This window comes from Pelophylax lessonae (genome assembly GCF_965119305.1).
Source record: "Pelophylax lessonae genome assembly, chromosome: 5".
NCBI classification, from domain to species: domain Eukaryota; kingdom Metazoa; phylum Chordata; class Amphibia; order Anura; family Ranidae; genus Pelophylax; species Pelophylax lessonae.
In genome coordinates, this window is record NC_138772.1 from 438,893,144 (window position 1) to 439,012,757 (window position 119,614).

At 43.6% G+C, this 119,614-nt stretch overlaps 1 protein-coding gene across 3 annotated transcripts; it reads right to left on the bottom strand.

The window, feature by feature from the left end:
- Window positions 1-30,728: 30,728 nt before the first annotated feature.
- On the bottom strand, window positions 30,729-99,973 carry ARMC1 (armadillo repeat containing 1). 3 transcript variants are annotated; one of them, XM_082259148.1, is made up of 7 exons: window positions 99,854-99,973; window positions 90,135-90,337; window positions 74,584-74,675; window positions 55,700-55,889; window positions 41,270-41,386; window positions 33,926-34,000; window positions 30,729-31,352 (listed from the first exon to the last, which is right to left on the bottom strand). In XM_082259148.1, exons 2-7 carry the CDS (start codon window positions 90,294-90,296, stop codon window positions 31,161-31,163), a joined length of 828 nt encoding a protein of 275 aa, XP_082115274.1. In that variant the 5' UTR covers window positions 90,297-90,337; window positions 99,854-99,973; the 3' UTR covers window positions 30,729-31,160. The 3 variants fall into 3 exon arrangements, with proteins under 3 accessions (XP_082115274.1, XP_082115273.1, XP_082115275.1); XM_082259147.1 differs by having other exon boundaries at window positions 99,818-99,916; XM_082259149.1 differs by having other exon boundaries at window positions 99,825-99,915.
- Window positions 99,974-119,614: the final 19,641 nt, after the last annotated feature.

Genomic DNA, 119,614 nt, shown 5'->3' on the forward strand with positions numbered 1-119,614 from the left:
TTCCAACCAACAAAACACCACTCTGGACAAAAGTCGGACGATCGGTCGGCCGATAATCGTTGCGTGTGTACGAGGCATAAGACTTATGCCTATAAAGTCCATTTCTTCTGCATACAAAATTCAATATTACAAACCCTAGTAATAGGAATGGGACATGTGAAGAAAAAATAGAGGATACCTTGCCCTTGTTAAATAGGAACAGTACATTTAGCGTCATCCATCCTTGTTTTCACATTTAGCTTCACCCATCCAACCTGTTTTTCTTTCTACTGGCCAGAGAAAACAAGAAAAAAAAAAAAGTATGATACATTTTACACAAAATTGTTCTGGCGCTATTGAACAGGTATTCTAGAATAAATGCAACAAATAATCGTAATTATTATATAAACTCTTACATAAATTTAAAATGACCATTTTTTAGAAAATAAACAACTTCTGTGAAATATGTAACCACTAGTGGTTTGCTTTTTTATGGACCATTTCCTAGTTTTTTTTGTAAACATCATAATCATTGTTCAAAACGCTATGACAAAATAATTCAATAATACTTCTATGCTGCCATCTAGTGGATTATGCATGAAAAGTATGGCTTAAAGGAGATTTAAAGGACTTCTACCTGTAATTCTACAGCGAAATTCGAGAATGGCCCTTCTTGTGCTTAGCAATAAAAACTGCATAGTGTACACAAGATGTCCAGGGACTCCACCAATGCATTAAGTGCTGAACTTCTCACCTTTATACAGCATTTAAAGTGAGTCAAGTCCAACACATGCCAGCTCTGTAGATGGGAATTGCCAAAGAAGATGATAGGGCCTAACTGTTTTATGCACCAAATTAATACCAGGACTACCACTATATTGTATAATCTTCAGAAATGGATGCCTTCCTTCTTGAAACGATGGTGGCTCCATTCACACTTCCATTCTGTAATGTATACTTTGTATACTCTTATACGTTTGTATATACTTTGATGTGTTAGCAACCAACAAACATACTTTAAGGGCAATTCATACCAGTGGTCAGATGTATAAAGCGCGCCCACTGGTGTAGGGGTAGTGCAATTCGTTGTTACAATGTATCCCACGGTTTGCCTTTTTTTTCCTTAAATTTTATTGAAATGTCATAACATCTCATTCATTTCTATGAATTGCAGCGTGTTGCAATATGGAACAGTAAAATGCAGCATGTCCAATTATTTTTCAGTGCACCCCAAGGGAAGGACATGAAGGCCATAGGCCTCAGGGCAACCATATTCTTGTGTAACACCAGGAAAGGCTGCTTATAGGATAAGGCCACTAACTCTGAGACCTGCCACGCAGAGGTGATAGCAACAAGACCTTGTGAGTGGTGTCAGATAAGGGAAAATCCCTGATAGGTTCAAAGAGCAAATACAAATGGGTGTACTTGCACGCTGCTATGTTGTGCTATTGAGTGCTATAAGACTACAAAACTAAAAACTTACAAAGCGGATCACTCACACCTATACACACTCTCTAAATGTGTATCAATGTGCAAAATGGTATTAAAAGAAGAAGAAAGGCCACCTTGCAAGTTGTGTCAGATAAAGGATATCCCTGATAGGTTCAAAGAGCAATTTTAAAAGGGCCGATAGAACCAGGTTGAGATCCCATAGTGTCATCAGATATGGGAAGAGATCATTGGTCTCTGAAACAGAAGGGTCAGAGCCAAGATGTGTCTCTTAATGGCACTCAAGGCCAAATGCTGGTCCACGCCTGAATGGGGAAGAAAGAACAGGATGTATCCCATGGAGTACTAGAATGGGATTTTCTAGCTTCACACCAAGGAGAGGTAGATTTTGCAAAATGTCAACCTCTTAACCCTTAGGAGCATAGTTATAACCAAACCTGATAGGCCCCAGTCCCTCAGGACCTGGACTACAACAGCCAAAACATAAAAGCCAGCAACCTAGAAGGATTGTGAACCAGTCCTTGAGACAGACAAACAGACAGTCTGAACGATCCAGAAAAGGCCGTAGAGAGTCTGCCAGAAGTCCAAGAATGTACTATGTCCCCCTGGACTAGTCAGGTGCAAATTGCATCACCAGAAAGCCCCCATTTCAATCCTACAGAGCAGACAAGCAACAGCTGTTAAGGGGGAAAGACACAGAATAGGTTGAACTGATAACACTGAGCCACCAGAACTTCCACTGCGACCTGGTGACAAACCTGCCCAGTTTTTTGATCAACCTGTGTCAAAGTGTTTGGAACACCTCCAGGTCTGTCCAAGCCACATTCAGGTGAGTTTATTTTTAAGCTGCTCAATTTGTGGTGCCTCCCTAATGGTTGATGTAGGCTACTGCTGTAGCATAGTCCAACTGGATTCTGGTTGGGGGTCCAGAAAACCTCCCCCGCCTGCAAAGCTGTTATCTATAGTGTGAACCAACCTTCCATGTCATTGGGAAAAAGGAGTTCCATTCTGCTGTCTCCCACCCCTGGAAAAAAATCTTGAAAGACCTCTGGATAGAAAGCACATTCTCTGGGATCCACTTGCAGATAACTGAAAACATCCCCCTGCCAATTTTCCACACCTAGCATGTGGATGGCAGACAGGGCTGGAAGGTGATAGTGATGGTTGATGTAGGCCATGATTATGGTAATATTTGACTGGATTTTAGTCAGATGTTCTCGCAATAGAGTTCCAGAATGTCAATTACAACGTGAGTTTCCTCCAACTATAAAGTCCCCTGTAGTGTGGAAGAAAAGGCTTCTCTAACTCCAGCGCCAGGTGTGAAATCCACCATACTAGGGAGAATCTGGCTTTGGGGTCAGAACATGGGATGGTCCAAGGACCAAGTCTGTTTGCTCCACACAGCCAGAATGTTTAGTCTGGCATGCGACTGGATATATGAAACAGCCACAAAGGAGGCAAACATGAGGCCTGGAACATATTCAGTCCAAACATTGTAAAAGTCCTACATATATGAGAAGTAGCAGAATGTGTATTAGGTTGTATGTTGTATTGTATTGTATTCCTATACTGTGTATGAAAAATATCTAATTAAAGTGGTTGCCTTTTTTTTTCTAAAATAACAAACATGTTATGCTTACCTGCTCTGTGCAATGTTATTGCACAGAGTAGACCACAATCTCCTTTTCTGGGGTACCCCGTCGGAGCTCTTGGCCCTTTCTTGGCTGCTCCTCTTCTTTGTGTGCTCGCATAGCAAGCCATGGGGGCACACCTGTGGGCTAATCCCAAGCCAAGCTGTGTGTGTCTATAGACACACACAGCATGGCTCAGATCCCTGCTCTCCCTTTTCCCGGCTACATTCCATGATAAACTTCAAATATACAGGGGAGTGAGGGGGTGATGCAAATACTGTGTAATTTCTTTACCCTAATGTGGGGAATGCATTAAGGTAAATAATGTCTAGCCTTTATAAATTGACAACTTTGTGTAAAAAAATAATTATTTTCATTTTCTTTACACATTTTCTACTGCTCTGGTGCTCCAGGGCCTCCAAAAAATGTAATAGATAGTCAGGAAATGAGATGTGTAATTAGAAGAAGAAAAGGGAAAAGTAATTGTGGGGGTTTGCTATAGGCCACCCAACCAAAGGGAGGAGGTAGAGCTGGAATTTTTATCACTATTGGGTAAAGTGGCAAAACTGGGATCAGTCATCATATTGGGGGACTTCAATTATCCCGACATTGACTGGGAAGAGGGGACTGCACACTCACAGAAGGCCTGTCTATTCACGGAAACCTTACAGGATAACTACATGTCACAGTTGGTGGATTCTCCTACTAGAGAAAATGCAGTCCTGGATCTATTGATCACTAATGACCCTGACCTAATCTCAGAGGTAGGAGTCCAGGACAACCTGGGCTCTAGCGATCACAGGATGATCACATTTAGTGTAAATAACAATATAACAAGGCAGAGGCGTAACTAGAACCTTCAGGGCCCCGATGCAAGAAACCATGAAGGGCCCCCCAGACCCCTGGCCGGGGCCCTTCCCTTTAAGCCCGGGGCTCTTCCCACTAATCCTGGGGCTCTTTAATCTCATTGCATGGCCTTTTATTATGGTCCCGCATCAGGATCCTTTCACAAGTTCTGCAGTGGGCCCCCTTCCTGCAATCTTGGGGCCTCCCCACAGTGGTGAAATGCCAGGGCCCGGTCGCAAGTGTGACCTTTGAGATCCTAGAAGTTCACCCACTGGTTTGCTACCGGGCCCCCTGGAGCATGGGGCCCGGTAGCGATTGCAACCCCTGCAACCCCTGTAGTTACGCCCCTGTAACAAGGCAAGTGGGGAACAAAAGAACCCTAAACTTCAGAAGGGCAAACTTTCCAAAATTGTGCTCATTGATGGAAAGGGTAAACTGGGACCAAACCCTGGGATCACTGACCACAGAGGAAAAATGGGAATGCTTTAGGAACATATTAAACAAATGCATCTTGCAGTGCATTCCTATGGGAAATAAATTTAGAAGAGACAAAGCCAAACCTGGCTGGCTAAACCGTAACGTTAAAAAACTTATTAGGGGAAAATAAATGGCCTTCAAGAAATATAAATCAGAGGGCACAGTATCGGCTTTCGAGCAATACAAAGAGGCAAATAAGAAAAGTAAACACAAAATCAAAATGGCTAAAATTAACTTTGAGAGACAAATAGCGGAGGATAGTAAAAAAAACCCAAAGAAATTCTTTAAATATATCAACAGCAAAAAAACTAGGGCAGAGCATATTGCACACTTAATTAACGATGATGGGAGGATGGTTACAGAGGACACTGAAAAAGCAACTGTGCTGAATGCTTTTTTCTCGTCAGTCTTTACACAGGAAAAGGAGGGGTACACTGACCATGACTATATGGTTAGTAGCAATACACAGGTCTTGCCGCTATGGCTAACAGAGGGTGAAAACAGGGAAAGGCTGGATAAACTTAACACAAACAAATCACCAGGCCCGGATGGCGTACATCCGAGAGTACTCAAGGAACTCAGTAAGGTTATATCTAGACCACTGTTCCTGATCTTTGCTGACAGTATTATGACAGGAAATGTACCAGGGGATTGGAGTAGAGTTTGCTAAAGACAAAAACATCATCAGCAGTAATCAGCACGGGTTTACAAATAGGTGTTCTTGTCAAACCAATCTCTTAACATTCTACGAGGAGGTGAGCTGTGAGCTAGATAGGGGCAGACCAGTGGATGTGGTGTACCTGGATTTCGCTAAGGCGTTTGATACAGTTCCCCACAAGCGCTTAATTTATAAAGTAAGGTCTGCAGGTATCAACAGCAGGGTTTGCTCTTGGATACGGAACTGGCTAAAAGTGCGTGTCCAAAGGGTGGTAATAAACAGCGCATACTCAGACTGGTCTGAGGTGGTAAGTGGGGTCCCCCAAGGCTCAGTCCTGGGACCAACCATGTTCAATTTATTCATAAACAGCATTGAGGACGGGATCAGTAGTTCGATATCAGTTTTTGCAGATGACACAAAATTGGGCAGGGCAATAACTGCACAGCATGAAGCAAATATCCTACAGAATGACCTGGACAAAATAACGGAGTGGGCAACGACATGGCAAATGAGGTTTAATGTGGAGAAGTGTAAGGTTTTGCACTTGGGGACTAAAAACATAAAAGCACAATACACGTTAGGGGGGAACCCTTGGGGGAATCAAAAATGGAGAAAGATCTGGGAGTCTTGGTTGATGATAGATTAGGCAATAGCATGCAATGTCAAGCGGGAGCTGCCAAAGCCAGCAGAATATTAGCATGCATAAAGAAAGGGATGTATTCCAGAGATAAGACTATAATCCTTCCACTTTATAAAACTCTGGTCTAACCACATCTGGAGTATTCTGTCCAGTTCTGGTCGCCAGTCCTCAGGAGGGATGTGTTGGAGCTGGAGAGAGTCCAGAGAAGGGCAACTAAACTGATTAGGGGATTGGAGGACCTTAATTATGAAGAGCGTCTGCAATCGCTTGATTTATTCTCCCTGGAGACGCCTGAGGGGGGACATGATAGCAATTTATAAATATCTCAATGGGGATCTCGGCATAGAAAAACAGCTATTCAGTCGAAGGGATTGCATGAGGACTCGAGGGCATACAATGCGATTAGAGGAGAAGCATTTTAACCTCAGGCAATGTGGGGGGGTTCTTTACTGTTAGGGCTACAAGATTGTGGAATTCTCTACCACAAGAGGTGGTTTCTGCAGGAAGTATGGTGGCTTTCAAAAGACTCTTAGACGTACATCTCAAGGATCAGAACATTCAGGGCTATGTGAGATGATTACAGCCACACACACCTACACAGGTTGAACTGGATGGACTATTGTCTTTATTCAACCTCACCTACTATGTAACTATGTAATGTATTCCCCTAGAAAAACCTGCATGTGCTTGTTGGCTTTGGAGCCTCTCTATGTGGTTAGGCTGTGAAAACGTCTTACACATGTAGTATCGCCATACTCAGAAGGAGTAGCAAAATGTGTTTTCGGGTGAAATTCTATGAATGCCTATGCTCGATTTTAAAAATAGCCTAATAAGTGACAACTTTATGTAAAAAAAAAACAAAAAAAAAAAACAACCTACATTTTCATTCAGCATTTTCTAGAAACTTCTGGCAAAAAAATGAAGTCTTCAAAAGACCCACCATGCCTCTCAGAAGATACATTGAGATCTTTTCTTCCCAAAATGTTGTCATTTTGTGTGTTTTTCCAATGTTCTGGTGCTCCAGGGCCTCCAAAATGTGATAGGCAGTCAGGAAATTAGATGTGTAATTTATGCCCCTAGAAAGCTTGAAGGTGCTCCTTAGATTTTGGGCGTTTCTATGTTGCTAGGCTATGAAAAAGTCCCATGCATGTGATATTGCCATACTTGGAAGGAGTACCAGAATGCAGAATGTGTTTTGGAGTGTAATTCTAAAACCGAAACACATGGGCCGAAAAACGGCCAATTAAGCAGGAATCAGCTGACTTTTGGTCCATGTGTGCAGTGGTTTGGCTTCTGTCGAACGGTCGTGCTGGAAAACCAGCATTCAATCAGCGCTTTCAGCGTATTCTGGCAGGGAGGGCATCCCTGTAATGATATCCTGCACTGGATATCCTAAAAGCTGTCGCAAGCAACCATTTTGTCACGGCAACCATGTTCTTCGGTAACACAGTCTAGCAAGCCAAATGTGTACTCAGTGATTTTCTCCCTCTCCCTAACTCAATTAATTCCTGGAATGCAGAGAGTTTTGACTTCAAAGAAACCTTATCTCAGCACAGACAGGAAACCTGGCCAGATGTCTGTTCTTCCAGAACAGGCCGGTCGTAAAACTGAGCTAATCCATTAAGGCTGACCAGAGCTGTATCATAAATACCACGCAGCCAAGCTGTTCATTAGAAAATGTAACAATAAATACACAATTCATAACTTTAAACACAAACAAGATATGTCTCTAGAAAATGTATAGTTAAATGCAAAATAAAATACTGAACGGAACAAGATCATACATGACCACTTTAGCTCCTATGGGAGACAAGCTAGCTGTCAGATGCCTTACGGGTCAGAGGTTACTTTGAGATAGTCTGTGTTTGGTATCTACAGATATAAAATTCAATGCTGCACAATAATCTATCAGTTTCAAGAAGGCAACTGGTAGATATTGGAAGATATGAATTATGTTATAAGTCTGTCTATACGGGAGGTTCCTTGGTATTGTCGTAAACCTTAGGGCAGCCCATGGCCACTGTGTTTATTGGTCAGGGGCCTCTGTTAACACCCCCTGTGGTCTCAGAGAAAAAGAGAGAAGCAGATGGGGTTGAGAGTTCTCATGGTAACATCAAGAAGGAACATCTATCAAGTTTGAGAACCGATCACAACTGGCTCAGCTTCTGAACTCTGGTAACACAAAGGACATTGAATGCAAGTATTCTTATTTCCAATTCTATCTTATTTTTCAAATTGCTGAATTGTGTTTCTATTTCTTTGAAACACTTTTTTCTGTAAATATTTTATTTGCACCAATTTTAACCTTTTTATTATTAAACTTTATTTTGAAAAGTGTTAATCTTGTCCCTAAGCTCTTAATGCAAACTAACCAAGAACCTGTCTCTTGAAGAGTGCTACTGTATAGAATAAATCCTCTGAACATTCCTGTCTGTGGTGACAGTGCGTGTTACAGACGATTATTCTAAAATCATAATTGGTATTTCTAAAATTATGAGCGTCCGCTGGGCTCATAACGTAGCGGTGGTGGCAGTGAAAGGGTTAATTGTTTAATTAGCCCGGTGACAATCGCTCTCAGCCTGCTGGCATCTAGATTGTGGTCCCGCAAGCTGGAAAATCTTTGGGTCGGGTGCAGCTGAGAGTGGCGTTGTTACGCAAGTGACGGCAGGGTGTGAGATTGTTTGGTCCTTAGTCACGAGTTAGTGAGAAGGGCAGGGATCTGATACCCGCCATTGTCACAATCCCCATCAGAATACAATGTCTAAGCAGAAAAGATCCCTGCATCAACATCACTTGTGTTGATGCGGGAATCTGTCAGGTTTGTTTAATCAAAACCACTGGTGGGTACCCAACTTAATTATGCCTAGGATGTATATTAGAAATTCCTTTTTAATTGGCAACTTTGTTTAAAAAATACCCTTTTTATTTTCTTTCCTGCGTGTTCCAAAAACTTGTGGCAAAAAATGACATTTTCAAAAGACCCACTATGCATTTCAGAAAATACCTTGGGGTCATTTTGCGTGTGTTTCCTGTCCTAGCAGTTCAAGGACTCAAGAAATATGGTAGGTAGTCAGAAAATTAGGCGTGTAATTTATTTTCCTTGAAAGCCCAAATGTTCTTCTGGGTCCTTTCTATGTATCTAGGCTGGGAAAAGATCTATCTGATCGAAGCTGTTGCTTTTAGGTGGCTCTGACAACATCCAGGAAATGAAGAGAGATTTCATTTTTAAGCTTTGGAGCAGGTCACAAGGATGGTAAGTCTATGTATTTATTAGGGTGGAAGACTAATACTTTTGAAGGAAGGAAATATGGTCTTAGGCAAAAAAAATGACCTTGTCATTTTGAAGGATGAGAAACAGCTTCTTACAAGAGAGGGAGCCACCCACCTAGAGAGATGTCCAAAAATGGGTCCCCCATATACCCCAGATATGGTCCACATTCATCACAAGAGGGCAGTTACCCTGCTACATAAAACATAAATCCTCATCATAAATGGTTTGTAAACACATCATAATCTTGCATCAATATATGTGTTTATCCTCAAAAAAAAAAAAAAAGGAAGAGGGTGTTATACAGCATACATTTTTATAGGAAACAAATGAATTCATTTAACGCTGGAGATTTAGTAGCCTGCAGGGTCACTATCCATTTTGTCTCTAATCTCAACAGTTGAGGGTCAATTTACCTCCTCTTTCTGAGGTAGGGATGTGTTCGAGACCATAAAATTCCATTACGGACAGATCAAAATTGTGGCAAAACCCTACATGTCTGCTTGTGGCTGATTCCAACTTGCCATTCTTTATCAAACAGACATGGTCTCGTATGCGTTTCCAGAATGGTCTTCTAGTTTTCCCAATATAGAAGGCCTTGCACTTACAGGTCATAATGTACACCACACCTATAGTTTGGCAATCTATGTGATACAAAGGAGTCCAAGAACTTCCATTCGGTAAGATAATCCTCCTGTTAGGTTTGACCCATTCGCAGAATTCACACTTCCCACGTGGAAAAGTCCCTCTCTGTTTATTTTTGGTATTTGATGATGCGTGACTCTTTGGAAGATGACTTTTCGTTAAACGGTCTTTTAGAGACTTGGCTTTCCTATACGTGACCGAGAGCTTGGAACTGATATATCTACCAACAATTGCATTCTCAGTCAGCAGATGCCAATGTTGTGCCAAAATAGAGTGGATTTGTGAATGTTGTCTGGAGAATTTTGTGATCTATCTTGTAGGTTGAACGGAACTATTGTGCCTCTTGGAGTGTAATAGGGACTGTCTATCTTTTTGTCTCGCTCTTTTAAAAGCTTTCTTCAAACAGGTCTTAGAGTAATCTCGTTTGAGGAGTCTTGTTTGTAGTTCCTTTGCCCTTATCAAGAAGTCCTCTTCCCTGGTACAGTTCCTCTTTAAACAAAGGTACCGATATGACGTGGCACAGGCCCATCGAGGGGTCTTCATTGTAAAATAGCTCATGCTCCCAACCCCCAGCCAGTACAGGTTAGCATACAATGGGGCACAACATGCACCTGGAGGAAATGGGAGCCCCTAAACACAAAAACAGTATGGAACAGTCGAAGAATAGATGCATTTTAGGGTCACAAGGATCTCTGCTTCTCTTTGAGAAAGTCACCAATGACAGAGAGGTCCCTCCTATTCGGTATGGAGCTGTAGAGAGCCTCTGTGTCAATGGTGACCAACCACACATCCTGGGGGACAAAAAGCTCCTCCAGGATGCGCAGTAAATCTCTAGTATCCTGTATGTAGAATGGAAGAAAGGAGACAAACGGTCTCAAATAATCATCTATAAGATTACTGGCATGTTCAGTTAGACATCCTATGCCCGATAATATTGGTCTTCGCGGGGGGGTCCTCAAGATTCTTGTGGACCTTCGGTAGAGCATAGAAGGTAGGGGTCACCGGATGTTTCACATTCAAGTAGTTCCAGGTATCCTTATCGATGAGGCCCATGAAATACGTCTCATAGATAAGGGCCCTGTACTTTTCATAATTACTGGGGAAGAATGATCTGAGAGATTGATTTATACCATTCTTGATTGGCCAGAATATTTTGGCACATGGCAATATATTGCTCCCTATTCATGAGAACCAAATTTCCCCCCTTATCTGAAGGTTTTATAACTATTTTGGAATTATTTTCCAATTTTTTAAGGGCTGTTTGTAGCCGTGGTTGTAGATTACACATAGTGGTTTGGGGGGAAATAATGTGGTTAATATCATGACTAACTTTGGAGACAAAGGCCCAGATATTCACATTAGTTTGCTGTGAGGGAAAGAACTGTGATTTGGTCTCATATGTAGGAGGAATTACTTCCTAATCCGAGGTATCATCCCCTGTATCCGATTCCTCATCAACCTGTCCCTCCTTATAGAGAGGCATAAGGTCTCTCAAGGCACGATAGTCTTTAACCTTCCTAGCGATATTCCCGAGCGGGGCTCGGGGTTAAATTTCAGAGCCAAAAGCGAAAACCCCGAGCCATACTCGGGGTACCGCTAGGAAGATCACTCGATCCTGGAAGCGGGATTACTTACCTTGTCACCGGGATCCAGTGATGTATCTCGGCGGTGTCTGCCGGCGGATCTTCCTCCCGATCCTCTCCGTGCCCCGGCTTCCGTCTCCTGTGACGTGACGTTCGCAGGGGGGTGGAACCGGCGGCAAATTCAAATGTAAAACACACCAAACACACTGATACAATTCAAAATAAAAAAAATCACATTAGTTTGCCCCCCAGTGCCCTTTCCTGCAGTTTTACTGTACTTTATATGTATATATATATATATATGTATACATACATACTTTAACTTATTTATAGTTTTTTATTATATTATAATTTTTGATTTTGTGTTTCAAACGTTATCATACCCGAGATGTTATAAAGAAGAACGCACAGTAAAAAAAAAAATCATGTGTAAAAGTTGGTTTGGGCTGCTCATTCTTAAAGCGGAGTTCTGGCCACAAAATCAAGCTTGTAGATTTTATATCAACTGCTTCCTTGTCCTTACCTGAGCAATAATTGGATATTCCCAGCCTTTTTATTTTTTTTTTTTTTACTTACCTTAGTAGAGAGAATAATATACTCACCTTACCATCCATTTCCTCCTCCTCGGCCGCGCCGTCACTTCCTGTCCCGCAATGCATCCTGGGAGCTCTTACTCGTGGCTCCCAGGATGCAATGGGCGGTGACGAAGGCGGCCGTCCGCTCCTCTCATCGCGTGATTTCCAAACAGGAAATAATGCCATGTTAGGCGGAGCACAGTACTCCACAGTACATAGTACTGGGCATGCGCGAGATTTCGCGCTGGATTCACCGGCCTCCACCCACTAGAAACAGGAAGAAGGGCAGACATTTCCCCACAACGGACTCGGCGATCCAGGACAAAGATGGCGGCGCTCACACTAATTTTTAAAAAGTAAGATTTAGTGCTTGCAAACATATTATTCCAATCTATGAAGCAGGATTAGCGAATGTATAGAGGTCGAAGGGTCACTGTTTGGGGGACATTAAGAAAAAAAAAACGATTCTGTGGCCGGAACTCCGCTTTAAGAATTACATGCAAAATAATGGTACCGCTTTCAGCACCTAAAATCCAAAAGAGTCATACCGCCAGGGAGGTTAATAGTGAAATATTTCCAAAGTTTGCTGTCTGCCTTCGAAGCTGAAGGCGCTCCATAGTCCTTATCATGCATAACATGTAAAAGCAATTTTCTTGCAAAAAAGGTTCACATCCTTGATGAGTTCTAACTTATTGACATCCTGATTTGGACAAAAACTTAGTCCTAATTGTAGCACCTTAGTTTCTTCGACAGACAACGAATATGAGGATAGATTCATAATCCCCATTTCTCCTGTATCAAATTGAGTTTGGTCATACAATGGGAATCGAAAGTTTGGGCGCCCCAGGTAAAAATTTGTATTAATATGCATAAAGAAGCCAAGGAAAGATGGAAAAATCTCCAAAAGGCATCAAATTACAGATTAGACATTCTTATAATATGTCAACAAAAGTTAGATTTTATTTCCATCATTGACACTTTCAAAATTACAGAAAACAAAAAAATGGTGTCTGCAAAAGTTTGGGCACCCTGCAGAGTTAATATCTTGTACTGCCCCCTTTGGCAAGTATCACAGCTTGTAAACGCTTTTTGTAGCCAGCCAAGAGTCTTTCAATTCTTCTTTGAGGGATCTTTGCCCATTCTTTCTTACAAAAGTCTTCCAGGTCTTTGAGATTTCTGGGCTGTCTGTCACGCACTGCTCTTTTAAGGTCTATCTATAGATTTTCAATTATGTTGAGGTCAGGAGATTGTGAAGGCCATGGCAAAACCTTCAGTTTACGCCTCTTGATGTAATCCCCCGTGGCTTTCGAGGTGTGTTTAGGATCATTATCCATTTGTAGAAGCCATCCTCTCTTTAAAGCGGAGTTCCAGCCACAAAATCGACCTAATCAATTTTGTGACCATCCGCTTGCTTCCTCAAAAGGAAATGGATAATTACGATTTTTTTTTTTTACTTACCTTGTTATTGTAGAAAAATATACTCACCTTTCTTCCACTTCCTCCCTTGGCGGCCGCGGCCCGCACCGTCACTTCCGGTTTGCAATAATTCCTGGGAGCTGAACATTATCACTCCCAGGAATCAATGCGCTGGCACTGGCCCCACTCGTCACTTCCGGTGCGGCGCCACATTCCCTGCTAAACAGATTTGGGCATGCCCAGAAGCTGTGGAGGAATGCGGCGCCGCACCGGAAGTGACGATTGGGGCCGGTGCATTCTGGGAGAAGAGGACACGGAAGAGGACGCAGAAGAGGATTTCGCTGGCTTCAGCTGCCCACATCCGAGATGGCAACACTGGAGAAGAAATTTTAAAGGTGAGTATTTCTTCTTGCAGGTAAGTGCGACCCGGGACAGTACAGAGGCTATCAATTGTGGAATGTACTAGCCCTGACTGTCCCGGGGGTATTTTTTATTGAAAAATGTTTTTCATGGCCGGAACTCCGCTTTAACTTCAGCTTTTTCACAGATGGCATCAAGTTACCATCCAAAATTTGCTGAAATTTTAATGAATCCATTTTCCTTCTATTTGTGAGATGTTCCCTGTGCCACTGGCTGCAATACAACCCCAAAGCATGATTGATCCACCCCCATGCTTAACAGTTGGACAGAGGTTCTTTTCATTAAATTCTGTGCCCCTTCTTCTCCTAATGTACCTTTGCTCATTCCGGCCAAAAAGTTCAATTTTAACCTCATTGGTCCACAGAACATGTTTTTAAAATGCATCAGGCTTGTCTATATGTTCATTTGCAAAGTTGAAATACTGATTTTTGTGGTGAGGACGTAGAAGAGGTTTTCTTCTGATGACTCTTCCATGAAGACCATATTTGTACAAGTATCTCTTTATAGTGAAATAATGTACCACAACTCCAGTGTCTGCCAGATCTTTCTGGAGGGATTGTGCAGTCAAACGTGGGTTTTGAATTGTTTTTCTCACAATCCTGCGAGCTGTTCTGTCTGATATTTTTCTTGGTCTTCCAGATCTTGCTTTAACTTCCACTGTTCCTGATGACTGCCATTTCTTAATTACATTCCGAACAGAGGATATTGACATCTGAAAATGCTTTGCTATCTTCTTATAGCCTTCTCCAGCTTTGTGAGCGTCAACTATTTTCAGTTTCAGTTTTCTAGACAACTGCTTAGAAGATCCCATGGTGCTGATTGTTGGGGCAAGGTCAGATGAGTCTGGGCATTTAACCGCTTGCCGACTGTCGCACGATGATTTACGTCGGCAGTCAGCCCCTCACAGGCAAAGCGACGTAGGGCTTCGTCGCTAGCCTGTGAGAGTCTAGGGAGTGAGCGCGCTCCTGCGCGGTCACGGACCCCCCCCCCCCGCACGTGTGACCGATGGACCCGTTGTCCGCCGGTCACTCGCGATCGTATGTTAGAGCAGGAGAAAGGCGGGCGGCTTGTTTACATGCTCTCCTGTGTATGAATAGTGATCATACGGTTCTACTATGTAGGACCGTTGATCACTGTTCATACACCTCAAGCCACAGCCAATCACAGTTAGAATCACGCCCCTAGGGACACACATAACCCCTCCCTCTCAAAAAAGTTAACCCCTTCACTGCCAGTGTCATTTTACAGTAACAGTGCATATGTATAGCACTGATTACTGTAGTAATGTCACTGGTAACCCCAAAAGTGTCAAAAATGTCAGTCAAGGGTCCGATCTGTCCGCCGCAATGTCGCAGTACCGCAAAAAAAAAAAAAATCGCAGATCGCCGCCATTACGCGTTAAAAAAAAAACAACAAAAATGACAAAAATCTTACCCTTAGTTAGTAAACGCAATAACTTTTGTGCAAACCAATCAAAATACGCTTTTTTGCGATTTTTTTTACCAAACATATGTAGCATAAAACAAATTGACCTAAAATGTTGAAACATTTTGATTTTTACATTTTTTTGGGGGGGAATTTCATATAAAAAAATTTGAAAAATATTGTTATTTTTGCAAAATTGACGCTCTTTTTTTGTTTATAGCGCAAAAAGTAAAAATCGCACAGGTGATCAAATACCACCAAAAGAAAGCTCTGTTTGTGGGAAAAAAGGACATCAAATTTGTTTAGGTACAGCATTGCAGGACCGCGCAATTGTCCGTTAAATTCACGCAGTGCCGAAACGCAAAATAGGCCCTGGTCAGGCAGGGGGTAAAATCTTCCGGGGCTTAAGTGGTTAAAACCTTTGAGCTTGACATCACCTGCTCTTCCCAGATGATGATTGAGAACAATCCATGACACTGGCAGGTCTCAGCCTTACAAAGGGGGCAGTGCATGCTATAAATTCTGCAGGGTGCCCAAACTTTTGCAGGTGCCATTTTTTTGTTTTCTGTAATTTTGAAAGTGTCAATGATGGAAATAAAATCTAACTTTTGTTGACATATAATAAGAATGTCTAATCTGTAATTTGATGCCTTTTGGAGATTTTTCCTTCTTTCCTTGGCTTCTTTATGCACATTAACCACTTTACCACCGGAGCTTTCTTTTGGTGGTATTTGATCACCTCCGCGATTTTTACTTTTTGCGCTATAAACAAAAAAAGAGCGTAAATTTTGAAAAAATAATATTTTTCACATTTTTTTATATGAAATTCCCCCCCCCAAAAAAAATTTAAAAATCAAAATTTTTTTTAAATTTTGGCCAATTAGTTTTCTGCTACCTATGTTTGGTAAAAAAAAATCACAATAAGCGTATTTTGGTTGGTTTGCGCAAAAGTTATTGCGTTTACTATCTAAGGGAAAGATTTCTGTCATTTTTGATGTTTTTTTTTTTTTAACGAGTAATGGCAGCGATCTGCAATTTTTTTTGCGGGACTGCGACATTGCGGCGGACAGATCAGACCCTTGACTGACATTTTTGACACTTTTGGGGGTACCAGTGACATTACTACAGTAATCAGTGCTATACATATGCACTGTTACTGTAAAAATGACACTGGCAGGGAAGGGGTTAATTTTATTGGAGAGGGAGGGGTTAATGTATGCCTGGTGCTTACTAACGTGTGTGGGGGGAGGTGACTGAGTGACACAGGGACAGATCGCAGGTTCAGCTATGCTGAACCCTGCAATCTGACCCTGTCTGTCACTTAGGAGATCCGCCCGCTTTGTTTACACAAGCAGGCGGATCTCCAGACTCGATTCCCCGACGATCAGGGAAGAGCGGCGGTGATCACCGCTGCTCCTCCCCTGGCCCGACTCCCGCTGTGAGGTCTACGTCGCTGGACGGGAACGAGCCACTTTGCCGCAGTACAGTCAACGTGACTGGTCGGCAAGTGGTTAGTACAAATTTTTACCTGAGGTGCCCAAACTTTCGATCCCCACTGTATATGCCTCCAGGTTGCCGTTTTTTGTTTTCCAACTAAGGGGTGAATCCCCTGACCCCTTGGGGGTTGTGTTTTGGTTAAATCAATTTTTTCACTTACATTACTTACTCTGTGATCATTCTTGCTCTCTCCTTCTGAGGCTGAAAAAAGAGAAATAGAAGAAAGAGATCCACCCCCCAAATAAAGGGTCACCGCCACCTGTGAGGTTTTTAAAAGAAAAAGAATTAAGTTGCGTACCATGTGCCCCAAGGTGAGTATCTTTCTGTATAATATGTTTTTTAGGTTTGGTGTTTCATGTATTCGCACTACCCCTCTTGTGTTTCCCTCGTCCAGTGTGTGCGGGTGTGCGTGTAAAAGAAGACTCAATCTGGTGAGAAGAAAGTGAAGTAATCGAAGTGGAGGTATCTGTGTCATGCTGTGAATATTCAAAGGTGCTCTTTTGTGGACGTTTGAAATGGGGGCGATTTCTCCCGTTATTCCTTTTTGTATGTGTCCGTTTATATGCCTTCCCAGTACTATAAGCCAAGAGATCTCTAGACATTTTTTTCTTTTTATTTACAATGATTTTCTAAAAATTCCTGAAGGGCTTTTTGTTGGATCTCACAGGTTGATTTGTCGTTTCCTGGATTTTGTGCTAATAACGTTTGCATCTGTTCCTCTATTAGTGTTAATTCTGTTTGATAATGATCCTTCAAAAGCTTCATCATTCTAAATGAGCAAGCCTGAAGGTTCTTTTCCCATGCTTCTTTAAGGTCTATATTGACCTGTGGTATGGTTGGGAAGATTTGGATACGTAATCCAAAATTAATTTTGATTTATGATTAATATACTGTAAAATTACATCTCCCAGTGTTGACAGGATCCCCTGAAGACGCTACAAGCGAAACGCATAGCAATCCTGCCTTCTTTGGAGATACCCATTGAACCCAGATAATTTCATCATTCACTACGTGATATTTGTTCACACTACGGGTATTTCCTTAGGCCTCTCCCTTGTGGATTAGGAGAGAGTCAGTTTTATAATGAGGAGATATTGTATTTTTTTTTAATGATGTTCAAAAAAAATTTATTTTTATAAACACTGAGTTTATTTCTCCCTAGGGTTATGAGTGGCTACCTTTAAAGTCCCAATTTTATTTCTACAATTTGTGTAACAAAAAGGCATGCTTGATGCACTGAAAGCTTGACATTTTTTTGGGCAATTTTTGAGACATTTAAAGTTGCAATTATTTGTTTTATTATTGTATTTTGAGACCTTGTGACAAGGCACCCCTGAAGAACGCAGAAGGCACCCTGGTTGGAAAAGAAACCTGAATGTTTGTAAGAACTTACCGTAAAATCCTTTTCTCTTAAGTTCATCACCAGACGCAGCTCATCATCTTCATATGACTCATAGGGTTATGCTCCTCCTTCTAGGAATAGGCACTAGACAGGGAAGAAAAAAAAAAAACAACCACGCCGATGGGGGCTGTCCCTGCAGGCATAACCCCTCAGACTCTGCTATCATCAAACAGTTTAGTTGCAAGCAGTGTTTAGAAGAAAAAAAAAACCCATACCTCAGAAGTAGAGGGGCGGGTGCTGCCTCTGGATTTTTGTAAGAACTTACCGTAAAATATTTTTCTCTGAAGTTTGACAGTTTTCTGTATCGTTCATCGACAGACGCAACTCCTTATCTTCATGACCCATAGGGATGTCCCAAAGCAGTATAATCATGAGGGGTGGGAAACAAACGCAGAAACAAAACGTAAGTCCCCAATGGCTAAACTAAGCCAACTAGGTAACATGGAGCTCAACCAGGAACAACTGGAGCTCACCCGGACAAAATTGAACCCTCAAAGAGAAACTAAACAGGGTTCTCTTTTAGACTGCAGCCTGCCAAACCTTGCGGCCAAAAGAAGCATCCGCGGATGCCAACACATCTACCTTGTAGAAATTTGTGAACGAATGCACAGACGACCAAGTTGCCGCCTTGCAAACTTGTAGCACCAACGCCTGATGGCAAAAAGCCCAAGAGGCACTCAGCGCTCTCGTAGAATGAGCCTTCACTGGGAAAGGAGGAACCAGACCCCCTCAATAAATAGCCCTACACCACCGTCTGCCTAATTCATCTGGAAATGGTTGCAGCAGATGCAGCCAATCCCTTAGGACGTCCATCAGTAAGGACAAAAAGAGCGTCTGATTTTCTAAAGGACGCAGCGGTCTCTAAATAAATCCTGATCGCCCGAACCACATCCAAAGGATGCAAGGCATACTCCTTAGGATGCCAAGGTTTATGGCAAAGTGAAGGCAACACAATGTCTTCATTCAGATGAAAATCAGAAACCAACTTAGGAAAGAACGACTGAAGTACGAAGTACCACCTTATCCATGTGTACCACCAGATAAGGTGAGCAGCAAGACAACGCTGCCAATTCAGATACCCTGTGGGCAGAAGTGATCGCCACCAGGAAGACAACCTTCTGAGACAAAGAAAGCAGCGAAATCTCCCAAATTTTTTTAAAAGGAGGCTTTTGAAGAACAGATAACACCAGATTTAGATCCCACAGAGGTAACAGGGATCGCCTCGGAGGAGCTATATGGCGCACTCCCTGGATAAAAGTCCGGATTAGGACATACGTGGCTATCAGGCATTGAAAATATATAGCCAAAGCCAAAAATTGGCCTTTGATGGTACCCAAAAATCGCTGTTCAACCCCTTTCTGTAAAAAGGCCTAAACCCTAGTGATCGAAAACAAGCGAGGGCGCACCTTCTGCGATTCACACCATGAAATGTACAATTTCCACATACGATGGTCAGAGATGTATAGTAACTAAGTAGAACTACTTCACTACTGTACTTAAGTACCGAAAGGCGGTATCTGTACTTTCCTAGAGTAGAATTTTTTTCTCCTACTTCCACTTCACTACATTTTTTCGATGATTTCAATACTTCTATCTACTCTGAAAATTTTTTTTTTTGTGCTGCATAGTTACTCGTTACTATTATAGAAATTACCACTGCCAGAACAGTAGATGGCAGGTTTCATGAAGCTCAAAACATGTGTATTATCAGCGCTTACGAAAATAAATGCTACTGTATGTATAAATAAAAGCTGCATTTGAAATAATAAAAAACAATATGATGTTCAAACTTTTGACTTCTTTCTTTAATAACTACATAACACAGTACTTGTACTTTTACTTTCAGTACTTGAGTGGCAATTTTTTCTTCAAAACTACTGGTACTTTTACTTTCAGTACTTTTACTCAAGTATGGGTTTCGAGTACTTTATACAACTCTGACAATGGTACATCTTCCTGGAAGTGGACTTCCTAGCCTTCAAGAGTGTAGGAATCACAGAGTCAGAAAGACCCCTATCTCTCAATACCTGACTTTCAACAGCCATGCCGTTAAAACCAGCGACTGAAAAGCAGGATGGAAGATCAGACCTTGAGACAGCAGATCTTCCCTGAGAGGAAGTCTCCAAGGGATCGGCGACCAGCCTTATCAGGTCTGCATACCAAGACCAGCGGGGCTAGTCTGGAGCCACCAGAATGACTGGAATGTTTTCCACCTCTTTCCTGCGCAGAAGCCTTGGCAGGAGTTTCAATGGGGGGAAATGCATCATTTAGCCCAGTGTTTCTCAACTCCGGTCCTCAGGGTACACTAACAGGCCAGATTTTAAGTATTACCTTGGGGAGATGCAGACTAGAATACTGCAATTACTGAGCAGCAAATGATATCACCTGTGATGTATTTCAGTTTTCTTGCAAACCTGGCCTGTTAGTGTGCCTTGAGGACTGGAGTTGAGAAACACTGATTTAGCCGATACCGACCCCAAGGAGCCACCAGTGTGTCTGTGGTGTCGACCAGAGGATCTCGAGACCTGGCTACGAATCTCTGCACCTTCTTGTTGAGGTGAGAAGCAAACAGATCAACCTCGGGAGTTCCCCACCGAACACACAGGAGGGGGAACACCTCCGGGTGTAGGGACCACTCCCCTTGATCCAACACCTGACGACTCAGGTAATCCGCTTGCCAAATTTTCTACACCTGGAATGTGTAAAGCAGAGAGGGCTGGAACAAAGCTTTCCACCCAGGCCAGAAACGTAGCCACCTCCTTGGCCGCCAGGACACTCTTGGTGCCCTCTGGTGATTGATGTAAGCCACAGCCGTCTGATTGAATCCGAACCGGACAACCTTGCAGACAAGTCATCCAATGACTCAGATAAAGCTTTATCTCTCTAAGCTCCAAAACATTTATCAGAAGTTTTGATTCTTCCATTGCCCAAGTACCCCAGGCACAGAGCTTCCCCAGCACCCCGCCCCAGCCCAACAGGCTGGCGTCTGTGGTTACCACCGTTCATAACAACGGAAGGAAGAACTTGCCCTGTCACAGTGCTGGATACTGAATCCACCACAACACAGCAGATTTTGTGTTGTGGCTCAACCGAAACACAGAATGAAAGGACTTTGGATCCTTGTTCCATTTTACAAGAATCTCCCTTTGCAAAGGCCTTGTATGGAACTGAGCAAAACGGAACCACCTCGAAGGTCGATACCATCAGACCCAAGGCTCGCATGCAAACTCGTAGAAAGGACAGATTGTTGTCCAACAACAACTGATTTGCCCCCCCCCCGCAACTTTTGCAGCTTGTCCGGGGGAAGAAAAACCCTTGCCAAGGCTGAATCCAGAGACAAGCCCAGATAATCCAGTCTCAGAACCGGAGTCAGCGTGGATTTCCTTAAATTGATGTTCCAACTGAACTCCTGCAGAGTTCTGACGGTGATCGTCAGATTCCCCAATAAGGCTGAATGAGAGTCCGCTCTCAAAAGGAGATCGTCCAGGTACCCCAGACCAAATGATAACGCCACAAATTGATACTGCTCCTCGGCTACCGCAAAGCAAAGAAACCACTGGTGTCCAGCGTAGATAGGGGTGTGTAGATATGTGTCCTTGATATCTATGGAGGCTAAGAAATCTCCCTGATGCAGAGACGCTACTACTGTGTGGATGGACTCCATCCGAAACCTCTGTACCCGCACAAAGCGGTTCAGGGCGTTGAGATCCAGGATGGGACACACCTTGCCTTCTTTTCTGGGCACGGTGAACAGGTTTGAGTAAAACCCCTGAAAACATTCCTGAGCGGAAACTGGCACAACCCCCAGAAGACCTAAATGGTTTACCTTTTTCTTGCGACCTGGAGGCACGAAAAAGACATTTGTGAGCAGTAAAGGAAGGCTCCCGCCTAGTACGCGGCGCCTTGCCCTAAGAGAATTGGGGCAGATTAGTGCTCTTACTCCCCCATGATACCTTTAACCAATTCATCCAGGGAGGATCCAAACAGCCTCTCCCCTGTAAGAGGAAGATCAGTCACAGCCTTCTTAGAAGCCTGGTCAGCCGACCAGCATTTTAGCCATACCATGTGCCTAATAGTAAACCCCACTGCCGACGTCCTGGCCACCAACAAAGCTGAGTCCAGGGACCTATCACACATGAACACCAGGGCTTGGGTCAGCTGGTCTATTAGTTCCAGTACCACAGGGGGAAACCATGCCATTTCAAAGTTACTTTTCAGTAACTTCACCCATTCAGTAGCAGTCTGCGCTACTAAAACATTCACAAAAGGTAGCCTTTAACATTTGACCTGCTACCACATGTAAATGGCGGGACAAGGATTCCACCCGTCTATCACGGGATCCGGAATGGTTGGAGACTCTTCCACCGGTACCAGAGTCGTTTTATTTAACCTGGCCACCGGAGAATCCACTTTCGGTGGTACAGTCCACCTATTGGAAGCCGCCTCCACAAAAGGATAATGGCGTGCAAAGCGCTTAAGCACCACTAACTTGTGCTTAATGCATCGCAATTGTTCATCCACAATAGTATGAACCAATTCTAGACAAGGGAATACCTTGCCCGATTTAAGGGAACCAAAAGACACCTGCGTATCGGATGCTGTAGGTTCATAAGCCAGTTTTAGGGCTTCCACCAATGCGCGTTTCCGCGCGGCGGCTGAGGAGCACAGGTCCTCTTCACCATCAGAATGTGAAGACACCGACCTCTCAAGGTGGTCTGCATCCGCGGCAACCATATCTGTCTCAGAGTCCGAAGACCCTGCCGATGGTGGTGAGGACGTTTGCGGCTGTCAGCACCAGAAATGACAAAATCCACTTTTGACATCAGGCTTTGCAAAAAAAAATGCAATTTCTGTCTGCGACTGTGAACCGGAGGGTCCCGCAGTCACTTCCCTGTGGTCTGCAGGTGAATTTTCATCCTAGGACTCCATTGCTCAAATAAAAAAAATTTTGTGTAATGTTTCTTTAAGACCGCGAAAAACGCGGTCCCACCACTATTACTGCGGATTCACAATCCCTGATTATTATGTAATAGTAGCAGAGCAGAAGAGGAAAAAACCCACAGGGAAACACAGGAACGTTACCAGACCACAGAGAAGCATCGAGCCCGATCAGTGTAAAAACGAAACTAACATTGTCTGCACAGGAAGAGGCAGAAGCTCTGCCTCTATCATTACAAGCCATGCCGCATGCCTGTCCATCAAACGGACCTCAAGAAAATGGCTGCTCATACATTCTCAATGGGGAAGTATAGAAAATGGCTGCCCATGAAAACTAATGGGAACACAGAGATCATGAACCACAACAAAATGGCGGCCCCCATGTCGCGCAATGCGGTCTCCAGGATCCCCCAAAGGGGTCCCAGAATAATAGGCATCTAAAGGTCCCTAGCCAGCGACTCACCCAGGACAATCCACCCCCCACAAATAAGCGCTAGAACAGTTGCATTATTAACGCCCCCCCAGGTAAAACCTGCTAAGGGTAGGGGAATGCCAAGGGGTACACCAGATTAGTCCTCCGTGGTGCCAGGGAACCGAGGGAGCCCCTAAGGTCCGACCATTCCAGGGAGGGGCCCATGCCGACCCCGCGACAGCCAAGGGTGTTTGGGGGGGGGGACAATTTTACTCACCATACCACGGTACCAAGTGGGCGCTACTCCGAAAGCGACCACCTCCCGCCCAGAATAGGGATGCTGTCAGCCAAGAGGAAGCTGCGGGGAAGCTGTATTCCAGGTCAAAGCGTCCCAGCGAGACTAATGACTCGCAGGCTCGTCCTTATCCATCAGGACACTGTCGTGCCGACACCTAGTTCTGGACTATAATCTGCTCATGCTCGCTGGCCAGGCTGGGTGACCTTAAGTATCTAGATTATGCAGTGAAAAACCGCAGCCGGCTGTTACTTGTAGTTCCTCTGGCTCTTGGTCCTGAGAAACTAACTAGTTAAAAAATAAATAAAATCACAAACTTTCCCGGTTTTGGCTAAGATTGAAGTTCCAGCAAGGAGCTAGGTCCTATTCCTAACACTGGGCAGAACAAAACTGCTTGATGATAAAGTCTGAGGGGTTATGCCTGCAGGGACAGCCCCCGTAGACGTGGTTACCTTTTTTTCCTGCCTAGTGCCTATTCCTAGAAGGAGGAGCATAACCCTATGAGTCATGAAGATAAGGAGCTGCGTCTGTCGATGAACGATAGAGAAATCTGATTTAATTTACAGTAAACTTTCACTTGACAACCTGGCCCAAAAAATGATGTGCTTTTCTACATTTTAAAGGATAATGAGAGTTGAAAATTTGACTACATATCAATTAGAAGTTTGCATATCGATGGAAAAAGCCTATATTTATTTCATTTTGTGCAAACTACTTAAAGAGGTTGTAAACCCATAAAAATTTTTTTTTTTTTTCAACCTGAAAGAGAAACACATAATAAGCTAGTATCCATCGCATACTAGCTCATTATGAAATACTTACCTTAGAACAAGCCCCCGCCGTGCTGCCCGTTTAACTGTATTACGGGTGACATATTCAGTCGCCCGACTTCCGGGATTGCGGAATCCGGCCATCTGATTGGTCGGAGCCGCGGTGACGTCACTCCTGCACACTCGAGCCGACGGTAACGGCACGGGGCTCTGAAGGAACGGCACCAGCGGCCGTTCTTTCAGAGCGCATGCGCCAGTGATGTCAATGGCTGCATGTAAGGTAAATATCTCCTAAACGGTACATGTTTAGGAGATATTTACAGTACCTATAGGTAAAAGTTGCAGAGGGTTTACTTCTTAGCACAGAACAAATAAGGTCTGTATAGATGAGTTGAGTCTTTTGCTGTAATAAAAAAAAGACAACAATATGATTTTATTGCTTTATTTTACACAACATATTTCAAAATGTAATTTACAGGCTGCTTCCAGAGAAAGCAGCAGTAACAGGCAATGCATATTCTGGTGACTGGAAAAGAAAGTATGATTACAACAGTTATTATCACTATTTAGATGGCGCACAATTAATAGCTGCAATAGTAAAAGGCCAATGTGCCCTGCTGCGAATGCGGCTTATTATTCACAAGACACCCCTCCATCTACTGAATGATAATACAGGCTTGGTAAACATTAGCTTAATGTAGTTTATAAAGGGAACTCACATTGATGGAAACTTCTGGCTTTTGGTCTATTAACATTGTACTCAAGTGAGACGAAAAGACCAATAGTAGTTTGTGTGCTAGTATATGGGCTTTTTCGAAGCAGCATTACAATAGTAGAAGCTTTTAACTAGTTAAGTAACTTGATTTTCCAATAATAATAATACTGACCTTAGATTTGCTGGTCATTTTGGAACAGCAATCAATAATAAATTAAATGTACAAAACTAGTCCCTGTGGGCTGAAGTTAAAGGCTTTTAATTGAACTGACTCAACCTTTATTTAAACAGACTCATCTTAAATTGTACTCACTGCAAAAATACCAAGAATTTGATGGTTACAATAGGCATCCCATGCTGTTTTTATCTCCAAAATAGTTGAATGAGCCAGCTGTGCAACACTGCATTTCTCATCAGTATGCATTGGCATTTCATTGGAGTGCATTTTGCTCTGTCTACATGCAAGACCCCCCACCAAAATAATTATAAATAATTGCTGTCAGTCAGCAGTATTCACTGAACACTGCTGCTATGGTCAAACCCTGGTTTAGCAATATTCCAACACTTCCTGGCCACTCCCCTCTTCCAAACACCCTCTACTGGCCCCATAACTACAATGGGCTGCCTTAATGGATTCTAGGATGGGCAGAAGTACCACCTCTAGGTTCCTAAAATAATACTTGACAGCAGTTTTGTTTTCTTGGTCACAGAGAGGAGGGGTGAGTCTTGTATACAGCCTGAACCCAGGATTCAGGGTCCTTCTCAGGTACAAAGGAACTTTGAGGAACGATGAATGCAGGTAGTTGTAGGCACTAAACGATACCTGTACTGTCCTATTACGGTTTACTTTGTGGACATGACATGCTCACTTTATTATTTATAATAGTAAAAGTTACAAGAAATGATCAGAAGACATTTAAAACCAACATGGGAGAGAGCAATAGTTGCCAACACAAACCTGACTTCCTGGCCCATATTCCCATAGAAGAAAACAAATGATCATTATCTTGCCTCTACTATAAGCAGATGTAAAATTGGCAACTTTCTATGCAGTCCAACTGCCAAATGAGTCTTTGTTCCCCTTTTGTACAGATGTATTTTTGGCATACCTAGAAGCAAAATGTCATTAGCGACTTTCACTTTTTTTTTTTTTTTTAAATAAAAAAAAAATTGATGTAACTATTGATGTAAATAGTAGTAAGTGTAATTGAAGTACAATACTGGGTACAAATATCCCAGTTGATATGCACTTGCAGTCATCACAGAGGTATCAAAGTAGGTATGAGCTCAGACCTGTTTGGGTCCTAATCTAAGCGTAATATTCCCCAACCGCACATGCAAGAAACTGGCTGTTCAGTAGTGCTGCAATGACAGCAGGAAAACCGTGGATGGTCAAAGTAAAGAAATAAGCATCAGCACATAAACAATTCCTCAAAAGGGTCCAAAGCTTTATTTTCGTGGTCACATGATAAACATACAGCAACATTTCAGAGCCAAGCAGGGCGCCTTTATCAGGTAAGTGACAAAGGGGCCCTACATGGCTCCGAAACGGTGCTGTAGGTTTATCATGTGACCACAAAAATAAAGGTTTGGACCCTTTAGAGGAATCGTTTGTGTGCTGATAACATTTCTTCACTTGGGTTCTAATCTAAACCCACCTGAAATGTCTTGCTAGGAAGCGGTCACTGCGCACTGCCAATTTTAAGCAGTTGCACATGAACAAGTGGAATGCCTCAGTCTCTTATGACTGGTGATGTGCAGGGACAGCTGCCTAACTGGATACCTCAATTGGGTTCAGGCTAGGAGTCAAACATGCCTGAGCTTATTCCTGATCCAACTGTGATTTCACCTATACCTGCATGTATAGATAGACTGGTGCATCTGGAAACACCATCAGAATAGTTAGTGTGCTTATATTTGCCCAGAGCAAAGCTAAAAAGGACATTTCTAACTGGTCTACAGACAAGCAAGTCTTATCAAAGGGTAACCAACATATTTCACCAGTTAGGTTTGCCAACATTTAAGGACAAAATGAAAATACCATGGCAGCAGTTGGAATATTCGTAAAAAGGAAATTTAGCTTTCATAATTAGGTTTTTGAAGGGCCTATTTAATACTTTAAGGAACGTTACTATAATGCATGTACCACAGTGCATCCCAACATGCTAAACAAGCGCACAACTGCTTTTCAGGGCACCACAGCATGTGGTAATGTACATGTAGTGCGATGTGTCGAGTTAGCAATAATTACACAGTTTCATTTTAGGGTCTCAGAGAGCCCATTAAATGAATAGGCTGCCTTATAGCAATACATGGAAATGCACCACATTGGACCAGATAGGTCTTGATGGGCCCTAAAAGTCCTATTTTAGCATAGATACTGTACTGTGTACTATTAACTTCTTATAAGCCTGAAAAGTCTCCTCTGTGCCCTTCTCCGCTTTAGTTCCTATTACCGTAGCTCTATATTATCATAGCTTACCCAAGCTCCATCAACGGATAGTCCACTGTGCCCTCAGTAGTCAGTAAGTGCACTCTCATTAGGACAAGGGAATTGTAATTGGCAGGGTTTACCTATTACATCAGATGTGTATGCTCCCAGACAGCATTTTTAGGCTTCATGCACACAGCTCTTCTAAGTGCTTTCCCCCTGGCAACAGCATTTTGGCAGAAAAACGTGACGTGTATAAATTAATCTAGATGCCTTTAGGCAGTCAAGTGCTTGGGCGTTAATTCATTTCATTGGCCAAAATAATTTATTCTAGAAACAAATTGATGTGCCTAGCATTAAAGTGCATTTACAGGAGTCAAGTGTTTTTTTCTGCCAAAGCCCTGCTGCTCCTGGACGCGCTAGAAGTTTTTTTTTTCTGCCTAAAAATGTCTGTGTGCATGGACACAGGCTAACATGGAGGGGCATTTAGAGGTGCAAAAAAAAGCCAGAAGCCTTTAAAAGCAGCATGTGTAACACTCCGTGTGCCTCATGCACACAGGGCGTTTCCCCATCTCTCCTAAATGCTTTTCCTCCTTGCAGTAGCGTTTTGGAAGCAAAAAAAAAAAAAAGCTTGATGCGTATAAATGTATCTAAACATGTTTAGGCACATCAAGCACTTGGGCGTTAGTTTACCAGAATAATCATTTATTCCGGCTACTGAAAGAATCCTCAAGCATGTAACGTGCCTAGTGGTAACGCTCGTTTAGACACGTCAAACGGTTTTCCTGCCAAAACAATGCTGCTCCTGGACACACTGCCAGTGTTTTGGGTTTTTTTCCTGTCTCTAAATGCCTGTGTATGTATGGACACATAGGCAAACATAGATGGGTGTTTAAAGGCAGGAGAAAAAAAAAAAAACCCCAGACGCCCCTCAAAGTGCTTGAGGCTTAAAGTGGAGCAAATGTTCACCTAAAAACTCAAAAGACCTTTAAATGTTTTCTATATAATTGAGACAACAAAACATTCTGAAAAATGGAGACAGAAATGAATACAATCAACTTAACGTTAGCAAAACATTTTTTGACTTTCAATCATATCAAAGCTGTTCAAATGCTATTTTTCCACAGGATTGGAAATTTGTAATTAAGAAAACATTTCTTTACAACAAATTCAAAGATGTTAAAAAAAAAACACAAAAACCAGTGGATAATGGAATGCAGTAATATCCATATTTATTAATTTACACCTTCAGATATCTCCTCATCCCATTTAATCTTCAGAATCCACTTTCTAAATCAACTGTTTAGATAAAAGTTTCTAGGGCTCACCTGATATTCTCCTAATTTCAAGATGGAGACCCAAGTAGAGGTACAATTTATAGCTGGCATAATAGTGGACCCCACTTTAACTTGCAAATATACTTTGTTAATGCACAAATATACATGACTTCAACAGTTTTTCATAGAATAGGGTTTTTATTTTTAGTATTTCCCTCTCCCTGTTGGAAAGATTTGCCTTCACTTGCAGTCTCCGTGGCGTGTGTGTGTTCTCTTTCATTGGAATTGTCCAACACCTCCTGTTTGAGCAGGCAGTGATAGGAAAAAAGCACAAAAAAATTGTAGAGAGACTCTAACCTCTACCTCATTCTACCCAGATAAAATAAAAATGTTTCCACTAAAAATGAGCTTTTAAAAGCATTTCAATCTATTAGCTGTTCTTGAAACTATCCTTCTATCTGTTTTAGGATTGATGGTAGTGGACAAAATAGTGACCTTTGGTTACTGTGCATACTAAAAAAAAATTCTCACGTTGCCTATTTCCCATGAAAATGGTCAGCACAACATACACCACCTTTTCACATGCAAAATGATCTTAAATAAATCAACATTATAAAAAAGAAACATACTTTTCCATAAACTAACAGGCACAGCCACGCTATATATCAAAGGGCAACACCTTTTTCAATACAAAACTGTATCATGACCTTTCATGCCCAATCTATGCAAAATGATGAGTGGTCCACTGGAGCAAGACATAAAACACTTGAGACAATCAACCACTGGTGTTTTAAACCGGCACCTAAAAATAACACTTCAACCTTTTATATTACAAGTATCTGAAATATAAAAACACCAATATAGAAATCAGAGAAAAGGGGTCAATAAGGTTTTAAAAAGGGCACCGTGGTACATAGCAATCAACACCTGGAATTTGCACAGAATCCTTTTTTTTTCCTTTTAAATCATGGTTTACATTTGTTACAAGATAGCATCAAATCAACCCTGCCAGCTATTTTTACAAGTGGTGCTTTAATTAGGTTTTTGCTAAAGAAGGATTTCGACCTGAATATTTTTAACATGGTTTCTAAGAGCTGAGATGTGCAGTTCACTGTATTGCATCAATTTTATCCTGGTGTCTGTTCCTGGAAGGGCGGCTAGTATGTAGAATAACTAGCTTTTTGTAAGATTCCACATATTTTGCTATCTGTGCCTATTCTGCTTTCAGTTCACTGCGTGTCTTGTAACTATATCCAGAACTACCACTGATTGCATCACTATGACTGATAAACAAAAGGAAGGAGAGTTACTAATGGTTAACAAAATAATGAGTTTTTTTTCCCCCGTTCTTGTAAATTTTTTAGTCAGACCTGCATGGTTATGGCATGGTAAGCTGCAAACACTGCTTAGTGGAAGACCCCTCTGTATTTTGTATTCAGATAAAACGGTAATAAAGGGTAATGGCAAACAGAGTTAGTGGATGGCGGTGAGGTGAACCTGGTCTGTCAGTTTTTACTAAGGGTAGTAGACCCAAAAGTGCAAGGTGCTAGACTTCACAATGCCAGATTTGTGATTTCTAAATCAAGACTCTCGGTCCCACTCCACTTTGAGTTACCCTTCAATAATTGTATTGGTTTTACTGGTCAATACAAATTCACATTTTAATGAACAATAAATACATTTACTTGTTTTTTTATACCACAGGGGCTTATATTTAGTAGAATGATATTAATATGATTTTATAACCTTTACAAAAATTCATACAGTACCAGCAGATATCTGTCTCAAAGGAATGAACATTTCATTACAGCCCACAAATAGTTTAGTCTTGAATGTACAGCGTCTGCAAACCCATATCCTCTCTCTAGTGTCAAAGGCATTTTTTTGGATGGTTTTTAGTTTTTGTGACAAATTAAACAATGAGTTTGTGCATCTGGTGACAAAGAATAAAGTCACAAAAGAAAACAAAAACACTTAAATAATAAGGCAAGAACAAAAATATTTTGTAAAAGGCATTCATGCACTGCTAATGTCTAATGAGAATAAAGGTCCTGAGTACCGAGGTGGACAGAGAACTCCTGTGAAGTAGACATACCAGTGACCTTAAGGCTGGATCAAGACATTAACAAGTGTTCACTATCACAATCATTTGGCTTATAACATGACAGTGTAATAGCAAAGGGTGGACCCATTAATAACGTTAGGCAACAGGCAATAAAATTAAGCAACACATTCTACAACCTTTGTCCGTGATGTTGGTTTACGAGCTTGTTACTGTACATGTAAAACACAGCATAGTTTGCGTCATTTTAAAACTTTATGCAGATTATTTTATTGCAAAATTGCACTTCACTGGGGTGATTGAAATATCTCTTTGAATTCTGTTGCAGTCTTTAGTCCATAAGCCCATGTCACCAGTAGAAGGATCTAGATAAAAAGTTTGCCGCAGTACTCAGCCAATTGCTTCCACTGTCCTGATGTGCCCCAACACGAGACACAGCCTTGTCCTGTTCCTTCATCGGGCTCTCATCCTCAGGTAGGTAGTCTGGTAAATCTGTGTTCTGCTCCACATCCACAGGTGTATCTTGGAATGGAACCAGCAGCTTCAAGTACAGATACAAGGAATCAGTAAGGTTATGTGAAAGTGGACTGCCAACCATTTTTTCATTTAAACTTAGACAACTATAAAAAACCTGACTGAGGATCTACGTCCGACCTTGTGAGACACACAATAGAGTGTATAGCTGGCCATAGATGGGTTTGTTTTTTTTGTTTAACCAGCGGGTTGAAAGGAAAAAACCTAACCTGATTCCCCCATCCATACATTTATGGTATGTGGGGGAATCCTCCCCGCAGTGTCTTTGTATTCCAACAGCAAGGAGACTTCCCTAGCGTCAGAATTACAGATCAGAAAAGCAAGCTATAGCCTGCAGTGCTGATCCAGAGGAAATTTTTCAGCAGGGCATTTGTACAGAAGTTTATCAGTTGATTAACTTCTGTACTACTACAGTGTCCATACATTGATCAAAATGTTGCCAGCTCTAAGGTGCAGTAATGATTCAGAAGAAAATTATCAACAGGGCAGTTCTACAGAAGTTGATCAGTAGATCGACTGGACTCTGTACAACCACCGCACTGATATGTTGCCTTATGAGTTTATGTGTAATCTCCATTACTGTGTTGTGATGATGAGGAGTTTATGGATAAAACTCCATCAGTAATTGTAAATAATGTAAATAAATGTACACATTTTTGATTGCAAACTCATACTTGAAATATATGGTAGATGTGTAATTTGCATAAACCAGACGGACCGGCTTTAGTTCAGTTTAACAAGTCCCTTTGAAAGGCCAGCTGGCTATTCACATTTAAACACATAAAATGAATCCCATTCAACAATTCAATTCCTGGGAGCCAGACTTCCTGGAGCCAAGGCAACTGGGGGACCAGATCATGTCACATCCGCCCTTATTTCATTCTCCATATCAAAGAACTCTCATTAAGATATGCAATGAAGATGAACCATCTGTGGAGGGTTGGACAATGTGCCTCAAGGATGAATGTTGCATATCTTAATTGTCAATTTCAGAGCAAATCCACAGGTATGAGTAAATCCCCCCCCCCCCCAACAGAGAGGAGTGGTTAGCAAGAGGCTGAATTATGCTAAGCTAGGGGAGGGGGAAGTTGTCCAATCCTGAACGAGATACGCCCAGAGGGAGGAACAGGGCAGGATAGCTGAACCAATCAGAATAGCCCTATACAAGTCTATGCAATATGGTTCTATATCACCATAGGTGGAAAGAGAGGGACTTCCTGTTTTGCATGGCAGACCAGGATGAAACACTCAAGTGAAGGGTAATTATGAACGTTTAAGGTATACATGGCTTGTCCTCTTTGTGTCTGTGTTCGTATACGAGTATACTCTATATTTGTTCATTTAAACTAGGAATATTTCCCATTTGTTTGTATGTACCATAGATAGATTGTTGTAAATTTAGGCTTTCAAACTATATACCAATAAAATAATTGCTGTTTTAAAGCTTTCATTCATAGTCAAAGAACTCTCATTTTTAACCCATTTTTTTTGTCTGAGGTAAATTAAATCTCATATCTTTCGGGTAACAGATACATGGATCAAAATTTTTCTGTTCCCTGCTGAATTTCGATTCATCCATAGGCAGGCTTTAGTGGACATCTCTCCAACTAAGAGTAATTCCATTATGCAATGTATGTGCAGGATGGGCCCCCTGTCTGAAGTGTGATCCAATGATGTGACCTCAATTAAGACTTTAATTTGGCCACCAGTCAACCCCCACAAAGAAAAAAAAAAATAATAATAATTTGGTAGCACTCTAGTGTTTCTGCATGCAGAGAGTATTGTTTCCTTTCAAACCTGGAAAACCTCTGGATTACTCAGCAAAAAAAAAGAAAGCTCTATGAAAGGGTAGATGTGGTTAATATGCTCGATTCACATCTTTGCATTTTTGCTAAATGTATTTTTTTGGTTTGAAATCAATAGAAATGCAAACGTTAAAATGGATGTCATAATGCAACTCAATGCATCATGACGCATACAAGATATCTTTTTTCATTTCTATGACTAGAACTGAGGTGGGTCTAGACAGAGGTAGTACTATCAAAACCTTTGTAGGTACAAGGTTATCCCACAACATAGAAGACATTTTAACTTTCAAATGTTATGCTCAGCACAATGACAAGGTTGGGAAACCTCTCACACTTCTAAAAAGAAAGCTGGACTACCGGCAAAAAGACTAATGTATGTGGCTGTCATTATTTGATTACTACTGAGCATGCTAAGAAACGTGCTACAAACACCAGCCTTAATTATACAGCTGTTTTGTAAACTTTTGCCCACTGTGTAACATGCGGCGGCAGGAAAATTGGGCTTAATGCTCAGTTGCCACACATGTACATCTATGGTAGCCTGAGGCTGTGTTCCAAGAGCTTACTTACTGCTCTTGAGCCAGCAGGATGGGCTTTCAATCATGTGACCACTGTGAAAGCCAATGACATGATAGAGAAACCACACACTCTCCTGGGCATTATAGCCCACTTAATGAGCTGTAGGGAGGCAGCATAAACGGGTAATATGTATTGTAAAGTCAACGCACATTCAGGCAGTAACAGAAAAACTCTCATTGGACTCTAATCCTACCTCTTCCCCAGACTCGGCTTTTACTACTTGCTGTGCTTTCATCACTTTGGTAGATGCTATTGCTGTAGCCAAAGCCTAGAGCAAAGTAAAAACACATTTATCAAGAGAGAATAAAGACACAGTACTACAATCACATAGAATACACATCTGTACATGCTGTATGAATGTGCCCAACTTTAGTAAAATTACTAAATTTTATTTAACTAGTATTCAAGTAATCCCACAAAACTGTATAACGAACATTAAATATTTTATAAAGTGCAGCTTTCCAGCCCTTATATATGATGGTAGTGGGGGCGACAGCATTCATTTTTACTTAGATTTCCTGGCATTCATTTTTCTTTTCAAAAACCTGGTAATCCCACCAGTAACACACTTCCTGTAATAGGACAACAACAATAGCTCAATGTATTGTATCTACAGGGGGGCAGCATTGTCATTCTCAGGCAGAAGTGTGTTCAGACTACAGGACAACTCTCCTCTCTTCCTCCTCTCCATAACAGAATAGGGAGGGTTTTTTTTATTCTACAGAGATATCTGTTACCTTTGTTCCCCGCTAACAGTCAGAGAAGAGTAAAAAAAAAAAAAAAAAAATCCCATTTTCGCTTTTGTTCATCGATGGACACAGTGCTCCCTAAATCATAACTACTGGGACGTTTAAAAGCAGTGCCAAAAGGAAAATGAGGGGTGGGGAAAACAACCAAAGGCTAAACATAAGAGCCCTAACCAGGACACAGAAGCCTTAACCGGTTCACAGGAGCCTCGTCTGAAAAATAAAAAAGTAAAGAAAAACAACCCTCAAGAGGGAACAGCCCTCTTAAACAGCAGCATGCAAAACCTTGCAGCCAAAAGAAGCATCCACAGATTCCAAAAGTATCTAGAACTTGGTAAAAGTATGCACCGATGACTAAGTGGCCACCTTGCAAACTTGAAAAACTGACGCTTGATGACGGAAGACCCAAGAAGTACTCAGCGCCCGAATAGAATGCGCCGTGACAGGGAAAGGAGGAACTCGACCTTTATTGGAATAGGCCTGAGTCATCGTCTGAGTCATCTGGAAATGGTAGCCAAAGAAGTGGCCAGCCCTTTCCTTGGTCCTTGTGTAGCCACAAAGAGCGAGTCTGATCTCTGAAAGGACTCTGTAGCTGCCATATACACCCATATCGCCCGAACCACATCCCAGGTATGCAAAGCACATTCCTTGGGATGAGCCGCCTTAGGACACAAGGAAGGCAGGACAATGTCCTCATTCAAATGGAAGTCAGACAACTGTGGGCAGAAATGGACAGGGATGAAGAACCCCTTTATCCCTATGGACCACTAAATAGGGAGTATGACAGGATAGTGCCACCAATTCCGATACCCTGCGGGCCAAGGTAAAAGCCACCAAGAATGCCACCTCCTGGGACAACGTAGGCAAGGGAATCTCCTGAATATTCTCAAATGGAGGTTTCTGGAGAACCGAGAGCACCAAGTTTAAAGTGGAGTTCCACCCATTTTAGTAACTTTACATGTATGTAATGCCCTTTAAAACTACTTTTACCAATGGAAACTTTTTTTTTTTTGCTAGGAAATACCTTTTTTTCTTCTTTATTCATCCTTTCCTCAGTTCCGGGTCCGGCTGCCGATCGGCGATTACGTCATTCGGCGATTCACAAGGGCTGCTGGGATGTATCTCATGGGATGAAATCTTGCATTATTACACAGGTGTCCTGAGCTGTACTGTATGTATTGGATTGAGTCCGTCCTCTGCCCCTCCTCTGCCCCGCCTCCTCTCAGTGAGCTCTACGGGATATAATGCTTTCAGTCCTCGCTCACTGAGAGGAGGCGGGGCGGAGGCGGAGAGGAGGCGGGGGGGAGCACGGACTCAATCCAATATATCCAAGTACAGCTCACTGAGAGGAGGCGGGGCGGAGCACGGATTCAATCCAATACATACGAGTACAGCTCAGGACACCTGTGTAATAATGCGAGATTTCATCCAATGAGATACATCCCAGCAGCCCTTGTGAATCGCCGAATTACGTAATCGCCGATCGGCGGCCGGACCCGGAAGTGAGGAGAGGATGAATAAAGAAGAAAAAAAAAATTATTTCCTAGCAAAAAAAAAAAAAGTTTCCATTGGTAAAAGTAGTTTTAAAGGGGATTACATACATCTATGTAATCCAAGTTATTAAAATGGGTGGAACTCCACTTTAAATCCCATGGTGGCAAAAGAGACTGTACAGGTGGAGTCACATGTCGAACCCCCTGAATGAAGGTAGGAACTAAAGAGTGCGTGGCTAGGGGTCACTGAAAAGAAGATTGCTAAGGAAGACACCTGGCCCTTGATGGTACTCAAGGCCAACTTCTGCTCAACGCCCCTCAATGCTCAGAGTACCCATCAGCAGAGAGAGAGAGAGAGATACACAGGGACCCCCAGCCAGAGGAGCGCCGCAATTTGGACCCAGCAACATCATGGACGCTATCTATTTCACATAACCTGGGACAGGAAGAGGAGAAAGAGGAAGAGGAGCAGCTCCGGCATCTCCAGGAGGTTCTGGCTATCTCCACCATCTCGCCAGACTAAGGGAAAATGGCCGCCATGATATCATCAGGCTACACAAACATGGCCACAGGCCAGAGACCAGCCAAACCAAGGGAAAATGGCCACCCTGACGTCATTCCACTTCCCAAACAAAGCCACTGGCCACTCTAGACGCCAGAAGCATGCTCCCAGGATACTCTCTGTGCCTTCCACACCGCTGTGCCCTCTGCAAGGGGACCCCCCTAAAAAGGTACTGTACTGCACCAGGCAGGAAAAACATTTAGGGGAACTCCGCTGGGCACCCTGCACTGGGACCCCCAAACTGTACTATACCCACACACAGTAGGGCATGCACCCAGGGATCTCCGCTGCACCCTCTGTACTGGAACACCCCCCCCCCCCCACCATACCGTCAGGGCAGTACACACACCACCCCAAGACCTTACAGAGGGGAATGGCAGGGGGGACCCCCAGGGGGTTTTTGCCGCCTGCCCTGGGACCCCCACCAGTACGCTGTAGGGAGCGGGGAAGCCCAGTCAACAGAGGGACTTTAGGATGGGAGGAGGGAACCCGCAGGCAGCTCTGCCAAGATCTCCAAGAAAAAAAAAATGCAAGGAGGGAGAAAAAAATTGCTAGGACCAAGCGATCCCAGCAAGGAGCCTAGGTCCTTAGTCCTGGCTAGACAGATTAAAACTGACTACCTAAAGCAGAGAGGGGGGTTATATACCAGCTGAGGGTGGCCCATGGGCGTAGCCAAGTGTTTTTTGTTCTGCCTGGTCCTACTCCTGGGTGAGGCAATATAACCCAGTAGTTATGATTTAAGGAGCACTGTGTCCGTCGATTAACAAAAAAAAAAAAATCTGATCCTGCTCCACACAGTAGTGTAGTGGCAGCCATTCCCAAAGGTGAGCTGCACACATTATTTACCTTTATACTATGGGTATAGAAAAGAATCACCCCCTTTAAAATAATCACGTTTTGTTGCTTTGCAACCTGAAATGAAGACAGTCTTTGATTTATCCAGCTGTATTTACTCAGCTGCAACTTAAACATTCAAATAAAAAGTATAATACCAACATGTCAGAAAAAAATAATTCAAAAACAGATTTACTGAGTTGGAAAAATGATCACCCCCTTGTGTCAGTATTTTGTTGAACCACCTTTTGCTTTTTCCGGACTGCCCATCACAGTTTTACGTTGGTTCTTTGATGTACAATACCAGGGTTATGGAACACAGGTATTTTTTTAAACTGCGGGCAGGCGGATTCGCTGCGGGATCACCCTTATGGGGGGGGGGCGGGAGAGGTGCTCCCCCACCGCTTCCCGGTCGTTTTCCCCGTTTGGCTTCCTCCGGTAGCTGGGAAAAGGATCCACTCTGCTGTCCCCTCAGGCAGGAAGTCAAGTGGGGGCAAGATGGCCCTTGCTCGACTCTATGGCCTTGGAGGACCGGAGCTACGCCCTACGTCGCTTCCTAGCAACCGATTTAAAAAGCCCATTTTTTTTTCCAAGATGAAAAAAAAAAAGATTTTTTTTTTTTCTTTTTTAGTGTAGATGTGAGATCTGAGATCTTTTTGACCCCATATTCTCACATTACAGAGGTCCTGTCATGCTTATTTCTATTACAAGGGATGTTTACATTCCTTGTAATAGGAATAAAAGTAATAAAAAAATAATTTTTTTTTTTTTTTTTAAAAAGTGGAATAAAAAATAAAAGCTAAAATAAAAAAAAGGAAAAAAAAAAAATTAAAGCGCCCCATCCCCGTTAGCTCGCACGCAGAAGCGAATGCATAAGCAAGTCACGCCCACATATGTAAACGGTGTTCAAACTACACATGTGAGGTATCGCCACGATCGTTAGAGCAAGAATTTGAGCCCTAGACCTCCTCTGTAACTATAAACTGGTAATCTGTAGTGTCGCCTATGGGGATTTTTATGTACCAATGTTTGTCGCCATTCCAAATTGCGTTCGTAAGACCGCTGTGCAAATATGGTGTGATATATATATATATATATATATATATATATGTAAGTGTCAGAAAAAGGCCCGGTCCAGAAGTGGTTAATTACAGCCTTTAGTCTGTTGGGATATGTCTCAACTAACTTTGTACATCTAAACTTTGCAATATTTGCCCACTCTTTTTTCAGAACTGCTCAAGTTTAGTTAAATTGGTTGGTGACCACTAGTGGACTGCAATCCTCAAGTCACTGCACAGTTTTCCAACGGGGTGCAAGTCTGGGCTCTGACTAGGCCATGCAGGGACATTCACCTTTTTCATCTTCAACCACTGTGTAGTCATTTTTGCTGTGTGCTTTGGGTCGTGGTCATGTTGGAAGGTAAACCTTCTTTCCATTGACAACTTTCTGGCAGAGGGCTTCAGAAAAAAAAAACAACAACATAACAGGATATTACTACCCCCATGCTATACTGTAGGAATGGTGTTGTGGATGGTGAGCTGTACTGGATGTCAGCCTGACCTATTGTATGGTGTTAAGGCCAAATAATTAATTTTAGTGCCATCTGACCATAACACCTTTTTCCATGTAGCCTCAGAATTTTCAAAGGTGTATTTTGGCAAAGATCAGTCATGACTGAAGAGTGGCTTTTTTCTTGCAACCCTCCCATACAAGCCACATTTGTGGAGAATTTGTGATATTGTCACATGCAGACAATGACCACTCTGTCAAATTCCTTCAACTGCTTCAGAGTTGTTGTAGGCCTCTTGGTAGCCTCTGTGACCAGTTTCCTCCTGGCTCTTTCATCCAGTTTGGAGCGACGTCCTGATCCAGGGAGGGTCTATGTTGTACCGAATACCCTCCACTTCTTAATAAACTACTTCAGTGTGCTTACAGGCATTGATAAATCCTTTGACATTTGTTTGCATCTATATCCTGACTTGTGCCTGTCCACAACTTTATCCCAGAGATCTTTTTTGAGTGCCTTGCCCCCCATAGTTGATTGTTTGCTTCATTTGCACTACCAAGGACTGAAAATGTTCCAGGAAGGCTCTTTTCATGCTGAGCTAATCAAAATGACAACAGCTGAAAGTCAAATGGCCTTGTATGCCATTGAGAAGGTGATTAGCTACACCTGATTAAGGTTACAAGTCATTTTTAGGAGGGGAGGTGATGCTTTTTCCAACTAAGTGATTCTGTTTTTGAATTCATTTTTTTCTGACATGTTGGGGTTACAGCTTTCATTTGGATGTAATAGGTTGCACTGAGTAAATACAGCTGGATTAAATAACTGTGTGTCTTCATTTCAGGCTGCAAAGCAACAAAACTGGATTATATTAAAGGTGGGTGATTATTTTCTATACCTACTGTATGCATTGATCTGGCTACTCTTAGGGCCTGTTCACACCACATGCAGTGCTTTTTTTTCTGCATCAAAAAAGCATGGAAAGTAGGTTATATGGGTTTCAAACATACAACAAAAAAATCTAGCACTGAACAGGGCAAAAATCCCCACAGGGAATGTTTTCCTGAAGACAAAACTAGTTCATAGCCGCTGGGGATGAAACCCTGGGAGGGTTAAGGAAAAATACATATCCACAAAAAGCACTTAGAACTGAATGAAGTGCCAGATGTATGAAAACTCCACCAGTGGTTAGAATGCAATATCTTCTAAAATCAATTCAGATCCATTTAATTAAAACGACTCAGTATATGAAAAGGATAAAAAGGTAAAACAATAAGTTAATGTAAATAACATCTGAGGACACATCCATGAATAAGCTAGGTGGAAAAAACTCACATCAACTCTCACAGCAATCCCCGGAATCTGAGCCTCCATCGGCCTGCTCATTGGTGCGGTTCCAGCGACATCTCCAGCTTCTGCTGGCTGTGTCCCCATCTGGAGATATTGCCAACATCATGGCCCCGGTTCCAGCATTGTTGCAGCTAGTGACAGCCCTGACGCCAGTTGCTCTCTCTACCATCCCCATCAGAGCAGTTGCCACCTCAACAGGTTAGAAGACTGACGAGACTTCTTTTTGGTTAGGATCTGAGGCTTGATCTGAGAGTTTTTTCCACTTCGCTTATACATGTATTTATCATCAGACGTTATTTACATTAAAATTTTTTAACTTCTTATCCTTTTCATATACTGAGATGTTTAATCAAATAGTTCTGAATTTACTTGCTTATCTGAATCCTATTGAGAAGATATTGCATTCTAACCACTGGAGTTTTCATACATCTGGCACTTCATTCAGTTCTAACCACCTTTTTGTGGATAAACTAGATGTGTATATGGGTATCAACGTCAAAGTTCACGCCAGCGCAGTGCATTCAAGTGCTTTTCAATTCCAGTAAAAAATAATAATAAAAATAAAAAAAAGTACAACATGCTGCTTTTTTCCTGCACAGAACTGTACTGGAACACAATAAAAAAAGTGTCAAAAAAGCACTAGACCCAAGTCAGGTAAAAAAAAAATAAATAAAAAAGCATCGGGAATGCCCCTGAAAGAGCATCAAAAACACATTAAAGCACATGCAGAAAAGTTTCCAGGACGGATCTGGAGTACTTATTGTGGTGTGCACAGGCCCTTAGAGGCACTCCCCTGCTTTTGTTTTTTGGATTTGGTAGTCTCCTGGTCTACAGCTTTACCTGGGTGTAGCTGTCCGATGAACTAAGAATTCTTCAATTATGTAGACGTTTTGTAATTTTTTTGACCTATCACGCATACACATACTTCATTAAAAAGTTTGTTCAAAGAACACATTTTGTTCCACAAAAATGAGATGTACTGTGCCTCCTATATAAACACACTTAGAAAAACAACATTACTACACAGTGAATATAGGTAGTCACTTACCTCAGCTTTTAAATCTGACCGAATTCGAACCACACATCTCTGAACTGCCATTTGAAATGTAAAACTAATGACGCCTTTGATTTTTAACAGGGCATCTTCACAAAGACTCCTACGAGACTGGGGGGGAAAAGTATGTATAAAATGAAAAGCAATTCCTACATAAAGCTCATCACTTAAGCGCATTTATAGCCAAAAAGATTGGAGTGTGGTGAGGAGTTAGAATCCTATGAGATTTTTATTGTCGTTTGTGTTGCCACTGGGGGGGTCCACCCCATTTGTCCTTGTAGAGAACGGAAGGTAAATAAATGTTTGCGCACAGGACATTACATTTAACACTCAAAAGAAAAAAAAAAAACGAAAATTAGTCCAATAAGTCCATAAATAGGAGGAAGTCCATTAGGCCCCGTTCACACTGGGGCGACGCTACTTGCCGGGGCGACCTCATAGGTTGCGGCGCGCTGCTCGCACCGCGACCTCGGAGCGGCCGGCACGGACTTCATAACATTGAAGTCTATGCAGGTCGCTCCGAGGAAGAAGCTCCAAAGAAGCTCCGGACCCTTTTTCTAAGTCGGAGCGACTTGTGTCGCTCCTATTAGAACGGGTCCGCAGCTTCTCTATGGAAGGCGACCTGTCAGGCGACCAGGTCGCCTGACAGGTCGCCCCAATGTGAACGGGGACTAAAGCAGATAACACCTGTCAGTGTACAAAGGTCTAATCAGCAATGAATGATATGCAAAGAAATAGAAAAGCGCCTCAAAGTGCAGTATTTATTGGGAAAACAAGTTAGGCAGACAAGTAAACACTCACATTAAATGCTAGTAAAAGGCTCATCTGGGGGCTAAAAGCCAGGTGAATATCGTCCTTCAAAGCGCCTTCAGTCCAAGAGTGTGTCTGGTTGTGCCTCAACTCAAACATTTTAAATGATCAAAATGTTTGAGTTGAGGCAAAACCAGACAACACTGTACAGGCAGAATCATTAGGATTTGAAATGCATTGTGGTTCTCTCCCTCTTCCTGGGGACGTCACGTGCCTAGCAGTGCTGCACTCCAAGTTGGTCCACCTCCAGCTGGACTCGGAAGACTGATCTGCCGTCATTCTCCCGTCCTCTGTGGTCATCGCAGCCGACACACTCTTGCACTGAAGACGCTTTGAAGGACGATAGTCACTTGGCTTTTAGCCCCCAGATGAGCCTTTTAACTAGCATTTTGTGTGAGTGTTTACTTGTCTTCCTACCTTGTATTCCCAATAAATACCGAACTTGGAGGCGCTTTGCTATTTCTTTGCCATTTGTCCTTGTGACCATTTTTTGGAGTTTCCTCCAGAACAGTAGTAGAGGGGAAATGCGGAACAGGGACAATCTTTTTGTCATTTTTTGCAACAGCAATCTATTCGTTGTTTACATTTGACTACATTTTCCAATTTACTATTGAAAACAAAGGCAGCTGGAAACCCCCAGCTGTGATAACCAACAATTATACAAACCTTGGCATATTTTTTTCTTTTAACAAGGACTGATATTTTCTGGGAAGCAAATTGCAACTCAATTATAAACTTCAGAATAGCAGACAACACCCCTAAACACATTAACAGATCTGCTGGAATGGTAACTGCACCGTTGTTTGTTTTCAATACAGTTATTGCCCCAACAGCAAAGCTGTTATGTCAAGGAAATCTATGCTTGGTTAAACAGAGGACAACCTTGGCATGTATTTACTACTTGTGACTAAAAAGGTACAATGCTTACATGTTAAAATAATAAATCCAAGTGGATAAAACAAACTGTAAATCATAAAAGATTGCTGAAAAGCCAGGAGTTGTTTGCTCCATATGATTAGAAAAGCATTTCCCCTTGGTTAAGCTTTGATTGACTGAAGTGCTCATTGCTAAGCAGTTAGCGTTTAGTTCTGTTTATCAGACACCTTGCATGCATGCTGACGGAACGCATCAAAGCAGATGTTGCAACCCTTCAGCAAATCGGCACATCACGAGCTTTGTGCACGCCACTCACTCTTGTTACTTTGAAGCCAGACAATCCACTTTCTTTCAAAAGCACACCAACCATGAACATTTTCCTTGCTTCATTCTGTCTAGTGCTGAGAAAAGTATTAAGTGAATACCATTTTAGAATAGACCACCGTTTACAGTGGCAACAAAAAGTATGTGAACCCACTGGAATTAACTTGTTTTCTGCAGTAATTTGCCATGAAATGTGATCTGATCCTCATCTAATGCCAGGTACACACGGGCCAACTATTGGCCGAAATCAGCCGTTACAATAGACTTTCAGGCCATGTGTACAGCAGCCTGACTGCCAGAAGGCGATCTCCTAATGGCAATGGCTGCAAATGCTGGGCGATGTGTTCTGGGGGAGGTCGGCCCCCCTGTCAAAACAGAATAGCACAGTAGGGGAGATTGCTGTACTAACATCACTTGTATTAGCACAGCGATTTGTCCGTTTTGTTTTTAATTTTTTTTTCCGTATTGCCCACTGGGTTGAATGAAAAAAAAAAAAAAAAAAACAAACAATAAAACATATACTGTGTACCAGACTTAAAGGAGTAGTAAAGTCAGAAGGTTTTTTTTTTTATCTTAATGCAAACCTTCTGGGTGTAGCAGCCTCCCCAGCACCCCCTAATACTTATCTGTGCCCCATCTCTGCCCAGCGATGTCCACGAGTCCCTCGGCCGTCTGGGACGCTCTCTCCTGATTGGCTGAGACACAGCCTCAGCACTATTGGCTCCTGTGGCTGTCAAAGTCAGTTAGCCAATCAGGAGAGAGAGGAGGCGGGGCCCAATGGCAGCTCCATGTCTGAATGGAGACACATCTGCAGCTGGTAACACAAACAATTATATTTCTTGTGTCTTTATTGAACATGCACAGTACTGGAGGAAAAAGTATGTGAAGCAATAGACTAACTACTTGGAATCCGTAGTTCGCACACCTGGAGTGCAATTAACGCAATTAGTTCGGTGGTATGGTTTAGAGCTATTTTTGATTGATAAAAAAACACAAACATTTTAAGATTGCTGTTCATAAGAAGCATCAGCTGATGTGATCCATGCCTTGCAAAAAAGGAGCTCTCTGAAGACATACGATCAAGAGCAGTTGATGCTGCTGGAAAGGGATGCAAAGCAATCAAAGTGTTCAGGCATCCATCAGTCTACACAAATTTCTATAAAGACAGACAGCACTGTGGCTACTCGTCCTATAACTGGGTGCCCAGCCAAGATGACTCAAGGCACAATGCAGAATCCTCAGTGAAGTAAAGAAGAACCCACAAGCAACAGCTAAAGGCTTAAAGACATCATTGGAGCTGACAAAGATTCCTGTTCATGAGTCTAGAATACTAAGTCTAAACAGACAGGGCGTCCATCGCAGAACACCACAGAGGAGGCGGCTGCTGCTTTTAAAAAAAAAAAAAACACATTGCTGCACGTCTAAAGTTTGCCAAAGTGCACCTTGGCAAACTGCAACACTACTGAGAAAATGTTTTGTGGACTGATGAAACAAAAGTTGAAATGTTCGGGAAGAATACTCAGCACTTGAAATGGTGCAAAAAGGGCATTACCGACTTCAAAATATCATCCCAACAGTAAAATATAGTGGAGAGAACATCATGATTTGGGCTTGCTTCGTAGGGTGATGCAGCAAGACAATGGCCCCAAGTGTTGTAGTAAACCCACCACAGACTGGCTTTTGGAGTGGCCCAGTCACAGCCCAGGCCTTAACCCTATGGAGATGCAGTGGAATGACCTCAAGATAGTCACTCACACCAGACATCCCACAAATGTGTCAGAGCTGAAGCAGTTCTGTAAAAAGCAATGCTCAAAAATTCCTCCAGAAATGCAAGACAAAACGTTTGCATGTATAAATAAAAATGCATTCTAAATACCATTTTTTTTTTTTAAAACTATTGATCACATGACCCATGGTCTTTGCTGCATGAGGGGTTTAGAGAGATAGGAGTGGAGACTGAGGGGCTGTCAGTAGGAGGCAGAAAAAAGCCAGTATCATGTCATGTCAGCACAAGTCTGTCCACTGCAGCATAAGCAGGCTGTGCTCCCAAGTAGAATGCAAAGAAGAAAACTGACCAGGCTGAAATGGATGTGCTTCCACGCCTGGTGTGGTCAGTTTGAAAACAGGAAAACGGGGACTGGCAGAACCACCAGGAATTTCAAATAAAGAAAGAAATGCAAAGAAAACAGGATATTTTTTCATATAAGTACAAAAGACATACAGTATATCAAGAATATAAAAAGTTGGGGTAATATACTCTTTAAGTCAAGCAGATGGAGATGGTTCTAGCTACAAACAAGAATGTACCTCATCCACAAAAACCTTAATGATTTTCCTCAGTCTCGGAGAGGGTGAGGGCAACTGCCCATCCTTCCAGGAGGAGACCTCCGACTCACTGTCCACTTCTTCCTCCCCCTCTTTATCTTCATTGAGATGCAATGCTGCGGTCATGGATGAGTCAGTCAATGACTCAGGAGGCATGACAACTGGCAGCCTTTACGGGTCATGTACCCTGTACCCTTGATTAGTGAATATTAAGTTCCCATTTAGTTCTGCCATAGAGGCAGCAAATTCCAATTTAAAAAGGAGGAATGAGAAGTACACAAAGATGTCACAGAATCTGCGGTAAAGGAAGAGTAAAAACCAAGCCCCTGGTTGACTGATGTTCTGGGGGACCTTTACTTGGTTCCATCCCCTGGTTTTACTATCGGGTCCATGGTAATCAATTGCATATGCCTTAGCAACAGGGAATACACTTAAGTTTTCCTTTGGCTTCTACTGTTCCCTCGATGACCTACTAATTGCTGTGGGGTTAAATTTCCTGGGGCATGAATTTCTAGTTGCTTCCTGTGAATGCTGTTCATTTTTCCTTTGATATTTACATTTTTGACAATATTGAATGCTTTGTGGCTCCTGAAGAAGCCAGTTGGCGAAACAGGTCGAGCAATGAGCATTTGTCAATTATTCATAGTTGGATTTTGCTTTGATTTTAATGAAACAAAAGTATTTGTATACTGCTTTTAAGCCTTTGTATAATAAAGAAATAATAAAGAAATGATTTTATGAATTATATGGTCTGGCACTTTTAAAGTCCCTTCATCTTTCTTCATAATATATGCAATTTTTGGGATACAGGTGCCCTTGATTTCCAGGTTGAGTGGCATGTCTAAATACTATTGCAGTGGAGCCATGTCCTCAAGATAGTGACTAGAGCCAGAGGTCGGACCATGTACCTGCTACAGAGGGCAGGGCTATGCACACAAAATGGGCCACAGAACTTCAGCCATAAGTGGCGCATGATATTTACATGGCTATAAATAAAACTTTTAAAGTGACATAGACGGGCCATGTTCACGGCAAACTATTTAAAAGTGACACAGCTGCCTTGTAACACCCTTCTCCTGGCCTATGGTACTGCCACCACCCCAACCTATCTGCATATGAAAGGGGTTTAGTATCCAGGGACTATGCTTGTGACAGGGGGGCTTGCTGGACCTGTGAGTTCCAGTGGAACCTGGACCTCTATAACACACTGCAGCTAACTGCACCATGTTGCAATGCTGTGCTGAGAGTCATATGCAGAATTCAGTGCCGAAGGGCAATGCTACAGGCTGGCCCAGCTACTTTCATGTGGCAAGGTTTGGGTACGGTTCCCCGAGGCACTGCCATGGGTAACCAATCTGGAGCCAGGATCATATTGCCTCAGTGGTGTTGATGCAGCCAGGTAGAGAAAGGGACTCTCCGTTTTAAGAGCCAAGCAACACACTCAAAATTCCAGTAAAATGGGAAACATAGGTCAAAAACCTGCTTAGCATAGGAGCGAGATTGAGGACACTAGCAAAAACATAAAGACTGCTGGGAGTAGAAGGAGTTGTATGGGCTTTCCAAACAGCCTCGTTTGCCATTGTCCTCCCCTGAGGTGGTAGCATATACTCAATCGATCAGATTTATTTGTACTGTACTGTAAAATTGGCATGTGGTTGTCATCATAGCTGTTATACTGTCAAGGGCCAAAAGGCTGGCAAACTGCTTCCTGAAGTTGGGAAAGAGACAGATCAGGGAGCAGAAAAAAATTTAAACAATGTGTAAGTGTGATAAGATATGAAGTGGTGTATATGAGCACTGTATACAGTACACTTTCTAGCAGTGCAGAAATTCATTATACTATATGGCAAAAAAAATGCTACTTCTGGACATAATTATGCCTTACAATGAAAATATTGCAAACGGTATGAAAAAAAGACTTCCTGGTGCCTGTAAAAAGTCTTCATGTGCCCCCATATGCTATGTGATCCCACTTCGATGCTCACGACCAGGTCCAGTTACACTGATTCTCATATGAGCCCCCACGTTACATGCCACTTCTCCCGGTCTCTGAATTCATCTGGCAGAGGACCGTCAAGTCCATGACACTTTTTCTGGCAACTGGTCAGACAGTTTGCCATTTCTTTCATTGAATTATAGTATTACACACTGCTCAAAAAAAATTAAACACTTTGAACACATAAGATCTCAATGGGGAAAAATATCATGCTGGATATCCATACGGATATGGACTAGGTAATTATTATTATTCAGAATTTATATAGCGCCAGCCGTTTACACAGCGCTTTACAATATAAAAGGGAGACAGTACAGTTACAATACAATAAAATACAAGAGGATTAGGAGGGCCCTGCTCAGAAGAGCTTACAATATAATGGGTTGGGGCAGGTGTTACAAGAGGTTGTAACAGTAGGGAATGAGCTGATGGAAGATTAGCGATAGGCTTCCCTGAAGAGATGAGTTTTCAGGGATCGCCTGAAAGCAGCTAGAGTAGGAGATAGCCGTACAGGTTGAGGTAGAGTGTTCCAGAGGATGGGAGAGGCCCTGGAGAAATCCTGGAGATGAGCATGGGAGGAGGAGACAAGGAAGCTTGAGAGTCGGAGGTCTTGAGAGGACCGGAGAGGACTGTTTGGGTGATATTTGGAGACAAGATTGGTAATGTAGCTCGGGGCAGAGTTGTGAATGGCTTTGTATGTTGTTGTTAGTATTTTGAATTTAATTCGCTGGGCAATCAGGAGCCAGTGTAGGGATTGGCAGAGAGGGGAGGCAGACACTGAGTGGTTGGTAAGGTGGACAAGCCTGGAAGCAGCATTCATGATAGACTGAAGAGGGGATAGCCTATGGAGTGGTAGGCCTATGAGAAGGGAGTTGCAATAGTCGAGGCGAGAAATAACAAGGGAGTGAATGAGTAGGTTGGTGGTTTCATATGTTAAAAAGGGGCGGATTTTAGAGATGTTGCGGAGGTAAAGTCTACAAGTTTTTGACAATGTTTGGATTCGGGGCTGAAAGGACAGGTCAGAGTCTAGGATTACACCTAGTACTCTGGCTTGAGGGGAGAGATTGATGGTTGCATAACTAATTTTGATGGAAAAGTCATGGAGGGGGGGCCTGGTCAGGGGGGAATATTACAAGCTCAGTTTGAGAGAGATTTAGTTGGAGAGAGATTTAGTTTGAGGAAGTGGTGCGACATCCATGTTGATATGTCAGTAAGTTAGCAATGCGAGAGGAGACTGAAGGTGAGGTGAGTGAGGTGAGGAGTAGACAAATAGATTTGAGTGTCATCAGCATATAGATGGTATTAGAAGCCATGGGCGGTTTATCAAGTGACCAAGGGAGGCGGTGAAGATAGAGAAGAGGAGGGGTCCAAGAACTGAGCCTTGGGGAACCCCCACAAAAAGGGGCAATGAAGAGGAGGAGGTAGAGTTGTGAGTAACACTGAAGGAGCGCTATGATAGTTAGGAGGAGAACCAAGGGAACAGAGTTTATGAAGAAGGAGCGGGTGGTCAACAATATCAAAGGCCGCAGAGAGGTCAAGTAATAGGAGTATGGAGTAGTGGCCATTGGTTTTAGCAGTTAGTAAATCATTGGGGAGTATTAGCAAGGCTATGTAATGTGTTAGGAATGAAAGGATGGCACGTCTTTTGATGGAAATAAAAATTATCACCCTACAGGGGGCTGAACTCAAAGACACCCTGAAAATCAAAGTGAAAAAATGATGTAGCAGGCTAGTCCATTTAACTGAAATTTCATTGCAGCAACTCAAATGGTAGTTTGTATGGCCCCCACATGCTTGCATGCCTGACAACATCGGGGCATGCTCCTAATGAGACAACACATGGTGTCCTGGGGTATTTCCTCCCAGATCTGGACAAGGGCATCACTGAGCTCCTCAACAGACAGAAGTGAAACCTGGTGGCGTCGGATGGACTGAAACAATGTCCCAGAGGTGTTCTATTGGACTTCGGTCAAGCGAGCGTGGGGGCCATTGAAAGGTATCAATTTGTTCATACTCCAGGAACTGGCTGTATGCTCTCGCCACATGAGGTTGGACATTGTCCTGCCACAGGAGGAACCCAGGACCCATAGGCCCAGCGTAAGGTCCGACAATGGGTCCAAAGATTTCATCCCGATACTGAATGGCACTCAGGGTGCCATTGTCCAGCCTGTAAAAGGCTGTGCGTCCCTCCATAGATTTGCCTCCCCAGACCCACAACCAAACCGGTCATGCTGAACAGGGTTACAGGCAGGATAATGTTGTCCACGGCTTCTCCAGATCCTTTTTACGTCTGTCACATGTGCTCAGGGTGAAATTGCTCATCTGTGAAAAGCACAGGGCTCCAGTGGCAGACCTGCCAATTCTGGCGTTCAATGGCAAATGCCAATCAAGCTCCACAGTGCCAGGCAGGGAGCCCAAGGCCCGCTAGAGGACGTCGGGCACTCAGGCCCCCATCATGAAATCTATTTCTGACTGTTTGGTCAGAGACATTCACTCCAGGGGCCTGCTGGAGGTCATTTTGTGCAGCTCTGGCAGTACTCATTCTGTTCCTCCTTGCACAAAGAAGCAGATACCGGTCCTGCTGATGGGTTAAGGACCTTCTACAGCCCTGTCCAGCTCTCCTAGAGTAACTGCCTGTCTCCAGGAATCTCCTCCATGCTCTTGAGACTATGGTGGGAGACACAGCAAACCTTCTGGCAATGGCATGTATTGATGTGCCATCCTGGAGGACTTGGACTGCCTATGCAACCTCTATAGGATCCAGGTATTGCATTATGCTACCGGTAATGACACTGACCCAGGCCAAATGAAAAACAGTCAGAAAAGAGGAGTAGGGAAAAAATGTTAGTGGCCTCCACCTGTAAAACAAAACCTGTTTTGGAGGTCGTTTCATTGAAGCCCAGCTAGTGCACCTGTTCATTTCATTAACGTCAAAGCAGCTGAAACTGACCCCCCCAACCCCCCGCGCTACTTAACTAACCAGATCAATATCCCAGAAGTCTAATTGACTTGATGCTATACGCCAATTAAAATGTGTTCCTTTAATTTTTTTGAGCAGTGTATATATAGTATCTCATAAAAATGAGTACACCCCTCATTTTTGTAAATATTTTATATATTTTCATGTAACACTGAAGAAATTACACTTTGCTACAATGTAAAGTAGTGAGTGTACAGCTTGTATAATGGTGTAAATTTGCTGTCCCCTTTAAAATAACTCAATACACAGCCATTAATGTCTAAACCGCTGGCAACAAAAGTGAGTACACCCCTAAGTGAAAATGTCCAAATTGGGCCCAAATTAGCCATTTTCCCTCCCCGGTGTTATGCGACTCGTTAGTGTTACAAGGTCTCGGGTGTGAATGGGGAGCAGGTGTGTTAAATGTGGTGTCATCGCTCTCACTCTCTCATACTGGTCAAAGGAAGTTCAACATGGCTCCTCATGGCAAAGAACACTCTGAGGATCTGAAAAAAAAAATTGTTGCTCTACATAAAGGATGGCCTAGGCTATAAGACTGCCAAGACCCTGAAACTGAGCTGCAACATGGTGGCCAGGACCATACAGGGGTTTAACGGAAAAGGTTCCACTCACAACAGGCCTCGCCATGGTCGATCAAAGTAGTTGAGTGCAGGAGGAGGAGAGGAGAGAGAGAGAGGGGAGGGGGGGGGGAAGAGGAGAGAGAGGGGAGGGGGGGGGGAAGAGGAGAGAGAGGGGAGGGGGGGGGGGAAGAGGAGAGAGAGGGGAGGGGGGGGGGGAAGAGGAGAGAGAGGGGAGGGGGGGGGAAGAGGAGAGAGAGGGGAGGGGGGGGGGGGAAGAGGAGAGAGAGGGGAGGGGGGGGGGGAAGAGGAGAGAGAGGGGAGGGGGGGGGGGGAAGAGGAGAGAGAGGGGAGGGGGGGGGGAAGAGGAGAGAGAGGGGAGGGAAGAGGAGAGAGAGGGGAGGGGGGGGGGGAAAGAGGAGAGAGAGGGGAGGGGGGGGAGAGGAGAGAGAGAGGGGAGGGGGGGGAAGAGGAGAGAGAGGGGAGGGGGGGGAAGAGGAGAGAGAGGGGAGGGGGGGGAAGAGGAGAGAGAGGGGAGGGGGGGGGAAGAGGAGAGAGAGGGGAGGGGGGGGGAAGAGGAGAGAGAGGGGAGGGGGGGGGGAGAGGAGAGAGAGGGGAGGGGGGGGGGAAAGAGGAGAGAGAGGGGAGGGGGGGGGGAAAGAGGAGAGAGAGGGGAGGGGGGGGGAAAGAGGAGAGAGAGGGGAGGGGGGGGAAAGAGGAGAGAGAGGGGAGGGGGGGGAAGAAGAGGGGAGAGAGAGAGGGGAGGGGGGGGAAGAGGAGAGAGAGGGGAGGGGGGGGGGAAGAGGAGAGAGAGGGGAGGGGGGGGGAAGAGGAGAGAGAGGGGAGGGAGGGGGGGAAGAGGAGAGAGAGGGGAGGGGGGGGGGAAGAGGAGAGAGAGGGGAGGGGGGGGGGGGAAGAGGAGAGAGAGGGGAGGGGGGGAAGAGGAGAGAGAGGGGAGGGGGGGGAAGAGGGGAGCGCGAGAGAAGGAGAGCGAGAGCGAGAGCGAGAGAGAGAGAAGGAGAGCGAGAGCGAGAGAGAGAGAAGGAGAGCGAGAGCGAGAGAGAGAGAAGGAGAGCGAGAGCGAGAGAGAGAGAAGGAGAGCGAGAGCGAGAGAGAGAGAAGGAGAGCGAGAGCGAGAGAGAGAGAAGGAGAGCGAGAGCGAGAGAGAGAGAAGGAGAGCGAGAGCGAGAGAGAGAGAAGGAGAGCGAGAGCGAGAGAGAGAGAAGGAGAGCGAGAGCGAGAGAGAGAGAAGGAGAGCGAGAGAGAGAGAAGGAGAGCGAGAGCGAGAGCGAGAGAAGGAGAGCGAGAGCGAGAGCGAGAGAGAGAGAAGGAGAGCGAGAGCGAGAGCGAGAGAAGGAGAGCGAGAGCGAGAGCGAGAGCGAGAGAAGGAGAGCGAGAGCGAGAGAGAGAAGGAGAGCGAGAGCGAGAGCGAGAGCGAGAGCGAGAGCGAGAGCGAGAGCGAGAGCGAGAGCGAGAGCGAGAGCGAGAGCGAGAGCGAGAGCGAGAGCGAGAGCGAGAGAGAGAGAGAGAGAGAGAGAGAGAGAGAGAAGGAGAGAGAGAGAAAGAGAGAGAGAGAGAGAGGAGAAGGAGGAGAAGGAGAGGGAGAGGGGGAGAGAGAGAGAGAAGGGAGAGACCTGAACTGTAAAAAAAATCGCACAGAAACCAGAAAGGGTGTACATAATATAAATGGGTACTAATCTTTATAGGTAAAGGATTGCCGATTTCCTCTCGGGGGGATCAGGAAGGAATTTTTTCTCCTGCTGCAGCAAATTGGATCATGCTTTGCTGGGGTTTTTCGCCTTCCTCTGGATCAACTGGGTTTTCTTTAAGGTTTTTATTGGTTGAACCAGATGGACTTGTGTCTTTTTTTCAACCTAACTATGTAACTATATTCACAAAGAAACGCATGCCTAAATCGCATTGTGATTTCGGCACCCATGTGAACACACACTAAGTACTAGGGATGCACCGAAATGAAATTCTTGGCCGAAGCCGAATAATAATAAAATGTTTGGCCGAAGGCCGAATACCGAACGCGGTGTTTTGCATTTTTTCCATTTATTTTGCCAATTTTTTGTCCTCTCTCTTGTCCTCTCGTGTCTCTCTCTCTCTCTCTTGTCCTCTCACTCTCTCTCTCTCTTGTCCTCTCATGTCTCTCTCTCTCTCTCTCTCTCTTGTCCTCTCTCTCTCTCTCTCTTGTCCTCTGTCTCTCTCTCTCCCTAAATGTTACTGTAGGGAATAGGATTCAGTGCACACTGCAGCCTTGTACCATAGGGTTAATGTTAGTGACACTGTAGGGATTGGGAAGGATGCTGGGAATGGAAATCAGGAAGCATGCAGGCAGCCTTGTAAATGTTAATTGCAGATACAGGGCACTGGGCAGGTCAGGGTTAATGTGGTAACATCAATTACTCAGTGACAGTCAGTGTCAGTGTGGACTCGATCAGATTATACAGTGACAGACAGTCTCTCATAGTGGTGGTAGTAGGAGGCTGGAGGTGGACTTGTAGGAGCCTGGAAAGGAGCACAGCCGCATACATACATTACTCACTTGTGCACTGCAGCCCGCCCCACACATTCAGTGAGTCTTACTCTCCTCCCTAGTTTTTTCAATGGCACATTCAGGAAGCCAATCACGCCGTGAGTAGTGGCACAGTGGAACCAATCAGGTGTGCAGGCACACGTGATTGGTTCGCTGTGCAGCTAATCACGGCGTGATTGGCTTCCTGAATGTGCCATTGAAAAAACTAGGGAGGAGAGTAAGACTCACTGAATGTGTGGGGCGGGCTGCAGTGCACGAGTGAGTAATGTATGTATGCTCACCGCTGAAGTGTCCCGGCTTCACCTGCCTAACACGGAAGTCTGTGAGTCCTCCTGTCCTCCTCCGAGTCCCTTCCCCCTGTAAATATCGTGACCTCGGCGATATGAATATCGCCTACGGCCACAGAACGATAGTCAGTATCATATCGACTATCGTTCAGCCCTATTATTCGGCACAAAATTATTCGGCCTTTTGACTTATTCGGCCGAACACCGAAAGTGCTACTTTTTCTATTTTCGGCCGAATAATGTTCGGCCGCCGATTATTCGGTGCATCCCTACTAAGTACATTATATAGGGGGTTGTAAAGCGCTTTAAGGTGTACTAAAACCAGTATTAATAAATCTGTATATAATTATAAAAGCAAATCATATAAATATCCTATTCCGAATTGCAAATAAAAAGGTACTAAAGTGCTTGTGTGCTTCAAGTATAGGTGATATACGTAAACTTAATTTCCAATGCCATCGTGCATATCAAATTATCATCAATCCTTATCATTGTATAAAATGAGGTGCCTTATAGCAAATAAATATACAAAAAAAGTGCAGGTGCATCAATATAAGATCCTAGTATACAACGTGCTTCTATGAATCTATAAGCCAATATGCTTCTTCCAGTGTAAGATGCTAAAATTCGGTATTCCAAAAAATGTATATACAGTATATATAAAATAGTCCAATCAAAAAATTAGAATATAAAGTGATCCGTAGTGCCCTGTGTCTTGTGTGTCTTCAGTGCATACACTTCTAGGTGCTCTAAATGCTCACCTCACTCAGGTAAGTAATACGCCTGTATCACTTAACCAGCGGTGCCTCTGGTTTCTATTCCTCTACCCTTTTTTCATCTCCCTCTGGGACCTGAGCACCTAGAAGTGTATGCACTGAAGACACACAAGACACGGGGAATAGAGGTGGAGGAAAATAAAAAGCACTACGGATCACTTTATATTCTAATTTTTTGATTGGACTTTATGTTTGATTGGACTATTTTATAAATGTATATATTTTTTTTGGAATAGCTAATTTTAGCATCTTACACTGGAAGAAGCATATTGGCTTATAGATTCATAGAAGCACGTTGTATACTAGGATCTTATATTGATGCACCTGCACTTTTTTGTATATTAAGCACTTTATATATTTATTTGCTATAAAGGCACCTCATTTTATACAATGATAAGGATTGATGATAATTTATGATATGCACGGTGGCATTGGAAATTAAGTTTACGTATATCACGTATATACTTATATACTTGAAGCACACGAGCACTTTAGTACCTTTTTATTTACAATTTGGAATAGGATATTTATATGATTTGCTTTTATAATTATATACAGATTTATTAATACTGGTTTTAGTACACCTTAAAGCGCATTACAACCCCCTATATAATATCTTGAACAGCTGTTTTATTTAGCACCAGCTTTAGTATATGCCGCATTGAGGTGTATCTTCACCATCCTCTGTGTTAGCGCAAGAACCATACTCTATATTACACACTAAGTCCAGTTAAAGACTTTTAAGAGCACAGAAGAGGGACCCGAGAAGAGGAGGATCGGGGCCACTCTGTGCAAAAAAAAAAAAAACTGCACAGAGCAGGCAAGTAGAACAGGTTTGTTATTTAAAAAACGAGACTTTACTTTTAATGTTTGCTTGAAGCAGGTGCTGAAAAGCATAACAGACTTACTATATTAGAGATCATGTATTAAACAGCCAAGCTCAATATTTACCGTATCATCAAGGCCATCAATATGTAAAACCACAGTTTTGGCACGTTTATTTGTGGCTCCAAGAAAGAACTGAGCCTTCCGCCTCCGTGAGTTCATCTCATTCATGGAATCCCCATCTGCTGTGCTGGAAGACTGCAAAAGGTCATAGACTTCAGTGGCAAGAAGCTGCGTGTCCCCTGGTGTGGTAGTCCTGTACCAAGGTAAAGACAGACAATCACTAAGACAAGTTCAAGTGTCAGAATAAACACTTGCATCATACACATGAAGGTTACTTTCTGCTTTAGCTTTTCAACTATTTAAATACAGCACAACCAATGGAAAGCGATACAATATGGTAAAGGTAACCAAAAAGCTGAATCTTCAGGTGATTCCATATGCAAAACTTGATCAACTAATAGTTCTTGTCAGGATTGGAGTTACTCAAGCATTTACTTTAAACTAAAAACATCTTATAAATGTAAAGAATTTAAAAAATGGTAATTGTTTATCATACACAGTACTTTTGTACCAAATGTTATTCAGCTTCGGCTTAAATTTACTTTAACAGTCAACTTAATTCTATTTTGTTCCAGATTAAGAGTAATAAACCAGAAGGTATCTTACCGTTTATTTCATTTACTAGAGATCAATCATACACTGAACAAAACTATAAAAACACACCACTTTTGTTTTTGCCCCCATTTTTCATGAGCTGAACTCAAAGATCTAAGACTTTTTCTATGTACGCAAAAGGCCTATTTCTCTCAAATACTGTTCACAAATCTGTCTAAATCTGTGTTAGTGAGCACTTCTCCTTTGCCTAGATAATCCATCCAGCTCACAGGTGAGGCATATCAAGATACTGATTAGACTAGGGCTGCAACTAACGATTATTTTCATAATCGATTAGTTGGCCGATTATTGCTTCGATTAATCGACTAATCGGATAAAAACCTAAAAAAAAAAAAAAAAAAAAAAAGTGTATAATTTAGTTGATATTCTTGAATATCTATATGTAGTGGTAAATATAACTATCCAGCTATATAGTTGGATATTTAATCCACTCTGAAACAGATATATGTATTATTAGAGGTTTAAATGTGGTACATATCAGACTCCGAGATCAATATTTTTAAAAGACCTAAAACACTGTTTTGCAAATTTTCAGACCGGATTTGTATATAATCATGATAGACTCCCTTATTAATAGGCAGGTAGTTTGATACAAAGCTCCCTGTGCCTGCTGTCACTTATGCTGGTAATACACAAATTACATTTTTTTTAGAAAATTTTTAAAAACATTAATCCGATTTTTCTAACCATTAGTGTATATTGGTGTCCAGTGTCAACCACAGTGACAGGAAAATTTGAAGGAGCAGAATAGAAAACTTCTCGATCAAACAAATCTTCAAATAGTGCATGTGGTTTTTGCTCAGAAGTTTTATTCATTTTAAAATTTATTGTTAAAAGCAAGTGGAATTTTCAAACAACACTCGTCCATTCAACAAATATACAAATCATTTTTGAACAAATATAGATGCAAATATTTTTGTCCAAAAATCCAATACATGTATGGGAAGCAGAAGACCTTTAGTAGCAGCAGCATGCTTTTTTTTTTTTCATGTGTATGTATATAAAAAAAATATGCCCACAAGTCGGATATGCAGGATATTTTAACTGGGAGTCAGACATGAAGGTATATGAAGGGTGGAGGGGGGAAAATAACATTTATATATTAAAGTAGTACTAAAAGCTGAGACTTTTTTTTTTTTTTTTTTCATGGATATAATAATTTTAAATACAGTATAATGCACAATACTAATAAACTTTTACTTTAAATGTAATTGTAATGCCTTATATCACCTCTAGTCTATCGGCCTCCACCTTCTCTGGGTTCAGATGCTGATCTTCCCAGCACAGAGCCCTTACAGTGATTGTAAACGTTGGATTCTTTTCCTTTTAACAAAAATCTTGTCATACTTATCCTCTCTGTGTAATGATTTTTCACAGAGCAGCACTGATTCTCCTCTTCTGCCCCCCCCCCCCCCCATGGCACTTCCAGCCCCTTCTGCCTTCAAAGTGCCCCTATAGGAAGCAGCAAAGTATAGTACTGTAAAGAGTGTCCCTATAGCAAGGTTAAAAAACCTCTGCCTTTAGAATCACTTGGTTCCTTCTCTTGCCCAGGACTACATTTCCCATGAGGCATTGCTCCTCAAACATTCACAAGTTCTCTGTCATCTACTGACATGTATGGATGGTTTACTGAGCTGTATGTGTGTTGCACTGTATTTTCTGATATGTAAACAAATAATGCATTCTGTATGAAGGACAACTAATCGGCTGACGATTAATCGATTACGAAAATAGTTGACAACTATTTTCATAATCGATTAGTTGACGATTATAATCGATTAATCGATTAGTTGTTTCAGCCCTAGATTAGACAGCATGATTATTGCACAGGTGTGCCTTAGGGTGGCCACAATAAAGCCCACTCTAAGCCCCGGTTCACACTTGTGCGATGCGGGAAGGCTGCAAATTTGCAGCCTGTTCCCGCATCGCAAACGCACCCCTGGCAGTTCACACTGCCATATGCGATACGCTGGGGGTGTCAATGTAATCTTAACGACACCCCCAGTTTGATCGCATATCGCAGTGCGATCTTGCAGTTCGCACAGGATCGGATCGCACAAGTGTGATGCAGCTGCAAAAAAGGGTCCTGTGCGTCTTTGCTGCGGGTGCGGTGGGAATTTAGCCATACAAAGTGTATGGCTAAACTCGCACCGCACAGCCGATCGCATGTAAAGAAGGAGCAGTGCGCTCCGCCATTACATGCGATCGCCGCAGCCGCATCAGTGTGAACCGGCTCTAAAATGTGCAGTTTTACTGTTTTTGGGGTGGTGTTCAGAAAAACAGTCAGTATCTGGTGTGACCACCATTTGCCTCATGCAGTTCAACACATCTTCTCAAAAAGTTGATCAGGTTGTTAATTGTGGCCTGTGGAAAGTTGGTCCACTCATCTTCTTTGGCTGTGCGAAGTTGCTGGATATTGGCAGGACCTGGAACATGCTGTAGTTTACGCCGATCCAGAACATGTCCAGTGAGTAGGCTTGTGACGGTATCAGATTTTCATGCTGCGATTAATTGATTAAGGTTTTGCCACGGTATACGGTATTATCACGGTATTCTATTATTAAATTTAAATTATTAAATTTCCACCTCACTTCAATTTCATTGCTGAATTTAGGGGCTTTGGTTCACTTATGCACATTATTATATAGTCAGTCAGTACAGACTCTGTGAACCAGGCCTAAAATAGGTCATCAAGCAGTGTCTGGCCTAACTGGTGATAACTGGTCCTGGCGCTCGGCTCCGATCCGATGGCCTGGTCATTAAGAGGGCAAATCCTTGTGGTCAAGAAGTGGTTAAACCTGAAGGAGGTGTTGTTTATAAATGACTTTACTATTGCTTTAGGCCTGGTTCACATGTATGCGGGTTGGCGGCCCACATTTGCACAGGCATAGCAGCCCATTGATTTGAACGGGCTGCTATGCCCTCATTTTCCGCAGAAAAAAGGTGCATGCAGCATTTTTTTAAAATTCAGTGGCCTTGAAATCCATCCTGCTTTTGCACCATGCGACTAACCTGCAGTTCCTGCTCTGGCAAGCTTTCTGCATTTTTTGTAGACACTGCTTGATGGCTATATAATAATGTAATGTGGGCTGCTATGCGTGTGTGTGTGTGTATGTATATATGTGTATATATATATATATATATATATATATATATATATATATATATATATATATATATATATATATAATATATATATATATATATATATATATATATATATATTTATTAGAGCTGCACGATTCTGGCCAAAATGAGAATCACGATTTTTTTAGCTTGGAATAAAGATCACGATTCTCTCACGATTCTCTGTGTAACAAAAAAAAAAAATTGGGATAACTTTACTGTTACGTTTTTTTTTTTTTTTTTTTTTTATTCATTAAAGTCTAATCATTGCGTTTGAAAGACTGCTGCGCAAATACAGTGTGACATAAAATATTACAACAATCGCCATTTTATTCTGTAGGGTCTCTGCTAAAAAAATATATAAAATGTTTGGGAGTTCTAAGTACTTTTCTAGCAAAAAAAAATGATTTTAACTTGCAAACAACAAGTGTCAGAAAAAGATCCAGTCTTTAAGAGGTTAAACTTCCTTTCTCCCTGGCAGAGGGAAGGAAAAGATACAAATGTAAACATTTTTGTTTATAGTTAGGAGACTTAATGCTGAAAGGTGTTAGCTGAGTGAGTGAATGAGTCATCCAGCTCACTGAAATGTATCAATTCACAAGTCAGGCAGACTTGACAGAGAAACTCGGTATTTTAAAAATGCCACAATAACAATACCGTGGCTATGCAATACCGCGATATATCGAATTACCGAAAACCGGCATATGTCTACCAGTGAGTATGCTGGCCATGCAAAAACTGGGGTGTTTTCAGCTTTCAGGAATTGTGTACAGATCCTTGCAACATGGGGTGGTGCAACATGAGGTAATGGTCGTGAATGAATACCACAACAATGTGCCTCAGGATCTTGTCACGGTATCTCTGTGCATTCAAAATTCCATCCATAAAATGCACCTGTGTTCGTTGTCCATAACATACGTCTGCCAATACCATAACCCCACCGCCACCATGGGCCACTCCATCATCAATGTTGACATCAGCAAACGGCTCACCCACTTGATGCCATACACGCTGTCTGCCATCTGCCCTGTACAGTGAAAACCGGGATTTATCTGTGAAGAGAACAATTCTCCAAAAAGCCAGATGCCATTGAATGTGAGCATTGGCCACTCAAGTCGGTTAGGACGACGAACTGTAGTCAGGTCGAGCCCCCCGATAAGGACAATGAGCATGCAGATGAGCTTTCCTGAGAAGGTTTCTGACCGTTTGTGCAAAAATTCTTTGGGTATGCAAAGCGATTGTTGCAGCAGCTGGCTGGGTGGCTGGTCTCAGACGATATTGGGAGGTGAAGATGCTGGATGTGGAGGTCTTGGGCTGGTGTGGTTACACGTGGTCTGCAGTTGTGAGGCTGGTTGGATTTACTGCCAAATTCTCTGAAACGCCTTTGGAGACGGCTTATGGTAGAGAAATGAACCTTCAATTCACGGGTAACAGCTCTGGTAGACATTCCTGCAGTCAGCATGCCAACTTCACGCTCCTTCAAAACATGCAACAACTGTTGAATTGTGCTGTGATAAAACTGCACATTTTAGAGTGGCCTTTTATTGTGGCCAGCCTAAGGCACACCTGTTTAATCAGCATCTTGATATGCCACACTTGTGAGGTGGATGGATTATCGCATCTACAAACTAGGGAAAGATTTATGTCATTTTTATTTTGGTTTTTTTCACTAGTAATAGCAGCGATCAGCGATTTTTAGCGGGATTGCGACACTGCAGTGGACAGATCGGACACCTGACAATTTTGAGGGGACCAGTGACATTATCACAGTAATCAGTGCTAATAATATGCACCGTTACTGTACTGACACTGGCAGGGAAGGGGTTAACACCAGGGGCGATCAAAGGGTTAAATGGGAGCCTAGGGGATGTTTTTTAACTGTGTGGGGGATTTACTCACTCGAACACAGAGACCTTTGTTCCTAAATAGGAGGAACACAGGACCCCTGTGTTCCCCTCTGACAGAGCAGCGGTCTGCCTCGTTTACATCGGCACATCACCGTTCTGTCTCCATGGGGAGCAATCTTGGATGGCCAGTGGATAACGCTTCCACCAGACCTGCTGATTGGCTCCACCTCTTGCCAATCGGCCCGCGCCCCCCCCCCCCCCACACTATCTGCTACATGAAGCGACATGCAGGTACATCGTTTCGCGTAACAGAGCCCACCTGCCGCAGTAAAACTACAATGGCTGGTCGGCAAGTGGTTAAATTAATATAGGTAGCGTAGGATACAGTATGTACAGAGTACATTGAGATAAGCCTAAATCCTGAGGTGTAGGGCAAACAGCCTCTTCAGAGTCCCTCTAGTAGCTAGGCCAGATAATCAGTACAACGTGTCCCAACCAAATGGCCCTTACGTAGGTTACAGGCATATGTGACAGCTTGTCCAGTTGTATCAGTGGTCTCCCTGTCATAGGTCCGCTCCAGTGGCGAACTGATTATAGATTACGACGGGGCCTTTTTACTGGTTTTGCTCATATTAATGCTGAAGTTTGGGTAGTATGCCATTGTGGGAATTTTAACTTCTATTATCAGGTTTTAGTAAATGTGTAATAAAATATATACATGTGTCTTAAAAGTTAAGGCATTCTTTAACTACTTCCCACCCAGGACAATTCTGACATTTCTCGCCTACATGTAAAAATCAGTATTTTATTGCTAGAAAATTACTCAGAACCCCAAAACAGTATATACGGTATGTTCTTTTAGCAAAGACCCTAGAGAATATAATGGTTATGGTTGCAATTTATGTCACACGGTATTTGCTCAGCGATTTTTTCGTACGCAATATTTTTGGAAAACACACTTTAATGAATTTGAATGCAAAAAAATAAATAAAAAATAAACGAATGGCTGTAGAGAAGAGACGACTGCAAACAAACAGGTACAACTTGTATAGGAGGATTTATTTGATTTCCGTAAATCACCTGAGGCCAGTCACTTTACTGGGTATACAGTATGTAAGGGCTTGCAACCACTTTAATCTTACAAATTGGGTAAAGGGGGGTTTTGAGACTTTAAATGAAGGGCATGACAAAGTTGTCATGCTCCTCCATCCCTATATCTATAGCAAAAAAAAAAAAAAAAAAGGGGGGGGGACATTGGGACTTTATATGAAACATATGATTAATGACTGAATATATAATCAACTAAGTGTGTGTGTAATTATATATATATATATATATATATATATATATATATATATATATATATATATATATATATATTACACATACATACATATACACACACACACACACACACACACACACACACAGTACAGACTAAAAGTTTGGACACACCTTCTCATTCAAAGAGTTTTCTTTATTTTCATGACTATGAAAATTGTAGAGTCACACTTCAAGAGGTAGTCACCTGAAATGGTCTTCCAACAGTCTTGAAGGAGTTCCCAGGGATGCTTAGCACTTGTTGGCCCTTTTGCCTTAACTCTGCGGTCCAGCTCACCCCAAACCATCTCGATTGGGTTCAGGTCCGGTGACTGTGGAGGCCAGATCATCTGGCGCAGCACCCCATCACTCTCATTCTTGGTCAAATAGCCCTTACACAGCCTGGAGGTGTGTTTGGGGTCATTGTCCTATTGATAAATAAATGATGGTCCAACTAAACGCAAACCGGATGGAATAGCATGCCGCTGCAAGATGCTGTGGTAGCCATGCTGGTTCAGTATCACTAGCAAAGCACCCCCACACCATCACACCTCCTCCTCCATGCTTAACGGTGGGAACCAGGCATGTAGAGCCCATCCATTCATCTTTTCTGCGTCGCACAAAGACACAGTGGTTGGAACCAAAGTCTCAAATTTGGACTCATCAGACCAAAGCACAGATCTCCACTGGTCTAATGTCCATTTCTTGTGTTCTTTAGCCCAAACAAGTCTCTTCTGCTTGTTGCCTTTCTTTAGCAGTGGTTTCCTAGCAGATATTCTACCATGAAGGCCTGATTCACACAGTCTCCTCTTAACAGTTGTTCTAGAGATGTGTCTGCTGCTAGAACTCTGTGTGCCATTGACCTGGTCTCTAATCTGAGCTGCTGTTAACCTGGGATTTCTGAGGCTGGTGACTCGGATGAACTTATCCTCTGCAGCAGAGGTGACTCTTGGTCTTCCTTTTCTGGGGCGGCCTGCATGTGAGCCAGTTTCTTTGTAGCACTTGATGGTTTTTGTGACTGCACTTGGAGACACTTTCAAAGTTTTCCCAATTTTTCGGACTGACTGACCTTCATTTCTTAACGTAATGATGGCCACTCGTTTTCCTGTACTTAGCGGCTTTTTTCTTGCCATAATACAAATTCTAAACAGTCTATTAAGTAGGACTATCAGCTGTGTATCCACCTGACTTCTGCACAACACAACTGATGGTCCCAACCCCATTATAAGGCAAGAAATCACACTTATTAAACCTGACAGGGCACACCTGTGAAGTGAAAACCATTTCAGGTGACTACCTCTTGGAAGTGTGACTCTACAATTTTTCGTAGTCATGAAAATAAAGAAAACTCTTTGAATGAGAAGGTGTGTCCAAACTTTTAGTCTGTACTATACTATATATATATATATATATATATATATATATATATATATATATATATATATATATATATATACACACACATATACACACACACATATACATATTTTACAGGTTACCAGTTTAGAATTACAAAGGAGGTACAGCGTTAAAATTATTGCTCTCACTAGAACATTCACAGCGATACCTCACGTGCGTGGTGCAAACACCATTTAGGTGCAACCTATGTATGCATTCGCTTCTGCGTGTGAGCAAGAAGGGACGGGGTGCTTTAAACCTTTTTATTATTTTTTAGATTTTGCCCTTCATTTTTTTTTAGTTTTTTTTTTTTTTATTGTGTAATTATTCCTTGTAATAGAAGTATTGCATTACAGGTCCTCTTTATGGGAGACATCTGGGGTCTATAACCTCAGGTATCTCCTCTACCCTGGAAAGCTTGAGATATAAAAAAAAAAAATAAAAAAAATAAAATGGATTTTACAATAAGTCAAAAATCCCATTTTCTCTTTCGTTTCGTCATCTCCGCTGACACCCGCTGCTATCCGATCCCGTCTGTGAAATCCGGACGGATGGAAACCCTATTTTCCATCTGTCTGAAGGATAGGATCGGATGAAAATGGACAGGCAGTCCGTTCTCCTCCAACCTCCCCATAGAGAAGAGCGGGGATCTGACAGCTCTGTCTCTGCACACAGATCGGAGACGGAGCTGTCTTCCGCTTGCTCAGCGGGAATGGGCGGATAGATCCCCCGCTGTGCAAAACGGACTCTGTCGGGCGCACCGCCCGTGTGAAAGGAGCCTAAAACAGACCCTTAATTTGGTCACTCTTTATTGATTTTTGACTGTGGCAAGGTAAATTGATCAGACATGGAGAACTTTTTTGATTATTTCTGATCGATCAAATATCTGTGTTTGTGCCAGAGAGATTGTTTCATAGATTATTTAAGTAATTGTTTCTAATAGAACTCCTATTTTCAATCAATACATGTGTGTTGTATCACTCAACGTTTTTTTGATAATGAATCGTTTGCGATTTCTTGTACATAGATCGTTTAAACAAGCCTTTTTCAACCAGGGTGCCCAGGCACCCTGGTGTGCCTTGAGGTTTCTTCAGGGGTGCCTTGGCAAAATGCCTAAAAATTGCCAAAAAGTGGTATACAAGCTGGTTTGTAGATGAGGACTGCCTTTTTAGTTACACTAGTCAATGACATCATCAGTTGATAAAAAAGGATGTCAGTCGCCTGCATAGAATCCTTGTTTGACCCTCCCCTGCCCCTCTCCATCAGCATTGGGAGTCACATTAGCTGAGCGATGGAGAAAAACAGAGGGAGAAGAGAAACATTGGACTACTAGTCAGAACCAGTTTGCAAAAGTGTATTTGCTTTGTAAGAATAAATCACCTCCAACGTTGGGTGTCCTATTTGGACTTGTGGATATTGCTGCATTATGTAAAACTATTAGAACAGCTTTTACATTTCAGAATTGGGTGCCTTGAGACTGTACATCACTTTTATAGGGGGCCTTAACTGAAAAAAGGTTGAGAAACACTGGTTTAAACTAGGGATCGACCAATTATCGGCAAAGCCGATATATAGAGGGGCGATATGCACTTTTCCCAATACAGTAAAACCTTGGATTGCGAGCATAATTCGTTCTGGAAACATGCTTGTAATCCAAAGCACTCTTATATCAAAGCAAATTTCCCCATAAGAAATCATGGAAACTCAGATGATTCGTTCCACAACCATTTATTCATAAGTCCTTCAGTTTATAGTCCATATAAAAAGATTATAGCATTGCGAGAGGTTATATAACCATAAAATGACCATCCACAAATAGCCGCTTCCACAAGGGGATTAGAAGCAAAATCCAGCAGGAGCTACAGAGTATGAAAGAGAAGAGAGGCGCCTCTAAGTGTAGCAATATGGTTCCATTTAATGAAGGTACAACATTTAGCAACTCACATGGTTGATGAATAAAACAGGCACATCTAAGTATGCAGGCATCCGGGGTAAAGCTGTTCACATAGACCATCTTCTGCACCGCCGGCTGCCAGTCTGTAATCCTGACCGGGAAGACCACCCTGCAGTAAAGCGATCTGAAAGCGAGGGGCAGCATGGAAGGGATGACGTAGATGGTGGTGTGGAGGACGGTCTATGTGGACAGCTTTAGCCTGGATGCCTGCATCCTTAGATGTGCCTGTTCCAATCATCAACCATCTGAGTTGCTAAAGTTTGTACCTTCATTAAATTTAACCATATTGCTACACTTAGAGGTGCCTCTCTTCTCTTTTCTACTCACCTGTGACTTGAGGCTACTTGTATATCAAGACATCGCTTGTAAACCAAGTCAAAATTTATTTGAAAATTTTGCTTGTCTTGCAAAGCGCTCTTAAACCAAGTTACTCTCAAACCAAGGTTTTACTGTATATCGGAATCAGCCCCATTTCGGGAAAGAGCTTGTACCGTAGTGATGCCTCCAGCTAGAGGCATCACCCAGTTACTGGTGTCCATAGCCGACGGTCAGCTGTCTTGTAATGACAACCGATGCGGCTGAGAAGCCGCTCGGTTGTCATTACAAGGAGTGGGAGGGGACGTCCCTCCCCCTCCCGCAGCTCGCCCGGGTCTCCCGTCCCACCAGGAGACCCGGTTAACCAGCCTACACAGCCACCGAAGACCTGATCAAAGCCGCATTTGGCTCGGATCGGGTCTCCATGCAAAAACCCTGAAGTGAAGTGATGTCATCAGTGACATCATTTCCAGGTACTGTCTGGCGCCAGATTAAAAACAATGACAGCATTCAAAACAGCCAAACTTGGCGTTTTGAATACTTTTAAGTGCAGAGGAGGGGTTTGGGGTCTTTTAGACCCCCACATCCCTCCACAAACGTACCTGTCAAAAAGAAAAAAAAATGTACAAAAATATCGGCCTATACCGATATGCATTGGCCAAAATATCGGTATCGGCAACAAAAAAACGATATTGGTCGATCACTAGTTTAAACCAATACAGCACATGTACAGATACTATAATGAAGACCTGGATAGCAGTAAAACCCAACAGGGGTTCTAATCTTTCTCAACTAAAAAAATGTTTGCCTGGACAAACACTAAGTATTGGTTGGCTTCAATAAAATAAAATGCCTGAAATGTACTACTATTAATGACTTCAACATGAGCAAAAAACACTGAAGTGATACCCTGATGCGGATAGGCTTCTTGTTCTAACAAATGACATTTTTGGCTTTAAGCGACAGCTGATAATTAAACTTGTATTAAACGTTCCTAATCACCTTAAGTGAATACTAATTGGAAAGAACAGATTAGTGGAATAGATTTTCCTCAGCCTGTTAAAGGCAGATGATCTAGCAAAGACGGGTGTTCTATTTCTTCATGAGCTGAATTATTTAAACATGTAGATTATCGTATGCTATGGAGAAGAAAATGTAATAAAGAAAAAGTTTGGCCTTTGCAACATAAAACAAAGCTGTTACCAGAGGGAAGAGCCTTCTTTACAGGCCATAAAATTCAATTATTTAACAACAGTTGAAGCTGCTAGTTTTAATGTAGTTCATATGGACACATTAAAATGTGTGAAGCATGCATAAATACCAGCATTGACAAAGTGCTCTGCTCTTGATTATGCTCAGCATCGGATGCACTCAGTGTTATCTCTGTATGGAACTGTGGAAGGTGTCACTTCTGCTCTTCGGAAAAGTCAAGTAAATATGTCTTTAAGCTTGACTTGAAGTCAGACTTGGCATTTTATGTTTCTGCTGACAAAGAGTTCCCAAGTTGACATAACATAAATGTCTTTAAAGTTTAGTTTCTTTTTGGAAACCAGATTAGCCCTTTACTGCCGGGGGGCCTACACAAACATTTCTTCCATCCAAGCTGAGTGCAGTCAGGCAAGCAAAGAGGGTTGAAGGAGTTAATGTTTGGAATGTCTTGCTGCAGGAAAGATGCAAACATCAGACATTGTTCTGATATGTTCTACAACTGCAAATTCATTGAGGCAGATTATATGAAAATTAGTGTAATTGTGAACACAATTATCAGGAGAAGGAGGCATATTTAACCTAGGCAAGCATTTGCTAATCTACTCTTTAACCTTCCCGATGTCAAAGTCTTGTGTACTGCTCATGACATTTTATAAATGTCTTTTATTCTGGGATGTTTATTTATCAGCCACATTTCAATGTACATGGTATTTGTATACACAGAAACAAAATTTAATAATTCCAAAGGTCATGGCTATTGCCATTTGTTGGCATGTTTGTATTTTAAAGGGCAAGCACAGCATCAAAACTATAGTTTTGTTATACCTAAAGTAGGTTATTTGCTATGACTAATGTTTAACCAAGTGATTTACTGTAGAAAAATGGTTGTTCCATCTTAGAAAATTCAGCTCAGTACTGTATACAATCTGCACAGAGGTCTCTAAATGAGACACTAGCTTTATTGCTGTAAGGCTTCAATTATAACTAAAGCCCCGCACACACGCACAGATTGTTGGCCGTAAATTGTCGGCCAACGTCCGATCTGCCGATTGTAGGCTTGTTAGTATGATGCTTCCGACAACCAACTGCGAATTTTCGGCCGAAAAAAATCTGGTGTGCATGCTATAAAATTGTTGTTGGCCAACAAAGAACGGCCGATTGTTCCTCAGTCAGTACAGATTTCGGCAGACAAAAATCAGATGAGCAAGACTGGGCATGCTCAGAGAAGAAAAAACACACGGAAAGTCAACCATCACATGACATCACTTCTGAAGTTGGTTTTTGTTGGCCAACAAAAGTCCAGTGCAAGTCTAGAGCACATTTCAACCAACAAACAACACTGGACAAAAGACGGCCGATCGGTTGGCCAACAATCTGTGCGTGTGTACGGATCTTAAAAAGGACAAACTTTTTCTTTAGGGCTCTTTCACACGGTCCGCATTCTGTTGCGGACCGTGCTCTGCTCAGCGGGGATCGATTCGCCGATCCCCGCTGAGCCGGCGGATGACAGCTCCGTCTCCGCACACGAGCGAAGAGGGAGGTGTCAGAGCCCCGCTGCTCTCTATAGGGAATCGGATGAGAGCAGACCGCCTGTCCGCTCTCATCCGATCCGATCCCCAGGACGGATGGAAAATACGGTTTCCATCCGTCCGGATTTCACGGACAGGATCGGATGCGGATGGCAGCGGGTGTCAGCGGACATGTCACCGCTGACATCCGCTGCTCCATAGGGCTGAATGGGGCATCCAATCAGATCCGCCTAAAAAACTGACAGGCGGATCTGATCGGAACTCTCGTGTGAAAGAACCCTTACTTTTAAATAGAGTGGAGCGAGAATATTATTTGCCGGTTGTCACCAATCCTCTCCTCACACTGACAGCGCGTGAGGAGAGGAGAGCCGATAAGCAGCAATCCACACAAGGGGCATCTACACCAATAATCGGGGCACTGATCTTCAGCGAGCAGATTATCATTGCAGCCCCAACAGGTCCCACCAGTGCTGCCAATCAGTGCCCACCAGCGCCGCCTCATCAGCACACATCAGTGAAGGAGAAAAATTACTTATTTACAACATTTTATAACAGAAACAAAAGAAAAACGTTTTTTTTCTTCAAAATATTCAGTCTTTTTTCATTTGTTTAGCAAAAAAAAAAAAAAAACAGGGGCAATTAAACACCCCCCCCCCCCCCAAAAAAAAAGAAGCTCTATCTGTCTCAAAGAAATGATAACAATTTAATTTGGGTGCAGTGTTGCATGAATGCGCAATTGTCATTCCAAGTGTAACAGCGCTGAAAGGTGAAAATTGACCTGGTCAGGAAGGGGGTGAAAGTGCCCAGTAGGCAAGCGGGTAATGGAAACTGTGGCTGTATGAACCTTTTCATGAGGAAAATAAAGAGGCAGCTCATCCTTCTCATAAGATCAGGAGTCCTGGCATCACTTTTTCTATACTTGCTCCCACTCACAAGTCAAGAAATTAATAATGCCTGAGACAGCCAGGGAGGTAGCATTTTCATGAGATCAGCAATGGGAATCTACAGATTTCTTTTACTACAGTTTTAACACAAAGTCACAAACACAAAGCATCATATAAGGATATTCAGAAGAGAATTGCAGACTTTAAAGTGATTGTAAAGTCTATTTAAAAAAAAAAAAACACAATCATGTCATACCTGCTCTGTGCAGTTGGTTTTGCACAGAGCAGCCAGGCTCCTCCTCCTCTCAGGTCCCTCTTCGCTGTTCCCAGCCCTTCACTGCCGTCAATTGCCACCACAGCAACAGCCTGCTATGGGGGCACCCGAGCCGAGCTGCAGCTTCGTGTATCTATTCTGACATGGAGCTGCCGTTCAGCCCCGCTCCCTCTCCAATGGCACCACGGCTGTGTCTCACCCAATCAGAAGGGAGAGTCCCGGACAGCGATTACCGACTGGGTACTGTGATCTCTGTGATTGGTCACAGGATCCATATGGTAAAGGGCCAATAATAGCTACCACAAAAGTAAACAACGGCATCATGAATGGATGTTTAACACCGATTGCTTAGGTAGTGATCATCACTGTATAAGCAATCGTAGTGTAAAAAAAAAACCAAAATCATCCTGATCGGGTGATACAGAGCAGTACAGTGTCATTATGGTGAAATTCAGTAGGTTTAAAAAACTATATACCATTTTTTTTTTTTTTGCATAATGTCCCCAGAGCAAGTGCAGCGTCACGCACAATAGCTGGCTGCTCTAATATCACTGTATGTCAGTGCCGCTAGCCATTGCCTCTGATCACTGCTACAGCAGTACAGTGTCACCAGACCAGTGCTGACAGTCAATATCCCTAATCATGGTCGCAACAGTCACAGCGTCCTGGATCACCGCTGCACTAGTCACAGTGTCCCTGATTGCCGTCACTCATCTTAGTGTCACCAGACCAGCGTATGTCAGAAAACGTATTCCTTATCCCCGCCACAGCACTTACAGTGTCATTAGACTAGAGTAACCCAGCAACAGTGTCTGATTGTAGGCATACCAGCCCCATTAGCCCCAGTGTCACCAAGCCAGTGTAGGTCAGCAGCAGTGACACAGAGAAAGAGATGTAAACCGCTCAGGCAGTTGGAACTTCACAGAGAGCCATGGGTGCAGGACCTCGGATCGCCACCACAAACAGGATACAAGAGAAATGGCAGCACACCAAGCGATGGCTCGCGATGAAAGGCTTTATTGAACAAGGATGCAAGGTACAGCAAAATGGATGGTAGACATGTTTGACACGACTCACAGCGTGCTTGTTTACTAAGTGAACAAACATGCTGTGAGTAGGTTAAACATGTCTACCATCCATTTTGCTGTACCTTGCATCCTTGTTCAATAAAGCCTTTCATCGTGAGCCATCGCTTGGTGTGCGGCCATTTCTCTTGTATTAGGTCAGCTGCAGTGTTGCGCATCAACACTACACAAGTCATACTGTCACCAGACCAGTGCAGCCAGCAACAGTGTTCCCAATCTCCGCCACACAAATGTAATGTTGAGCATCTATGCCAGTGTTAATTTTGGCAGCAAATTTCAATTTAGTTTTAGTCCCATTTTAGTCTTCTGCAAGTGTTTTAGTCGTATTTAGTTGACTAAAACTTCATTACATTTTAGTCGACAAACTAATTTTAGTCATCTATAATCGAATGGGTGTAGTTCAATTGTAATTTGTAATGCATTATTTAAGCATTTCTCTACAATTTCCAAACTCATTATATACTACTGCTGGTCCTGGAGTGAAAAATCTAATATGTTATTATTTATGGTATTAAGCTTTGAGCATGCACCAGTGTTAATTTTGGCAGCAAATTTCAATTCAGTTTTTGTTATAGCCTTTTGACTAAAATGCCATTTTAGTTTTAGTCGTATTTTAGTCGACTAAAATTGTGTTAATTTAGTCGACGAAAATGTTTTAGTCGGTTTTAGTCGACAAAATCAACACTGATCTATGCAGAAAAAGCCAGTACAAGTTTCACAATACATTAGGTACGGTTTAATATCGATTCCATTATGTAATGCCATTTCTAAAAACAATTGTTATATCAACAGCTCGCTGATCACACCAATCTTCTATGAGCTGTGGCTGTGAATTTTATTTCAGGAGTTCCCTGAGATCTCAAACTTTTTGCCAAGGGTTCAAACTAAAAAGAATGAGAAACCCCAGGCTAAATGAATCAATGCAAAAACACAATTAACAATACAGCACACTCGTTTATAAGGAACCTTCTTTCTACAAACTAATTGAAAGGATGGATACTTGTTCTTGGTAGTATGTTGTACGTAGTTTCCATTCCATCTAGTGGTTAGTGAAAGCACTGCAGCGAAGATTACCAAACAATCAAGCCTCTTCTCAGCACAGTAACAAATTGTTTAAAAGATAAGTTCACCTTTAGAACACGTTACATGTTTCACCCGTTTTTATGATGGAACATGTAACCTGTTCCAGAACCTTCACTTTTTTCTGCAAAAAAATGTGCATGATTTATTTTTTTTCAAAAGGTGAACTCGGCTCTTACAGCCTAACTTTCTTTTTACTTTGACTTTAGTTTTTTTGTGCCAAGATGGCTAAAATTAAACATTTCCTTTACCAATAGGTAAGCTCCCTGTCAGCAATGTATAAACTGTATATAACATGAGCTATATACAGTATAAAGAGCTCTGTCAGCAATGTTGAAACAAAATCAAGTTGGGCTGACTGCTACTCAGCCAGTTACAGGAAGCCTGGTATTTTATCAATGAATAATGAGTCTGATTGGCTGAAGAGAAGCTTGTGCGTTCACTTGCCCTCATCTCCACCTCAGCCAATTAGAAGAAACATGGTATTCATTGCTAAAAATACAAGGCTTCCTGTGACTGGCTGAACAGTCTCAGCCAGACTAGATTTTGTTCCAGCAGCAGACAGGAACTCCCTGTACCTCTGCCGCAACACAGCAATGTATACAGTATACAGCCAATTCCACATCCAGATTAAATAGCTGACAGTGGGTGCAACTATTAGGCTACATGTACACGGGACGTTTTAAAAAGTCCCTTGAACGCTGGAATTTAAAGGACGTTTAAAACGTCCGTTGTGTCGCGTTTGCAGCCACGTTTAGCGGGCGTTTGAGCTCAGAACCGTTTCTAGGGGTCGAAAAATCATTCCCCTTTAAAATGGTAAAAAAAGCGAGCGCTAAACGCTGGTGATCGCGTTCGGTCACGTTTGAAACGCCGGTAAACACAAGTTAAATGACTAAACAACCCAGTGTACATGGACAGATAAGATAACATAGAGGAGGGTTCAGGGGCTTCTGAAAAAAAAAACGCCCAACTGCTCAAAAACGTCCGTTTACAAGTTGCAGTGTACATGAGGCCTTAGTAAAGGAAAGTGATTAGGGCCAGCCAGGCCTAAACTATTTAACCATTTGCTGCCCAAACTTTCTTCTTTTTTTTTTTTAGCACAGGCCCTAGAGAAAAAATTGTGGGTGTTGCAATTTATGTCACACGATATTTGCACAGTGTTTTTTTTAAGCGCAAATTTTAGTAAACAATACAGTCAATTTGATTTTAATGCACAAAAACAAAATACCCAACTGCTTCCTACAATATAATAGATTATGTTATGCCGATTATATAGATACCCAACATGTCACGTTTTAAAATTTTGCATGCCCGTGGAATGGCAGCAAACTAAGGTACTTTAAAATTTCCACAGACGATGCTTTAAATACCTTTGGGGATTTCCAGTTTAATGTTAATGTTAAATAGGAGGTCTGGTGCTGGAATTATTGCTCTCAACATTCGTAGCAATACCTCCAATTTATGGTGCGATCACCATTTACAAATACATGTGGTGCATACAGAATGATCGCCTTTGCGCATGGGCATGGGGAAGCAGGGAGCGCTTTAATTTTTATTTTATTTTTTTTACACTCTCTCAAAATATTTTTTGATCAATTTGATTGCTAACACAAGGGATGAACACCCCCTTTGTGCTAGCATGGGCAATGACAAACCAAAATCACTTACAGCTTGTAAACATTAAACTGAAACCGAAGTAAGAAAAATATCCTTGTTGCTTTCATAGACCATAGAGGTGATTGGAAAATGCAAGCTCCTTCCTCATCTCTATGGTCTCCAGCGGAATCACCGGCTTCAGTCTGGGGCTCTCCAGTGGAACAGGAGAGTCCAGGAAGGTGAGAGTGGCTTGAAATCACCTTCTACAGCATGTAAAAGTGATCCAGCGGCTGTATAGCCACTTGGATCACTTTAACATTATTTAGCATCGCCGGCCAAAAAAAAAAGGATAGATACAGGGGTCATGACTGCAGCTATGATCCTGGTATAACCACTGAAACCCAAAGAGATTTGGGGAAGGCCTGGGGGGGAGGGGCTAGTGGTTAAAGTCATAGGGAGTAAGGGTTTAATCAAAAGTGACAAGGATATTTAAACATATGGTATGAAGGAGAATAAAAGGGGTTTTATTTTTTAAGATAAGGTCTTAGAGAAATTAACAACAAATAATGTTCCCTAGGAGTTTTAAAATGCACAAGTATTGGAAGATTTTCCTGCATGTTATACAACGGAATAAAACCTGTGGCTTCCAACTTACTTTTGGATGACATTTTGCAAACTCAGCATCATTCCCAATTCGCATCTCATTTTCTCTCTGTTGGCACGGCATTCTGCTAAATATCGGAGAGCCTAGAAAAAAGTAAAATAATTTATACGAAATGCGCAGAATGTACAGTGCATATAGATTATTTAGCACCACCAGAGTACATTGAAAGACAAACACCTGTGTCATATATACAAGTGCTCAAAGGCAGTGTCAAGCAGTGTGGGTGCATAAAGTAGAACTATAGGCAAAACTTTATAATTCATTTTGGATAGAGTAATGGAGGCTTATAACCTGTTTGTTTTCTTGCCATCTGTCATATTGGGAAGATTTACTTTCACTTCATGTTCCAAAGCCAAACAGGAAGTAAAGAAAATCACTGCAAAATAAGGGACTTCATTGGGGACCCCCAGGTCACCAGAACTAGTTTTCCCATTGGAAAATGTACCCTCTATTACTTCTGGGGACAACCTAATATTTGGGGTTTCTTTCACTTTCAATAATAATGGTAAACAGGACAAGTAGAGAGCGTGACTCTCCCTAACAAGGACACAGACAGCAATAAAAATTGATAAGCATTCTAATCCCTCTCCACTCTGTCCTAAACTAAAAAATAAAAATGTTGTCTTAAGTTATACTTTAACCACCTTCTCGGCCTTTTGGCTAAGATCAAGTGTAGTATCTGTTCTTATCAGTTGGTATGGGCCTTAGCTAGTACCAGTATGACCGAAACCCGGAGCGCTGTAAACATTGAGGTATGGGGAGTAGGTCATCTGGGAAAGCATGTGGGGCCCGCCGCCTTCTGATTCGAATGGGTTGAACTGTCCTAACCAGTTTGAAGGGGGCGGAAAAGCCGGTTCGGGGGGGCCGGTGGAACTGCTCCTGGATGTAATGGGCTGAGGAACAGGATGGCGAGGGGGGGGCTTTCTCTCCTGGGTTGATCTGGCTTGTAGAGGGCCTGTCCCCAGTGGTAGGTAAGCTCTCCCCAAGCTGTCCAGGTTCTGATGTCTGCTGGTGGGGATAGGCTACATTTGGTCTGGCCGGGGGCTGAGATTGAAAAAGCCCGTAGTGTAAGTGCCCCTGGGGTGGCAGCCCAGGGGTGTCTTAATTTCTCACTGGTGAGGGGCAGCTCGCTGTGAGTTCTTTTGGCACCTTGGTCACTGCACTATGCACACCTTTTTCACACCTGCCTCTTGGGACAGGCCTTTTGGCTTGCACCAGAGGAATTTTTTATTCCGGCTGGAAGGCCTGCCTTGGTCCCTCACATGGCACCATCGCACTTTCCCCACTTCCCTTTCCCCACCTTTGTGTTTGTTTGTCTTTTTCTTTGGAGTCCGTCACTGCACTGTCACCTTTTTTCTTTATTTGCACAGACTGGAGTGTGTGGGTCCTCGGGCCCAGCCTTAAGTCTTGGGAGGGGGTGGATATGGCCTTTTGGCTTAGTTCGCCCTCTCCCATGGGGTCTCCCTTCGGGGGAGCCCTACTTAGTACTCGGTGGGGGCTGTTTCGGCAGTCCCCCTGAAGAACGGGGTCGGTCTGGTTTCGGCCAGACAGACCATGAGTACCTTATGTCCCTGTCAGGAGTCTTGCGCCCCGGGGGATTGAGGTTTCGGTTCCTACCTCTTCGGAGGGAAGACCATACGTTGTCGCACACCCTGTGCTTTTTTGTGTTCTCACTGTGTGTGTGCGCACTTTTTTATGCACCGGGTGGAGTCTTTTGAGTGTGTTGCACACGCTACGGGCTTTAAAAAAAAAAAAAAAAAAATACTTTAACCACCTGACCCTCGGAAGATTTACCCCCCTTATTTTAACTGACAATTGAGTGGTTGTGCAACACTACCCAAATAAAATGTATGTGCTTTTCCCCCCACAAATAGATCCTTCTTTTGGTGGCATTTGATCACCACTGGGTTTTTTTTTTTTGTTGAAAAAAAAAAAAAAAAGTCTTCACAAATTTAAGCCAATATGTATTCTGCTACATACTAAAAGTCCTAATAAGCATATAAATTAATTGGTTTGCGCAAAAGTTACAGCATCTACAAACTAAACTATAGGATATATTTAGTGGTAACCAACTACAAGAAACGTCTGATATCTGTGCTTGCCAACAAGGGTTTCTCCCCCAAACACCTAATCTAGGTTTACATCTATGTGTGCTGTGCTTGATGCGCTTTTCAGGCACATGGTGCAGTGCAATTTGCATTTTTAAACCCTCGTTTGTTATGTGTTTTTTCATGCAGTTCAGGCATTTTGCGATTCCCTTTTTTTTCTCTTCAAAAACACACTGTATATAGTGGATTGCTAAGGAGGGGTCGGTAAGCTGGCTGCCGCGTCCTTAACAACCGATGAGTCATCAGCTATCAGCGGGATTCTCCACTGACAGCTGAAAGTAAAAAAAAAAAAGAAAAAAAGAATATAGTGAAAAAAAAAAAAAAAAGAAGGGTGATATCTCCCCCCCCCCCCTCCCGGTCCATACCAGGGAATGGAAATATATCCTGGTCATATCCTGTTGTGTATACTGTATTTAAGTACCCGAAGACTGGAATTAAAGCCAAGTAGACCATTCACTATGCTCTTCTGTGTGTGTGTTGCTTCCTGGGCCCTAAAAAGTCTCGCCATTTGTAAATGGAAAGATATGCCGGCAAATGTTAGTAGAGATTACATAGACAGATAATATGAAAAGGGATAAAAACCTTTGGTAGATACAGTTACAGTTCTAGGATAATGTTTTAGTTATAATAAAGTAATATATAATGGAATATGGATATGTACCATTAACTTATTATATATTAGGTATAGTATATTCCTTTAGCTGGTATCAAAAAAGTGATCGGTTGGGGTGTGGCCATCGGGTGCTGGGCTGCATCCCGTTGGGTGCAGCTGACTGCTTAGGTGCATACCGTAATTCCCGATTACACCCCCCCCCCCCAATTTTGGACAGGAGCCTCCAGCGCTTGAGCTGTGGGAGCTCATGCTGATATGGTTGAGCCTAGGCAGTAAAAAAGGTAGGGATTAGGTAGGGACTAGAAATTTTTCCTTTCAGTTGAGAGGTTTCTCCCTATCACATGCCCAGAGATCTTAATATAATGTAAGGTAATAACTTTTACTTGATAATTGCTTATTTGAGCTTGCATGTAGAACATTGCTAATTAGAAGTATTACTCAGTCTAAAATTATAACACTCCCTGCCCTTTGCATACATATGAGTGCTAATTTGAGAGAGTCAGAATAGGAGTATTTTTTGATTGTGCAACTTTTCCGCCTTGCTGCCCATGCACAGCAGTTGAACAGTTTAGCGGGAGTTTTTCAGTGCCAGCAGGTTTTCCTTCTCCTAGAATAGTAGCACATTTAAAAAGGTATATAGAGGTCTGCTCGCATAATTTGCTCTTTTAGGATAGGATAGGAAAGGGGAAAATCTCGCTCTTAATATCACTTAAAGTGTTAAGATTTACTAAAGGCACATAAAATATTAAGAAAACATAGATTGTTTCAGACTTTACAGACAAATGGATTTTTCGCAATGAAAAAAGCCTTAAAGCATATTCTAGAATGAAACAGCAGAAAGCAAACGGCCCTAAGGAGGATAACTAGAATTCCTAACCTGCGCACAAAGACAAGCCTCAGCACTCTCTTCTGCCCTAATATTCTCTCCTTGCTAATTTGGAAGAATCACAAGGAGATATTAAAAAGGTTCAGTTTCTAGAAAAGGTTCAGAGTTTCAGGGCTAGTTGAGCAGGTGTTGGGGGTACACATATTTAACAGCCAGACGAAAAGTTGTCATAATGAATGCAATCAGGGACTCCCTTGCCCAGTGTACAGAATACTTTGACATAATAGAATCCCTCACACCTACAGCTTTTGTAAAACGTACCCAGGCCATTACTCCAGGAATAGGGTGTTTTGTTGCCCCCTCACTAAATTCAGATGGTTTTGAGTTTGGGAATACTGGGTATGTCCCTCAACAGCTGAAACCTGTGCAGCATAATTGCTCATCTTATCGTACTTCAAGTAGGATTTTATCTCCAAATGTCAGTGCTTTATAGTATCATGGACCAATTAGTTTTCCACCTTAAGAATCTAGGGTTCTTGACAGTGACCCCTCTTGACGAAAGGGGGCTCATAGAAGTACCCCAAACCCTAATGGATCAGGATTGCTTCCATATACAGGAGGATGTGGATATCCATCCAGTCCTAGAGCCTTTAACAAGTAACACAGGGATGGTAATGCAACCTTGTCCCAGGCCTCCCTTTAGGATTGAGGATTTTTTTTTTGATTTCTGATCCCGATCCGAGAGCGTAGTAAGTAAGATTTACTACACAGCGTTTGGCAGATGATATTGAGGAATGGTGGGGTCTCTCAACATGGGTGAAAGATCTTATAGAACCTATGTTGATCCCTTTAGTAGGTAAGTCCCGCTATTGCTTTTCAGAGGGCAATTAGTTGAGCCAGATGGACTTGTGTCTTTTTTTCCAACCTGACTAACCATGTAACCGGTTATTAACCATCACCTTTGTGTCAAGACCAGTTGCCTAAAGTTTAATCAGCATAGCTAGCAGTGCTGATGCCTCTAATGCTAATCTCATGAAGGTTTGTATAATAGGGGAATGAAGGACAGTCAATGTCTACACAGATTTATAGTTTGCTTTTGCCACTGTTATGGTTTAATTTTGTTTTCAAATGTAAGTGGCGGTTCACATTTATGCGATGTGGGAACGCTGAAAATATACAGTGTGATCCCGCATCGCATCCACACCCCTGGCAGTTCACACTGCCATATGCGATACGCAGGGGGTGTCAATTAAAAGTTAACGACACCCCCAGATAAGATCGCATATCGCAGTGCGATCTGTAAGTTCGCACAGAATCGGATCGCACTAGTATGAACCACCATGCGATCCGATTCTGCTGCGGACCAAAAAAAGGGTCATGTGCGTGTTTTAGTGCGATTGCGGTGCGAATTCAGCCATACAAACTGTATGGCTGAATTTACACCGCACAGAGATCACATGTAATTTTAGGAGCAGTGTGCTCCGAATTACATGCGATCTCTGTGACTGCACAAATGTGAACCAGCACTAATAGCTATTAAGAGCACTGTTTAATTTGCATGGGAACTGAAAACTGTGACTAATTTCTAAATTTACTGTATTAATAAGTACCTACATTTTTGTAGCTACTTTCTCTCCTGAGGAACCTAACCAGGTGAACTTCACAATCTTAAAAAACTTGCACTTGCAATTGATAAACATTGAACAAGTTCAAAATCATAGGTTTAAGTCTTATATTTTGACTGTCACTGTTGAGTTTTGCCCTACTTTTATATGTTGGAATGTCTCTATCTCTTTAAAATGCTTACTGTTAAACTTGCAGATACTGCTTTAGCTGTTCTTAAACCACCAGTTTATGTGAGAGGTTTGAGTTATTTTCCATGGTTTCTTCTCCAGTATATGAGGTTATAAACATACTGTACTGCCCTAACACAGTTTGTGTATGCTTTTACAGACTGTTATGGCCTCTTACCCTTTATGATGGTTTTCAGGCCTGTTGGGTATCATGAATTTGTTATTTTATTGTTGGGATTTGGAGATATATCTCTATTCTCTCATAAACTCCATCGGATCTGCATTTATGCCCCTAACAGGGATTTTTTTGGGGATTGCCATGCTTATATTGTTGCCAGTCTTGGGAGCATTTTCATGATGTTACCTTACACTGGCTCCTGTGTGGGTACACTAAATGGCATTGTGGTGTTCCTTATTTAATAGGCCCCGAGGTGGAGCATTTAAGCAATACTTTCTACTTATTTCCCACATAACTCTCCCTTCTTTATAGTACAGACAGTACTGTCTACTTATCATCTGCCTATAATGTTGGCTATTACATAGAAGTTCCATTAGTCCATGGTATCACATAGGTCTTTCTGAGCTATTTTGTGTGTGCTATGCCACATACAGGTTTTGTAGTTTTGAAATATGTTTTCTGGTTCTATAAAGTTCATAGTTTATTTGCTTTCTCTGGCCCCTATTAAAAAAAAAAAAAAAAAAAGAAGAGGGGGGGGGGAGGGGATAACTTGTGTCATGTTATGCTTAAAGCGGAGTTCCACCCAAAAGTGGAACTTCCGCTTTAGGGAGTCCTGACCCCCCGACATGCCACATTTGGCATGTCATTTTTTGGGGGGGGGGGAGCAGGTACCTAGTTTTGACAGGTACCCGCTCCCACTTCCGCTCGGAGCGCCGCGGCGCCCTGAGCGGAAGTTCTCCTCTCCCCCTCCCTCCCTGCAATCTTCTGGGACACGTCAGAGGTCCCAGAAGATTGCCGGCCAATCACGGCGCGCAGCGCGACTCGCGCATGCGCAGTGGGTACCCGGCTGTGAAGCTGCAAACTGTAACAGCCGGGTGCCCACAGCAGTGATGCCGGCGCCGAGGGAGAGGATCGAGGCTTCCGGCGGCCGCATCGCTGGACCGTTGGACAGGTGAGTAAATGGCTGGAACTCCGCTTTAATGAACTAAAGTATGCGTTAATGACATAGGTTTGTCATATGTATTAGGGATCGACTGATATTTTTTCAGGGCCGATATCAAAGTTTTTATTTTTACACTGTCCTTTAAAATTTTATTTATCTTTTAAAAATTTTTATTTTCTTTAATCACTTTTATTGCTGTCACAAAGAATGTAAACATCCCTTGTGACAGTAATAGGCAGTGACAGGTACTCTTTATGGAGGGATCTGGAGTCTAGAAGACCCCAAACCCTCCGCTGCACTTAAAAGCATTCAAAACGCCAAGTTTGGCTATTTTGAATACTGTAATTTTTCTTTTAAGGCTCCAGTAACCGGAAGGGACATAGTCATGACATTGCTTCCGGGGTTACTACATTGGAGACCAGATCAGAGCCAATTCTGATTGTTCAGGTCTTCGGCCAGCCGGCATACATGGCGGTTGGTGGCTCTGGCCTCCCTGTGGGGTTGGAGACTCGGGTGGGGCGGCAGGAGAGGGTGGGAACGTCCCCTCCCGCTGCTTGAAATAACAGCCAAGCGGCTGCCTAGCCGCATTGGTTGTTATTACAAGAAACCTGACCGTCAGCTCTATAAAACGGTACCGGGGGATGCCTGTGGCTGCAGACATCACTCCAGTACAACCACTCGAAGCAATATCAGTAATAGCGGCAAGTTTGTGACCGATACTTTGAAAAAAGTGAATATTGGCCTCTGATATTCGGCCCCACCGATAATCGGTCTATCCCTATATATAATATGTAATTACTGTTCTTTATTTACTTATGATAGTCATATACTGCCATTTCCAAAGTTGTAGCTGTAATGAAAAGTGTAAAATGTAAAGAAAGATGTTCAATGAATATACGATTTTTTATACGGCGCCCGGTCTGAGGGAGCTGACATGTTACCCCTGCGTTTCTTCCGGGTTTGCAGGCTCCGGCGCTGTAAGTGGACAGGGCAGCGCATGCACGCAGGAGCCCTCCATTCTGGCAAGGAGCTCTGAACACCAAACCTTCAGAGCGAATATCTCCTAAACCGTGTAGTCATTTTACCTACAGGTAAGCCTTATTATAGGCTTACCTGTAGATAAAAATAACCAAGCATGGTATACAACAGCTTTAATGTTCTGCCCTATTTTCCAATTTAATACTTGACCACATCAAATTATTAAAAAGGGATTAGCTTTACAGCTGGACCCCTGGGAAATTTTGTTCCACCACCTGGACAGCACCATTGATTTATTTTATTTTTTTAAAATAATAAAAACTAACCCCATTCTTATTTAGCCAAGGAAGGTTTTACTGTTTTATAACCAAGCCATTTTTTGCTATGCAACAATGCGCTGCTACTTTAACCGACTTGCAATGCTGTTCCCAAACAAAAATGTATATAATTCTTTTCAAACGAATAGAGCTTTCTGTTGGTGGTATTTGATCACCTCTGGGTTTATTTTGTATTATATAAATGACCGACAATTTTGAAAAAACACAATAAAAATTTTACTTTCTGCTATAAAAACACATCCCATAAAAAAATAAATCAAATCTCTTGACCAAAATGTATTCTGCTACATGTACATGTCTTTGGTAAAAAAAAAAAAATCCCAATAAAGTGTATATTGTTTGATTTGATGAGTTTCTGCAATAGTTCCCCAGAGCATCAGTTTGTGTCAGATTGACCGACGCACTAACTGACATCAACAGTGACAATATTACAGTGATCAGAGCTAATATGCACGGTCGCTGTACTGACACTGGGTAGGAAGGGGTTAACATCTAGTGTGACCTAGGGGTTAAATGTACGCCTAACAAGTGTTTATATGTGTACTGTGTGCTGCTTTTAGTGGGGATCCAGTGGTTATTAGCAGGGAATGAAAAAAAAATGACAAGATCCCCTGTCACTGAACACAGCTCTGTGTTGTTTACATTCAGATCGCTGTGTTCGGTGAAGCTCAGAGCCGATCGACGGGTGCCGGTGGTCAATCACTGGCTGGGACCTAGTGATCGGCATGTGCTGTGACACAGGCAGGCTGGTGGGCTTGCGCTCGCCTCTTACCCGGAAATTCAGAATCATGTATAAATATGTAATCCTGCGCAGACAGCCTGCACTGTAGCAGTAAATCTGTCCATAAGTGGTTAAATGAGGTAAAATACCCTAATCCTACATTCACCTTACATACTGCATTGAAAAACGCCTGTCACCACAAGGACACGCAGAAAACAATTTTTGCCTGCGTGTCCTATTTACGCTGCAACACAACCTGGAGCTGCGCTGCAGCGTGCGGTGATACAATGCAGACATGATGCATTTTAGCACTGCGCACTGTACAGAATTGCTAGGCACTGTACAGCAGCACAGCGCATTGAGCTGCTGTACAGCAACATGAATAAAGTGTACTTTTGTACACTTCAAATAAAAGCTGTGCGTGATGCGCTGAATCGAGCATTACATTGCAGTTGGGAATGGATAGCTGCTGGAGAGGTATAATGCTCCAGGAGCTGTCTGTTCTAGTGTGAATACAGCCTAAGAGTAATGCATGTTGGTTTAGCTCAAAATGATCCGGTATTCCGTGCAGATTACTTCCCCACGGTAGGTAGCATTAGGACATGTAGAATAAAGAAAAGCCAAATAGTGCAGAAGATCCCACTAAAATCCAAGATTCCGAAATGTAAGATGGGATTTTCTGCACAATTTGGCTTTTCTTCTTTCTAATGCTATCTACCATGGGGAAGTAATCTGCCTGAAATACTGGATATTTTACGCAAAATCATCTAATTATATCTAGTAATATCGGTATAAACTGTATATTTACATAGACATACAATGTGCGGAGGCTTTCCAGTGACGGCAGAGATGGTTAATACAAAGACCTCACTCACCTAAACCTTATCTGTTTTGGACAATGAGGATTACTGCCTTTTTTGTTGGCAAGTTTTGCTTAATTTTAAAAAAAAGTGGAGTCTCTGGTCAGGCTATCATTGTCCATTTTCTACCCTTTGGTGGCATTCTTCGCTTTTTGCGTGAGATGAGAAGTGAGGGGAAATCTTCCCAATGGCAACACATGTAATCAGACTTGTATAAAGTACTCAAAATTTCTACTTGAGTAAAAGTACAAGTGCTCGATCAAAAAGTGACTTGAGTAGAAGTGGAAGTGCTCACAGAAAAAGTTACTTAAGTAGAAGTACTAAAGTATTCAACATTTTTTTTACTTAAGTATTGCAAGTAGTTTTTTCAAAAAAATTGCTACTTAAGTACTAAAAGTAAAAAGTACCAGTAGTTTTGAAAAAAAAATTCTACTCAAGTACTGAAAGTAGAAGTACAAGTACTGTGTTATGTAGTTATTAAAGAAAGAAGTCAAAAGTTTGAACATCATATTGTTTTTTATTATTTCAAATGATTTATTCAAATGATTAACCTGTGTTTGTTAGTAGTTTCTTGATGCACTTTAAGCGCCGTAGCACCATTTATTTGTTTGTTTCATATTTTCTTTTTATTGGAAAGATTTGGTATAGCAGCTTTTATTATACACAGCCTTTATTTTCGTATGCGCTGATTTACAAATGACATTATACACATTTTTTTGAGCTTTATGCAACCTGCCATCTACTGTTCTGGCAGTGGTAATTTTTTTAAAAGTAACGAGTAACTATGCAGCACAAAAAAAAAATACTTGAGTAGAAGTATCGAAATCATCAAAAAAATGTAGTGAAGTAAAAGTAGAAGTAGGAGAAAAAAATTCTACTCTAGGAAAGTACAGATACCGCATTTCGGTACTTAAGTACAGTACTTAAGTAGTTCTACTTCGTTACTATACATCTCTGCATGTAATACACACATGGCAGAGGTTCTACCCTTCTACACCCTTCCCTAAATAAAAAAATAAAAATAAAGACGTTTTGGCTAAACTGAAATTAAAATTTTAGCTAGCTAGAAAAACAAACTTAGCCCTTTAGATTCTCCTCTCATTCTAACCTCTTTTCTTAAATCAGTAATGCTGCCCATGCACCACACAATTTTCACTAGCATTATGATCAGTCAAAGCACTGGTGAAAACAGTGTATGGTCAAAATATATTTTTTCTGATGTTCATTGACAGACACAGCTCCTGATCTTCTTAGCTATTGGTTTATACTGCCCCCTACAGGAGTAGGACACTAGGTGGAAAAAAATGTCTGGCTACACCTATGGGCAATCCCAGGGGGTATACTCCCTCTCTCTGCTATAGGTACAGGTAGTTTTGTTACAAGCAGTGTCAGAAGAATTACAACTCCACAGAGGGATGGGTGCTGTGTCCGTCAATGAACATCAGGGAAATGGATTTTACGATAAGTCAAAAATCCCATTTTCTCTTTGGTTCATTGACGGACACAGCTCCTGATCTTTTTAACCATTGGGACGTCCCAAACCAGTGTTAAACATGAAGGGTGGAAACAGCGGAAAATAAATTCCCAAGGCTAAAAAAGTAGCCAACCAGGAAACAGGAGCTCAATCAAAACAAGTGGAGCTCACCTGAAGAAAAAAAAAAAAAAACAACACACACGATACACCCTCAAAGAAGACCAGGTCCTCTAAACAGCAGCCTGCAAAACCTTGCGGCCAAAAGAAGCATCCGCAGATGCCAACACATCCACTTTATAAAGCTTTGTGAGAGTGTGCACCGACAACCAGGTAGCCGCCTTGCAAATCTGCTTCACTGACGCCTGATGACGGGAGGCACTGAGTGCCCGAATAAAGTGCGTCTTGACAGGGAAAGGAGGAACCCGACCCTTGATGAAATAGGCCTAAATCACCATCTGTCTGATCCATCTGGAAATGGTCGTAGAGGAAGCGGACAACCCTTTCCGAGGCCCATCTGTGATCAAAAATATTGAGTCTGACTTCCTAAAAGACTTTGTAGCTGCCAGGTACACCTTAATCGCTCGAACCACATCCAAGGCATGCAAAGCAATTTATTTAGAATGTTTTGGCATGGGACACAGGGAAGGCAACACAATGTCTTCATTCAAATGAACATCAGAGAACCTTTGGAAGGAATGACGGACAGGGGCAAAGATCCCCTTAGCTCTGAACCACCAACTAAGGTGAACGACAGGATAATGCCACCAATTCCGACACCCTGCACGCAGATGTGATAGCCACCAAAAAGGCCACCTTCTGGGACAACGTTGCAGGGAAATCTCCCGAAGATTCTCAAAGGGAGGCTTCTGGAAGACTAAGAGCACCAAATTGAGGTCCCAAGGCGGTAACGGAGACCACACTGGATGAGCCAAGTGCCAAACTCCCTGAAGAAAAGTATGCACCAGGGAGTGTGTGGTCAGGGGTCATTGAAAGACGACCACTAAGGCCGACACCTGGCCCTTGATGGTACTCAAGGCCAGTTTCTACTCAACCTCCTGTTGAAGGAAGGTCAAGATCCGAGCCACCGAAAAGGAACGAGGATGATCCCCAAGAGACTTACACCATGCAATGTACGTCTTCTAAGTACGATGAAAGACCTTCCTAGAAGTAGATTTCCTAGCTATTAACCGTGTTGGAATCACCGACAAACCTCTATCCAACAGGACCTGGCATTCAACAGCCAAGCAGTCAAGGCCAGCGACAGTAAAGCAGGATGGAAGATTGGTCCTTGGGGCAGCAGAGCAGATCCTCCCCGAGAGGAAGCTTCTGAGGAACTTTGGTGACCCGCCGCACCAAATCGGCGTACCATCCCGGCAAGGCCAGTCCGGGGCCACTATGATGACCAGAATCCCTTCTGCCTCGATCCTGCGTAGAAGTCTTGGCAGAAGCTTGAGAGAAGGAAATGCGTAAATCAGATGATACTGACCCCACGGGGCCACCAGCGTGTCTGTCGTCCGCCAGAGGATCCCGTGACCGAGCCACAAATCTCTGCACCTTTCTGTGGAGCCGGGACGCCAATAGATCCACCTCGGAAATGCCTCACCGGAGGCAAAAACTGATGAAACCCCTCCGGATAAAGGGACCACGCCCCTTGGTCAAACTCATGCCGACTGAAGTAATCCACCTGCCAGTTATCCACCCCGAGGAACGTATACGGCGGAGAGGGCTGGAACGAACCGTTCTGCCCATCTTAGAATGCCGGCTAGCTCCAGAGCCGCCAGGACACTTCTTGTGCCCCCCTGGTGATTGACATAAGCCACGGCTGTGGCATTGTCCGATTGAATGCGCACTGGACATCTCAGAAATCAGGCACAGTCTGATCGCTCAGAGTTCCAAGGCATTGATCGGTAGTCTGGACTCTTCTGAGCAGAATTTTTGCCAAGGACGCCTCCCCAGCCAGACAGGCTGGAATCCGTAGGGACCACTGTCCTATAAAGGGGAGGAAGGATTTGTTCAGCCGAAGCGCTGGAGAAAGAAGCCACCATGTCAGGGACTCTTTTGTTCCCCGGCTCACCTGGATCTGATTGTCCAGAGACTGTGGGGAGTCAATCCCATTTGGCCAGAATCTCCCTTTGCAGGGACCTCGTATGGAACTGTGCAAATGGAACCGCCTCGAAGGTAGACACCATCAGTCCCAGGGAGGACCATCCGCTGCACAGCCTGCAGATTCTGGAGTTTGTCCAGAGGAAGGAGCACTCGGGCCAACACTCGAGTCCAGAGTCAGACCCAGATAGTCCAGCTTTGTGGACGGAACCAGAGCAGACTTCTAAAAAAAGTCACAATCCAGCCAAGCTCCCTCAGAATTCGTATGGTGATTTCCAGGTTTTCCACCAGAGCAGTAGGAGACTATGCCCGTAGGAGGAGGTCGTCCAAGTAGTCCAGTACCGCGATCCCCCGTTGGCGTAAAAAAAAAAAATGCTAGCACCGGAGCTAACACTTTGTGAAGACCCAAGGAGCAGAGGCGAGACCAAAGGGTATCACCACAAACTGATAAAGCTCCTCTCCCACTGCAAAGCGGAGCAAGCACTGGAGACCGGCACACATTGGAATGTAGAAGCAAGAAAATCCCCCTGATGCAGGGATGCCACCACCGTGCGAATGGACTCCATTCTGAACTCCTACACCCGCACAAAGCAGTTCAGCGCCTTGAGGTCCAGGGATGGACGCACCTTGCCTTCCTTCCTGGGAACTGTAAACCGGTTTGAGTAAAACCCTGAAAACGTTCCGATGTCGGAACTGGTACAATCACCCCTTGAAGTAACAGGTCTTTACCGATCCAAACAGACCCTGTAGGTGGTTCGGGGACAGACGCAAGTTTGAGGGAAAGAACCTTGCCGGGGGGTAAGAGCGAAACTCGATCTTGTTGTAGCTGGACCGTATGACTTTGTGGACCCACCTGTCTTGTACCATGGAAGTCCACAGGTCCAGAAACCAGCAAAGACGTCCCCCCCACCCCTGATACGGGCGAGGGTGTACCTTCATTCTGAAGGAGTCTTGTCCGAATCTCGACTTGCTAGACCAAGTTCGCTTGGATCCACAGATTCCCACTCTTTAGTGAAAATTCTGTCAATATAGGCGGGGAAAGGAAACACCTTTGCCGCTCTGGATATATCTTGTGAGTGCCTCCGTCGCAGCTGCGTCCTAAATTTTTAAGGTTTCACGCACAGATACAATCTGTGCATCCACCAGCACCTTTTCGTGCACGGTTGCAAAGTGGAGGAATCATCCTCACTATGCGAGAACTCAGGGCGCATGGTCGCGGACTCAGCAGAGTGACCCAAGTCCGCGGCAGCTGAATCACATTCAGGATCCAAGGAGTCAGATGAGGCAGGGGGTGCTTTTTACTAGCCCGTCGCCCAAAAACAAGAACACAAAGGACTCCAGGACCTCTGTCAGTGCATCGATGGATGTTTGGGACCTGGAGGGCCCCATAGCCTCAGAGGGGATAAAGTGGGGAAAAGTGCTCCAAAGACTTCATGAGTCAATAGGGGGACCCCCACAAGAAAAGGTGTAAAAACACTGCTAAAGGACACCCCCAGAGCACCTAATCGATCCACAGCAGAAAGGTAAAAGACCCCACCAGATTCACCACAAAGCAGAAACAGGCACCTGCAGCCACCAGGATAATCTGGACACCACTTGTAGCGATGAGGAAGTGAAAAGATCCCGGAGTCAGCACCAGGGGATGAGGAGGGGCTCCAACCGCCGAAATCGCCACCCACAAGGCTCCCTTGTCATGGCCACCACTATTTTCACTGGTCGAACCACCGCAAAATGGCCACCGGACTACACAAACATGGCCGCCGTGCAGTGAACACATAGGCTACAGCAAAATGGCAGCACCACGAGGCTCCCAGGGACCCAGGTGGTGGACCAGGCCACCGCACAGCCCCAGCGTCAGCAAAGGAGGAGGGGGGGGGCGATGAGGGGGGTGCCTAATGGAGGGAGGGGAACCCAAGGGTCCGACCGTCCCATGGAGGGGCCCACGTCCACCCCAAAACCCTCCGGGGGGAGAGGGGGGGGGGGGGGGGACAGTCACTTACCATACCAGGAACCAGGTGGGCACAGCTCCAAACAGAACCTTCTCTCCATCTAAATGGGGGGCTGTCGGCCAGGAGGAATGCTGCGACTCGGGCCAAGTCCTGGTCATATGCGGCCTTGCAAGGCTTTTTACTTGCAAGGCCAGCCCCCAGTTTGGTGGGGCTACGTTGCGGCCGACCTAGCGCGGAGTGAGGTCTGCGTGCGCTCGATAGCCAGATGGGGTGACCACTGGATCTAGATTGCCCAGCACGGCAGTTGATTGTAGATCTCACAGGAAAAAAAACAGGAGAAAAAAGTCAAAATTGTCAGGACCAGAGGTCCCAGCAAGGAACTAGGTTCTTACTCCTGACTAGGCAGAAAAAAAACTGAATACCTATAGCACAGAGAAGGAGTACACCCCCTGGAACTGCCCATAGGTGTAGCCAGACTTTTTTTCCGCCTTGTCCTACTCCAGTAGAGGGCAGTATAACCCAATGGGAGCTGTGTCCATCAATGAAAGAAAGAGAAACACATTCATTATTTTATCATTCTAATTTCATCATTTTTAAAATTGTAGCTATAATTAGCAGACTTCATTAAAAGGAAAAAAAAATATCTAAATACACTTACCAGAAGAGCAGAGTAAACCACTTCAGGATTGGGATGGTCAAGGAATAAGATGAGGCCTGGGAGACATCCTTGATCCTGTACAATGGCTCGGCGGTTTAACGGATCTGAAGCCAAGTCCCGCAGCTGATTAACAACTGCCAGCGCATCCGGCTCTCCGCTCATTGTTCACAAGAGTTTCTTTTATGCCATACGCAAAAGAATAGCTAAGGTTGGGACAAAGTATAAAATTAGCCTCTCCATTTATGCTAAAAATGAACAAAATGTAGAGTTAAAAAATAATCTAGATATATATCCAAAATATAAATACTTTTCAAACACAACTAGCATATTTACAAAAATAATAAAAAGAAATGTAAATTCCGTAACCACCTGCACTGCAAGAATCAGGGAAGATGATTCAACACTTTGAGCCAATCAGAGCTCTATAAATTTACACAATGCTGGCAGCCTAACATTGAGATCCTGTTTATAGAAGAGGTAGCACAGAGAGGACACCAGCAGCGTGCGGTTGCTCTTTAAATATCCAGTTGCAGGATATTGCACTCTGGGGGAGAGCTCAAATTGACAGTAAGTAAATATTGCAACAAAAAGGTGCATTTCTATTTTATCTTTAAATTGGCTATTTTATATCTCTTTTCTTGGCTGGAGTTCTGCTTTAACCACTTAAGGACCAGGCCGAGTTCTGACACTTGTTGTTTACAAGTTAAAATCAGTATTTTTTGCTAGAAAATGACTTAGAACCCCCAAACATATATATATATATATATATATATTTTTTTTTTTTTTTTTTTTTTTTTTTTAGAATGGCCCCTGCAGAATCAAATGGAGATCGTTGCAATACTTTATATCACACCATATTTGCGCAGCGGTCTTACAAACGCAATATATTTTGGAAAAAATACACTTTTTTTAATTAAAAAATAAGAAAACAGTAAAGTTAGCCCAATTTTTATCTATAATGTGAAAGATAATGTTATGCGGAGTAAATAGATAACCAACATGTCATGCTTCAAAATTGTGCACGCTCGTAGAATGGAGACAAACATTGGTACTTAAAAATCTCTATAGGTGACACTTTAAAAAATTCTACAGGTTACCAGTTTAAAGTTACAGAGGAGGTCTAGGGCTAGAATTATTGCTCTCACTCTAACGATCGCGGCAATACGTCAAGTTTAGTTTGAACATCATCTACATATGTGGGTGTGACTTGTGTATGCGTTCGCTTCTGCGCGCAAGTTTTTCTTTTTTTTTCACACTGTCCCTTTAAACATCCCTTGTAATAGAAATAAGCAGAACAGGTTCTCTTTAAAGTGAGATCTGGGGTCAAAATGACCTCAGATCTCACATCTACCCTTAAAAGCAAAAAATAAAAAAAAGTATTTTTTTCCAGCAAGAATAAAAAATGGGCCCGTTAAGACTGTTGGGAGGAAACGACGTATGACATCACTCCGGTCCTCCAAGGCCATAGAGTCGAGTGGGGAACATCTTGCCCTCACTTGACTTCCTGCCTGGGACATGGATGGACCAGATAAATTTTCCCTGCTACTGACGGCTCCGGTAAACAGAGAAAACGACTGGGAAGCAGCAGGAGGGGGGTCACCTTTCCCACCGCCCATAAAAGTGATCCTGCAGCAAATTCGCCGCTGGGACCACTTTTATGTGAAAGAAGACTGCCCGCCCTGTAAGAAAATACTGGGGTTATGGCAGATATCTGCTGCCATAACACTGTATTTAATGTTTAAGTACCGACATAAAACTGCAGCGGGTGGTCCGGAAGTGGTTAAAGAGCAGCTTTAGTTACAACTGCAAAAATTAAAAGTCAGCAGCTAAAAAAAAAAAAAAAAAAAAAAAAAAAAAAAAAAAAAAAAAACACTGTATAAAACTACACTCACCTGTCCACGTGCCGTCCTCACCCAGGCCAGTTCTTTGGGTTCCTGGCACTGGTACATTCACTGAGAGGCCAGCTGTGACTCCTTGTGGCTTCCCACTGGGCATGCACGAGCCGCAATGCACCCTCTAAATCATGGATGTCCAACCTTTTGGCTTCTCTGGGCCACATTGAATGTAGAGAAATTTTCTCGGGCCGCATATAAAATATATACTACAGTTAAGGTACACAAGTAATAAAATGCCGCCGCGCCCCCTGCACTAATTTAACACAACTAGAGGATGATCAAATTAAATGGAATCAGTATACAGAGGTTTACTTGTTCTGAGAGATATTAAAGGAACCCTCTAACCACCATGACCACTTCAGTGATTTGAAGTGGTCATGGTGGTAAGAGTCAGAAACACTGCACATGCTCGCCTCCTCCCCCCCCCCCCCCCCCACTCCGAGGCAGCCTCTGCCTACTGTTAGTTGGAAGCCGCTGTGGCCATGCCCCCGACCCGACTTCCTTCCCAGCAAAAAATAAAATTGTCAGGGGTCAGTGGGCCGCATTGCCTGCAGTTCTGGGCCGCAGGTTGGACATGCCTGCTCTAAATGGTCCCTTCGCTTACTGGGACCTGTGATGTATCCAAGACTCTTGCGGTCAGGAAGAAAGGTGGGGGGGGGGTTTGATTGGGAAAGAGGGGAGGAGAACTTTGCTGAGATTGCCTAGGCGATCCAAGCAGAAGCGGGAGTACCTGTCAACACAAGATACCCGCCCCCCACCCCCAAAATAAACTATTCTAAATCAGGCAGAGAGGAGGGAGAGAAGGGGGAAATTCCACGTTAAGCTGTAACTTAAGGTCTCCTTTAAAGCCCATGTTGTCTGACATTTTAAACACTTAATTTGGGCCAAACAAAATGTCCTTTACTAAGTGATGCATCTGCTGTGTGTGTGACATTAGCTTCATGTAGTATGCAGCAATGTGTTCTGGGAGACTTCCTGTCTGCTGATGGAACAAAATTGATTTGGGCAGAGTTCTTCAGAGCCTTGTATTTTATCAATAAATACAAAGCCTCCCCTGATTGGCTGAGATAGAGAGGCAGGTGGATGGATAATTTCCATCTCAGCCAACCACAGGAAGCCTTGTATTCATTGATTAAAGAAAACATAGGAAGTTACAGACGTTGCTAGAACACAGCGATATACAGTATAGTACAGTGCTCACAGCAGCCACATCACTCAGTTGCTCCAAACAAAGAAATTCAGTGCCTGTTCACACTATAGCAATGTCAGATATCGCATGTGATTCACAGCACACTGCTCTGCAAATCACTTGCGATGTCTGTGCGATGCAAATTCAGCCATGCAGATTGTATGGCTGAATTTGCATCACATTCAGACCAAAGTCGCGCAGGACCCTTTTTTTTGGTCTGCAACAGAATCACATGATAAAAGAAAAGGAATTGGCAGCATTCCAGGTTCAGTCAAAATCCAGATTTATTGACTGGACATCCAAATATGACAATCGTAGACGCGACAATATGACAAGGTAGACGCGTTTCACACACTGTGTGCTTAATCATTACCAATCATTTCGTAATGATTAAGCACACAGTCAGTGTGTGAAACGCATCTACCTTGTCACGATTGTCATATTTGGATGTCCAGTCAATAAATCTGGATTTTGACTCAACCTGGAGTGCTGCCAATTCCTTTTCCTTTATCAAGTTTTCACGAAGGCGAGTCGGGGCATGCACCGGTGTGAGTCATCAGGCAATCACACCACCTTGAGCAGTGAGTTCTTGTCTCTTCAACAGAATCACATGCCTGACGATGGGGCTCCGAAACGTTGCACTATATATTTTTTTGATGTGATCTTCTCTGGAATAAAGTTTTTTGACTGCTTTTGCAAGATCCTTGGTTTGCTGGCAAATATGTATTTACTTGTAACTGATCCAGTGGCCAGCTGGTGATCGCTTCAGCACCCAGTATACAGGTGCCTACAAACCAGGAAGGTGTGCGATAGGAATATGAACTGTACTGCACCAGAATTTGGTCGCATGGGTGTTCACACCTATGCGATCCAATTCCTGTCCAAATTGACAGTTCACACTGCGATATGCAAACTAATCTGGGGGGTGTTGTTAACTTTGTAATGACACTCCCAGCAGTTGGCATATGGCAGTGTGAACTGCCTGTGATGCGGGAAGCCACAGTGGATTTGCAGGGTTCCTGCATTGTACCAGTGTGAACCGGCACTCAAGTGACAGAAAACATGGACTTAGGCTTTCAGAAATTCCCCTATTTGATTGCCCCCCTTTCCCCAGTGGTTTCCACTGGGTTCTACAAAATTGTTTTCAAACCCCACCAACAGTGCATGTTTTAAAGGTTTTTCATAAGTGTGCAATTTACCAACCTGTGTCACAAAATATAAACTTCGAGCACAACTTTCTGCCATAGAGTATCACTGTGTAGTCCAATCACTAAATACTAACTGTACAAATCCCTGATTCTGCACCATAGATACTATTTGTATGGGATTTCCCCAGTGCCATAGTTTCCTTTCACAATCCAAAGATGCAGAGTTTCTAAAGTAGCTCACATCCAAAATTCGCCAGCACCACCTCCACAAGAAGAACCCACTAGGGCCCCTTAGCTTCCTATACAAAGTAAATGTACTACCAGTTATGTTTCATTCACAAAGCTCTATTATGTGATACTCAAATGCCTGATATAATGAGCTTAGTGCTAACAAAAGCCACAACACAGCCGCAATGCAGCTCACATGCTCCCTGATCTTGCTAGGCAGGCTTCTTTTTCACCTGTTTTCTATATACCTGCAAAAATATCATGCCACTCAAAGCTCCTGACAATCAGCTGATTGATAGTTTATAGAAAAAAAAACAAGCAAAGAGAAAAGCAACAGGTTCACTTTAAGGGCCAGTTCACGCCACAAAAATAATGCACTCCGGATACGCTCCGGATGAGTTTTTGCTTACAGTTCACACCACACGCAGCTCCGTTGCTTTTTTGATATGTTTTGCTGTGTTCCATTATGTAGTTCTGTGCAGAAAAAAATGTAGCATGTTCTACTGACTGCGCCAGTGTGAACTAGGGCCATTGGGAATACATGGAAAACATTGTGCATGCATTTTTCATGCAGAAAAAAAAACTGCACTGGACTGCATCTGGTGTGAACTAGCACTAAAGTGACCAGACCTGAACCTAGTACCCCCCCCCCTCCTTGTGTCTTGATGCCCTTTATTGTAGCGTTTGCAGTGGCAAAGCAGTGTAGTACTGGCCAGAAGAGGGATTACTTTAATACAGTTGGCTGGCTTAAAGTGGAGTTCCAGCCTATTTTGCATCTTTAGTGATTCCTGGAGTGCTCGCTAAGCTGATCAACAATTGGGCATTTTCCATTTTTTTCGGGGGTCCCTTACCTTATTTTCAGGGCATTTTTGATTGTACTTCCTCCTTCTCCCCCCTCTGTGGCATCGGCCACTGACATCACTTCCGCCTTTGCATTGCAACTGCATCCTGGGAGCGGTTTGTCATCACTCCCAGGAGCCTGGAATCAGGAAGAACTCCCTGGAATCAGGAAGAAGGACACAGCAGATTACACTGCCGCTTCAGATGCCCACATCTAAGATGGCCGCGCCCAGACAGCGTTTTTAAAAGTAAGATTTTGAATAAAATCCAATACTGTACACCTTGTAAGTATGAGAAAAGCAGTTCTGCAAAGGGCGGTGGATTAATATTATAGGGGTATTTTTAGTTAAAAAGGTATTTGAGGCCGGAACTCCGCTTTAAGTCTAGGGATAGAGGAAGACGCTGTAATACATACTTTATTCCTCACTCCCTGGCAGCTAGAGCTCTTCTCACTGGTGCTCTGAAGATGGGGCCCTCATTATACTCTGGACTATTGGTCGTGTGTTTTATGTATACATATGTTGTGACCATCGGCCTCAATGCCTTACAGTAGAGGCTGTGGGAGATCAGTCGTACAGAAAGGAAGAAGGTTTCAGGAGGAAGGAAAGAGGTATATATTAAACCCTATACTCTGTACCCCTGGATTTAAAGCAGAACTAAACCCACCAATTTAACGGTTTCCCAAAACAGTTACTACCAAGGTAAGTCTTGAATGATAACTGCTAGGGTTTGTTTATACTAGCAATGGCAGTTAAAAAGCTATCTAATGTGGTGGATCGCTTTTCAGAATTTGTTTGCCAGATGGTAAGGTGGTGTTTTTTGCCTCCTTACCACCCGTTTTAACCCTTAAAAACCTGCACCACTGTGCAGGCCCATTCATTTGAAGGGTTGTGTTTGGCAGGCACAACCGGCAGGGTAAAGTCCGGGGTGGTGGATCATTTGGCCCAGCTGCAATTCAAAGAATTGCACACAGCCATGTGTGCACACTTCTGTCTGCTGCATATGCAGCCTGAAGACCATCTTTAAAAAATGAAAAGTCAGCAACCAGAAATATTGTAGCTGCTGACTTTTAACAAAGACACTTACCTGTCCAGGGATCAAGCGCTATCCTCACCTAGACAGGCTCTTCACCAATCGCTGAGTCCCTGATACTGGTACGTTTTACTGTGGGAAGCTAACTGTGACTCCATGAGGCTTCACAACTGGCTCCCCACTGTGCATGCAAGAGTCGTACTGTACTCTGAAGGGTCCCACAGCCTCCTAGGACCTGTGATGTGCCCCAGAACGCCTAGACGATTCCAGTGGAAGCAGGTACCTGCTAGAAATAGGTACCCACTCACTAAAAAAAAAGAAAAAAAAAAAAAAAGTAAAGTGCCAAAAGTGGTGGGTGAAGAGGAGGATCAGCCTAAAGTGGGAACTGTTGGGGGCGGTAAAATGCAGCTCTACTGCAGATTTTTAACATTCCCCCCGCAACTTTACACCTAGACTGACATTTACAAGTATGGTTACATTAGCTTTTAACTAAGCTGTAAAGCCATCAAATGGCTGCTGTCATAGCTAATCACATGTGCATAACTATGGCAATTACATATCAAACATAGGCTAATATGGGAGCTTTTTTGGTCTAGGAGGGTGTCATTATACTTTAAGGCTGGGTTCACACTATTGGGAATTAGATACAGGTTTCCCCGCATCCAATATTTATGTCAGAAGATTGTGACTGGCTCTCTATAGAGCCGGTTCACTTATCACCGGAGCGACTCTGGAGCGAAATGCACAGGAGTCCTGTGTGTCTTCTGGTCCGTTTCAGGTTCAAATTTAGCTAAAAATTCAGACCTGAAAGGGTGAACAGGGACACACCGGACCCCTGCTGTGAGATGCTCCGTGCGGCAGTGTGAACCCTTCCTAAAGCAAGACAGCAGTCTTCAGGTACACCATTGGGGTACATGTGCAGAGATGGGCTCAGGTGTGTTCGGGATTCAAGTCTCAACCCACCTGCCTGATCCTGCCAGGAAGCCGACACGGCACACCACAAATCACAGCGGGGAGACATTTCCCGGTCTGTGCAGCTGCGGACCCGGAAATGTCTTACTGCATGTAATTGGCAGTGTCGGCTTACTGGCAAGATCGGGCAGGCGGGTTTGAACTAGAAACTCGAACACGCCTGGACCCATCTCCAGCACAGATTTGCCCATTGGCCATCAGGTCCTGGAAAAGCCTGGGGCATACCTGCGAACTCCGAATTCATTGCACGTGCATGGGGAACCCTGTGCATGCGAAATATGGCTGGGGAACCCTGTGCGCGCGCAGGCCGCTGCTGAAACCTGTGCATGCGCAGGAACCTGTTGAACCAGCAGGAACCTGCTGAAACCTGTGCGCGCGCAGGCCGTTGCTGAAACCTGTGCCTGTTGAACCAAACCTGTGCATGCGCAGGGGCCTGTTGAACCAGCAGGAACCTGCTGAAACCTGTGCCAGCGCAGGCTGCTGCTGAAACCTATGCGTGCACAGGAACCTGTTGAACCAGCGGGAACCTGCTGAAACCTGTGCCAGCGCAGGCCACTGCTGAAATCAGTGCGCGCGCAGGAACCTGTTGAACCAGCTGAAACCTGTGCCAGCGCAGGCCACTGCTGAAACCTGTGCGTGCGCCTGAACCTGTTGAACCAGCAGGAACCTGCTGAAACCTGTGCGCGCGCAGGCCGCTGCTGAAACCTGTGTGCGCGCAAGAACCTGTTGAACCAGCAGGAACCTGCTGCAACCTGTGCCAGCGCAGGCCGCTGCTGAAACCTGCGCGCGTGCAGGAACCTGTTGAACCAGCAAGAACCTGCTGAAACCTGTGCGTGCGCAGGAACCTGTTGAACCAGCTGAAACCTGCTGAAACCTGTGCGCGCGCAGGCCGCTGCTGAAACCTGTGTGCGCGCAAGAACCTGTTGAACCAGCAGGAACCTGCTGAAACCTGTGCCAGCGCAGGCCGCTGCTGAAACCTGCGCGCGTGCAGGAACCTGTTGAACCAACAAGAACCTGCTGAAACCTGTGCGTGCGCAGGAACCTGTTGAACCAGCTGAAACCTGTGCCAGCACAGGCCGCTGCTGAAACCTGTGCATGCACAGATGAGCTATGGGATTTTTCTTGGGACTGCAGCCCTGCGCATGCACAGGTCCTATTGTGCTGACCTGCCCCTCCTCTCTTACAAATGGATAGATTTTTTAACAAGTTGATTGATATGTTCTGTACAAAGCACAACTTCTGTTTTTTTTTCCTATGTGGAAATTTCTCCCGCTGCATGCATAGATGTGCCACAGGGCTGCAGTCCCAAGAAAATCCCACAGCTCATCTGTGCATGCACAGGTTTCAGCTGGTTCAACAGGTTCCTGTGCCAGCGCAGGCTGCTGCTGAAACCTGTGCATGCACAGATGAGCTGTGGGAATTTCTTGGAACTGCAGCCCTGTGGCACATCTGTGCATGCGGCGGGAGAAATTTCCACCTAGGAAAAAAAACAGAAGTTGTGCTTTGTACAGAACATATCAATCAACTTGTTAAAAAATATATCCATTTGTAAGAGAGGAGGGGCAGGACAGCACAATAGGACTGGCAGGGCTGGTTCAGTCAGTGCTGTGGTGGGCATATCAGTGCACCACACAATTCCCTTTTTTTTTTTTGTGTGTGGACTTTATGTAAAGCGCACAAAGTGACACTTCATTCATGTCATTACCCAGGATGTCAATGAGGGGTGCCATGTGATGCAATAAAATGCAGCATATCAGCATTGTGTAGCAGCTCACTGCACCCCACCTTCTGGCTGCATTACTGTGGGAAGGGGCACATAGAGAACAATTGTTTTCTGTGTGTCCTGGCAGTAGGGTTGCCCCCTCATGCCTTTAAACCAGGACATACATTCTATCACAGGTTCTGAGGCTGATTAAGGTGGAAATTGAACTTACTTAATGCCTTATGTGCATTATATCAGCCTCAGAACCTGTGTAATTAGTGTGTCCTGGTTTAAAGGCATGAGGTGGCAACCCTACCTGGTGGTGACCAGCATTTATCCAGGGCAGTGTAACAAGGACGCTTTAAGCATTGCATTGTGGGAAGTGAGGGCAGCATACCAGGAAGTACCATTCTATCCAGCCCACCTTGTACAGTACGGGGGGGGGGGGGGTTTCTATCATTCCTATACACAATCCGGATTTTTATAAGAAACCTGCTGTACTACACGACCGATCTCTCCGGTACAGTCAGTGATTTCATCTATCTATGGAGGGAAATGTCGTTGTCGGCCAGCCTGCCCCTGTGACTCGTTCATTCCTGTACATAATGCCGCCTGTGTACAGGAATGTGTCGCACATTCACACTCCGCACCGCACACAATGCCCGCACATCACTCACACCGTACCGGGCGGAGACACAACGGAAAAGCCTCACCGATAACTGGTCCGGGCCCCTGCAGCCACGGCCCGGGTCCACCTCCCACAAGTCTGACCGATTATTGGCTATTAACAAACCAAGGCCCAACCAACCAATCATACGTTTCCTTCTAGAAACCTTCTCCTATTGGTTAATGAAGTGACGTTTCCCTGACATTGGCTGCCATATTTTGTGTGGGCAGGAGCAGCCAGTGCAGAGAAGGTCAACGACCCGTCTCTCCACATTAGACAGGTTGCTGTATAATATATATTGTGCTGGAGTTCTGACGCTGCAAATGGCATAGACAGAGGATATCTTCATATCAATGTTCAATTGCAGACCATTCTAAAAATCTGCATGCTGCATTTTCTGTATTAACCACTTGAGCTCTGAAAGATTTTCCCAGAGCACTGCGCTACTTTTAACTGGTAATTTGCAGTCATGTAACGCAGTGTATATCACTTTTTTGCACACAAATAAAGCTTTCTTCAGGTGGTATTTGATCACCACTTAGTTTTTTCTTTTTATTTATATAAAAAAAAAAAAAATGTTGAGAAAAAACATTTTTTTACTTTTTGCTATAAAATAAAAATGTTTTTTTTTTAATTACATTTCTTAATACATTTGGCAAAAAAAATAATCTGCTACATGTTTTGATAAAAAGAAATATATAAGTATATATTGATTGGTTTTCGTAAAAGTTATAGCGCCTTACAAACTATGGTACAGATACTGAAACTTTTATTTTTTTTTATACTACTTATGGTGGCAATCAGCGACTTATAATGGGACAGCAATAGTGCAGAGGCCAATCTGACACTCATTGACGCTGGGGGGAACTGACTAACTGACACTGACATCGCCAGTGACATTAATACAGTGATCATTCCTAATACTATACACTGTCACTGTACTAATGGCTGGGAAGGGGGTGATCAAGGGGTTAAATATGTGCCTAGCTATAGGTAATGTGTGAAAAGTGTGCTGCTTTTTATTAAAGATCTCTCAGTGTCCCATTTCTGCTCTTTCAGGGTTCCAGGCCTAAGCTGGGCTTTGCCCAGAGATGTATAGTAACTAAGTAGAACTACTTCCCTACTGTACTTAAAGCAGAGTTCCACCCTGGAATTTTATTTTTTTTTTAAAAATACCCCGGGACAGTCAGGGCTAGTGCATTCCACAATAGCTAGCCTCTGATCTGTCCCGGGTTGCACTTACCTGTTAGGACAAATACTTACCTTGAATAAGTATTGTCCAGCGCTGCCATCTCAGATGTGGGCAGCTTGAAGCCAGTACGATCCTCTTCTGCGTCCTCTTCCGCCTTCTTCGGTCCCACGATGCCCTGCGCCGGCCCCGCCGTCACTTCCGGGCGCGCGCGTCATCCCTTCACAGCTTCTGGGCATGCCCAGAAGCTGTTTAGAAGGGGATGACGCGCGCGCCCCGAAACTGACGTCGGGGCCGGTGCAGGGCAATGATTCCTGGGAGCGATGACGTTCAGCTCCCAGGAATCATTGCAGAGCCAGGAAGTGACGACGGGCCGAGGAAGAAGGAAGTAAGGTAAGTATATTTTCTTCGCTACGAGGTAAGTAAAAAAAAAAATGCGATTAGCCATTTGTTTTTCAGGTGACCCGGAGCGAGAAGATGGAGGTAAGTATGAAATTAGGGTGGAACTCCACTTTAAGTACCGAAAGGCGGTATCTGTACTTTCCTGGAGTAGAATTTTTTTCTCCTACTTCCACTTCTACTTCACTACATTTTTTCGATGATTTCAATACTTCTACTCCGATATATTTTTTTTTTTTGTGCTGCATGGTTACTCGTTTCTATTATAAAAATGACCACTGCCAGAACAGTAGATGGCAGGTTTCATGAAGTTCAAAACATGTGTATTATCAGCGCATACGAAAATAAATGCTACTGTATGTATAAATAAAAGCTGCATTTGAAATAATAAAAAACAATATGATGTTCAAACTTTTGACTTCTTTCTTTAATAACTACATAACACAGTACTTGTACTTTTACTTTCAGTACTTGAGTAGCAAATTTTTTTAAAAAACTACTTGCAATACTTAAGTACAAAAAATGTTGAATACTTTAGTACTTCTACTCAAGTCACTTTTTGATCGAGCACTTCCACTTCTACTCAAGTCACTTTTTGATCGAGCACTTTGCACAAAAAGCAAAAAATGATGTTCCCAAAATGGCCCTACCGTAATTTCACAAAAAAGAAACGAACAATACCATAAATGATGAAGATATGTCTCACACAGTGACCGTTGGACGGAACTGATGCATAAAAAGAAAAAAAATGAGGTGAAAGACAGAGTGTCTATCGACCACACAAGAGAACAACTAAGGGCACTGAGGAGACAATAATGGTGTGTAAAAAAGAGATATTGAATTTATTTGGTACGTATGCCTGAAAAAAACAGGGTGATACAAGTGACAGTATGTGGCACAACAAAACAATAAAACCAATTAAAAACCACTAACACATGTGTGCTGAATTGCCATGGACTTGATAGACTATAGACACTCTAGTGTGTCAATGTATGCAAATAAGCCTATACTGACTCATTCAGTGAAGCCTCCAGATGATTCTTATTGCACAATGTCCCAATGTATAGCAAAATGCAACAGGTTCCCAGCGGGATATTCAAACATGATAATAGGATGAGGCAAGGATGAATCCAATTAGAGGAAACTGTGGTGCTGGGTCCTGATGGAGATCAAAAATGCAAAAATATATGGAGCCACAGTGCTGGTGGACTGAAATGCATAGATCTGTAAGCCCCAAATGTGGAACAGGATAACTTGCAGGGTTTGTATCCCAAACTCAGGAAAGATGATACCGCCACAAAAATGTCCTCTAATAAAATAAATCCGATACTTGCCGTGTTGGAGATTTAATGATGAACACCCGGTATAAAGATGGTAATGGCCGTTACATGCATCTACAGCCTAATCCCTGGGACTCGGGTCACCAATGCATATACAGGTGATCAAAGGTATAGTGTATGAAGCCAACTGATGGATCAAAGGCAATTGCTGTATGTGTCCTTACCTTCTTCAGAGCTCTGAAGAAACTGACGTCCAGTCAGTGAAACGCGTCAGCGTTGGTGTCTATTGCTTACACATCCTGAATTTGCCTGCTCCGCAACCCCAGGTTTTCTGCATGTTGTCTTACCGGCTGTTCCCCCGTCTCCATACTCGATGAACCGGACATGACGTCAGGCCGATACTCACGGACCTGCATGTCCGCTACAGGATACCGGCTGAGTGAGTGCAGGGGTTGAACGCCGCACAAGGGACACTACGGACCAGCAGATCCTCGGTGCCAGACGGAGGTACAGACACATACAGCAATTGCCTTTGATCCATCAATCATCTGGAGGCTTCAGTGAATGAGTCAGTATAGGCTTATTTGCATACATTGACACACTAGTGTCTATAGTCTATCAAGTCCATGGCAATTCAGCACACATGTGTTAGTGGTTTTTAATTGGTTTTATTTTTTTGTTGTGCCACATACTGTCACTTGTATCACCCTGCTTTTTTCAGGCATACGTGCCAAATAAATTCAATATCTCTTTTTTACACACCATTATTGTCTCCTCAGTGCCCTTAGTTGTTCTCTTGTGTGGTCGATAGACACTCTGTCTTTCACCTCATTTTTTTTCTTTTTATGTACAGAAATCCAGCCACACATGCGCATATGTGCTGATTGTTTCGGCCAAGTCTTAAAGTGGTTGTAAAGGCAGAAGCAGGGCCGGCCCTACCATGGGTGCCAGTGCGGGACCAAAGCGTGCATTCTCCTTTGTGCACGAGCACAGCGGGACAGGGGAACCTTTTAACATTTTTAAAATAATTTATATTATTTTTTTATTTATTTTTACATTTTTTTATCACTTTTATTGCTGTCACAAGTAGAGATGAGTTTTGAGTTCGAGTCGAACCTTAGTTCAACTTGAACATTGGCTGTTCGCTTGTTCGTCGTATGACGAACAAATGTGCTTCTTCGCGGGAAATTTGATCACCCGAACATAATGCACTGCGCGCGCGCACGCGTGCAGTGCATTGTGTGATTAGCCAAAGCATGCACCCTGACCTCCATGCTTTGGCCAATCAAATCATCTCTGCCATGATTGGACAAAGGCAGACTGTCCTTAACCAATCATGGCTCAGGGGCTAAGTACACGCTGCACACTATATAAAGGTTGCTCACACAGCAGCCGCGTGTAGTGTGACTGTGTGGGCGAGATAGAAAGTGGTTGAGGCAGAGAGATGAACGTGATTGAGGCAGAGAGAGGAGAGTGATTTGCAATTCATCAGACAGTGCAGTGTAGTCTAATTAGAGACATTGCTAGCAGTGAGTTAGGCGGGGAGAGGATCGTGATTGAGGCAGGGAGAGGAAAGTGATTTGCAGTTTATCAATTGATTATATATTAGGCCATTGAGTATCTATCGGTCAGTTCAGTATAGAGCATACATTGATCTCTCTCTATATATAGGACAATTGATTATATATTAGGCCATTGAGTATCTGTCGGTCAGTTCAGTATAGAGCATACATTGATCTCTCTCTCTCTAATTGATTACATTTTAGGTCATTGAGTATCTATTGGTCAGTTCAGTATAGAGCATACATTGATATCTATATACAGTATATATATATATATATATATATATGTATGTATATATATATATATGTATATATATATATATATATATATATATATATATATAAATATGACGGTTGAGTATATATTAGGGCATTGAGTATCTATCGGTCAGTTCAATATAGAGCATACATTGATCTCTCTCTCTCTCTCTCTATATATATATATATATATATATATATATATATATACAGTATCTATATATATATATATATATATATATATATATATATATATATATGACAATTGAGTATATATTAGGCCATTGAGTATCTATTGGTAAGTTCAGTATAGACCATACATTGATATCTAATAAATATAGGCCACTTGAGTATATATTAGGCCATTCAGTATCTATTGGTCATTTCAGTATAGACCATATATCGATATCTACATATATATATAGGCAACTTTAGTATATATCAGGCCATTCAGTATCTATCGGTCAGTTCAGTACATATCAGCAGTGCATTATACATAGATTATATATTGATCAACCAGTAATAAAACCCCCCCAAAATCCACATAATGTCCGAAAGGCCAACAAGGAGAGGCAGACGCTCACAGGCAACGAAAAGAGGGCAAGCAGCCTCTGTGTCCACAGTGAAAAGTGGTGGTCACAGACATGGTGCATCCTCTGCAGACGGGGCACGCCCGTCCTTTTTTTCCAGTGCAGGCCGTGTTATTCAGCCACAACATGTAGAAGAGTTGGTGGAGTGGATAAATAAGTTGTCCTCATCCTCCTCGTCCTCTGACACCCACGCTCATACTAGTTTGCCTTCTACCATAGCTGCCAAAGCGGCCCATTCCACAGGCTCCTTCTCCACAGCTACTCCTTCTGTCGTCCCACCATCTTGCACGGAGGAGTCACCTGAACTATTCAATCATAGTGTCAGTGAAATGCTTCTGGAGGATGCGCAGCAATTCGAGTTCTGTGATGTTGGTTCCCAGGTTGATGAAGGGAGTAACGTGAGCCTAGAGAGAGGGGGTGACAATGACGGACAAGAAACTAGCAGTCACAGCTGCAGCATACTGCCAAGTTTGCTCCAGTGACGAGGAGGGAGGGGATGATGAGGTCACTGACTGTAATTGGGTGCCTGACAGGATAGAGGAGGAGGAGGAGGCGGCACTGAAATGAGGTAGGATGTGCTCCAGGGGCCACCATAGGAGTAGCCAACCCATTGCATCACAGCACAAAGACAGGTGCAGGGTGCTGTAAACTTCCCGCGGACTTCCAAAAGTTCATTAGTGTGGGCTTTTTTCAGCACATGTGCAGCATTGCTGTTTGCAACATCTGTCTGAAGCGGATCAAGCATTGCCAGAACACCAGCAGCTTGACATGGACATATGACGACCTGCCATGCAGTCCGTTGGCAACAGCACCTGAAAGAGCCACAAGATAAAAACTAGCATATTTCACCTTGCTTCTCATCTGGAATCTCTATATCTACTATACCTCATGTCAAAAACCTGCATTGAGAGGAATGATGGTATAGCAATGAGTGCCACAGAGACTTACACCCAATCTGCTAGCAGTACACCACCACTTGATTTGAGCAGCAGGCAAATTTCACTACCGCAGTTGCTGAACCGTAAAAAAAAATATTGCTCAGCGTCTTAATGCTAGCTTGGCCAAATTGCTAGCACTATTATTGCTGCCTTTTCATCTGGTAGACTCTGCTCCCTTTCGTGAATTTGTGGAATGTGCTATACCACAGTGGCAGGTACCAAAAAGACATTTCTTTTCGCGTAAGGCCATTCCGGCTCTCTACCGTCATGTGGAAGGTAGTGTTTTGGCCTCATTGGACAGAGACTCTTGGTCTACCAGGCATGGACAGGGACGTTACATTTCCTTCATGGCGCACTGGGTAACTCTGCTGGCAGCTGGGAAAGATGCAGGACAGGGTTCAGTGTTGCAGCTTGTTTTGCCACAATGCCTCCAGAAAAAGGGGGTGCTGGTTCTGCCAGATCTGGCTACTCCACCACCTCCTCCTCCCCCTCTTCTTCTTCCTCCATGTCCTCTTCTGCTCAATTGTCCTCTGAAGCAGCAGTGCTCCCTAGGCGTTCAAGGGGCTACACAAGCAGTCGGGCTAAAAGATGCCATGCCGTGCTTCAGTTGGTCTGTCTAGGGGATAGGAGTCACACCGGGGCAGAGATTCTGTCAGCTCTGCAGGGGCAGGCTCAGAGATGGTTGACGCCACGACACCTTGAGCCAGGAATGGTTTTATGCGACAATGGCACCAACCTTCTCTCCGCCCTCCAACAGGGACACATGACACATGTTCCATTCTTGGCAAATGTCCTGAATCTGGTGGTGCAGCATTTCCTAACCAGATACCAGGGCTTCCAAGATCTCCTGAGGCAGGCCAGAAAAGTCTGTGGCCATTTCCGGCGTTCATACAATGCCCATGCTCGCTTATCTGACATTCAACTGGAATTCAACCTGCTCACCAACCGCCTCATTTGTGACATGACCAACAGGTGGAACTATATGGCACCACCAACAACTAAAGCCCAATTTTTCTGCACCTGTATGACAAGTACATGCGATTTCAAAATTTGTATGGAATTTTTAGCAGCAGGGCCCATTCCTGCGCCCAGCAAGAGTAACTACGAGGGGTTACAGTGTTAAGGCACCACCATCAACCAATTTTGATGATTGGAATGTACTACTCTATTAGTACCTTTTTTCCTTATGGGGCTTGTTCTGGTTATGTCTCTGGATACGTGAGATACTGTATATGGAGGCAGTATCAGCACTAAAAGGATTGGATTGTCGTTCTCCGCACTAAAAATATTGTCTACTGTGGGAGATTTCATGCTCTACTAGATTGGTTGGAAGGTAAGAGGCAGTGTAATCAGTGTCTGGTAGTGGCTTCATTTGCACTCCTGCCTGATTGGTTGATTCACTCCCCCCAAACAAGTGTAGGTGTAATTTAAATAATAGAGACAGAATATCAACCAAAAATACAGAAAAAACACGATACAAATGTTATAAATTGAGTTGCAGTTCAGTGAGTAAGATAAGTATTTGATCCCCAGGCAAAACATGACTTAGTAAGTGTTAGAGAAACCCTTGTTGGTAAGCACAGAGTTAAGATGTTTCCTGTAGTTGGTTACCAGGTTTGCACACATCTCAGGAGGGATTACGGCCCACTCTTCTTTACAGATCTCTAAATCCTTAAGGTTTCTTGGCTGTTGCTTGGCAACTCGAAGTTTCAGCTCCATCCATAAATTTTCTATAAGATTGAGGTCTGGAGACTGGCTAGGCCATACAATGACCTTAATGTGTTTCTTCTTGAGCCACTCCATTATTTCCTTGACAGTATGTTTTGGGTCATTGTCATGATGGAAGACCCATCCACAACCCATCATCAGTGTTCTGGCTGAGGGAAGAAGGTTCTCATGCAAGATTTTACAATACATGGCCCCTTTCATTGACCCCTCAATGCAGCAAAGTCGGCCTGTACCTTTAGCAGAGAAAAAGCCCCAAAGCATCATGTTAACACCCCTGTGCTTGACTGTAGGAATGGTGTTCTTAGAGTCATAGTCAGCATTTCTTCCTCCAAACAAGCCGAGCCAAGCTAATGACAAAGAGCTCAATTTTGGTCTCATCTGACCACAGCACTTTCTCCTAAAATTCAGACAGTTGCATGTGCCAGGTACATGTGCCTTCTTGAGAAGGGGGACCTTGGGGCACTGCTGGATTTCAATCTATGGCGGCATATTGTGTTACCAATGTTTTTTTTGGTGACTGTGGTCCCAACTGCCTTGAGATCATTCACAAGCTTCTCCCTTGTAATTCTAGGCTGATCCCTCACTTTGCTTATGATCATCCTTACCACATGAGGTGAAATCTTGTATGGAGCTCCAGACCGAGGACGATTGATGTTTTTTTAAATATTTCTTCCATTTGCAAATAATCCAATAGTTTTCTCCTCACCAAGCTTCTTGCAGATGGTCTTGTAGCCCATTCCAGCCTTGTGCAGGTCTACAATCTTGTCCCTGACGTCCCTTTACAGCTTTTTGGTATTGCTAATGATAGTGAAGTTTGAATGGAAGAAAGAGATTCTGTGGATAGGTGTCTTGCTAAAAAGCCAGAATTATTGTTGGTTGGTAGGATATAAAATACGTACCGTATTTATCGGCGTATAACACGCACCGGCGTATAACACGCACTTCAAATTTAGGAGGGAAGTTTTAGGAAAAAAGCTTAAATTTGAAATAAACAGCATTGAACTCAGAACTTTTTTTTTTTTTTAGTCAAATGCAGCCTCTTCAGCACATTGTTTTATATGGTATATATATATATGACTTTACAATCACTGTAAAGGAACAAGCTGAAGTAAGATGATATACCCTACAGACATAAAGCATATACAGGAAACCTTGAATACTCTTCATTCATTAATATTTAACCAGGCACACTGTGCTAGATGTGCTGATGACAATTCATAAATGACTGCTAGGACAATAGTATAACCAATATCTAAAAATCAATAGACTTGTGTGCAATTATTGGAAGAAGAAGTCCATAAAATAAAAGCTATTAAGAATTTAGCCATGTACCGTACTTGCAGCGATATATTGGTATATTAAAAACAGTCCAGGCAGCGCTGAGAAGCAGAGGAGGGGGGTGGGCCAGACCGAAGGGAAGCGAGGACGAGCGGCCGCTGTCATCAGAAGTCCCGGCATCTACCTATGATAGACGTCACACGTCCCGCGTCCCTGCATTGGACCACTGTGCTGTCTATCATAGGAGGCGGGACTTCCTATGACAGACACCGCTCGTCCTTCCTTATACTCGGCCCGGCCCGCCCCCCTCCTCTGCCTCTCAGCGCTGCCCCGGACTGTTTTTTTTTAACTAGATCGGCGTATAACACGCACTGGTGTTTTGCCCTCCATTTTTAGGAGGAAAAAGTGCATGTTATACGCCGATAAATACGGTATTTACTCACTAAACTGCAACCCAATTTATAACATTTGTATCATGTGTTTTTTTTCTGGATTTTTGGTTGATATTCTGTCTCTATGATTTAAATGAACCCCTATGATAAAAATCGTACACCTATTTCTTTGTAAGTGGGCAAACATACAAAATCTGCAGGGGATCAAATAATTATGTTTCCCACTGTATACTTTACATTCATAACAGTCCCTGCTCTCAAGGAGCTTACAATCAAAAGTCCCTAACTCACATTCATACACACACATACTAGAGCCAATTTAGCCAGGAGCCAATTAACCTTCCAGCATGTCTTTCGAGTGTGGAAGGAAATTGGAGTACCTGGAGGAAGCCCATGCAGACACAGGGAGAACAAGAATAAGAGAAGGATTGGCCGTACACCACCACAGGCATCCCAAACTGCAAAAACTAATTTCAGGGAGGTGGCAAACTCATTTCAGGGCGGTAGCACTCTGCGGCGCCGCCCCCCCTCCCCCATGCCACCGCCCCCTTCCTGCGCCGCCGCGGAATCAGTATACAGAAGTTTACTTCTTCTGAGAGATATTAAAGGAACACTCTAACCACTTCAGTGATTTGAAGTGGTCATAGTGGTAGGAGTCAGAAGCACTGCACATGCTAGGATATTTACAGTTATGTGCTGGGGGCTAGCTGCACCCCTAGCACATGTGACTTAGGCAGCCAGAAAATGAATGAACAAGGACATGACATATTATGACAAAACACAACTAGTTATTAAAAAACATTTTTTTTGTGAAAACTCAGACACAGCAGCCCATTCATTTGAATGGGCTGCCCTGCCTGTGCAAATGCAGGACGCAAAAATGCTAAGGTGTGAACCTAGTGTTAAGATTTATCTCACATGGACAGTTGGGGAGCTGCTGGGCCAAGTCTGAAATACAGCTGAAGGAGACTGTTCACTTGCAATGCAGAAGATTTAACAAGGCATGTCGAGTTGACTATCAAACTCAGTTCCATAAGTCAATGGGGCCGTGCCATAACTGCAAGCCACACATTCAAAACGTATAGGCTGAAATCGCACTGCACAAAACTGCATGTGATTTACATGCAGTTTCTAGTGTGAATGGGTCCTCATGGTTGTGGCACATCAGCACCATTATAAACCATTTGACCTCCAGCTGCTTAGCTGCAGTCTGAAAAGCGATCCACTACTGATCATTTTTCAGAGAAACTAGGACGTTTCGTCTGGAAAAAGGACCCAAAGGCACCACATCCCAATTATAGAGGGTGCTGCCGTACACTGACATCCCTGCTGCAGCTCCTTATGGTCCAATTATATATAGTGTACTGAGTTGTGCCAAACACCTGGGGAATAGACCCCTGTATATCTGCCCAAATCGTTTGTCCTGGTGTTCTGGATATGTTGTCCCTGCATGTCTTCCGGAAAGTGCTATCAAAGGATATTCAGACATAAATTAGTTGACCTATTAACCCTATGTGTGCGCCCCTTGATCCGTCTCTTAACCAACTTAATACATGGTACTATATTGAAAGTAAATCCTTCTGGGTGTTATCATTGAAGTAGCTCAGAAATTATCCCCTGAGGAAACCGTTTTGGTGAAACATGTCGGGATTGCTACTCCGTGATACCAATACAGATACAATCTGTTTCTGAACTGAGTGTATATGCAGCTCATAATTTGATTTTAATACTATATATGTGTTATATGTCTTTCACATTTATGTTATTTTAAATACTACAATAACATTTTGTATATTTTTAAATAAAAATCCCTATTGATTTATTGGCACCTTAAAAGTCCCTAACCCAATTTTCTCTTCCTCCATGATCTATAGGTGGTTGAGGTTTTCTTCCACTTTTCAGAGCTTTTGCTAGTGTGAACCAAGTCTAACAACAATCATTATAATGCCATCCATGTTCCTGTCTTAATTATTACGGAGACAGTAAGCTCACACCTACACTGCACAGGTGACAGATTACTTTCCCTCTGGTAAAAAGACAGGAATATGGATGTTATTAATCAGTGCTATTAAAGGAGGGCACAGGGTTCTAGAAGCTTCTTGTTATTCTTTTATTTCTACTGGAGAAAAATGCTTTCTTATTCTCTCTCACCTTATCGATCACTGCAGGAGAGTCACTGTTTCCGGAGCCTGTGTTTAGCCTTCTCCCCAGATCACAACTGCTGCTCCATCCCGCACCATACAGAAAGCCCACTGGATGAAGTTTTACTTATAGTGACAGACAGCATACTTTGTGTACTCATTGGCTCAGGAGGCAGCAGGAGGGGGTTCTGCACCGCCCCTTGCTGCCTCCCCAGCCAATGGATATCTGAAGCTGCATAAGTCCCTCCCTAATGACATCACCCTGAATTCTCCTGAGTTCCAAGCCTACCTGCATACTGCATAGTAAAGAATTTAGGCCGGCCCGGGACTGACATGTAAAGAATGAGAAGCGTGCAGTTCCCCCGCAGCTGAACCCCCGGCCCTGGCAGACATCCTAAGTCTCTCACGGCAGCCGGGAGATCGCACAGCACTTGCGGGTGTCCGTGAGCCGCTGGCCAAAGGCGGGAGACTCCCGCAAGTCACGGGAGACTTGGGATGTCTGCCACCACGTAGCTTGAACAAAGAAAAATTGTTTATTGACACATGCCAATCACCAAACAGGATACAAATGATGAACGCGTTTCATACGAGCATAGCGTGCTTGTTCACTAGTAGTAGTAAACAAGCACACTATGCTCCTGTGAAACGCGTTAATCATTTGTATCCTGTTTGGTGTTCGGCATGTGTCAATAAAGGCTTTTACTTCGTTCAAGCTTTGTGGTGTGTGCGGCCAATCTTTCTCTTATCTGTGATATTATGGTGGCGAGCCAGGGCCAGCACCCACACCAGATTGGTGATTGCCTATTCACCTGAGTGGTGTACACACTCTTTGGCACAGGGAGAACATGCAAACTTCAGGCAGGTAGTGCTGTTTTTTGGGATTCAAACGACCCTAGTGCTGCTGGATGGAAGTGTTAGTGTAAACTGGCCCTTAGGTAAGACTGGCCATACATGGATTGAATTTCGGCTGGTTCGGCAGGAACCGGCTGAGAGTCGAACCATTAATGGGGAGGCTGAATGTACAAAGTTGATGATTGATCACTCCATCCAGTTCAGCCCATACTCCTCGGTGTGTGGCGTCCTTGCTTCTGCCTGCCCACCCTGTGTTCCCTCAGCTCCCGTGGGAGACCCCTGGCCCCATGTCTTGCCTCTCATGCCAGCACTCATTTCATTTGCAACGTAAGTTTTGGTAAATTGGGAGATTTATTCTCTCCCCCCTCCCTCTTTTGTCCAGTCTTCATTTAACATCATTGTTGTTGTTGCTCTATACATATTTACATATATATTTTTTAGATATGAAACCAACATCTACTCCTGATGAAGTGGCACTATCAGTCCACGAAACGCGTCGAGTTTTTTGATGTTTCGATCATACTCTACCATTCCTACATTGTTGCATCATTGAGTTTATTTTGTTGTGATTTTATCCAACTATTCTATTACTCTTATCCCAACATCTACTGTACATTTGTTTTCATGAACACTGGATCTGAGGAAAATTAACCAGTTTATGTAATACCCATGAGTTTTTGCTTCATTATTCTGTATTTCTATGATCATGTGTACATCTGCTGACATCGTTAAATGTATTTACTTATCCTGACAGACTGATCATGTCTCTCATTTAAAGTCCTGACCCTTCTCTTATATTATAAAGTTGATAATTGTTGTTTTTTACCCATCTGCCCCAGCTGGGAGAAGACAGTGGCTCTGCAGGAGGGATTCCCACATCAAAACTATCTGTGTTGTGACTGTGTTGATGGGGGAACTCGTGGTTGCAGGAAAAAAATTTGCTTCGTTTATGGGCTGCCTAAGGCTGCATTCACACTTGAGCGTAGCGTTTTTTACCGCGATTTTACAGCGATTTTTACTGCGATTTTACCGCGATTTTTTCAGGCGTTTTTCATTGACATCTATCAAAAACGCTGGTAATCAGCCCAAAAAGAAGCTCATGTACTTTTTTCAGCTACAGGCGTTTTGCAAAATGCTCAGATGTGAACAGGGGCCATTTAAATGAATGGGGTTTTACTTGTTGGGCGTTTTGGAAGCGTTTCTTTTGAGCGTTTTTGGAGCTGAAAACGCCCAGGTGTGAATTGAGCCTTAGAAACCCTTTTTATTTATTTAGATATTTGTCACCTCTGTTTCTACAACAATAGATGTAGACTTATGTAAACTGGCATGAACTGAAGATGGACAGAAAAAATGACGTCAGCTGAATTTGTTTTTTCCCAGCAAAAACGTGACTGAGCGGATGATGCTTGTGTGAAAAAACCCTATATTCTCATTAACTAAAACAAAGCTTTCCTATTAAATAAAAATAAATAAAAAAATGATAAGACAAGGCCATCAATATTAACCGCTTGGTAAAGAGGAAGTAAAGTCTGCCATTTTTACCTGCAAAGTAAAGGTATAATGTGCTAGTATGCATTGCATACTACACATTATCTGACACTTACTTGCGAGCGAAGCCCTCGTCGTCCCCACAGAAAGCCGCATCCATCTTTGCCTGTCTTCCTTCTGGGTCCATGGAATTTGGCTGTGCTATTGGCTGGATCTGCGTGTCTTCACTCCCCCGCATGCGTGCGGGAACCTCTGGTCACGGCACAGGGCTCTGAAGAAACAGCACAGGCGGCAGTTCCTGCAGAGCACATGCACCGATGATGTCATTGCCGAGGTATACAGTAACTATCTCCTAAACCGTGCAAGTTTAGGAGATATTTTTAGTACCTATAGGTAAGCCTTATTATATAGGCTTACTTATAGGTACAATCAGTAGAGGTAGGTTTACAAAAACTGACAGAAATCAACCCTAAAGCGGAGTTCCATAGAAAAGTGGAGCTTCCGCTTTAAGAACTCCTCACCCCCTTACATGCCACATTTGGCATGTCATTTTTTTTTCCAAAAAAGATGCAATATTAGTGATCATATTGCTTCAGTAAACGTCCCGGGTGTGGAAAATTTTGAAACAGGGTACAGCGCAAAGTCCAACATCACAGTCAGGACAGTAGTACCGCGTTTCTTTTCTGATTTTCCGTCCAGTGTTGTCACGCTTGGAACAGCAAACCACACACATCCTTGTGGGTGCAGACTTCTTTTCCGTTGGTGGAATGTGGTCCATAAAGTGACGACCGGTCAGGCGTTCGGGGTTCACAACACCAGCAGCATGGCGTCCGGATCTACTTACTGTTGGTGTTTGGTGCCTGAGAAATATGAGCTCAGCAATTTTCCACACAAAGTCTGCATGAACCACAGGCCTGTCACTCTTCTTTTTTAGGAGAATGAATGCGTTCCACAAACACTGTTCCAGGAGGTGCCTGAATATTTTTTTATAATATTTTTTTTTGTTGTTTCCGCATTGCTGGATAGAAAGTCATGGCCTGGTCAGCTCTGTCCACACCTCCCATGGTGTTGTTATAATCCATGACCAGTTGAGGTTACATAATATCTTTTCAACCTTTTGTATGTACCATGACAGTGGCGGTGTTGTGGATGTTACTCATCAGGCAGACATCTTTTTTGTCACGCCATCTCAGTGCCAACATTTTTCCTTTCTGCCAGGCAACTAATTCTCCGGGCTTGAGCTTTTTGTTGGCAAAGGTGGAGGGGCATGTCACGCCCCTAGCTCTGACGGTCCCATACGCATCCGTCTTGTGTTGTAGAAGGAACTCAAACAGTTCTGGGGATGTATAGAAATGGTCTGTGGTGACACAGTACCCCTGATTCAGCAGAGGCTCAATCAGCGTCAGAACGGAAGCTGTTGCCATTACATAGCTGCTGAACCTTTCGTTGAACTTGGTTCCTCTCCCGGTGTATAGGACCGAATTCCATATGTATCCTGGGCTGGATTCACACAGCATAAATTACTTTATGCTAAAGCGTGGTCTCTTGGACGCTATATACTGTATCCAGCTGAGTCTTCCTTTATAGGCCATTAGACTTTTGTCAATACAAATGTCTCTTTCTGGGACATAGGACTCCTGGAAATTTTTCAAAATTAGTTGATAAATGTCCCAGATCTTTTTGAGCTTCGGAGCTGGATGAGAAGTCTCATCAAATTCGTCTTTATTTGTAAAGTGCAAATACTTCATAATGAGCGAAAATTTGTACTCCGACATAACCTTGCCAAAAAAAGGAGTGGCCAATAATTTGTTGGTGGTCCAATACCACTTCTGCAGGGGTTTCCCCACCACTCCCTGCAGAATAATTAGGCCCAGAAATTTCCAGATGTCCGCTCTGGTCACGGGTTCCCACATCCTGCTCCTTGAAAACTGCCGATGCACTGCGGCTTGTTCCTCCTGGTACCGATTTGTTTCCACAACAATCTTTTCAATAACCTCATCGGTCAAAAAGAGTTGCAGGTATGCCAAGGGGTTGTCATCCTCAACATCCACTTTGATACCAGGTGCTCCAGTAAACGGGAACCTTGGGGGCGCTACGTGCTCCGTACCGCAGTCGATCACGCACCAAGTCCGCACATCGCTGGGCACAGTCGCAGGACCATCGCTGAAATCGTTTTCTGCGTCTGATGACGAACTTCCCCACTAATCGCTATCACTCCACTCTGCAAGCGATTCTGTATCACTATCGCCCAGCAGGTCATATACCGCTTTTGAGGTTGCGGCGCACTTTTTTGATGCCATGGTCGCTCTGCAGTGTCCAGACACAAGGTACAGGAAAAATGCAGGAAGTGCAATGGAGAAAGCACTGGGGGGCAATCAAAGGTCAATTTATTTTATTTTGGCAATGTAATCCAATAGGATTACAGTGTATCAGTGTGTTTGTGTGTTATACTTTTTGAATTTGCCGCCGGTTCCACCCCCCTGTGGACATCACGTCGCAGGAAACGGAAGCTGGGGCTCACAGAGGATCGGGAGGAAGCTCCGCCGCCACACACCGCCAGGATACATCGCTGGATCCCGGTGACAAGGTAAGTAAAACCTCTACCAGGATCCAGCGATCTTCCTAGCGGTACCCCGAGTGTGGCTCGGGGTTACTGCTTTTGGCACTGAAATTTAACCCCGAGTCACGCTCGGGAATACCGCTAGGAAGGTTAATATAGGCTTACCCATAGGTAAATGTCAACAAAGTTGGTTTGCAACCTCTTTATTATGTGTCGTGTATTAAAGGGATGAGGTGGTAACCCTAGGAGCGAGGCTTCGGGTGGCCGCATCGCTGGATCATGGGACAGGTGAGTGTGTATTTATTAAAAGACAGCAGCTACATTTTTTGTAGCTGCTGACTTTTAAAGAGGAAGTAAACCCTCCTCTGCAACTTTTACCTATAGGTAAGCCTATGATAAGGCTTACCTATAGGTACTGTAAATATCTCCTAAACATGTATCGTTTAGGAGATATTTACCTTACATGCAGCCAGTGACATCACTGGCGCATGCGCTCTGAAGGAACGGCCGCTGGTGCCGTTCCTTCAGAGGCCCGTGCCGTGACCGTCGGCTCCCGCGCGCGTACCTGTGAGTGACGTCACCGCGGCTCCGGCCAATCAGATGGCCGGATGCCGCAATCCCGGGAAGACGGGCGACTCAGTGTTGCCAACCGCCCGTAGATTTACGGACAGCCCGTAAAAAAGGGCACTTTTCTCCTGCCCGTAAATGCCCGTAGCAGGAGAAAAGTGCCCGTAAATCTACTGCGGCGGCGGCACTGTCAGAACTGCGCATGCGCGGCGCGCAGTTCCGGAGATCCCCGAGTTCGCAGCGATGCAGACTGCCAGACTCTCACTGTTCGTTGGACGAGTGTCACTGCACTGCCCGCCTGCGCCCGCTTCTAAGTCCGCCCCCGCCCCTGCCATAATTTAAGTTTTCCCGCCGCCGCCGCCGCACCGGCCATGCAGAGTCACTCTATCTGGAGTGGACTAGGAGATGCTGCCGCTAAATGGATGCCTGGTGGAGTGGACAGAGCAGTCGCAGACTGACAGCCGAGGCAGAGGACTGGTAAGTGCTGGGGCTCCGAGCCTCCGACAGCTAGCAGGAGCAGACTGGAGTAGAGAGATGAGTCAGGGGGCAGAGGACATCAGTGTCCTGCTCCTGTGCCCCCTTCACCTCTCCACAGGCAGTGTCACAGCTTCACTCTGCACTAGTAATGTCACTGATGTTTGTGGCTGTGGAGAGGTGAAGGGGACTTAGGAGGAGGACACTCATGTGGAGAGCTCTGACCATCTCCTGTACCATGTACACAGTCCCTGACCCCCCCCCTCTGTACCATGTACACAGTCCCTGACCCCCCCCCCTCTGTACCATGTACACAGTCCCTGACCCCCCCCCTCTGTACCATGTCCGCAGTCCCTGACCACCCCTCTGTACCATGTCCGCAGTCCCTGACCCCCCCTCTGTACCATGTCCACAGTCCCAGACCCCCCCCTCTGTACCATGTCCGCAGTCCCTGACCCCCCCTCTGTACCATGTCCGCAGTCCCTGACCCCCCCTCTGTACCATGTCCGCAGTCCCTGACCCCCCCTCTGTACCATGTCCGCAGTCCCTGACCCCCCCCTCTGTACCATGTCCGCAGTCCCTGGCCCCCCCTCTGTACCATGTCCGCAGTCCCTGACCCCCCCTCTGTACCATGTCCGCAGTCCCTGACCCCCCCCTCTGTACCATGTCCGCAGTCCCTGACCCCCCCTCTGTACCATGTCCGCAGTCCCTGACCCCCCCTCTGTACCATGTCCGCAGTCCCTGACCCCCACTCTGTACCATGTCCGCAGTCCCTGACCCCCCCTCTGTACCATGTCCGCAGTCCCTGACCCCCCCCTCTGTACCATGTCCGCAGTCCCTGACCACCCCTCTGTACCATGTCCGCAGTCCCTGACCACCCCTCTGTACCATGTCCGCAGTCCCTGACCCCCCCCTCTGTACCATGTCCGCAGTCCCTGACCACCCCTCTGTACCATGTCCGCAGTCCCTGACCACCCCTCTGTACCATGTCCGCAGTCCCTGACCACCCCTCTGTACCATGTCCGCAGTCCCTGACCACCCCTCTGTACCATGTCTGCAGTCCCTGACCACCCCTCTGTACCATGTCTGCAGTCCCTGACCACCCTTCTGTACCATGTCTGCAGTCCCTGACCACCCCTCTGTACCATGTCTGCAGTCCCTGACCACCCCTCTGTACCATGTCTGCAGTCCCTGACCACCCCTCTGTACCATGTCTGCAGTCCCTGACCACCCCTCTGTACCATGTCCGCAGTCCCTGACCACCCCTCTGTACCATGTCCGCAGTCCCTGACCACCCCTCTGTACCATGTCCTCAGTCTCTGACCACCCCCTTTACCATGTCCTCAGTCTCTGACCACCCCCTTTACCATGTCCTCAGTCTCTGACCACCCCCTTTACCATGTCCTCAGTCTCTGACCACCCCCTTTACCATGTCCGCAGTCTCTGACCACCCCCTTTACCATGTCCGCAGTCTCTGACCACCCCCTTTACCATGTCCGCAGTCTCTGACCACCCCCTTTACCATGTCCGCAGTCTCTGACCACCCCCTTTACCATGTCCGCAGTCTCTGACCACCCCCTTTACCATGTCCGCAGTCTCTGACCACCTCCTGTACCATGTCCGCAGTCTCTAACCACCTCCTGTACCATGTCCGCAGTCTCTGATCACCTCCTGTACCATGTCCGCAGTCTCTGACCACCTCCTGTACCACTGATGTAAGGGGGCACTGATATAAAGATCCCTCTATATTAGTAACCTCCCCCCCCCCATATCTTAATGTATTCACTCTGTGTAAGGTGGTCTCTGGTCACAAGATTGCCCTGCACATCAGAGTTTCTGGCGTTCCCCTTTACATCAGAGTCTGCAGGATTCTCCCCTTACAGTGCGAAGAGGGAACTCTGCGGACCCTGATTTAAAAGGGAACTCTGATGTAAAGGAGAATGCAGTGGACTCTGATATATGGGGGAACGCTGTGCTGGCTGGGTTATATTAACCTGATCTTCATGTTAATGGAGAAATATGGTTTTTGACTTTTGTTTAACCTAAACACATTGCTAATAGCGCTATCTACATGTTTATAGTTTAAGTATTGATATTTGCACGGTTTAGCA

Coding starts and splice junctions, on each gene's coding strand:
- ARMC1 (XM_082259148.1), bottom strand. CDS start 90,296: ATGAGCGGAGAGCCGGATGCGCTGGCAGTTGTTAATCAGCTGCGGGAC. Junction 74,676..90,134: donor TGGTTTACTCTGCTCTTCTG/GTAAGTGTATTT, acceptor ACTTTTTTCTAG/GCTCTCCGATATTTAGCAGA. Junction 31,353..33,925: donor AAGCCGAGTCTGGGGAAGAG/GTAGGATTAGAG, acceptor CTGTACTTGAAG/CTGCTGGTTCCATTCCAAGA.